Below are 144179 nucleotides of genomic sequence, written 5' to 3' on the forward strand. Positions count from 1 at the left end.
AGCCCGTCCAGCTCAGAAGTGATAAAACCGAAGGACCCCCTCTGAGAGAGCTCACCAGTTCCTCTCGTTTTCCCTTTGAAGTCAGGCAGCCAGAGCTGTTTTACTTAAAAATAAAGATAAATAAAAGAAGAGAATCCTTGAAATCCAGTCTCAAGGCCTCTGAAAAGGACACTGATGGAGTCAGTACTTCCCTTTGAGTGTCTCAGTGGGTTATGAGCCACTGAGGTAGGCACTAACCCTGTCAGTCTCGAAGTGCCCTTGATTTTGTTAGAAAGATTGGAATCTCATCCCTGGAAGATGAGACTTCCAGTGCCACGCTGTCTCTGCATAAGCAGTCGTAAGATCACGGACCACTGTCAAGGGAAAGGATTTTGTTCCCTGAATGGGTGAGCGGAAGATGACTTTGACCTAATGACCTGTCACAGGATCATGATTTCTGGGCACAAGCTGTAACCATGGATACACAGGAACCTGTTATGTTGTGGCCTTGCAAACAGCCTTGGTCTCCTGCGTCTCTACACCAAACAGGCCCCGCGTCACCATAGAACCAGGCCTGGGATTTGTTCTGGAAGTCTGGCCCTTCTGGTATGAACCCAGTTATCTCATTTCTCCTACAGACGGCTCTCTCTGGGCAAGTCTTCGGTGCCAACCAGGGACAGCTTTCCTCTCGACTCCACACAGCTCCATCAGGGCAGTTCAAGGTCTGGTTTCTTTTCTCCTGATTTTTTTGTCTCCTCCACAGGTGGAAGGGTGGAGGGCCCAAACCCCTATGCAGGGCTCACGGGCAGTTCTATTTGGCACTAGGAGAACGACATGATGCAAGGAAAGGCAAATTCCCAATGAATTCTCACGGTGGGCCTGATGAACAAGTGGGGAGCCGGGGAGCAAATACATAATAACTTGAGGCTCCTCATGTTGGTGGCACTGTTACAGGTCCATCTGTGAGGAAGACCTAATATTTAAAAGCAGAATATGAAGTTGCACTTTATGCAAAGTCCACTGAGTACTCTTTTTGTAAAGCACTGTAGAAGCGAATTGTGGGGACTTGTTTAAAATATAAATCAGCACATATAAACAGGGTACAACTTGCTAAATCAAGTCCCCTGCAGGGCTCATCTTCTGAGACTTTCGTAGTGAAGCTCAACTGGAGGCGAGTTCCAGGGGTAACAGGTGGGACAGGAGGAAGGCAGAGGCAGCCCCTGCCGACCCTCAGGCCACGTCCTTGATGGATCATGGATTTCAACTGATGAACAGCAGATGGTCCCATTATTATTTTGGGAAAGAGCAAAGCTTTCCCAAAGGAATGTTTTTAACAACTACAGGACAGCAAGGGTATCCATGCCCTGTGATGAGAGAGAAACTTCTCTCCAGGAGGAAAAGCAGCTTTGGAGACTCTGGGATCTTAACATCCTCCTGGGAGAGCCGGCCTCAGGAACAGTCAGTCGGTAAAACCAGCATGGCTGGCCGCTGCCTGATTTCCTGCAGCTCACTTGGCCCATTCAGGAACAAACAATCATCCTTATCTTCTCTCTAGTTCAGTATAGGGCTTTAGGACTGGTGGTGGGAGAAACAGAGCCAGTGATGGGGGACAACCTCTGCTCCGGGACCAGGCACCCTCAGTGCCGAGGCCCAATGGGATCTGGATTCTGTAGATCAGCACTTGGAATGTGAACCATGAGCTTGCCTAGCCAGTGGGCCTCATCAGTGAGAAATCGGGAAGGATGGGTTGTCCAAAGAGAGGAACCAACCACCAGAGAAGGGAAAAACGAACTCTATTAGAAGTCTTCTGGAAGAGGGGAGTGCACAGGGCCATGCGGGCACCTCAGTGGGGCAGCTACAGAGGGAGAAGCACTGAGGTTTGCCCTTCCTCATGTTCCAGCTGAGATACCTATGATGTTCCTTTTTTAAAAAGCTATGTTTTTCTAGGTCTGTTTTCATCTCCAGTGGGATTTCAACAGAACGGCAAACTAATCCTGGAATCAGAGATGATTTGGAGGATGGTCTTAGACCACCTGGACCCCAAGGCACACCCGAGAGAAAAGGGGGGCATGGAGCACTTGCTAGTTCACACACATACCCTAACTCGCCCAAGGCTGAGGGTGGCTTTCACAAAAGAAAATGTAAAAAATGAACCGTGACCCTGCCATATGGAATATAGTATCTAAATAAAAGCAACTCCCAAAGGCTCCATTTCCTTGCTCATTTTGGGTGAATTTTTAATCATTTAAGGTCAACTTTAACCAAATCACAGATGCCTATATAAGCCTACCATTCTCTGGCCCAAGCACTAGTGAAGACATTTCCTCCCACACAAATAAAAATTTAAAAAAAATTTCAAAGTAAAAAAAACAAAACAAAACAAAACAATGAAAATAAAAGAATGTGAAAACAAATACAAAGAAATTTATTGGTGCTGACAAAAATACATAATACAAAAAACAAAACAAAACAACAGAAACAAAACCAGAAACCCCACCCCAGAGGGCTCATGTGCCCGAGATACTGACAGCGTGCAGTCCCAGAAGCCCCTCAAAGCATTGCACTTAATTCATGAGGACCTCCATCTGCACCAGCCTTGCATTGGTGTCCCCAGACGTCCGGTAGGGTATCATCCCCGCAAAGGTGATCAGGGCTCGAGCTTGGCTTCGGAGTTGCTGAGAGAAAGGAAAGAAGAGAAGAAAACTGATGAACTTCCAAGTCAGGGCACTACCCGGGGAGCAATCACCATGGTCTTCCACTTTCTACCCCTTGGTGTCAGGGCCAGATATCTGATGGGTGGATGACAGTCTGACCCTCAACTGTCATGCCACCCGCATGGTGCAGAGTTAGCAAAGCTCGTCCACTGGGGCCCCAGTTCCAAAGCAATGTTCCTTCTACTAAGCAAAAGACAGACGGGGTTTGCCAGGCAAGCTGCCTCGCCTGCCACATGTGACCAGCTTCAGACGCAGCCCCATGCTTCAGACGCCCTGCTCTACTTCTCCCCGTCTCTCGCTCTCTCCTGGCTGGTTTCTGCCAACCTGCCTGTGTGGGGATCGGAGGTTTTCAGGCCCCCACAAAAGCGTCCAGTCCCATTCCAGCTCTCTTCCTCTCCTGCTTCTTCCCTTTTCCTTCCTTTCACTTCTCCCATCTCTTCCCTCCTAAGTGCTGGGCCCTCTTTCCTAGGCAATAATATCGTTCCAGGAGGGAACAAGATTTTAATTCAGGCGATTCCAGTAACAGGAAAAAAAAAAAGGAACAACTTTCACTCTGATTTCCAGGTGATAAATTACTAAATCTGGAATAAAGAAACTCAGAATAGCTTCAGGTTGCCTTGTGTTGAGACATGTTGGGTGCTTATAGCAGCAAGAAAGGAAACTGTATCTAGAATAGAAAGGGAAAGTCTACAAACATCTTTTAGACCAGTAACAAGACTTTTAAGGAAAACCCAAGGGTCACTTACTAGGCTTCCTAAGGACCATTCAAGAAGAAAACAAAGCCAAAGGATTTTTACCTGATATGTGAAATAAACTGGCAAGTATATGTCCTAATGAATGTCCAAACCAAAAGAAATGTTTACTTTATGATGAGAGTATCCATTAGACTTTCTTTAAAAGTATATAAAAGTGGGTGCCTGGGTGGCTCAGTCGGTTGAGCGACTGCCTTCGGCTCAGGTCATGATCCTAGAGTCCCGAGATCGAGTCCCGCATCGGGCTCCCTGCTCAGCAGGGAGTCTGCCTCTCCCTCTGACCTTCTTCCCTCTCATGCTCTCTCTCTACCATTCTCTCTCTCTCTCAATAAATAAATAAAAATCTTTAAAAATAAATAAATAAATACTTAAAAAAAAGTATATAAAAGTACATGGGCTTTCATGCCTGATTTGAAGCTATTTACATACACTTTAGGGGTGTTCAGGCAAAGGGGCTCATCCCCTTACTGGGCAGCACTGCACTTTAAACCACGAAGCCACTCCTTGGGCAGGCAGCTTTTACACTGAAGTCTCTCCTTGACCCTACCCATCCCTGTTTGTCATAAAAAAGGAGTAGTGGGTGAGAGGAAGACAGAATGGCTTTATTCGTGATATTTAAAAAACTAAGTGCCTAAAAAAGAGAGCTTAAGACACAGAATGTGAGTTCAGCTGGTCTTGCAACAGTTCCCTTCAAATGTGGGACAAGGGCCTGCCAGGCCACGGCTCTACTCTGCGGGCAAGCCCTCCTCTGGCCTGTGAGCGGCACACAGAGCACCAGAAACATCCACCACTTCACCACTCTCCTGCCAAGGCCCAGACACGGTGAGCCCACCGCTGGCACATCTCCTGACATTTACTTTTTACGTGCTTCAGGCTCTTGCCTGTCCAAGGGCGGGTGGGAGACCAGCAGCTGCCTCGGGGGCACACACGGATGGACCTACCACCAGCGGCCATTCCAAGCACGGCTCTCTACACTGCTGCAGGTGGAAAGTTCCACCACCACTCACTAGACAGCAGTTCTGTCATGAAGTGCCTGTCGGGTCACAGCTGAGAGCCCAGACACCCTTGGAGGCAGAAGACTACATGGGGAAGTCAAGGGGAAGGTACTCTAAATTGGGTCAAACACATTTGCCCTTTTGTCAAATCAACTGGACAACATATGCCCTGTGAGTCCCAGGCCTCTACCCAGACTTGGCTTGACCCACACAATGCTGGAGGGAGGCCCCACAAGCAGCGGAAAAGGGACACTTGCAGACACGGCTCCTTCACCTCCCCGAGGGGCCCACAAAAGCACACTGCTTCCTGACTCTGGGCCTCAGTTCCCTCAGCTGTAAAATGGGGATTAACAATGACTGCCATAGGGACCTCTCTGGGGTCACTGTGAGGCTCAGATGAGAAAAGAAACAAGGGTTTGCATCGAATTCATGTGTTGACCAAAAGTACTTATGTTCTGCTGAAAGTGCTGAGACTCATAAATGACCTTTTCATTTTAAAATGCGTAGGACAGGGGCGCCTGGGTGGCTCAGTCGTTGGGCGTACCGCATCAGGCTCCCTGCTTGGTGGGAAGCCTGCTTCTCCCTCTCCCACTCTCTCTGCTTGTGTTCCCTCTCTAGCTGTGTCAAATAAATAAAATCTTTTAAAAATAAATAAATAAATAAAATGCATAGGACATTCCTATGGAATCACTATAAACTGGTATTCTGTTTGGTTCTTTTAAAAGGTGGTATTTGCATGGGGCGCTTGGGTGGCTCAGTTGGTTGATTTTGGCTCAGGTCATGATCTCAGGATCGTGAGCTTGAGCCCTGAGTCGGGCTCCACGCTGAGCGTTTAGCCTGTTTAAGATTCTCTCTCTCCCTCTGCCCCCTTCTCCCCTCCCCCAAGCCATGGCTTGAGTATGCTCTCTTAAAAAAAAAAAAAATTTATATTGGCAGACTTCACTTTTTTTTTTAAGCTTGAGAAGAGCGGCAATCCCATTAATGTTCAATTTCTTCTGAGAGACTCCTGACACAAGGTTTACCCAGCTGCTAAGCATAAGGAAAAAGAGCATTTGGGGTCAGGAGCAGGGGTCTCATGAGATGTCACAGACGGCAGACCAGAAGGGTGGTTCTCAGCGATGGTTCTGGCCAATGCTGGGATCTTACAGAGTCTCGGTCCTCGATGACTCGCTGGGGCCTGGATGCTGAGGATGGACTTGTCCCCTTAAGCCTCTTAAATTGTGTGAATAAGATGTTCATGGTGGCGAGAAGCACTTCTGAGAGGTTGTGCCTGATCTGTGCAGAGAAAAACACATGAAGTAAGGAAAAAGAACAAAGTCCTGGGGCTGACAACAAGTGAGTGAGTGAGTGAGTGAGTGAGTATGTGTGTGTGTGTGTGTGCGTGCTGGGGGTGGGGCATGTGAGCACGCCACTTCCCACAGCTGCCAGGTAGAGAACTGTGTGTGTGTGTGTGTGTGTGTGTGTGTGTGTGTGTGTGTGTGTGTTGGGCATGTGAGCACGCCACTTCCCACAGCTGCCAGGTAGAGAGCTATTGGGTCACCAAAAAGTAGCCAATGGCACCAAAATGTCAAGTGTGAGAGCAAAACCCAGGCAATGCTGCTCCTGTGAGGTGGGTCACTCTTCTGTTCCTTTCTTTATGCCACCCCTCCTAAGTGGGGGCAGTGAGCCAAACTCACGTTGACCATATCTGGTCACTATGTACGCTTGGACTGGCCAGCAGAGTGATTAGCAAAAGCAGTGTGGATTTCAATGTCAGTAGGTAGGGAGGCACACATTAGTTCTCCAGTCCCCACCACTGCCCGCTTAGACCTGCCCGACTGTCTCCATCGTACATGCACGGCCCTGGCAGAGTCCTCGGGAGTGCCTACAAGGGCAGGCCTGGCGCACCACTTCAGTCCCTAACGCGGTGAACAATCCATCCCGGAGAAGGCAAGAAACAACAAAAGGGCAAAGGGCTGGGATGGAACTGATAGCAGGTGTGAAGGGCAGGTGAGCAAGGGGTAAGACCTTCTAAACTGGGAGTACCACAGCAGGCAACACGTACAGAAGCTGGCCTCCCTTCTTCCTCGATAACAGAAACATGTTTGCATAAAAGGTATTTGCTTAAGGAGTAACAGCTTTAAATGGAAACACTGTTCGTGACATCCTAGAGCCAGGCAGCTGGCCCTGGGGTGGCCGTGGTTCTAGAGAAAAGTTTTACCTGAACTGCATGTAGAGGCCAGTCTAGATCAGAGAAACCACAATTTCTGGGGTTAGGGCCTGGGTATGAAGATTTTTTAAAGCTCTCCTGGTAATCCAGTGTACAGCCCAACTGAGTACCCTTGGGCTAGATGGTGGCAACATGCTGGAAACCCTTCAGAGAGACAGTGGCTCGGAGGGTCATGGGCTCATGATAACTGAGTCCATGGTCACTGCTCTCCTCAAGACAAACAGTTCAGAGAAGGGAAGGAAGGAAGTACATCATGGTACATGTTTCAGACACTCAAGGGAACTACTTAAAGACGATCAGAGCTGAGCAGTAAGACACTCTCTAGAACAAGTAGATAATACAGAATTAAACCAGACCTCACAGGATCAACCAGAAATCTGCTCCCCCAAGAGAATGTCTAATCACTACTAAAGCGACTGTTTTCTGAGTCAAGAATTTGGACAATAATCTGATGGGGATAGGTGTACTCACAGAAAAACCAACCCAGATATCTGAAATTGGACTTGCCTTAGAAAACTCAGTCTGGGTGGTTACTGTACAAGGGCTCTTACCGTTACCAGCTACATTAAAACAAAAGCTTTCAGCAGAAGTGGGGGGAAAAAAATTTCATAACGCAGGAAGAAAAGGACTCACTTCATCACTGAAATTTCTGAAGGCAGCCACTCTCTCTTCCACACTTTCCTGATTCAGGGGCACCAGCTTCAAACGATCAATTATCTGTTTAAAACAAAACCCCAACAGCCCCATATGATACAACCATCATAGTCATTTCATCTCCTTAAACAGACAGACAGCATCTAACATGTTATAAAGGGCTTCTTAATAGAAAACGCTGCTCCCTCATATACACAGAGGCTTTGATTCTAATTTGCTAACTTAATTCCTAACCTCATTTTCTGAGGCAATTATAAAATTCCGAGATTTCAAGTTACTTTGAACAACCTCCAGTTTTCAGACTAATGGGGAAAGGAATAGGGGAGAAAAAGAAGAAAGAAGAGCAACACAGAAATCCCCTTTCAACTCCTAGGATCATGCTTGTTTTCTTTGTTTAATAGGCAAAGAATGTGGTAACATCTCCTTTGGTTTTTTTTTTTCCATCTCCTTTAAGTGTTTTGAATTTCCAAGGGCATACATTAACCCGTACTTCAAACACCCCTCTTGAAACTTACATCAAAGGCTCTGTCGATATGACCACTGTGATACTCATCAAAAAAGGTGATCAAGTCCAACAGAAGATAGAATGTGGAGTCCACAAATTTATTTGCACTGATTCCCTGAGCCCTATACCTGAAAGACAAAAAAGAGGGAAGGGGGGATGGGGTAATTATGGAATTTCTGTGCAACCTGTAACTGTAGAACAGCATTTGAAAAATGTCAAAATCTCTTGAAATCTCCAGAGGAGGTAAATTAAGGAGTAAAAAGTAGTGTTTCTTTTCAAATGGCCAAGAAGTTGATGGTGGATTTGCTATGAATCCACCTGTAAACATTTTGCATGAAGCAACGCTTCTCTAGCCTCAGCCACCATCTCAAGCATCCAAATCTCCAGGAAGGGTGAAAGGTTCTGATGGACCAAAAGCCTGGCAGCCACCACTGGGGAATGTCTGCTAAATGGATTGTCTGATAAGGAGTGTTCTTCTGTGCTACCCCAGGAAAGCATCTCCAACCCAGTTTTCTCTGGGTCACTTTACTAGGAGTATCTGTAGAGGGCACAAAAAGTAACGACTGTTGCCTCAGCCTGGGAGTTCCATCAGTTAAAGTCTGATAACTCAGGTATCTCACCGAGGAAGGAAGGTAGATTCTTAAACACTGGCCACTACCACCTCTAAGAATTCCCCCCTCTAGCCATCACTAGCTTTGTTCCAAAATGTCTTGGGAGACGGCTGCTAACAGTATATAGAGGAATACAATGCCTAGAATTAAAGCCAACACGCAGGATTAGAATGTTGAGATACGTTTTCATACCCTGCTTTCTAGCAAAACTCTGAAAGTCTGATAGTACCAAGTATTGGTGGTTATGACGTGGGGAAACAGGAACTCTCAACAGTGCTGGAGGGATGTGGAGTCTCTGGGAGACTACTTGACGTGACTAGTAAAGCGGAAGGTGCATTTGGTGGGCACTGACGGCCTGGTGCTGGTGCTGGGCCCCCACGGAGCCTCGGAGCCAGCTCTCAGCCTTACCGTTCCGCGATGGAGAGCGCCATGTTCTTCAGCCTCTCCTTGTTGGACTGTGGTGCGCTGATCTGGGGGACGACAGGGCTGAGTAGCTTGTTCATTAGCTCCAGCACCTTGTCAGCATTCTGTTCAATTGTTTTTAAAATTAAGGAAGGAATGGATTAAATAATCAGTAAAAGAGAAAAGGAAAAACAAAATAACCCAAAGAGGGAATTTTCTGAGACAATGGATAAAAATGGTTCTGCGTCTTGATCTGGATGATGGTTACAGATATATACCTATGGAAAATTCGCCAAGCTGTACACTTCATGTTTGTACATTTTTCTACATCTTAATTAGAAATTAGAACCCAATCAAAACATCTTTAAATTTAAGAAAATGAATTATAAACCTCCTTTTGGCCTACTTTTCTCAGTTTATAAAAAAAAAAGAACATATTCTTTTTTAGGCCACACAATGATCAGCAGTCACCATATGTTCTTATGTGGAAATACTTATTCTAGTTCTCTCAAAATGCCTCAGCTGTCATTCCCTTCCCTAACATAACAGTGCTCACCAGCATGTCTGTGGCTACCAGAAGGGTAAGCAGGAAGGCATTTTCACCCAAAGTTTCACCATCGAAACGTGATGGACGTTTATTCTGCTGCCAAGTGAGACCTAGAGCTCAATGCCTGCAGGATATCCTTGCAATATGTTACTCTTGTTTGGCCAGAAATACCTTATGGGCAGAAATAATTCTGTAAAATGGGAATTTCACCCTGACCGGACCATTAGCTGCCTAAGCACTAGGAGACAATGCCTTAGCAGGAGAGTGGTACAGCAGTGGTGTCATCAAAACGTTTGTGCATTTAATGCCAAAAGGCCAGCAGATCTATTAATAAGGAGAAGGAAAAGGGCACATTTTACCTTGGCAAGGTCATAGAGCTTTGCTGCTTCTTCAAACAGTCCTTTATTTTCTGCCACGGAAGCAACTTTGTTGATAATAGGCTTTGTGTCACTAGTAAACTTATCTATGACTCCAGGCTGACAAGACAAATTATGGAGGGGGAGGAGGAAAGAGACGGTGCACAGAGCTGTTATTTTAACCACAGAGAAGCAGTTGGAATCTGAAAATTACTTTCACTGAAAATGCTTGCCCTGGGCAATGCATATATGTCATCAGCCATACTCTGGCTTTCTTGAAGATGTAAGGTCCTATTAAACATATGAAAGGGGCCAAGGAAACGACACATGAGGAAGGAGACTCACGGGCACCACAGAGGAGCCAGCAATAAGACATCTGTGCTTGCTAATTGTCCAAAATGATCCAGAGGGCAGGTGAAATAGCCAATGATCTTACATTTGCTGATGAGTAGGCACTAGGTGGAAAACTCAGGAGGCTCAGAGAAAATATCGGAAAGATTTTGGATTTGCTTTCTAAGACAGATGGCAAAAGAAACTCAGTGCTGAAAAAATATATGGCAAGGGGTGTACGATAAATTTTTTTTTTAAATCACCATCCACAATCACCAGCAACCAATGGTCAGGAGCGTGTAGGAGGCCTTAGGAAGCACAGAAGAGCTAGGGCAGCCTGCTCCTGCCACCCCGGAGGCAGCAAAGGAGAAGAGCGAAGACCATGGGCTCCGGGGTCAAATCCCAGCTCCCCCTCTTACCAACCGTGTGATCCTAAGGAAAAGAACCTCTCTTGCCTCCATTTCCTCACTTGAAAAGCACCTTGTTGGATTATTATTGTGGTGGTTAAATTAGAAAACACCTGTACAGCATTCAGCACAGTGCCTGGCAAATGTCACTGCTCAAGAGGTATGGCCATCATCACTAGCACGGTCACTGGCCTTTCTTCTGAGCCGGAGAGTGTGAGCCCTGTGAGCTCATCTTGAGGTTGCTGGGTCCAAGCCACCCGTTTATATCAGTGAGGAAACTGCGTCCCTGTGAGAGGCAGGGGACTCCCCAAGGCCACAGGGAGAATGCCCGAGGCGGGTCAGGACTGGTTTCAGACACCCAGGCCTCCGCCCCTCTGCTAGGCCTCCCCATGCGCGTGACGGGGCTCGGGGAATCACTAAGGCTCCCAGGCCCAGCTGCATCTCTGGGGGCAGTGCAAAGTTCTGAGTCCTCACAAACTACCTTCTGAGAGAGGTCAAGCATATTGCTAACTTTTCTATCTGGGGAGAGTACATGGACTAAACAGTTTCCTTCCTTGCATGTTTTCCGAGCCAAGAATAGCAGAAATGTGGCCTTCTCGGCTCAAAAAATGGCAGGCATGAAGAGTCCTCTGGACATAATAAAAAAGCTATCTAATCGGGGCACCTGGATGGCTCAGTCAGAAGAGTGTGTGATTCTTGATCTCGGGGTCATGAGTTCAAGCCCTACACTGGGTGTAGAGATTACTAAAGATAAAAAAGCTATCTCATCATAAATTGACATATTTTAAAGAGAAATATAAATGTGTGTTAAAATCAAGGGCATTATTTGTGGCCTGTGATTTTCATTCTTTGTTTTTTAAACTATGTAATTTCATTCAGATCTGATTCTTTGTCACCTTGAATCCTGAATTCTAACTACATTCTTTTAACAATTGTACAACCCCAACTGCAAACTAACACATCACAAGAGGTGCATTTAACCCACCTTTCTACTTCCATCATTCTCTAGTTTCCCAAGAATCATATCAAACTGTGGAGACAAAAAAAGTTTACTCAATTTACTGGACAAGGACATACACATAAGCCACAATTCTGTGGAGATGAGAGAGGGGAAGAAAAGAGGGGAGGCAGGAAGAGTTTCACATAAACCAGGACACAGTGAGACTGAATCAGTATTTTCACTCTCAGAAACAAAAAAACTCAAGAGAACGGAAACCCCCTGGGGCCATATCCACCACAGCCATGTTGGGGTACCATGCAGTATCATGTTAGCACGGGTGTGCGCACTGCAAATCATGGGTGGGAGAGGAGAGCAGAGGGACTGACTTACCTCTCGACTTTCTATCACAAGCTCACTCACGCAGCGCAAAAACATGTTTTCTCCTTGACTATCTTTCTCGTCCCTGGAAGGGGACAAGAGCAACATGACTTCTGGCATGGCCTTGAGGCCCCTAGTAGTCCTCAGGATGGCAGAAATCAAAACCAGCTCAAGTAAATGGTCAAGAGAGTTTTACCTGAGGAAGTAAAAGTACTGGAGCGCCTCCCTCGGGTCTGTAGACTCAAACTTGCGGGTGTAGAGCATGAGTAGCCGCACAAAGTTCAGCCGCCGTATGCAGGGAGGGTCGCCGGGCTCGTGGCTGACTGCACCGTGGGGGAAAGAAATGGTCACGCTCACACTGCCCCTCTGACCCAGGCAACCAGAGACTACAGGAGCTGAATCCAAAGACTCAGCAGCATCTACTCCTGCGGCCTGGCCAACATTTGCCCATCAGCTTCAGGACCCTGTCCTCCATTTCCTTCCACGTAGAGTGGAGGAAACGGCATTTTGTAGTAAATTACTAGGACGCCGGTCTCTGGTTATGGCACGTGCACTGCGTGATTCTGCTGCACTGCTAAGGAATCTGCAGACATTCGTCCACATTTACCTCCTGCCTCTCTTCTGACTCTCCCACCTCAGGTGGGCATGCACAGAAAGGGGCTGCTGGGGTTTCCAGTTAGGGCGGTAATGGGAACATGACTCCCGGCTCTAGGGACTGCATCTTCCGCTCCATTCTCCAGGCAGTCTGGCTGACTGGCCACGGCGCTGGCCCTCTGTACAGTGCTGTCTACACGGCTCTAGAAGGACTCAGACCGTTGGCTCAAATCTCTGCCGGCTGCAGTCATGTGTCCGCTGCCGCCCGCCGGGGGTGACACCAGTGTTATGGTGACACCACTGCCGACAAATACTCACGGAGCTGAGCACTCTGTCCTGAGGATTTTAAAAGCAGCTTCAGCTCAAAGAGCACCAGCGCCACGTGGACAGCGTGGCAGCGCAGCCGCTCCATGCGGAAGAGGAAAGCAATGGCGGCTTCGAACTGCGCCGTCAGGAAGAGGACTTGGAAGTAGAGGAAGGGCTGCTGGTTCACCGTGAAGTGGGACTCGCCTGGGGGACAGGAGACAGAGCTGACTCAGGAGCCGAAGCCCATGCTGACGGGATGAAGGGGCCCTGGCAGACACAGTGGACGGCTGTGGGAACCACGACCTGGCTCCACAACCTTCTCCAGCCCTCACAACACAACTGGCAAGTAGGGTCGTGCTGTAAACCCAGACCGCCTGCACTAGGGGGGAGAGGAAGAGAGTTCAGGACCTTAAAATGCTACATAAAAGAGGCTGTTTATCTCCTTCACCCTGGTAACAGTCCCTCAACAAGGAGAGGAAGGAAGATTTCAAAGAGGCTTCAGTTCACTCAGATTCACAGGTGTGTGAATTCAACAAATGCTGACCACTCGGGATCTTTTCTTCCCCGAATTCTTACACACCCCTCATCTGTGCTCAGATACGGTCCTTAAGAGACCCACAAGGAGGTAATAGCCAAGTCCTCGCTGTGTCTCTCCCTGAACCAGAGCAGTTCAAAGAACTAGGGAGAAGAGCTTACTGTATAGGACCACATTAATCACGTACACTGCTGAAGCTCACATGGCCTCTACTTGAATTTAAAATCACTAGTTTGTTGTGTTAGGCTTCGAAGATCCAGAGTTCAGAGATGAAGGATTTTCCCAGAGGAAAGCTAAGCTGTGACCTTCGGGGACAAGACAGAGAAGCTGGCTCTGTTTAGGATATCTTACCATAGTCTTCCAACAACTGTTTCTGGAACTGTGAAAGAGTGAGCCTGTCTTGTGGCGAGCTGGTGCCGTCGTCATCAAAACACACTTGGTTCAACTAAACCCCCAAGAGAAACACACGCATTGGTACGACCTACTTCATGAGCCAGGCATGCAGAGCCGTGGGGGCTCAGGAGACACGAAATTACCCGTCCTAGCCACCTACTGGCGTCACAGGTACAAGCTGCATGCAGAGCACGAGCAGAGGGAAGGGGCGAATGCCCTGCTCGGGCAAAGGAAGCAACGCCTGCCTTAAGCCACAGGTAGTCCTCGGTCTTGTCAGCTACTTCGCTCTGGTTGTCGGTGATGTCACATCTGCCAATGATGCAGTACACGGCCCGCTTGTAGGGGTCCGTGTTGTTCCTGAGGGCCCTGCGGTAATGCAGTCGGAGCTTGTTTTCTGTGGCTGGAGACAACCTAAAGACACAAGGAACACACAGATACACACACACACACTAAAGACCCTCAAGGGCATTTGAAAGCACCCCAGGTCCCAACCACATAACAGAGTTATGAAGGCTTCCTTCACAGACACTGTCCCCAACCATATCCCCTGGGTACCACCATTTTAACCTGACGTGCAGCTACCAGCCACCTGTGTCTCTCTGCCTGCGGCTTCCTCCAGTCAAGACCTTCAGGGGCAGGTCAGAAATGCTAGAGAATTAACACTCCCGCCCACTCCCCAGCAGCCCTCAAGCCGTGGTGGACAAGAGTGAGCCTTCCCTTAGCTGTCTTAGCCCCCCTCTGGCCTCCTCACCGCCTTGTACATGTAAGGTCACCTCCCAAATAAGCTACTTGCACTCAAATCCTTGCCTCGGGGTCTCCTTCGAGGGGAACCCTAAGCCATGAACCCTATTCTAAACTCTCTACTATGAGCAAGACAGGGGCTTATGGTTTAAGATGATCTCTGGACATGGCATTATTCACACTACCTAAAAAACTGCCTTGAAAAGTATCTCTAGTACTCCACAGGAGAAAATGGAGTGACCACCATTTTTTATTTCAGATACAGTACGTATATTTAAACTGGATTTGAGTGAATAAGAACTTAAGTCCAACTGCATTAACAAAATCCAGAGAAAAATTAATCCAAGCAGTTCCTTAATGGAAGAGAACTAAAAACAAACAAAAAAAACTCCTCACTTAGTTTCAATGATTACGTTTCAAAATTACTAACTTTTCATTCTAGCCTTTGAGCTACAAAGTGTGTGACCACATTTTCATTGTGGGCCAAATGGAAAAGCACCAAATGTTAAATGAAGTGGAATACAAAAGAGTTCATTTTATAAAGCATCCTTGATATGCCTGGGATTTACAGAACAAGTCAAAACATGCTCCCAACCACAGTCCCTCCCACTGGTACAGAAAAATGCCCAAACACAAACACATGTAAGTCTAGACATCAGTATCAGAGCAGGGCTCTTTTAATGTTCTCAACTGCTCTTCCCAAGACAGTTCTACTTGCTTTCTAAACTTCTTTTTTTTTCCCCCAAGCAGGGACTTATTTTGAGCCATGCACAGGGTAAAAGGGCAATGCCAGTGGAGGCCACCCTGCTGATTCCAACTGGCTTCTTCTGGATGTACCATCTAATTCACCATACCTTCTGTCCTTGCTGTTCATGTACTCCTGGAACCAGGTTTTAAACTCTCCCAGCTGGTGCTGGGCTCGGTTAACCACCTGCGAAGCGGCAAACAGGTCCCCACAGCGCATGCAGTAATAAATTAATGCCCACACAGGATGGCCTTCTACCTCTCCATCCTAGAAGAGGAAAGATGCTCAAATAAACAGGCAAACAAAGCTAACTGGTGGCTTTCTGATGCACTCACCTCTCCTCACATTAAAGTCACTTCAGTTTCACAACAACCCTGTTAGGTGGGGACCATCAATAGCCTCCTCCTCCCTGTTTTACAAACAAGGAAACTGAGGGAAAGGGATGTGAAGTAACTTGTCCAAAAGCTGGTAAATGCAGTCTGGCTCTAGAGCTTTTCCTCAAGAGCACTACGTGCCCCAGGTGACTGATGGCCAGCCTGCGGGTTCACTGTAGAATCCCAGTAGCCAGTATCTGGGTGACATGTTCTGGGACAATTCACAGACACTCATTCTTGCAACCCTCGCAAAGCAAGGGCTAAAGACGTTTACTGAGCAATAAGAGACCATCATTACTGCACTTGAGTTTATGAAATGTTAACTACTAATGACCGGTCAAATGGATACTGGCACTCTCATTCATTCGTCAGTTGTCCATCCACTGATTGAGTATCTTGGTTTTGGACACAGTGCTAGGCACCGGGGAACTGAGAAGGCAGCCCCATTCCCAGTCTCCCTGTACTCGAGCTTATCTATCCTCAAAACGGTTTTGTCATCGGCTGCACGGCGGCCTGTGATTACTTTTCTCTCCACTTCTCCCCAACTCCTCCAAGGAGGTGGGTCTCAGACTTCCTTTCTTGGTCCCTCAACCCTTCCCCCCACAGGACTTTTTCTAAAACCAGATCCGATTGTGTCAATTCTCCACTTAAACCCCTTTGAGCTCTTTACATCCACAGTGCCTAGCCTGGTACTCCAGAACTTCACCTGCTGGCCCTATGTTTGCCAAGCCCTGCCACATGCCCGATATGCTAGATACTCTTTCCAGCCTCCATGTATGTGTTCATGCTGTTCCCTCCACCTGAAATATCCTTTTCCAAGACCTCTAGCAGATGAGCCCCTATTCTTTGAGGGCAGTGCAAACCTCACCTCCTTTATGAAGACAGCCTCCTCTGTATCCCACCACCCTTGGCATAAAGCTCCAGTTTAGTGCTGTGCACACGGTATAAAAAACTGTAAGATAATTCCCCCAACTGGACTATGAGCTGAAAACAGTCACATTCTAGGAACTATACTGAACTCCAATCTTTCAGATGTTTGAGCCAACAATCTCAAGAGCCATCCCTGACTCTGTCTGTCACACCCACATCCAAGTCTTCAACAAGTCCTATGGGGCCTACTTTCAAAATACGTCAAGAATCCAATGGCATCCTCCCCCTGTGTCTTCCCCCACTCAGCTGAGCAGCCACCACCAGCTCAATACTAGCCTCCCAAGGTCCCCCAGCCTCCCTCCTAGCCCCACGCTCTGGTCTCTTTTCCATACAGCAGTTTGCAGACATAACCTAATTTTAACTGCAAATGCCTATCTGAGAGAGACTGCCTACAGGTGTGTAACTCACCACACAGAGAAAAATGCCAGTACCTGAAGTCCAGGCAAGGGAGCTGGAAGTTTGATGTTCAAGAAACTTCGAACCAGCTGGTAAGTCCCAGGCACCCCACCTAGCTGGGCCTGATGCAAGTTTCCAAAGACAGTCACAAGGGTGTAATTCTTGTAACTGGAAAAATTGAAAAGGAAAAAAAAAAAAAACGAGAGAGGTTGAAAATACATATACATATGTTATGTCCACATCCATGCCATTAGACTGTGAACTCCACAGGGCAGGGCCTGGATTTCCAACCTCACACAGAGGAGGAAGCCATGCATGCTTAATGAAGCAAACTACATTATTTACCCAGTGGGGAGCAGACCATCCTAAAGATTTCTAATCGCCATGGATGCTCAGAAGAATCCCTAGAAGAATATAATTGTGGACTTCTACTGAATTAAGGCCTAATGTGCAGACTGCTTTAGCTCACAGCTGAATGCTTTGGTGGATTCTTTTTAAATTTTTTATTTTGAAAAATTTCAAACCTACAAAAAATTAAAAGAATAGCCCAATGAATGCTCATATACTCTTTACACCTCGATTCATCAGTGTGAACCTTTCTGTACATGTTTTATCTCTGAGTAGATAGGTACATACACACACACACACACACACACACACACACACACACACATATACACCCACTTTTTTTCTGAACCATTTGAAATCTGTAAAAACAAAACAAAACAAAACACCCTTCTGCGAAACTACGGAAATCAGGGGCTGCTTGTGCTTTAAACACTGCACTATGTATCTCCAAAGAACTAGGACATTCTCCTACCCAACCTCAACACCATTATGACACCAAGAAGCTGAACAGTAATACACTGTTATTACCTAAAATATACCCCACACTCAAATTTCCCAGGAACGTCCTTCGTAGTGTGTGTGTCTCCCCCCACGTCCAGGATCCAAGCGAGGAAATGCACGGCACTTAGTTGTCCTGCCACTTCCAGTTCCTTTAATCTAGGGCAACTCTACCACCATTTTTCATGACACTGACCTTTTAAAAAGAATCCAGGCCAGCTGTCTGGTAGCATGTCCCACAAGCTGGACAGTTCCCTCACGATTTGATTCAGATTCAACTTTTTGGACAAAAATCCCACACAGCGGATGCTGGTACTGCCCAGGGAGCCCCACCACAGGGCAGGTAATATTTGGTCTAATGACTTGGTTAAAAGTGTCGTTCACCAGATCCCACCACTATAAAAGTATCTTTCCTTTTGAAACTGGTAAGTACCCTGTGAGGTAGTCCTTGGAAGTCATGTGGATATTCTGCTTACCAACAATCTTCTACCCAGTACTTGCAGTTTCCATTGCTGCCCTTGCTGAACCAATTATCACACTGATGGCTGCCAATGATTTTCTATCATTCCCTCTTTACTTACTTGCTAGCATGCTTCTTTAAACCCTGCAAATCCTTAAAATCTGTACTGTTTTTAAAGTGTTTCCATACTAAGATGAAATGGTTCCAGTTACAGATATCCAAATATGGGGTTAATATAATAAAGAACTTTCGGGGTGCCTGGGTGGCTTAGTCGGTTAAGCGTCTGCCTTCGACTCAAGTCATGGTCCCAGGGTCCTGGGATCAAGCCCCGCATCGGCTCCCTGCTCGGCGGGGAGCCTGCTTCTCCCTCTGACTGCCACTCCCCCTGCTTGTGCTCTCTCTCTCTCTGATAAATAAATAAAACTTAAAAAAACAAAAACCAAAAAACAACTTTCTAAATATGGTTCTTGTCCAAAGCAAAACAGACTGACTCAAAAAAGTCAGGTGCTCCATATGCACAGAGATATTCAACACCAGATTAAGTAAAACAACAGAATGAGAGAGTGTGAGAGAGACAGAGAGAGAGAAACATCTAAATGTCAATTACATACACACACAAAAATAGACTCAATGGAATTTGATAGTTACAAAAAATGATACTGACAAAGAATTAAAAAAGCAAACTATATAAAGCCACGTATTTACACATTTGGATCGTAACTGTAAAAAACAAAATCAAACAAAATATTCATATATCAAAAATGGGGGAAAAGTTAAAGTGAAAAGGTACAGGAGCCTCTGGATGTGGTATAGGGGACCTCTCCCCTTTTTGTCAGGTCTTTTGGCATTTCCCCAAATTTCTATAATAAGCATGTAGCATTTTTATAATGAAAAATAAACAAAATTCAATCTAACAAATGTAGTGAGTTTCCCCAACACTGAAAGTATTTAAAAGCAGAGGCAGGAAAAGAGATGAGAGAACCGAGTCCTGTAGCAGCCGGGACAAACAGACGCCCACTACAGTCTCTTCAGGCTTGAATTAAGACAACCCATGTGCTGATAAAGGCCTAAGTTGAAGAAGCAGCCTGAATTCCTTCAGGGCTTAAGAAAAATATATACTGTTTTGAATCTGGTATGTAGCAGGGAACAGATCAACCAACCCTGTATTTTCTCATTATTTTCAGCCTTATATGCAAAAATCATTTGGAACTGGATCTACTTTGCCATGCTGTCAGTAGATCTGCATTGGCAAAAATACTTCAAAAGTGAGTATAACTGGGGCGCCTGGGTGGCTCAGTCAGTTAAGTGTCTAACTCTTGATTTCGGCTCAGGTCATGATCTCAGGGTCGTGGGATCAAGCCCTGCGTCAGGCTAGACACTGAGTGTGGGGCCTGCTTGGGACTCTCTCTGCTCTCCCCATCTGCACCAATCCCCCAAATGTTCTCTCTCTCTCTCTCAAAAAACAAACTAAAGTATAATTATCCTGAAATAGTCCCTTTATCAAAAGAGGATAATGAATTTTTTTTTTTTAAAGATTTTATTTATTTGAGAGAGAGAGTGAGAGAGAGAGAGCACACGAGAGGGGGGAGGGTCAGAGGGAGAAGCAGACTCCCCGCTGAGCAGGGAGCCCGACACGGGACTCGATCCAGGGACTCCAGGATCATGACCTGAGCCGAAGGCAGTCGCTCAACCGACTGAGCCACCCAGGCGCCCGAGGATAATGAATTCTTAAAAAGCATGCCACCAGGGAGTGATGCCACTAGAATGAAAGGACAATTAAGGTTACAATAATTGTGGACAGGAAACTCCCAAGTAGCTCCAAGTGCTTCCAAAGGAATTAAGGGAAGGGGCGCCTGGGTGGCTCACATGGTTAAGCATCTGCCTTCGGCTCAGGTCATGATCCCAGGGTCCTGGGATCGAGCCCCACATCGGGCTCCTGACTCAACGGGGAGCCTGCTTCTCCCTCTCCCTGGGCCTCTTCCCCTGTTCATGCTCTCTCTCTCCCTGTGTCTCAAATGAATTTAAAAAAAAAAAATCTTAAAAAAAAAGGAATTAAGGGAAAAAAACAATTTTAAAAGACAAATAAATAAAATTAAATAAGCAAAGTGGAAAAAGTAATAAATGAAATGGGATGGCTGACAAGATATAAAACTAAGGAATGCTTGATACCACTGGTAAAGTCAAGCACCAATGTTAAGGAGTAGGTTTACTAAAGAAAAAGCAGACATGAGCAGTCATACCCATTAAAAAAAAAACCTAAAGGTTTTTATATATTCTAAGAAATTTGGACTCTTTTTGCTGCATGTAGCAATACTACGATATACATTAGGATCTTTATGGCTGCAGATCAATATACCCAAAACTTACATTATAAAAATTTAGCAAAAGCCTGAGAAAATACTTATTAACTCTTTTGTGCCAACGCAAAAAAGAATTAAAAAAAAATTGGGGGAGTTCTGGATTTTTCTTAACAAGGGAATGGAGGCTAGTCTGATGGTGTTCATTTCATGTAGCAATTGTATAATTATTACAGTATAAAAACCTACTCTCTGCTGCACCAAGTCTGAATTACCTCAGTTAATTGACAAGGAAACCTACGACTTCCTAACCAAGTATTATTTGTTGCTAAAGGGCAGACACAGGACTGGGCACTGGCAGCTGCACAGGCTCACTGGAAAGCGCTGCAATTTAGCAAGTGTATTCAACTCCGCTTTCTCTTTTCCAACTAGCAGAGAGGGGCCCAGCAGCCTGCCTCTGAAATAAAGAGGGTCTGTTGCACACTCATGACAACCCCTGCTGGTAAATTCAGAGCTGGAAGGAGTGTCCGCGGGGAGGGATGAAAGGCCCAGGCCCTACCAACGAAGGAGATAATAGGGCATAAAGGCCCAGCCACAACGCCCTCGGTGACCAACTCCAGTTAGTGAGGAGATAGCAAAGCAACCCAGGCACAAATCACAGGCATCAGCAGCTGGGAAGGATCCAGATGCGTAAGGGATTAACAGAATAGAGCCAGAAGGAAAATAAAGGTTCAAGGACTTTTCCTAAGGCTTGAAGGTGGTAAAATTACACACTTCCCAGGTGTAAAAATTAAAATGCTCAGAGAAAACAAAAGAGCCTAAGGAGCAATGGCTGAACCTCATTAGGGAACAGGATCCCAGCCTAAGGCTATGGCCTAATAATCCTGATGTCTCCATACTGAGGGCCAGGGAGCAGGGAAAGAAAAAATGAAAAGCCTAACAGCGCTCCCACTTGCCCTGATTTTATACCGTTGCAGACACAGTCCTGGTAAAGAAGCATTTTGGAAGCAGGATTTGATCTCTCAGCCTCGCTCAACCTTGTGCTATGAAGCACTTCGCCCGAGGACTACTGAACACATGAGAACGGGCTGACTTGCGGGGACTGTGAAGCCAGCTGCACCGTGCCAGGGCTGCCTTACCTCTGCTCCAGATATGCCAAGGCCTGCCTGACAAACTCCATGCGCACTTCCACACTGCTGCGGCTCTTCAGGGCATCACTCGCTGGCACCAACAACACATCTGTCATTTGTTTTACCATGGTCCACATGTCCGAGATGTTCTGCACATAAATGAGACTGCATGTGACAATGCTGCAGGGCTGGAGAAACGGTCTGGCTCTTCACGGCTCTGACCTCAAAGGCAGAGAAGGTAAGGAGGGGGAAGGGGTTAATGTCTTCTGTCTGAGGCCCTCAGGCTTCAGCTCAGTACAGGAGATGCACCTCTGCCCTGCCGCTGCCGGTGGCCGATGAGCGCCCTCCTGTCCTGAGCTGGCTTTCAGATCGATTACCATTCCAGGTCTGACATAATCACCCACATAATGAAGACCACACAACAGTAAAAGGAACACTGAATCTCTGTGGGTTATCCCTTACAAGAGAGTGAATACATTTATAATTGTCCAAAGCTCTAAGAGTTTAAACTCAAGTAGCTGCATTTCAGTCCTTACAAGGTCATCTGAATTTCTTAAGACTTAAAATAAAGAGTTTAACCTAAATAATACAGGTTTTGTCTCCCAGAGACTCTCCAGGGGCCACTGCTCTCACCCCGCTTTGTGAGTGTCACAGCCTCCCATTTTCTTTCCCACTCACTCCCTTCGAGACGCCTCCATGACAGCCTCCCAGGAAAGGAACGGCATTCTCTCCTTCGTGTTACCACCACACAGATGGGACTCCCTCTCCCCAGAATCCTCCTGGCTGTAAATCTCCCCTTAAAAATGGATTCCCTGAACGCTTTGCAATATTCTAAAGTTAAGAATCCTTGGAAGACAGCACTGATTGGAGAAGAGCAGGTTTACACTTTTTCCAAAGGAAGAAAGAAAATCCTGTTCTGTCTCCCTCAGAAAATAAAACTGTAGAAAATCTACCCAAACGTGACTCTTTCTAGGTGGTGAGATGGTAGGTGGGTTCTTAACTTTATTCTTTAGATTTGCTTACACTGCCTTATATTTTACTATCTAAAAAAAAAAGTCAGATGCATCTTTAAGGATCCTCCTCATCATCATCTATGTATGAGTACTTGCTTCCGTTATATCGTTCCCTCCTTTTCCTATTCCTCCTAGTCACCTACCAATCCACCCATCCACTTTCTTCCCCCTAGATGGAGAAAACTGGCCACGAATAAGAAGTGAGGGACAGGAATCAGGAATAAAGACGGGGAGTCAGAGAGGAAGGGAACCAGCAGCATACAAAGAATGCACCTAAAGACCACATCTGAGTAATGTTCAAGGGGCTCCCTGATGTGAAAACCACATCACCTTTACAATTCAGCTCTTATAACAGAGTCCTAAGTTAGTCTGTCTAAGGAGGAAAACCGGTGAGGGAAGAGTTGAGTCTTGACAAGACTTCAAAGCAATACAGCTCAAGGAGACTTCCTGTGACCATTAATTGATCCTGGCTGGGCCTTCTAAAGATGCATTAAAAATACATGTAGATGGCATCATCATCAAAAACCACCCCAAAGTTATTTAAAATAAAACTCTGAAGGACAGTTAACATTTTATTCCATGGAGCAGGGTGTCTCTTGAGCACATTTCTGCCCTGTCAGCAAGCTGCTAATCCCATCTGAACACCAATGCCACGTTTCTCCTTGGGTTAGCTCCGGGCGCTACCTTATCATCCAGCTCTGCGACCGAAGCACAGAGTTCCACGAGGTTAGGCTGCAGGTGCCCATTTACAATCTTCTCGTTATAGATATAAATCTGAAACGAAAAGCAAAATAAATGGCACAATTTCTATTTTCTCTTCTTTTTAAAACCTCTTGAGGCAGTTCTGAAGCCAGCTTCTGCCCAACGCCCAGCAGAAGCTTCAGCCAACCTTTCCTTCCTCAGTGTGCCTGAGCCATCCACCCTGCCTGGAGGGCAAGGCCTCTGGCCAGCTTCCCAGATGTGCCTTTGAAATTCAGGCAGCAGCAGCAGCAACACACCAAAGAGAACTGCTGCCCCAGCCTTCCTATCAGCTGAAGAGTGGAAGGAGGGTTGTCCTGGTAGAGGAGGACCACAGGCACTGCTGCACCTCCCTGACCAGCAGATCCTCCATCCCAGCAAGCGAGGACCAAAGGGGAAGATGGGACTACAGGAAGACTTCCACTGCTGCTTCCTAAGAACCTGCGGCAGAGTCTGCTAATCCTTCTGGCAAAAGGACTGAATGGCCCCAAGCCAGGGCTGGTGGACTGAGTAAGGAGTGTCAGGCTGCAACCCTCCACGTGGGTTTTAAGAGCAGTTGCTGCATGTCTGGAGAACCCATTTCTCCAGGAAAGAATCCCTGCTCCCTAGGAAAATTTTCTTGAGAAAAAGGAACTATGTGATATTTAAGGTATGGAAAAACCACTATTACTTTGATTTTTATTTTAAAAGAACTGAAATAATGATGGTAAAAACCTGTGGGTTTGGGCGCCTGGGTGGCTCAGTTGGTTAAGCGAACTGCCTTCGGCTCAGGTCATGATCCTGGAGTCCTGGGATCGAGTCCCACATCGGGCTCGCTCAGCAGGGAGTCTGCTTCTCCCTCTGACCCTCTTCCTTCTAGTGCTTTCTATCTCTCATTCTTTCTCTCTCAAATAAATAAATCTTAAAAAAAAAAAAAAATCCGTGGGTTCTATACTCTTTGCATCTGAAGTCCTTGTCCTACCAAGGACTGAACAAGGTAGTGAGGTTAGATGAATCAGGACCCCATTGAACCTTATTTCCCTCTACTTTATCTGGGGGATGGTATCACGTAGCCTCCAGAGGCGTTACAAAGATGAAATAAAATGTTTTTTAAACTACAAGGTGGGGGGGCACCTGGGTGGCTCAGTTGGTTAAGCGTCTGCCTTCAGCTCAGGTCACGATCCCAGGGTCCTGGTATCGAGCCCCACATAGGGCTCCCTGCTCAGTGGAAAGCCTGCTTCTCCCTCTCCCACCCCCCTGCTTGTGTTCCCTCTCTCGCTCTCTGTCAAATAAATAAATAAAATCTTTAAAAAAAAAATAAACTACAAGGTGTTTATTCACTTGACGTGCATTTATCAGGAGCCTTCCCTTTGCAAGGTAATTTATTCAACTCAAAGATTCTCTCTCCACTAGAGGGGACAACCCTGTAAACAGATATATGACATGGTGTCCTGAAACTAGAAAATATTTCATGGAGTCTTAATTTCACAGATACAGAAGAGACATAGTTTCTCTACTCACAAACTTATCATTTCATCAGGCCTAAATTCTGGTGGTGGCTGTGGCAATGGGAGGAGTCAGCCATATAACGAAGGTGAAATTTAAAGGATGGATGGGGCGCCTGGGTGGCTCAGTCGGTTAAGTGTCTGCCTTCGGCTCAGGTCATGATCCCAGGCTCCTGGGATCAAGTCCTGCATCCCTCTGCCTCTCTCTCTCTCTCTCTTTCATGAGTAAATAAATAAATAAAATCTTTTAAGAAAAAGAAAATAAAAGATGGAGATGTAGCGGAGAGAAAGAGAGAAATCTAAATCTGTTTTCCCTTCTATCCTGATACTATTTTGTGCGGAAAAACAGCAAATTATAATGAAACACACAGGAAGCCAACACTGTTTTATTCAAAAGGTCAATTCCAGGTTTGTACTGTCCCCTCAAGGTAGTTTTAGTCCAATAGCCTCTGTGCTCACCACAGAGCATCTCAATCCATCTCCACGCTACTGCATAACCATGATACACCATGCTTACCAAGGCAGAAAAGCATTTAGAAAATTTCTATCAACAAAGGGGTGAAGAAAGATTTCTGATAATACCATCAGCCTACAAGGTAATTCAGTTAATAGAGAACTCCATTTGCTAAGCAGTGCAATTACTCGAGGCTTTACTATACCTGGGCTATGGCAAATGCAAAATGAGATGCGCTGGTCAATGTAGAGGGCAGATCTCCATTTTCCTAAGTCAAATGTGAGTCATTCTATTACCCAATTTGATGGAATTCTCCAGTGACCTAGGTGGTAAAACATTAACCAGTCCTCTGAATAAAAACCCAACTTGTTTTCAGGGTCTGACTTTCACATGAAGTCTTGGTTCTCTTTTACTCCCCAGAGCGCTCACATAGAATTGTCCTGGGTCCGATCTTCTCTGAGAGCATGCTCACCTGCCGGGCGTAGGCCATCTCAATGCTATCCAGAGAACTTCGACCAGGGGGTCCCACATCACTGATGTAACTTGGCTGTAGGTAAATAAATATGCAGCATTGTGATTAAGAATAGCATTTACATGTAAAGAAAAAAAAATCCTACAAACATACACTCGTCTTTAACAAAGCTGTGAAGTCTCTTTCATACTAAGACTTCTTCAAAATGAAGAATTTAGGGGGTTTCAATAGGACAAAACTCTCTTCCCATGAATACACAAAAAGGGAGCAGGCATGAGACCCAACTCAAAAATAACGGGAGGCTAGATAAGCTGTAAGGATATCTCAATGACTATTCCTGGAAACGCACATCTTTCCAACAATCGGATCAATCTCAAGCCCCATTTCCACACCATCCTCTCCCTCCATGTGTTCACACCAGTGAAGCTGTTGTTATCTGTGGGCTTCCTGTTTCCATCAATCATATCAGACAGCTGAGGGACTGGAGTGTAAACGGTTACAATTCAGACATTTTCAATCCAAAGCCCACACTAAGAGAACAGCTGCTGATTAACTTTCTACACCTGAAGATACAAAGCTAGTCTAAGTTGGGCGGTCATTGATTCAATCAGCAAACGTTTGCTAAGCGCCCACCGCATGCATAGCTGTGTGCAAGTCCACCCCCACGGGGATGACAACAGGGCAGCCCACAGAGCCTGTCCCCAAAGAGCTTCCCATCTATGGGGAGAGTCAGACACAAACAGAGGGAAAAGTTTATTAGGCTTTTTTTAAAGAAAGACTAAAGTTAAATCTTTAGTTAAGTTTCATTCTCTACTGTAAACAAGTATGGTTCAAAATTAGGTATATCTTATTAGGTATATTCTTAAATTTCTACAAACCTGTGCTATAGCAAATTTTTTTAAGTTTCTCCCATTGAAAAAAATGCAATGCTGTATTGACTAAAACAAAACAAAAAAAAGGAGTTTAAAGCAAGCAGGTTTCCTGGGAAACCGGCAGAAGACAGCAGCAAAACTTGCTGGCACTAGCAAAGCTGGCAAAAGGAATATTTGTGTGGGCAAGTGCTAGGAGTAGGGTGGCGAGGAGAGCGGGCAGGAGGCTGAAAGGCGAAATTCTGAAGAGTGAAGGCTGAGCTGTCAGGACACCTGGGTTCCGGGAGGACCACTTCACTCCCTGACTTTGGGGTCTGGGGCAAAGCACACTCTCTTGGAGCCTCAGGTTCCCCTCAGTCGAACGAAGGGGATGTCCTAGACAACCTCAGAAGGTCCTCCTTAGCTCTGATTTTCTGCAGTCACTGCTACTAAAAGCTTGAAACAGTTTACTGACCTTGGCAGATGCTGCTGGCTGGCCGACCCAATGATCATTTCAAATCCCTACCTCTCACCTCCACTCCCTGCCACCTTTCAGTCTAGCAGAGGCAGTTAAAGACACCTAATAGTGTGTTGGTCAATGTTTAACAACCGGCTTGGAGAAGGGGCCTGATGTGTAGTGTCGGCTGGTTTCTATGATGTGAAGACTCCCACGATGGCAGATGTCAAGCTATCCCAAGGAGTATCAACTAGACTGCCAACTTTCTGAAAATTTACCTCTACCCACTACTGAATATACGCTTCCCCAGCTTCCACTGCAGGTGGGAGTGGCAGTGAACCATAGTTCTAGCCTATGAGATGAAGCACAAGTCTGGAGTACATTCTGGGGACAGCTTCTGCTCTTCCTGATGAAGGGAAGATGAAGAGCCTGGCATGGCCTTCCAATCCCCCTTGACGCCCCCCAGTGTAAATGGGATGCACAGAGCTGTAGCAGCATCCTGTGCGCCAAAGCAAGTGATGTGCTGAGGATGGTGGTGTACAGAGAGGCACTGGGCCTCTGATGGCGGCGCAGAACAACTGAATGAAGGCCCACGCTCTCTCCACACCCACAGACTTCCTGTTAGGTGAGAACAAAATAAATCCTTATTTAAGCCACTGAAACTGGTCTTCTGTTACTCACAGCTGAAAGCATTCCTATCTGAAATACAGAATTAGTGAAAACCACCAGGTCATAACAACAGTTACACTTATTAAGTACTACTATATACCAAGCACCATCTTAATTCCCACAACCCTAGAATGTACTTTTATTATGTCAATTTTATAGATGAAGACACCAAAGCACAAAGAAAGCAGCTTGCCCAAGGTCACTCCAATAGGAGGTGGTGGAGCCATTGTTTGAGTGCAGTCTGGCTCCATAATGTCTGTCAGGGCAGCCCAGGGCAACTTTCCAAGGACAGCCATCAAAGACCAAGAGAGGGGTGGTTAGAAATCCTGGCTCCAGTACTCACTACCACTATGATCTTGATTGCATTCACTGCTTCTTTGGAGCCTTGGTTTCTTTAGCTGTAAAACAGGAGCGGTAACAACATCCACCTCCAGTTTGTGATCAAGATGAAGCAAGGAGAAAAACAGTACTTACCTCACAGCATTGTTGTGAGGAATAAGTAGAAAGAACTCGGCACAGCCCCCAAACACTAACTATTACCACCTTTTAAATAAAACATAAACAACTATAATGAACATAGGAATAAACCCTATTGGATAGATATGGACACCACAGAAACATAAACTATTTTACTTTGTGCTGGCTGGAAATTCTCATCTCATTTTTCTACAATAAATACATATTCCTTGTATGAACAGAACCCCCCAGTAGCTCATTCTCTCCTTCTGGACTAATTCTGAGTGTTCCCAGTAACACACAGTTGAGGACTATTCTATTAGCCAGCCAGCCATACTTTTGGAACAGAACTAACCATATGAAAGTTGATGATCCCAAAGTCTTTTTTATTTTATTTTATTTTATTTATTTATTTGAGAGAGAGAGAGAGAGAAACAGTATGAGAGGGGAGAAGGTCAGAGGGAGAAGCAGGCTCCCTGCTGAGCCAGGAGCCTGATGTGGGACTCGATCCCAGGACTCCAGGATCATGACCTGAGCCGAAGGCAGTCGCTTAACCAACTGAGCCACCCAGGCGCCCCCAAAGTCTTTTTTAAAACAGAGCACTAAGTCTATTAACTCCAGTAGCCTAATTGAGGGGAGTGACTAGGAGGATAAAAAGGGGAACACAACACTAAAACATTTCTGCAAGGACATAGCTATTTCAGCTATATATACGTAAACAGCCTTGAGAAATATGTTCCAGTACTAAAACCTAACTTTTAAAAGTATCCATTTAAAAAGTAGTTGCTTTTCAGCCTTTAAATTTCCATTTAAATTAATTTTGCCTAATGCTCTTGTTTTCAAAGTTACCTCTCCTTCATTTGCCCTTGGCCCAGTCTCCGTCACACCACACATAAAGTCAATTATCCCAACAACAGGATGTGTACGTGCACATTCCTGAGCCAAGGAACCAGCAAACATTCACTGGAATTTCAAACCCAGGAGCTGCTTGAGGGCTGGGAAAGCAGCTGCCAGTATGTTGTGTGGGATTAATTCCAAATCCCTTGGACACTTGGGTCTCTCTGCACCAGGGCCTGATGGCACCACGACAGGAACGACAGAAGCAGGGAATCAGAGACCAGAAAGGCAGGGAAGATGGGAGGGCAGGGCCAGAGAGGGCAGCAAGGGGCTCACCCAGGAGTCTGGAGATACGATAAGTGAAGAATCAGCAGGGAGCACAGAAATGAGAAGTCTTCTCAGAACAGAGGGTAATCCCAAAACATTAATAGAACATTCCAGGTCAGGCAGGAAGTGGCTGGAGGGTGGCAGCAGGGAACCACAAGCTTTGTTAAGCAACTACTTTTGTACAAAGAATATCCAGGTGCAAATAAAACTTTTCCCAAGAAGGGCACATTCTACTTAGAGAGAAAAGATTGTAACTAGCATTCTTAGCAAAATAGGTATGGGGTAAAAAATATATATGCAAATACTACAAAAGGATGAGAGTTTATTTCCAAGTATAATGTTTGATTTTATATAAGCAAAATGGAACCAAAGTGATTAATTCACAATAGCTGGCTATAGAATCTGTACACAGAAGTCCAGTACTACTAGAAAGAAACACCAACTGGGGACCAGAAGACCCAGGTTCTAAATGCAACCCAACTGTGTGACCTACAGTAATGACATCTTAACTTCTCTGGAGCCTCCATTCTTCACGGACAAAGTGGGAAGGATTCTTGGGCCATTTACACAATGAAACCTATAGAGCCACTAAAAAATGGCAGACACCTACACGTACTAACACCTAGAAAAGGCTCCAAACTAAGTTCAAAAAAATCAAACCGTAATGCTAAGTTGTAGAATCTAATATATAAGATGGTGTTATTTATGGAATAAATGGACCGCGATGAGCTGAAGCTGTCCGTCTACAAGTGCACAGGAATGCACGAGAGGGAGCTGGAAGGACAGCAGGTGCGTTGCTGTCAGACGTTATGGCTGCGTGGAGTGAGGAGAGCGGCCAAGTGTCCGAAAGGGCATCTATATCGCTCTACCGTTGGAATACTGTGCAAGAAGGTGCTCGTGTATGATACAACATGATGTGAAAACGAAGGGCCCGTTTGGGTTTTTTGAACTTCTTTTTGAAAGAACAGCAAAGCACTTTCTATACTTGAAATCCCACCCACATTCCAGTTTGTGAAAGAAATCTTCCCCCCAGGAAATGACCAGGGAGCCATAAAATACAGTTTGGAATCATCTAGTCTAGAGTTTCCCAATTCAGACTCTGTTGGTCTCTATTTGACTGTATTCCACTGAATCTAATACATCATCTATTATAAGACAGGTTATTTATGTACCACTAGGGAAGGGAAAATGTTGTCAACTAAATTATGACACTGGATTTAAGATACACCCTGATTTCAGAGATTTTAAAATGTGGAAAAGTTTTGTGACTGGGAATTGATGAAATCTGGTATTATGTCAGTTATCAAAATGAGAAATTATATTCAACACTCACTGTTTGTGCATCACAGTGTGAAATGTTACCTTCACTATCTGCAATTAAGCTACAACTTAGCTTCTCAATGGAGCCTGTTGCTTGCTAGGCTCAGTCATTCTCCAGACAATTACATTAAAGAACCATCTACTGGGGTGCCCGGGTGGCTCAGTCGGTTAAGTGTCCAATTTTTGGTTTTGGCACAGGTCATGATCTCCCAGAGAGAGCCCAGCAGGGAGTCTGCTTCCCCTCTGCCCCTTCCCCTGCTCATGTGTGTGCGTGCTCTTTCTCTAATAAATATATAAAACTTTGGGGGAAAAAACCCCATCTGTTGACTACATCTAATACCAATGCAGGCATGAGACTGTACTGAAGTTAGATAAAAACTGACTTTTAAATACTGTTTTAAAAGTTGGCTAAGATATAGGAAGGATTCCCAACACTGCTCAAACCCCATGTGTTATCATGCAAGCAGCACAGCACTGGGGGTGTTCTCCCTCCCACTAACCACATGCAAGGATGCCACAGGGGTTCCAGAAGTCTCTTTCTTGCTTCAAAGCACATGGTTTTTATTCAGATCAAACTTGAGAAGTTATTAACAATCTTTCAATTCTTCTCTTCCTTTAAAAATTCCACCTCGGGCTCCTGGGTGGCTCAGTTGGTTAAAAATTCCACCTCTTTCTTCAATCATATTCTAAGGAAAGCAATTTCCCAAATTGAATTTATTCTATGGAAGCATCATTTCCCTTCTTAAAACTTGCTGGAAACAGGTATCACCAATGTGTTGTTGCTCTTCTGTTATCAGAAGGCTTGGAGGTAAAAGGTTCAGGAACCTACCATATCCTAGTTCACTTCTGCTTTTATTTATTTTTTAAATTTTTTTTCAAAGATTTTATTTATTTGACAAAGTGAGTGAGACAGAGCAAGTGAGCACAAGCAGGGGGAGATGCAGAGGGAGAGGGAGAAGCAGGCTCCCTACTTAGCAGAGAGCCCAACGTGGGGCTGGTTCCCAGGACCCTGGGATCATGACCTGAGCTGAAGGCAGATGCTTAACGACTGAACCATCCAAGCACCCCTCACTTTTGCTTTTAAAAAAAAAGTCTCAAGGGGTGTCTGGATGGTGCAGTTGGTTAAGTGTCCGACTCTTGGTTTTCGCTCAGGTCGTGATCTCAGGGTTGGTGAGATCGAACCCCATGTGGGGCTCTGTGCTCAGCCTGGAGTCTGCTTAAGGCTCTCCCTCTGCCCCTCCCCCATGCTCTTGCTCTCTCTAAAATAAATAAATTTTTTTTAAAGATTTTATTTATTTGAGAGAAAGAATGAGAGAGAGAAAGCATGAGAGGGGAGAGGTCAGAGGGAGAAGCAGACTCTCCACCGAGCAGGGAGCCCAATGTGGGACTCGATCCCAGGACCCCAGGACCATGACCCAAGCCGAAGGCAGTTGCTTAACCAATTGAGCCACCCAGGCGCCCAATAAATAAATCTTAAAAAAAAAAAAAAAAAGTCTCAAGCCTCTCTTTATATTAAATTATCCAAATGTGAACATTTTCCTTCAAATGTAAGGTCAGCTCAAAATGATCAAAAGCCTCCTTCCTAACCAATGATTCTGGATGCCAACAACCTTATTCCTGACAATAAAGTGCCCAGAAAAGAATGGTTTAGATGGCAAGTCATACTTCTTTAATTATTTCTTCTACTTATACACACAGATTTCTTTCATTCCGAGAGATACTTTATAAACCAAGGGAAATCCCTGAAAGGGGCCAGATCCCTACTGAAATGATTAAAATAAATTTCATGTGTAGCTTACCAAATACTAACAGCCACCATAAATACTGCTCGGATGTGTTGCGTGCGCACTCTGCCATCACCTGGCGAACCCCTTCACACGTGTTCTACATTCCTTATGACACTTCTTCCAGAGGGGCCATTTTCAAGAAAGACACCCAGGCCCGGGAATCCCAAAGCCTATCTCTGGCCTTCACGCTATGTGGTTTCCTATAAACAGGGTAGAGGAAAATGCCTGCCCAAGTGGAGATAACATCACCTTTCCATTATTGTTTGAAGAAGATTAGAAGGAAAAAGCCTGTAGAAATGGTTAAATTTTAAAAAGGCAAAAAATACCAAGCATGTGGCAAGGATACGGAACAAATGGAATTCTCTCACAGTGCTGGTAGGAGGGTACATGGATAAAACCATTTTGGAAAATCGTTTGGCAGTATCTGCCAGTGATGAACACACGCATATCCTCTGACCCAGCAATTCCCCTCTTAGCTGTACCCAACAGAGACGCAAACATATGTCCACCAAAAGACACGTACAAGAAGGTTCACAATGGCACTATTTATAAAAGCAAAGAAGTGGAAACTATCCAAATGTCCATCAACCCAAGAATGGATAAGCTGATTCTAGTTATACTGTTCAGCCATGAAATGAATGGCCCACAACTACATGCAACGATATACAGTATGTTCAGCAAAAGAAGCCAGAAACAAGAGTACATACTGCATGACTTCATTTACATGAAGTTCAAAAACAGCCAAAATTAATCTACGATGTTAGAAGTCAGGACCATGGGTTCCCTTGGTGGTGGTGGTGGTGGTGGAGAGGTAGTGACTGGAAGGGCACACAAGGAGGGTTGTTGGGGTGCTGGTAATAATCTGTTTCTTCATCTAGGTGTGTTCCATTTGTGATAATTCACGGAGCTGCATACTTAATAATGCATGCACTTTTCTGTATATATGTTATACTTCAGGAAAAAATTTCAAAACAACAGCAACAAACAGAACCAACAAGGTTGCAGAAAATGGCATTTCCCTACGTGACCTAAAGGGAGAAGCATCTGCATCCCTTGCCAGCTTTTACAGCAATGCTATCCATTATGCTAGGTGTCACAATAGAGAAGAGCAAAAGTATCGATAACTCTCTTCCCAGGGGACTCGAGGTCAAGGAAGAAAAAGTCTACTAAATAGACTAATCTATTTTTAAGAGAAGGGCAATCAAAAAAGAACATCTCATTAGCAGCTTATAATTACTTCCAAATCCCAATACAGACCACAACCTATTAACACCATTTTAAAAAATGAAGTTTATAAAACCATGAGTTGTTCTACTTATCTGTCCAGACTCACAAGAAATTGAGAAACATTAGACTGGCCAAGGGTTTTACGCATTAGTTCTTCTTTCCCAAAGATCTGATCTTAGTCTTTGAAGTCTCTGAGTCTAAGAAATGTGCCACGGGGTCCTTAATGAGTAGTTTCCTAAGACAAATGTCTTTAGCATTTATTTGGGGGCTAATTTAACAGAAAAAACTGGTTTTTAAATCAGTACGGGATGTATGAAGTTACCCTGTAGGCATGACACTGCCAAACTACCCACGTTTGATCCAGACTTCAACAGAATAATGGTATAGAAGCCAACAGTCCTGGATCTCACCAGTATACTAGGTGTCTCTCTGAGCCTCGGTTGTCCTAGCTCTTGTGAGAAAAGAATGCTAGCTAGCCACGGAACAAATTCCAGGATAAAGACTTACCAGGAAGCACTGGTAATATTACTTGAAATGTCTTACATGGTAATTTTTGTAACACTGTAATTTTTAATCTGCACCTCTAAATCATCTGAAACAACTTTTTATAACAATAATAAAGGGATGGCCATTATGGGTCAGGTGTATTATCACTAATCTTCCCAATCATCCCATTTCATCAGTAAAGACACTGAAAGTCTGCAGGGTTAAGTCCCTTGAACAAGGTCTCAGAACTAGTGAGTGGTGAAGTGAGGATTTGACCCCCAGATCTGTTCGCTCCTCAACAGCAGAGTGGTAACTGTGTGGCAAGTCATAGCTCCCCAAAGCATAAAGGCAGACATGACTGATCAAGCAAGATGCTCTTTCCTGCCACTCCCAAGAAGAAGCCTCAAAGTCCCTCTCAGGAAAGATCTCCAGGATACATGAAGTGAAAAAAGCAAGATACACAACAGAGCATAGAGAAAGCTAACTTTTGTGTAAGGAGGAGGGAGGAAGGTAAGAATGTATAATCTCATATACCTGTGTTCATATAAAGAAACAATGGAAATATACACAAGAAAATAGTAATAGTGATTACATGTGGGGGAGGCAAAGCGGGGAGGGAATGAGCTTTTGAGGGACAGGGTACTTTAATTCTTGAATCATATAAATACATTGCCTTTTAAAAAATCAGATTTCAGAGGGAAGAAAACCCTCAACTTAGCACTACCCCCAATCAATAAACACTGGCAATTAAAACAAACCCTATTTAACATTCTCACTCTAAAATCAGTTTCAACGTATCTCTAATACTTCAGCTACCACAAAGTTAGCCAGAGCCCAATGATTTGTTCAGCCAATATTGCTTGAGCATCTGTTCTAGGCACTCATCTAGGCACTGCGGGTATGAGTAAAAACAAGACAAACAAAATCCTTACCTTCACAGAGCTTATGTTCTATTATGAGAAACAGGCACTAAGCAGTATAAAGACATGAAACATACACAATGGTACGTGGAAGGAAATGCTAAGAAAAATACGGCAAGAAAAGGGGATACAGGAAGTGTTGAATGGGGAGAGGCTGTGTTAGATTCCAGGTATCAAGGCCTTGGAAGGCCTCACTGAGATGGGACTGGATAAATATTTGAAGGAAGTGAGGGAGACGGTCACACAGCTACTTGAGGAAGAACATTCTCGACAGAATGCAATAGGAAGCACAGAGGACCTGAGGCAGGAGCAAGCCTGCCGGCTTTGTTCAAGGAATCTGTTAAGGAGCTTGCATGGCTGGAGCAGAAAGAACAACGGTAAGAGCAGTATGAGGTGAGCTCAGAGAGGCAATACCACTAGGTCAGGTGAGGACAGAGAGGTCATGGTGAAGACTGGTTTTCACTCCAAGTGAGGTAGGTGTCACTGGAGGATCCTAAGCAGAGGAGTGACGTGATCTAACCTGTGTTTTAACAGGGTCATTCTGGCTGCCGTGTTGAGAAGATATTGTACAAGGCAAAAGCAGGGAGACTAGTGTGGTCGGGCACCTATAAGATGGTTCCCCGCCCCCCAAATCCCCACCTCCTAGGATTCAAGCTCTTGTATGATCTTTTCCTCATGAGTATAGGCTGGATTTAGTGACTTACTTTGAACAGAGGGGATAGATATTACTTTCATGATTAAGTCACAGAAACTCTGGTTTCTATCTAGGGAGCACTTTGGCTCTCCCTCAGATTCCCCACTCTTGCTCCAGGAGAAGCAAGTTATTATGTTGTGAGCAGCACAACAGAGAGACCCACATGACAAGAACCTGATATCCCCAGCCAAGGGCCAGAGAAAACCTAAGGCTTGCCAAGAGCCACACTGAGTGAGCTTAGGAGTGGATCCTCCCTGAGTTGAATCTTGAAATGATAGCTTCAGCTAACACTAAACCCTGAGCCAGAAATCCCAGCTAAGCTAAATGCTTGTTTGCAGCCACTACGGTTTGGATAATTTGTTAGACAGCCATATTAAGTAAACCCAGCAGTTAGGAGGCTAGTTCAATAATCTGAGAGAGAGGTGATGGTGGTTTGGACCAGAGTGCTAACGCTAGAATAGTAAGAAGTGGTTGGAGTCTGGGTATATTTTGAGAGTAAGGTTAATTGGACCTGCCAACATGAGAGAGAGACTAGGTGGGAGAAGGAGAGGACAAAAATGAATCTGAGGTTTTTGATCTGAGTAAGTGAAAAATTGGACTGCCGTTTATAAAGATGATAAACTCTGTGAAAAGAAGTCTGGCAGGCTGGCATGAGAAGGGGGATGGTGGGCAGTTCCTATCATGACCCAACTATGGACATGGAGAGCTTGAGATGGCTATGAGACACCCAAGGAGAGCCAAAAGGCCACTAGATAAATGAGTCTGGGCTGTAGGGCTGCAAGGTAAATCTGAATCGTCAGCATAGAAATGGTATTTAAAGCTACAAGCCCAGATGAGATCAACGGGCAGTGATTGAGGGAGAAAGCATAGGTCAACGATTGAGCCCCAGGACACTCAAACATCTAGAGGTCAAGGAGCCTGAGGAAACTCAGCAAAGGAAGCTGAGCAGAAACAGCCAGACATGCTGGAGGAAATCCCAACAAATGTGGGCATCCTGGAGGCCAGGGGAAGAAAGTGTCTCCAAGGGGAGATGGTGATTATCTGCGCCAAGAGTCAAGTAGATAAGCATTTCTTGATCTCACATTTTTATTAGTAGAGGCCTATCTTTTAGACTCAACCTACCTCAACCTACCTCATTTTCTTGAGTAAAGTCCAGGGTATCTTCTCCTGATGCCAGCAGTGTGTGGAGAATTCGCTGTTTCACTTGCTCCCACTCGACCAGCATGGACTCTCGATGGTACTCCTCAGCCATGCCAAAGGTCTGTCAGAGAGGAAAAGAAGGGAGATGATCCAAACGGGAAAACAACATGGTTTCCTTCAAAGTTCAACAGAGACTCAAAGCCCCTCCGATGATCATCTTTCTGTAAGCAGAGCAAGAGCGACCTACTTTAAGAATTATCCTTAGAGTCTAATGCATTAAAAAAATTTAATAGTGCTAAAATACTTAGAACATTTACCTCTTAACCACTTTTGAGTGTACAGTTCAGTGATGTTAGTACATTCAGACTGTCGCGCAGCCATCCACAGCTCTTTTCATCTTGTAAAACTGAAATCCTGCCCTGTTAAACACTGACTCTCCACCCTCCTTCCCCCAGTTCCCAGGAACCACCACTCTACTTTCTGTCTCTCTGTTTTCGACTACTTCCAAGTACCTCATATAAGTGCAATCATAACAGTGTTTGTCTTTTTGTGATTGGCTTATTCCATTTGTATGTCTTCAAGGTTCATCCATGTTGTAGCATATGCAGAATTTCCTTCCTTTTTAAGGCTGAATAATATTCCATTGTGTGTGTCTATTACATTTTGTTGATCCATCCATCTATCCACGGACACCTGAGTTACTTCCACCTTTTGGTTATTGTGAGTAATGTTGCTATAAACATGGATGTACATGTATCTCTTCAAGCTCCTGCTTTCAATTCTTTGGGGTATATACCCAGAAGTGGAACTGCTGGATCACATGGTAATGCTGTGTTTAATTTTTTGATGGATTGAACAGTGTTTCCATAGACGATGTACCATTTTACATTCCCACCAACAATGCACGACGGTTCCAGCTTCTCTACACCCTTGCCAGTACTTACTATTTTCTGGGTTGTTGGTTTTTTGGGGGGAGGCAGGGGGAGAGATAGTAGCCATCTAATAGGTGTGAGTTGATTTCTCATGGTTTTGATTTATTTACATTCCCCTAATGATAATAATGTTGAGCATCTTTTCATGTGCTCATGAAGATAAATACCTTTTTAAACCTCTGAAATTAGGCTACATATTACAAGTAATAGCATGTCACAGTTTAAAGTGAAGTACTTTTCTTGGATTATAAAAATCAATGGTTTTTAGTAAATATCTAAGAAAAGACAAAAACAAGAGAGTCTCTCAATGTCTTTATTTTTTAAGAGACAGTAATACTTTCATAGGAAGAAGCAAATCAGTAAAAGAAAAGTGGCACTTTCTACAACTGGGTCTCCCACCACTCTACCCAAAGTGATCATGAAAATGTCTGGCAAACCTCACGCCTGTCTAGTGGTAATACTGCAGGTTGTTGCCAAAACAAAGGTGCTCAGAAAGAAAAGTAAAAAGAGAAAGAAAGGAAAGAAGGGAGGAAGGGAGGGAGGGAGAAGACAAAACAAAACAAAACAAAACAAAACGTTCTTGAAGAAATGAAAGCAACTTATAAATACACTGAATCATGACCATTCTTAGCCTGTTATTCTTTAACTGGCAGACTGGGTTTCCCAACAGCTTCAGTCCACTTTTCAAAAAGCCATTTCATTTACAATCAGATTGGCATCTAATTAGGCAGCACCAAGGGAATGAGTATTAGTAATGCCTACTTTATTTCTGGCAACACAGATAATTTATACTGATAATATCCATATACATGAGCCCTGAGAAACTGTCAGAAAAATCATATACATTTTTCCTACAAATGGGATGTTTGAGTATCGACCAATATTTACTAAAACGTGAAAAAGACAGATAGCATATACAAAAATAATTAGGAAGAAGGCTGGCATATCCTGCAAGTCTGATTTTGGTCCATGTATCAGTGAATCCCTTCTCTAGTATGTATTCTGAAGACACAAGGAGAAATGACAATCACGAACTTTAAAAACAGTCTTCCACCTCGTTTGCTTCCCACTGAAGTCAGGCAGAATGGACTATCCCAATCAGTTAGACTGGGGTGAAAAAATACCCAAGGGAAAAATCATTTTCTCTTGTTACGTTAGTGAACTTGAATATGAGAGCTATGCACTTTGAATAGAGAGAAGTATACTAGAACAGAAAGGCGGTGTGAGGTGTAGGAGAAGGGGTGGAAGAAGATATCCAGAAATGGTGCACAAGTGAACCACAGTTTCTTCTCAACTCTTCCTATGTAGTGGTCAAACCAACAACCTCCTCAGCCTTGAGCCTCTCCCAGCAAGGGAAAAATGAAGGGCGATGTGGCACAGGGACCAGGGTGGGCAGAAATGGGGAGGTGGGGGAAGGCTGGCATACCACACAGCTTTCTGAGCCTGCAACAGGAGGTGAGGTACTGCCTAAGCTGTGGTATTGACCCACGACACCGGAGTGTCACAAGAGTTTTTCTTAAGGATAAGTCCTCTGGCTGGTAAAGAATGGCAGAATAGTGAAAGCAACTGAAGAAAACAGACAGTATACTACGCAGAGAATGCTGTTGATGAGGACAGTGGGCACAGACTTCCAGCATCATTTAAAGGGTAGAGTGACAAGAATGGGAATTAACCAACACCTGTTCATCAGGCTGCCCACCTATGTGCCAAGAACTCCTGTTTCAAGAACACAGGAAGTACTCTGAAAACTGGCAGCTTTCTGGGCTCAAATCCTCAGATATATCTAAGCAGTATGCCAGGCTACTCATTTAAAACAGCCCCACAACCTGAATGAACAGCACTGTGGTTCCATTCATCATTAGTGTGATAAGGAGCTTCAAATAAAAATAAATGGCCTAATATTAAAATTCTCTTCCTTTACCATGCAACCCTAGCTTATCTTAATTACATTCGAGCTAATGAACATCTAATTTGTGGGCTAATCAGAGATGATCAGCCACCCATCTGCCCTATTTCAGCCTATTCCCTTTAGACTCATAACTGAACCACTGGATTAGGTGCAAAGAACAATGTTAACCAGGAGAGCTAATGAATGAGAGTCACCAGAGCTACTAACTGACAACTAAGAGGAGTGAAGGTCTGAGGCAAGGTGAAAGGTAGGGAACAGGAGGGACAAGAAGCAGAGGAATCCGAGGGAAGAGAAAAGGGACAACCTGGAAGGGTGCATGGATGTGTACAAAATAAAAGGAAGGAAAGACAAACCACAGAAAATGACAAAGCAATGGAGAAATTATAAATTACATTGGACTCTTTCAAGTTATGTGTGGACATCTCTCTCTCTGCATACAGTTAAGAAAGGAAGATAGGAAGACAACCGGGCAACTGAATTAAAAACGGGTGAGGAGCACTGGAACCCCACTTTCATAAAGGGAATAGGGAAATACGCTTTGACTTCACATCCGCTTATTATTGAGCTGTTTCTGGCTTTTGGAAACTCTACATATGTTCTGATAATGTTGTTCTGTTTTTGCTGGGATGCACCAAATGGAATAACATAGGACACATTTGTGGTTTTGTAGCTTGTTTTCTTGGCATTTCAGCAGGACATTGGCAAGTTATTCAAACATGAAATTAGCACCAAAATGCCAGGAAGCCGCTCACCTTTTGTTTGAAAATAATTCTTGCTCAGTGGTAGTCTGCTGGTGTCCAGACAGGTGAAAGGTCTCCCCCCAGGCCGGCTCCCAACACCGGAACATCTCCCTCACAAACACATATGCACACATTTTGCACTGTGGTATGTCACTTAGATGTTTTGGCTGGCTGCACATTTAGTCTCAGTATGGCACAGAGACTGCCAATTCCAGAAACACATTCCGCAGGGTAAATGGATTAATAAGGCTCGGTGGCATTCGACAATCCTAATTTAATTTCACTGGTCCTTTACAGCAAGAGAATTGATGTTGGTGAGTAATTCACTCAAAGTGTGAACAAAGAAGCCTTTATAAAAAAAATTTTTTTTTTCAAATCTTAATCTATTTCTAGGAATAAATACTACTGCCAAAAAAGTACTTAATAAAATTTTGGGGATTTTGTTTTTACTCTGATAGTTAAATGTACCAATCATTTAAATAAATGCCTTTGGAACATCTTCTTACAAATTAGAGCTGGCAAGCCCCCTGCTGCACCCCCCCCCCCATATCAGCCTTCCCGAGATAGTCCCAACTGCCCCCCCATCAGCCTTCCCGAGATAGTCCCACCTGCACAGAACATTTTAATAAAGCACACTGACAAACGGTTTTTTATTTTATTATTTTATACTATACAAGTAATTTTAAACTATGTAAATAATACATAAATATATTTCACTTGATATAAGAGTTATAATGTAAACAACAGAGCAGAGGTTTCCCCTTCAACCCTATGCACTTCTGCAGAGACACACACTGCTGGCAGACTAGAGTGAACCCTCCCCAGCCTCCTTCCTGGGGACTGCAAACCTTCCTCTCCCCGCCCCCCAAAGGACTCCAGTGGCCTAAAAATAAAATCTCTTACTCTGTAATGGGATCTTTTGGAAAGGTTTTGAGCTTCCAATTCTTGTCAGAAACAAATAGAGATAACACATGTTAGTAAACAATCCTTGAGTATCTTGAGGGAATGCCTGATTCAAAATATTGCTGCCCATATAATGGCTGCTCTGGCTGACTTCTTTATCATCCTGTGGACAGCCAAGCTGGCTTCCTTTCCTTTTTTTTTTTTTTAAGAGCTTGGGAAAATTGTTAATGTAAAAGGTAACATGGAAAGTCAAATTGTATGATAAAAGGAAAGATTAAGGAAAAATATCCTTGATCATAACTGCTGTTCTGAAATGCTGATTCAGTCAGCTGAAATCAAAATACCATTTTATATACCGTAACAATGAAACCAAAGAATTGTCTGGCCTTCCACTTTAAGATTAATTTAATAATTAATTGACCATTCTGTTTCAGATGCATTTCAGTCACTAAATACAAGTAGAGTTACAAGCATGATTATCTTCCTCAAAAATGGTTCCTGTAGAACTCCCTCTGGTGAACTAACTAAGGAGGGAGAGCTGGGCCTGGACACAGGCTCCAGCTTCCAGAACACTGCTGCCCTCTCAATGGTGTCCATCCTCATCTGGGTTCCTTACCCTCTTCCGAGACTCCTCAATGGCAGACAGCAGGGCATTGTCCTTCTCATTCTTCAGGAAGCCCTAGGAAAGGGGGAGAAACGACACAACTTAGGTTAAAATCAACCTTCAAATAATCAAAAGTACACTGTAGGGGAAAAAAATCGCCATCAGGATATCTGCTATCCTGCCCTCCTTCACCCTGACAGAAATTTCTTAACTCAGAAACATCAAAATAGATGGTTTTTCCAGGTGTTTCCCAGTTTCTTTCATTTTGAGAGCACATGATGATTGTTAGAAGCTGAAGTCCCATGAAGGAGCAGCTCGAGTCTCACGTCCTATAAACATGTAAAATGCAAACTAACAGTCAAGACTGCCCTTCAGTATTTCTGAATGGCCTGGATTATAGACACAGCTTTGACTACACAACAGTCACAGTGCTTCTGTCTTTAGTCTATATTTCTCTGCTGCTTTTTCAATTCATTCTTCAATTTCTTCCTAACACTGCAGAAGCAGCACCATCCACTTGTCTGGGCGTTTTCCATTTACTGGTCAATGGCTGGAATACTCCCACAAACAAACAAAAACCCACACATTTCTTTTGGGGTTTTGCCACATGCACTCCCTATTTCAGGCCTGATGACACTCGCTTCTTGTTTAATATATCTTGTAGTAATATAGATGGGATGAACAGAAGACCAAGACTGATTTAATATGCACAGGGCTAAATGCCTACAACATGCAACCGCACAGTAACATGATGACAGCCTTAGTTTCAAATTAAGGTGCCTCCATTTACTGATGGCATGAATTTAGCCAAGTCACTCAAACTCTCTCAACTTTAGTTTACCTGTATGTAAAATGAATTTTAAATGAGATATGCGATCAAGCGCTTGACTCAAGATTCAATACACATATTAGAATTAATGAGATTTAGGGGCGCCTGGGTGGTTCAGTCAGTTAAGCATCCGACTCTTGATCTCAGCTCAGGTCTCGATCTCAGAATCATGAGTTCAAGCCCCATGTCCAGCATGGAGCCTATTAAAAAAAAAAAAATCAATTAGATTTAGACCTGTTGGTGACATCAAAGAGGGAAATGCCCAGGAATATGAACTCTCTGGGGGAATATAATACAAAGCAGAATCAAGCTAAAGTTTTGAAGACATGCTAAATTTTAAAAAACCATTATTTGACAGTATTGAAAACTTACTGTGATGGTTAGTTAATTTTTGATCACCTATTATATTTTTAACAACTATAACAGTTTAATATATGTTGTTCAAGCAGTCCCAGATACTAAGTTGCTGATTCTCTAAAACAAAACAAAAGAAAACAAACAAGGGGAAAGGGCACTAAAATTGGGAATATAAATTTAAATAAAATATTAATCTTCATAGATTCCCCTCATTTCTTATGTACTGGCCCATGATTCTCCCACACCTGCTGTCACACCCCAAACTGGCAGTGCACTGGATTGAACAAGGACAATGGCAAGCAGCCAAGGAAACAGTTCCCTCATAGGCTTCTCCAGGGCAGTCCCTGAGGCAGCTCTTGGGCAGCTCTGAGGGCACAACATGAAGACTGCTCCAAATACCCACACTGCTATTTGGTGATGGGTAGGGTGGGGAGAAGCATTAGTTACTTGCCTACTAATGCAATAGCCTCAATAAACCAGAGCACATAAAGTTAGGACCCCATGTGGTCCACATAGAAGGAGGCAGTTTGGCACCACATCCTTGCTTCTGGCCAGACATGAAATGATGGGGAGGATTTTAACAGACCCTGTTTATACCCTTTCACAGCAAATCAATCAAGTCAACAAACCTTTATTATAATTTCACTTTCACAAGGAGTCTTTAATGGCTAAAGCTAAAGGTTTTAGTATTACAGTTTATAAACAAAGCTATGGAATCATCATTGAATGTTGGTCCCAAACAAATGGCAGGCATAGATTGTGTTTTGTGGCACCTTCTCCTGGCTGCTGCTATGGGAGGTGGATTGTCTATGCAATCCATCTTTGGGGTAAGGGTGGAGGGTGATAACAACTGCCCGACAAGGCCTGGCCTTATTTTCTTCTCTCTAGTTGGGGTGGGGGGGCACTGTGCCAAGTGCCCCATGCCCTTTCTGGGCTTCCTCTGCTCTTCCCAGTGATCAGCCTGTCCCATTCCTTTAATGTACCCATGTCTACATGTAACCCATGCATGCACGTGTGCGCGCACACACACACACACAAAACACAAATGCAAAGCAATAATCAGACACGTTTGTTTAAAAAGCAACATAATATGCTGTAAGAAACACAATTCCAAATTTTCTAAGAGATGAAATGTGAAATAGTGATGAAAGAAAGGGAAAAAGATACTGTTTTAGGGGCAGATGACTCTCTTCCTGAAAATATTCATTATAAGCCCACATCTCAAAAGTCACACTAATAAGTAAATCAAACACCTGTGCATGAGAATCAGATTTTAGACAGCGTCTACCTATGAACAAAGACCATGAGCCATTAAATACCTCAACAATTGGGCTTTCTCGATAGCACAAACTGGGCCCACAAGATATACAGATCTTGGATTTTAATTTTTCATCCTTTATTCCTCTCTAAAATTGGCTACATATCACATTTTATTTTTAAAAACAACACATTAGTGACCTATCTTTTGAAAATAATCTTTAACAGAACTATAACGTATACAGTCATAATAGTTCCGGGGTCTGGGTGCCATCTAGTGGCAGTTACTTTCTTTTAAAGAATACACACCTTGAGGGAAAGTAACAAATTAAAGAACTAAATAGTTGGGCAGAAAAATACCTGCCTCGGCCCAAGTTTCCCACGGATCTCTCCCTCGACTTCCCTTTTCCACGTGTTTCCTTTCCTTCCCACTGCTTCTGGGAGATACCTCTCACACCCCACATCCCAGAGATATACTTTTAATAGCTCATCAGAAAATGGGTTTTCTGTAGGACTGAGGGCATGAAGGGTGACCTGAGAGGTGCCTTTCTCAATGAAGACCCTGGTCACAGACAAGACTGAACAGCCCACCTCCCACTTGGAGATGCCAGCCATCTAACTGTGACCCTCAGAGCACCGCACCCTAACCCTCTTCTTGCCAACAAGCACTTTTTTTTTTTAAAGATTTTACTTATTTATCTATTTGACAGAGAGAGAGAGAGAGAGAGAGAGAGAGAGAGAGAGAGAGAGATTGGAAGAGCAGGAACACAAGCAGGGGGAGTGGGAGAGGGAGAAGCAGGCTTCCTGCGGAGCAGGGAGCCCAATGCGGGGCTAGATCCCAGGACCCTGGGATCATGACTCGAGCCGAAGGCAGACGACAAGCACTTTTTAATTGCTCACAGCCTTCCACCCAACCCGTCTACTGCTGGTCCACTCAATAAAGAACATTCCACAAACATCTGCAGGCCTGCTAAGTAAGATAACTACTCCTGACTTCCCCATCTGTATACTGCTCCTCACTGCCAGAGTCCTGGAAACAGACCCTCTTCTAACTGGCTCCTTGAATGGGTTTTGGTTTCAAGCTTTCTGTAACATATAATAGCTCCCATTCAGGAAGCAATTAAGGGCCAGACACTGCTCCAAGCAATTCAAAGACATTACTGCTAATCTTTTAACAATATGAAAAAACAGACATATCACTCCACTCTGCCCCCAACCACCCCCTCTCCATTTTACAGGTAAGAAACAGACTCTCAGCATTTAACTAACTGGACCACAGTTTCCCAACCAGGAAAAGGAAGAGGCAGAATTCAAACACAGTTCTGACTCTCAAGAGACCCAATGTTTCCAAGATAATAAGGGAACAGTACACTTCTAATCAAGAAAATGAAGAAAAACTTCTTCTCTCTAAAAAGACAGAGTCCAGGAAGGAAGAAAAAAATACCTTTAAATTTGTTTTCTTCGTCCATTATCAGTTCCCCTTTACGAATGATGAAGTTGAAGGCTCAGAGAATACTAACTCTTGTACCAGTACTAATAAGGGCTAACCCTTTCACTGCTATGGGCATCACTCTGTACTAGGCATATGTTACACACATCTGGTTCTAGTCCTCGCTTTTAACTCAACACTAAACTGTGTCTCAGTGCTACTTAATTGGATCATACGTTAAAGTATGTCCTTAATTAATATAGATTTTAATGCTGAAAGGGCCATTCGAGATGGTTTCTAGAGCTTCTACCAACTCTACAATGCTGTGGGTCCATACTAAGATCACCTGGTTTGTAGAATCCAAATTTTCTGACCCCTTTTCTACCTTTTCCCATTCTACCATACTGTCTCTATCATAGCAAATCAAGGTAGAATAAACATATTTTATGACTGCATATTTTTTTTAAAGATTTTATTTATTTACTTGACAGAGAGAAACACAGCGAGAGAGGGAACAAAAGCAGAAGGAGCAGGAGAGGGAGAAGCAGGCTCCCCGCTGAGCAGGGAGCCCGATGCGGGGCTCGATCCCAGTCCTGGGATCATAACCTGAGCCGAAGGCAGACGCTCAACGACTGAGCCACCCAGGCGCCCCTGCATATTTATTCTTTTCTTCCTCCTTACCTCATATAGTTAGGGGAGGAATGAGACAGTAAATATCACGTTTTTGGCATTTCTTTAGAATGGTGTTTTTCAAAATGTGAGTCAGAACTCATAATTGGGTCATGAAACCGATCAGCACTTTTTTTAATGAAGTAACATGCAACAGAGATATGTGGTATGGGTAAATACTGTTCTGTGAAACTTTTCTTCCAATTATGTATACATATTTTTATGTATGAAGTGGGTCATGGTATAAAACATACCTCTTACTATGGGTCACGGACAAAAAGCTAGAAATTACTGCTCTAGATGTCAACTCTTTGGCTTCCCAAAATATTACTATTTATTGCTGTGGAACAAATAAACACCATATATCTGCCCAAGCAATATCTCCAGCCATGTGTTCTTTTTTTTTAAGTAGGCCCCACGCCCAGCATGGAGCCCAATGCGGGGCTCGAACTCACGACCCTGAGATCAAGACCTAAGCTGAGATCAAAAGTCAGATGCTTAACCAACGGAGCCACCCAGGCAACCCTCCATGTGTCCCACCTTTAACAGAGGAAATGGGCTGCCTCGTAATGTAAAAAGGTTTCCCCCACTATCTGAAAGTAGAACATTCCTTTGAAACCTTTTGTAAGCCAAAAAGACATAAAGCAAAGAAGCACGTATGAAAAAATTTCTGAGTGTTCCCAGACCCCCAAAATAACCTCTCTTTGGCTTTTCTGATACCTTAGAGTACATCTTGTTAACGGAGACACCGAATAAAACAAGATAAAGCACAGATGCTCACAGATACAGTTCAAGGCTCTGGCGGCTGAGGCTGAGATGCTGAGTGCGGCTCTCAGGGAAGGAGTCCGAGGGGCGCTGCCCGCACCGCTACTGCTCGGGGTGTGCGCTACAAGACAAACGCTGATGGCTGCTTTGCTTTTCACCTTTTTCGTAAAAACAGAAGTCCGCTTTGGATTTCTTTTGGTTAGCAAAAACAGGTACTTCTGTAAAAGCAAAGTGGCATAACACGGACTTTTGAAAAGTACAGGGGATATCTGTACTAACCAAAAACAACCCAGAACCTAACCACAGGTAAGCCATTCTCCTATCAAACGTGTGGTTCCATCTCAGGGACCTGACAGCCACGCTGGGAAAGACAGGCAAGAAACGGCCTTATTTTTAGTCACCAGGCAGGCTGGGTTTCAGAATACAAGTGGCAGCTAACTCCTACTGCAGAAGAAGGGAGTGGGCACAAGGATGTTTGTTTTTGTCATATGGCCAAATTCTCTTAGCTTATTTGCTTTCCAAAAGTGAAAACTGTAAGAAATAAGGGTCTCTGTGCGAAAAATTTCTGTATCCACTTTAGCTAGGAAAGTAAGATGGCAAAAAGGAGCTTACAGTGACTCTTTTCAATGTTCTTCGCTTCCCACCTACAACAAATAAGTGATTTGCTGGACAGTTACATAAACAGTTTGAAGATTCTGAACATAGATTTCCTGACCATTAAAAAAGAAAACAAAAAAGATAAAATAATTAGTCTAGCCTGGCCCCACAAAGCAAAAGCCATATTTTACATGGTCCTCAGAACACAAAAGACCATTCCACGTCTCTTCCCCTTCAAGAGATCAACTGGCAATCTACTCTGACAAAATTTTAAGTGAAGCACCCACAGCAGGCCAGGCTTTCTATGAGAAAGTATCTGACATAAGACAAAAACACACAGCGAGTGCTTTAAAAGTCTTGTATCTTCTCTCATTTAATACATAACAATATACAAATTAATAGGAAATCTGTAACCAACATTCCAAATCAAAATAACACAAGTAAGCAGTGACAGTAGAAAATGGTCATCGTAGATGGAAAAAAAACATTGCCAATACACAAGCAACAGCTAGGAAGGCAATGAAAAAGGACAAGAAAACTAAGCAGACCAAAAAAGAAACTTAAAAACCAGAATAATCAAGAGGGTCGGCTCCAAGATGGAAAGAGGACTTCCAATAAGCACTGCAAGTAGCCGTCAGAACTTTAGATAGTGAAAGGGAGAAGTGTCTGATTTCTAGAAAGACAGGAGTGTGAGTTGTATCCACTATATGCTTCTGCTCATTCTAAGTAAAATACCTACTACTCCTTTAATCTTGCCTAAATTTCCCTTCTTCCCAATTTCTGAACAAACAAGCTCTTCGGAAACCTTCTCTTGGGTGAAATTTTTACAAAGGTAAGGCTGCTACTTCAGGAGAAAGTGAGGAAGGACAAAGCGAGATACTGTGTTCAGATGGGCACAACAGAAACCCTGCCAGTACTCGGAGCCGCTGGGCTTATCAGATGGTGTGGACAAGCTTTTCATTAGCTCCCTTTGTGGCACCTACAGAGAACGCCTCAAGGAATTTTCAGGTGCAGAGAGATGTTCATTACTGATAAAGCCTAAAAGATGAACAGAGAAATTTTTATATTTAAACATTTTCAAGATTTGGGGGAATTTCACACGGTTTTATAGCATGTTTGGTTATTTTATCAGAGCAATATTTAATGGAATACAGTAAGGATGTATAAAATGTCAGCCTAAAACACCCAAGAGATAGTGCATCCCCTTTTGCAAGGAATACAGACGGAACAGCAAATCCAGGCTTTATTCTGCAACTCAGGTATTTAGAGTAAATCCCACGGCTTGTTTTCTACAAAAAAGTTTAATACTTTAAATTGTTTCTTCACAGACTGCATTACATTTAAAAAAGTAGACACATAGATACCTTAAAAAAAAAAAAAATCCCCCTGCAGAAAGCAGTGCTAAGCCAGCAGCTGACATTACCAATTGTAATAGATTTTTAATGCTGCTGTATGATTTCTCACTGTGCATTTATGCAAAAGCCTAGCCGCTCTCATTCAGCAGGTGGCAGCAGACCCTGCAAGAGTGGCTGAGGAGTGCCACCATTTGCCAGCTCAGCAGATCCAGAGGCCCGCAGGCAGCTCTGGACCCACAGGTGGCAAACCCTGTCACTGTAACATGGCGCTGCATGGGCACCAGGCCATCTGTCACTGTCAGGCTGCAGGGTCCCATTTTGTACATGGGTTCTACTACTGGGCTAAACAAAGGGTCACACAATTAGGTGGCAGATTTGGGTCCATTAAGGCAAAATAAATCACTTGCTCCCATAATTAGCACTGGTTTAAAGGATGGTCTACAAATTCTCACAGGTTAAAGCTAACCCAGTGTGTCCAAGGAGATTCAAAAGGTAAGAACACACAGCTCTGAGCAAGTGCCACCTTCTGGATCCAAGCAGGGCCTTCCGGACAGCACTGACTTAAGCATGCCGGCATGCCTGGTCTCTTCAAGGGCATGCCAGTCCAGGCGTGATGAAATTCCATCCAACCTGTGCCTTCTGCAAAAGCCACAGACCTCTGAGAGAGCCATTCATACAAGCCCCCCTAACTGCCTTTTGTGGATCCCTTCCTATTATCCTCCCCAACCCACGAAAGGAGAAGGAGAAGGAGGAGGAGGAGGAGGAGGAGGAGGAGGAGGAGGAGGAGGAAGAGGGAAATAACTACCGTATAACAAAAACCCAACTTCCGAGACTTTCAGTACTGAGTAAAGAAAGAATGTAAGAGGCAGGACTCATCAGGACCCAGAAGGGGAAGTCACTGAGGACGGGGACGTGCCATTCCTGTGTGCGGCAGTGAGGGGTGCAGAGTGCACAGCACACCTCCCTTGTGAACACAATGGAGGCACATAACTACCAGATGTCTCTTCCTATTTCTACGCCAAGTCATGAAACTGCGGCTGCTTCTGAGCACACTGGGATACTGCCCTTGCAAAGTAAGGCTGAGTTTAAGAGCTGCACCCTTGTAAGGGCCAGTTAAATCTCTTGTGCTACTGCTACAAAACTGGTTGTGCCCTTTTAGGGAGTCCAGGGCACTCCAGTTATGTGTTCCCTATCTCTGGCCTTCCAGGAAAGGAAAGCAATCTGTTCAGCTCAGTCACTGGGAGACTAGGTGCAGAGGGTAAGAGCATAAATTAATGAGTAAAAGAATAAAATGATGGCCATTTAGGCACTAGTGAGAAAAAAAAAATATCTCCGGCAGAACTCCCCGTTCCTCCCAAATCCAGCAAAGCCCTGCAGTGACCTTTCGGGGTTGTGAAAATAACTTTCCCCTGCTGGTCACAAGAGGTCTGGGGAGATGATGTGGCTTGCTCAGTGCTGACAATCTCACCACTTCATGAAAAACAAGCCAGAGCCTGCGTCCTAGTGAGAGAGTGGGGCCATGATACAGCAGGATGCGCCATGCTGCAGTGGTTGGGCCTCTGCTGGCCATCCTCTCTCCCCACTCCTAGAAGTGGGGCAGGAAGGAACAGGAACACTAGAAGCCAAGACAGAGATGGAGGGAGGGCAGCCAGCCAACTGTTCTCAGACTGCTGAGGTGGCCCCATGGGAGAAAGCAAGGACAGCAACTCTGAACATTTTATCTCCCTGCCGCACCCCCTGCCCCGGTAAAAAACTAGTACACTTACTAGGGCTAACCTTTGGGGACACAAGAACAGGGAAGATTCTGAAGAGAAAACTTCAATCTAGTTTTGCAAATGGGATATAATAGTGTGGCAAAGTATGTCTGGCTTCAAAAACAGCACCGGAACCTTCTCCTCACCCAACGGTACGAAGAGATCTAAAAAATATTAATGCCATAGCTATTCGAAGTGACGTTAGTAAGGCGAGAGAAGGAGGGTATACATTAAGGGACGATAAAGATGTTTTATTACATCTTTGGGGAACTGATTTCCAACTTGGAGATGGATCAGTCCACAGCCAAAGAACTTTAGGTACTAAAACCGCACTGCAGTATAAAATGGGAATGCATCAATAATGGCCTCTTATCATGGCCGACATCCCCTGCCGCTGTCCCCCAAACCCACTCTGAAAGAACTCATCAAAACAACCCTGTATTTTATTAAAAAACATAGATCCCCTGCTTTCCCATCTAGTGCCTTTTCCCTTTGGAAACAGGAAACAAAAGCAAGATTTGGGGGCTGTGAGAACAGACAGCAGAGGGTGTGTCTCCGAGCCGGTCAGGTGGGAACCGAGAGGTTTTTGCCAGGCTGGTTTCTACAGCGCCCGGGATTAAGTTCTACTTAGCAAGCACAAGGAGCGCTGTGAGTCAAGACAATGTTTGAGAACCACGTGTCATACTAATTCCCTGCTGGTACGCCGTGTCAGTCATTTACACTGCAGTCGAAAATCACAGCTCCTCCCGCTATGCAGCATAGCTTATGCTGATGGGATTGGAGCACTGATCATCATGGCTGTCGAGAAAAGGGAGTTCTGGTTTTGCAGCAGTTTCTTCTTATTCAGAAATTCTTTTTCAAACGTTTGTCTGGAGTCCACTAAAACAAGCAAGAGACTTTTATTTATAACTTCCGGTTGTCTTACACGGAATTTGTCATGGCACGCCTCTGCTCTGCTAACAGTACTTGGGATTTTACTCTCTCTCTCAAACCTGAAGTTTGGAAACATTTTGACTTTACCCTGTCAGAGTTGAGGGAATGCCACAGGATACACTACTCACCATTAATCACCATGGGTAGAGAAAACAGAAAACACTGCCTAGCTGGAGTGGCAAATACAAACTACAGGAGGAGAATGCAAGACCATCTTATGAATACAAATAGCCTGAAACTGACAGGGAGCTAAAACCTTTCAGTCAGCCCTTCCAACCTAGGAAAAGGGCAACCCTGCACTAGGGGACCCCTCGTACCTACAGCTGAAGGAGTCATCTGCTGGGAGGGCGTGTCAAAATGCCCGGCTCCATCTCAGCTTAGAGCAAACGAATGTGATGACCATGCCCATCCCAGGAGATGAGTACTTCCTCCTTTGAACTGAGCCAACATGACGGACTACCTAAAAGCTCAGCTTGCAAAATGTGTCTTATTTTTAAATGTTTGTTTATAAATGATAAATTTGTAAATGCGTATCGACTACAACACAGGCCCAGGAAGACTCCAGGCACAGTTCAATTAAGTCATTTCTGGCAAGACTGAGCAGGAACGTCTCTGTGAGTTAGGCTGCTCAAGTAAAGACAGGCTCTGCTGAAAGCTCAATCCATCAGGCCCATCAGTTACCAGCAAGTCCACAAAGAGAAGACATGGAGTCAGATGCAGACAGAGGCACAGCACAGCACAGGTAAGGAGTCAGGTGGCCTGAATTTGGGGCAAAATCAACTGCTTTGCAGATGTATGACCTTGAGAAAGTTGTTTAACGACAGTAAAGCCTCGCTTTATCGAACTGTAAGACGAGCTGATGACGACACTTCATCAACTCCGAGGCCACCTCTGAAATTCCAACTCCAGGAGAGAAGGGAACAGGTAAGAAATCAGCACTGTCACCCTACCACTATGACTACAGACTGTCACACTACCACTATGACGACAGGTTACTTCCAAATTAATCCATACCTTGAACCACAAAAGAAATACAATAAACTTTGTTTTTGAAGGTGGCAATATTTATTTTACATATAAAATAACCTAAGCCCACACAGAGCTAGAATGAAAACCAGAGTCAAAGACAAATAACATCTTTTCATAGGAATGCTAGTTTCATCTTGCCATAAAGGAGACTCCTACTGTACTGTTTTCTAAAAATCCATCCTATATTGGAAGGAGTTATGTTTCTACATTTAAAAAAAGAAGAAGAAGAAAACACAAAGCAAGGGATTTTAGATATGTTGATATAAAATAACTATTTAAAATTTATTTTATCCATCTCTCACCAATTTCTTAAAAGTAACAATTGGAAGCTATTTAGATATAAATGCTAATTACGTCTTTACTTCAGGAAAATCTCAAAATTTCTCTCTTCTAACACAATAAAAAGTAACTGCAAATTGGCAAAGCAGTGCTACTAGAGGTGTCTCCAAACTTGATTGAAGAAAAATGACTCGTGCGGTGCACCTCTTATCACAGCGTTCCTGGTGACGCCATTTTACTCCTTCCTCACTGCCATCTTAGTGCCACAGAATGCTTCTAGCGGGCTGGCCGACATGCTTGCTTATCCACATTAGGGCACTGCCAGAGCATTCAAAGGTTTGATATGACTACATTTTTTTGTAGCAAAAAGAGCCAGCCCCTGACTCTTTACTACCAGCCAGGCTAAAATTGCATGAGAAAACCGAAGAGTTTCCAGATTGAAGAGATTTGGGAATCTCCCCTACAAGTACCAGAAAGGAGAGCCTCTTCCCAGTAGCCAAACTTAAGTAGACCACGGTAGAGGCAAAGAAACTGGAAAGCAATTGGGTCTCTGCTATCTCCCCAGGAGTATCTCATACATGGCTTCCATAAAGCCAGAGAAAGAAAAGCCAGGGAAAGAAAACAAGACCGGAATCTTCAACCAAGTTTTACTTTAAAAATTTCAAAGGAAGGCTTTGTGACACCCTTCATGCCATCCAACCAAACATTTTATGCAAGCAAAACTGCAGTTAAAATGGAGTTCTAATTTGCTGCCTAAAACTCTTTTATTTCAAAGAGCAAGCCTTGTAAAAACCAAGGGGAAAGAGTCCTTTTGCATTCTACCATATATCCAAACAATGAATATATTAAATGTCCTTCCTGAGGTTAAAATAATCATATTGAGACCTAGGCTCTTATGCTGCAACCCTAAGATTTATGTAAGATTTATGGAATCTTTTTAGGATTTTGAACAGGGCTTAGGATAACTGAGACTTCCTATTTCAATGAAAAGACTGATATGAAAACCTTCCTCTCCCTTAGTTTCAAAAACATCTATTAATTAGAGAAAACCAGCATTCAGTGAGTAGGATGAATAAGAGCTAGTGCAACAAGACCTGGAAGAACAGCTGGCTTTATAAATTTGATACCAAGTGAAAAAGATTCTCAAATACTCAGTTCTGTGAAGATTCAAACTCCTGAAACGGCTACTAAAGGATTTTGAGCAAATTCTTCATGGTACAGTTTACTGTAAAAATACACTTACTATAAATTCTTCAGGGTTAAGTGCCGTTAAAAAAATAAACACACAAATCAAAGTTAAAATCCACTTATTTCCTCTCAGTAACAGCATAAAGGAACAAAGGAATAAGCCAAGTCAAATCCAATTAATTCTAAGAATCAAGATTTCTAAGCTTACAATCACAAGAGTTTTCCACAAGTAGCTTTGAAGTCACAACTATTAATTAACAGAAAGCACTAAGAATTATCCCCATTAATGAGAGTGAAAGTCTCAATCTATTGATCGTTTAGGACAAAATCTTGTTTTGTTACATTTTTTTTTTATATATTTCAATCAGCTACTATAGATCATTAACACGGAGGGGTTTTCTTCTAATAACAAAAAAACAACACAAAACCTAAACTAAAATCCAGCAATTTTCTTTAGGACTGGAAAATAAACTGTTTGTAAAAGACAATGAAAAGAAGCCTGAACTCTTAAATATATCACATTTGGATTTTTTTTCTCCCAAGTGTCATTTTCACCTTTTGACTGGTGATAAACTCATACCTCTCATTAACTTAAATTACCAGAGAAGAATTAATTAAAAGCATGTGTTAAAATCACTCATAGAACCTATATTCCAAACATACATGTATCAGCCTTGGTTTCTGACACACACATTAAAAACATACATCCAAGAACCTCTGTCTTACACCTTTAATATCTACAGCATTCATTCTAAAGTCTATTTTGCCCATTCAACCAAAGATAAATTTTCAACCTCTCCCCGCTATATGAGTATATGAGAAATACTTACTGTAGACAAAAGGATTCCATTTTCTTTCTGGGAATATTCTCCACCCTTCTAGAGAACTCTTCTATGCAGTGTGCAAATTCATTTTCTGAGTTTTACAGTCACAAAGCTCTTGTGCCACGGAGCCGAATGTAAATGAAATGGCCTGGCCCTGCAGCTGCCTTCAGAGTGCAGCTCACCTCAACCATGATACAGCTAATTGTTAAAAATGGTGGCTGAGACATTTTCCATACATTAAATTAAGGAGCTCTGATAAACATGCTGGCATCCACCCACTTCAGACAAAGGAAAATAATTTGCAACTGTACCAAGGCACGGATAATTGAGTCATCTCCCATACAGGGTCAGTGTGAGAGGTTTCCTCCATCTTTACAAAATGCAAACCACAGCTCATTGTCTCATCTCAGAATCAATTCCTTGCAATGCTGCACTGGGTCAGAGTTTTAAAGGAATCTTAGTCGTGGGTAAATCCAGACCTCCAATGCCGAGACGAGCAAAATTCTCAGTTCCTCTCCCTTCCCTGAGTAGCTCTCCTCCATTCCCCACTTGACAGCTCCTCAAGTCTTCCTATTGTTAAGAGTACAGAAAGTCCCCCACCTCTGAAGGGAGCTAAATCTCTCAACTAGGTGAGCAATTTCCAAGTCCCTGCTTCGGAAAGAAGTCCAGACCCTACAGGTCCCATGATACAAATACATTCCTTGGGATAAAAAGCTATACATCACTGTCTTCTCCTGCTGTTTGTAAGGGAAGACAACAAGCAAGCTGCTTTTTAACACTGAATCAAAAACATTTTCATCTCTGATATTAATCAAGGTATTAAAAATATTAGAGGCAACATTTATAATTTCATTACCTTCCAGATAATGCTTAACGACTTAGGAAGTTTCCATCTCATGTACAGAAATCATGTTCTCTATACCAAAAATGTGAAATATATTGAAAGGACTTATCCTCTTTTGAGGATAAATTTAAGAAAGAAAAAGTAACTATCTTAATTGAAATTGCCTACATGTGATAATACTTAGAAGTCCACATCTTTGGTGTTACTATTTAATTCTTCCCATTTAAAGCCTTATGCCAAAGCATTTCCTGTGAGATAATCCCAAATACCTCCAATAGTACTTTTTCCCCATAACAAAATATAAATGACTGAAATAAGGAATCCTACACAAACACACAGACACGGTCACCTAAAAATCCCAAAGATCTGGTTTTAGCGAAGAAATTCTATTTTAATGTTTTACCTCATATAAGAATTCTGCACTTTACATGCATCTTTCAAAAAAAATCCTAAAGAAAGTCCATACTACTTACTACTTGAAGTCTGCAAAAATCCAAAATAACCAACTATTTAAATCTTTAAGCAAATACCTCTCTGCCCCACCCAACAGATTTCTTTTTTTAAGAACAGTATTAGAATGACAAGGCACAAATCTGAACAATCCTCAGGAGAATCAAGTACTTTTTCTATCAAGTAAGTTAAATCCTCTGAATTTATCTTGAAATTTTAAACAAGCCAAGCCCTTGTCTTTCAAAGGTACTACAACAACATGCTGTCACTCTATTTACTAGGATGCATTTATTTTAATTTCTTTACAAAACATAGACAACCCTACCTGCAGCTCTCAAATTTTAGGAGTTACAGACCGGTCGATGCTGTTGGTCACTGCAGCTCTTCCATACCTTCTATGTGGGATGGGCTCCACCGGAACCAGTGCTCAAGTTTTTCCCACTCCAGACAGCCAGGATTGGGGTGGGGGTGGGGGGGAGGAAAGGAGAGAGGAGAGGGAGGGAGAGGGGAGAGAGAGAAAGAAGAAAAAGGAAAAGAGAACACTCTGCAAATGATGATATGACTGAAGCATTAAAGAGTCCAATTAGACAATGAGATTGCAGGGTCCCCTCAGAAAGGGTACACTGCAGCCCCTGGGGCACAGCATCATCATTCGTACTGCTCTACACAAATTGAGAGAAGTCAGCCATCAGTTTGAAAGCACAAACTGATGGGAGTAACAGTTTATAGGTTACAGAAGGGTATTTTATTGTTAACGGACTGTACCAAGTTAAGATTTAAGAGGGGGAGAGACAACATGTAGCCAAGGAATGCTATGATACTTTTTTTTTTTCCCGACCCAAGCCACTGCAATTACTCTGATGTGAATTTTTGATGACTTCCGACATCTTGCATGGTTAATAATTGCTTCAGCTGTCATGTTTGGTTAATGTGGAAAATGCATTTGCTGCATTGTGATGCAGTGCTGTGGCCACAGATTGTAACACCAGTTGTGAAGCTGGTCCCTTAACTGAGCAGCAGGAATTTGCACATGCCATGATGCTAAAATAAATGGTAGTTAAAAGATTTTATACAGCAGCAGACAGATTCTGCCATTTTAGCCTACAGAATGTGTAGATCCAACATACACAAGCATCTCATATCGCTGTGCCCTCGTCAATTGTACCGTCCTTCAAACAGAACAGTAAATTCACCATCTTAAATGTTTGGCCTCTCAGTAGTTAAAAGATTTCAATACTGTTTAAATAACTATTCAGATTAATTATAGCTTTGAACAGAACTGAGGCTATTTGCATTTCAGGAATATACAGCCAATGAAACTGTCAGTGACACAGGAAAATGCAGACCTTTTATTAACATATGCTCGGCTCAACTGTCACTTCTTTGTACAACATTTAGGGAAAAATATATGATGTGTAAGTAATGAATATTCCCATTCTACCATAATGGTTTTTAAAAAAGGTCCTCAGAAAGGGATTTTTTTTTCTCCATGTTTTAATGTATAACCTGAAAATTAAAGACTACATTAAAATACCAACATAAGCTTTTCATTGTCACTAAAAGAAACTCAAAGCAGCAAACAACTGTGCAATTGAAGGAAAGCTTGTGAAAAAGCAAAGATCAAACCACATAAGAACCAGGCATCAGATGATTAAACTCAGGTCAGTCAGGTAGTGAACCGTCATTATGGTGCAGATTGAAAAAAATATAGATATATATTGCAAGAAAGACCCTTCCATCTTCAAAAACAAAAACCACAAACCCTGCAATTGCAATCTGTTGGTGGCAAAACCAACACCTATACTGCAGAACCAGAATGACACATATTTGCCAAATCTGTAATATATTTTTATACAAATATTAATTTGGCTAAGCTTCTTATTCATCTGCAATCATTTTGGTATTTAAAGAAGCACAACAAAGTTTTGTTGCTTTAAAAGAAAAACAATTAAAATAATTTAACTTATATTTCTTACATCAGAACTTTAGCCAAGTAAATGCTCAGAGTTGAAATGTTGCAGACACTTCTGCCTTTATTAAAAAATAAATAAATAAGTAAATAACCGAAAAAGAATGAACATAGGAACACACGGGTATCGGAACAGTGCATAACAATGAAAGAACTTCTGCTACTAACATAAAAATCAACTCATGATTTCCTTTGTTTTATTCATTGTGATAGCACCAAATGCATAATTTGGAGGTGCATGTGTTAAACAAGCATGTAAAGCGGAAGAGCATTCTAGTTTTGTTTCTTCCCCTAACTTAAAATTAACTGCACCAACAGTGCTATTAGGTGCCACAGCACATGTCAGTAGTTGCAGCTACATTCAACAATTCAAGCTTTTTGTTGTTGTTGTTCCAGACCCAAACAAGATACCATTAGCAGTTCGGAAACTGCAGGAAGGAGTGTTGGGGGTAGCTCTGAAATTAACCAGGCTCAGCTTATGCTCCAATTACCGAACAAAAGACAATCCTGGGGGACCTCTCTCTGAACCAGTGCAAGAAGCAAACTCTTTTGTTTCTGATCAAATAAATACTGCACTGGACCAGAGGTCGGTATGCAATAGGAGTTCTCTGCCTGGGAATGGAAGGGGCAAGGAAAAAAAAAAAAAAAAAAAAAGAACCCCCCAAATCCCCGTGTGGTTAAGTCAAACCATTTCAGTGATGGTCAAAACCTATTCCCGAGGGAGACATCTGAAGTTCACTACAGGCGAATGAGATAAGCCCCCTTTCATTACTAAAATTAAAACAAAACAAAACAAAACGAAAAAGACCCCACCTCACTGAGTCCCTATTAAGACATTTTTCTCCAACAGTACAGACAACAAATAAGAGGATATTTCTTTAAGCTAGGATCAGTTGTAAACCAGCTCAGACTCTGTTTTCCTCCAATCTATGAGCATGGCAAGGAAACCAGATGAGCTGCAGAATATTCTGACTACAAAGGACCCTGGAGCAGAGGGTAGAGAGAAGTGTTAACTAACCTGCCTCAGACTCCAGGTGCCTGAATATGTATGTGGAGGTCATTAAAAAAAATACTGAAAAGAAGCCACCTTACAAAGGAGGTACTTCTCCACTTGTTTTATCACTAGCTGAACATAAAGTGATCAATTCCTAAATGTTTATTTGGTAGTCCATTATTTTTGTTTTGGCTTTATATAGACCTAAGCACCAAAAACTAGAAGAAAAAAGGATAGGTTACTAGGGGACCTCGCAGTTATTAATATAAGGGATAAAAATGGGCTTGCTTATACAAATGGAAATAATGTCCGATCTTTTTATCAAAGGGATCGACACCACATTTCAAAATCCTCTGTGCACTGCACCATTCTTAACAACAGCTAGTTGTACATCAGATATACACTATATAAAAAAAATCTAGACACCCAAAAGTACAAAGACAGATGGAGCTTACCACTCAAAGTGGATTAAGGTCTTTGTGTATTTGAAAGATATCTGAATTTCAGGTGAGGGCCTGAATTCCTAAATAGTATTCTATGCAAAATCCAACAAAGCATGCCTTTACATAGTTCCTTAGAATTCACTGTAATGAGAATCTTCAACAGAAAAGCTTCAAGTTTGTTATTTCTATTTCCATTTCTCTAGATTCTACTGATCAGTCCATAAAAGAACTTCTCAGCAAAGTACACATACAGGAGAAAGATGTTTCCTAAAAAAATAGGACACTTTATCCAACTTAAGGTATCCAGATTCCAAAGACTCTCTGACCCTTCAGGGGCGCCTGGGTGGCTCAGATGGTTAAGCGTCTGCCTTCGGCTCAGGTCATGATCCCAGGGTCCTGGGATCGAGTCCCGCATCGGGCTCCCTGCTCCGCGGGAAGCCTGCTTCTCCCTCAGCTTCTCTCTCTCTCTCTCTCTCCCTCTCTTTCTCTCATCAAATAACTCAAAAAAAAAAAAAAAAAAAAAAGACTCTCTGACCCTTCATGTAGTTAACTGGTTTGAAAGATTTCTAAATAGGGGGAAAAAAGGGGTGGGGGGAGGCTAGTTCCAATTTCCTTAGGCCCACACTTGAAACACATCAAGGATGAGACATTTTTGAAGGTGTGGCATTAGTACTCCTTTTTTCCTATTATTATCATTAATAAATAAGGTTATAGAACAGAAAAGGGAAGCCACTGAAATTCTGTGGTTTAAGTAGAATTATAATCATAATCACCAGGTGAAATTATCATGTTCAAGTGAACAACTATAAAGCTCTAACGGACCCTGCATATTGCAGGGCTTTATCCAGAAATCAAAATCTGACAGATCCCTGGTGAGCTCTGTTCTACCTTCTGCCAGGTTCACGGGGCTGCTGGGAAGATAAAGTAGTATCACTGGTGGGTAACTGCTTTTAAGAGTTAAGAATGTGAGGCTGGGCAATTACTGTGCCCTACCCCCTAGCCTTCTGAGGCATAGCTGGACCCCACTTCCCTTCCCAGCCATCCCCAACCTCCTCCTGGCTCCTTTCTCCTCACTGAGACCTTGTTCCCTTGCCCCACGCCATACAATTCCCCTCCCATACATTCATTTTTACTGCCACAATTCTTACCTCTAGACCAGTGGCTCCAGAAAATTCTATCTGGAGCTATTTCCTGAACAGTGCTTTTTATTCCATCTCTAAATGTTTCAGGCGCATTTCCATGGGGATGTCTTGCCAGAACATCAAAAACTGAAATGAGGGCGCCTGGGTGGCTCAGTTGGTTAAGCGACTGCCTTCGGCTCAGGTCATGATCCTGGAGTCCCAGGATCGAGTCCCGCATCGGGCTCCCTGCTCCGTGAGGAGCCTGCTTCTCCCTCTGACCCTCTTCCCCTCTCATGTACTCTCTCTCCCATTCTCGCTCTCTCAAATAAATAAATCTTAAAAAAAAACCAAACTGAAATGAAATCGCAACTCTCAATCCAGTTAATCTTCCTAACTTCTCTGCCTCGACCAGTAACACCAACCCTTCTCCTCGTTACAAACTTCAAGTTATTTCTGAACATCCTTCTTAAGCCCATCAGGCACCAAGTGTGGCAGATGTTTTATTCCAAGCATCTCTCACACATCTTTTCCCCTGTGTTTTCTCACCAACCAACCTGGTCCTGGTGTCATCACCATGGCTGGGTTCTTAAAACTCTCTCTGAACAAGACCTCAGCAGGTATCCCTTCTACTGGCCAAGCCAACTTAGATGTGTTTCCACGGCCCCCTCCCTTTCTTCTTGACATTTACCTGCTCCAAAACTTTTGACAGCATGTACTGCCTACACTGCACTGTTTGGCAGTCACTCCTTCCACATCTGATACCCCCTCCCTGACAGATTTCATTTCTTAGCATATAACTTCTGTTCTTACCTCCCTGACTCTGGTCAGGCTATTATTCTCATATCCTCTTTTACTTCCTGCAAGCTAAGCCCATTTAATCTTTCAAAGGCCCGTTCAAATCCTGTCTGTTCTAGGTGGTCTTCCCCAACTACCCCAGAATTCACTCATCATAACCCATTCCTCTCCTCTGAAGTCCCATGTCATCGAGAACCTCATATCATTCCCACTCAATTCTGCCTGTCATTTTACACTCTCTTGGACAGTTTGATCCTCTTATAGCAATGTTAGTCAGTCTTGACTCTCCAGGTGAAAGACAATGAACTTATGAATTTATGTTTATTCTAATTATCACCAGTGCCTATCACAGTGTTGTCCTTAATGGGGACTCAACAAAAACACTTCATTGATTTTTATCAGTGTTCACTGGACCCCACCCAGGTAGACACAGGTAATGACTTCAAGGGGAGCTAAATATTATTTTTGCATGTTGTTTGTTCTTTCAAATCTCTTTAGCTCCCTGAGATCACTGCAGCCTTAGGTAGTAAGACAGATGCTGAGGTGGTTCTTGGCCAATGTGCAGAGGCACCAAACTCTTCTCTGTGACTAAGCATCATTACCAACAGTATTCAATTCCCAAAATCGGCTTCCTTCTCAGTTGCATCCAGTGCCAAGGAGGTTCAGGGAAGATGAGATGGTCCTGGCCCAAAGTCAGTGGCGTGGCATTCACAGCTGATCTGTCCTGACAAATCAGCTGAGAATGAAAAAGCAATCTGCTAATTTTATCAATGACATTTCACCTTGAGTATTGTTTTAAGTGAGGGCCACTAGATTTAGGCAGTCAATAAAAATCAGCTGATTTCTGCATGTCATTATTTAGCAGTAAAACAAATTGAAGTTCCTTCTCTGTTGCTCATATGCAAACTTGTCTGCCCAAGGGTCAAGAAAAAACAGGGAAAAGAAAGCTCCCTCTGCACTGAGGAGCTGATGAGTTTCTGCTGCCCCAGAGCAGAGTTCTGCCTCTGGTATGTCTATAAACCAAAAAGGGTGGGAGCAGGGTTTAGAAGTAGGCCAAAACTTCACACACCAGGGTGAAGTAATTTCGGAAGTAAGATTTCCACTTTAAACACTTTCTCAAGGAAGCAGTTCCCCAGTAAATGCAGCTACTGATGGGAATAGGCTAAAATGGGAGGAGGCGGCATCTCTCCTCAAATATTCCTCTAGGGCAATTCACCACAGTCCCAGATTTCAGAAACTCAGAATGAGGAGAGCTCTGTCAGTCTGTGTCTGTCTCTCTCTCTCACACACACTCTCACACACACACACACACACACACACACACACACACACACAATATATTGCAGTATCTATCAGGCCTCAGTACTTAGATAAAGGGCAAGAACTTGTAGACTATAGGAAGAAGTTCTACCTCAATTAAAAAATATATGAAATAATAAAGTATATGAAGACTCGGAGTCACAGCCATGAAATTTCAGGGATAATTCACTTCCCTTGTGGCACAGATTAAGAAAATAAGGGATGGAGAAACTCAGATTCTGGCCAAGGTTACAGAGTGACCTGGTCTAGGTCCTGGGTTCTGGTTCTGGGTTTCATGCTACAGAACTCTTTGCACAGCACTATGAGACACCATCCCAAGAAAAACTGCTCAGGTATGTATCTGAGTCCCAGATTCCATGGAATCTTAAGTTATCGCATGGGGGTAATGGTGGATACAAAAGAAGGGCGTCTAGCTTACTAGTTCTTATTACCAACGTACTGTACACAACAGATGTATTTCTTACCAGGTTGATTGTAAACAGAATTCTGTTAAACAAATTCTATTTTAAATTCAGTAGGGAAGCTGTTATTCGAAGGAATACTAAAACTAAACATCACCCCAAGATTTCTTTTATAAATGCAGATATTCAAACTTTGGATTTGCTTACTGAAGCAAGGTTCATCATATTATTACTGTTATTTTTATTTTTTTAAGATTTTATTTATTTATTTGAGAGAGAGAGAATGAGAGAGAGAGAGAGAGCACATGAGAGGGGGAAGGGTCAGAGGGAGAAGCAGACTCCCTGCTGAGCAGGGAGCCTGATGCGGGACTTGATCCTGAGACTCCAGGATCATGACCTGAGCCGAAAGCAGTCGCTTAACCAACTGAGCCACCCAGGCGCCCTATTACTGTTATTTTAGAAAAGAGACACTAATTTAACTTTCATGTAATTTTTTCCTGCACATATTTTCTATTTCTGCTATTAATTGGAAAACACTAATAAGATGAGGAAGTGATAAAAAAAAAAAGGCTTCTCAATAGAAAGAAAAGGATTACTAAAATTATCCAATCCTCAACAACTTAAACAGGAAAAAACTATATTTATTCCGTTACCTGGTCAGATTTTCAAATTCACTGCCATACAAAATAGAGTTCCTGTAATTTTTCTATGAAGGAAAATTGTAGGCAGGATTCTATTTTCTCATTAATCCTCATTATAAAGTTAAATATGGCGTTCCTCAAAGCAAGAAATAAATGTTGGCATTAAGACCTAATAAAATTAGGGCGCCTGAGTGGCTCAGTCGTTAAGCGTCTGCCTTCGGCTCAGGTCATGGTCCCAGGGTCCTGGGGAGTCCCATTCCCCCTGCTTGTGTTCCCTCTCTTGCTGTGTCTCTCTCTGTCAAATAAATAAAATCAAAAAAAAAAAAAGACCTAATAAAATTATACTTAAGGATGCAAGCCTTAAGAAAATTATAAAAGAAAATAAGCAGAATAAAAATTGTACAAGAATAGCAACAACATGAATGTGAAACAGAACACACGGCGAGGCCCCACGGGATGCTGGCCATGCAAGAGGCCCGGGAGAGCTAAGAGGAGGCCTTGCCTTCCACCCCACACGGATTCACGTCAGGACACACAACCAAAGCAAGCCAGTCGGTGCCTGTATGACACCGGTCAGGTTTTCATCTCTGTACTTCTTACCTCTACAATAGGAACGCAAGGATTTGCAATTCTATTATGAAAATCAGGCTGATTTTAAAATCTGCTTTTCCCACACCCTTCTTCTCTCTACCAGCCTTCCAGCAGTGACACGTGTGGAAATCATTTCAAAAACAATGGTCCGGTTTTATTAACATGCTTCTTACCACTAAGTCCTCCAGCAAACTACTGAGGTGACTAAACCATTTCCAGTTCTACTACTTTGCCATCTCGCATCCTTAAGTTGATACTGGTGTATTCCAAGTAGCCAAACCCCCTCAGGTAAACCCAAAAACATTGAAAATCTACTCAAGATGGCGACCCTATTATATCCACTTAGGGGGCTTAACAAAGCATCATGCACAGGGGTAAGTGCTCAATGTGTATTTATTGAATAACCTGTAAATTGTTGGGGGCTGTTATTCAGAAGCTCTGGAAATGTCTACATAAGAGTGCAGACTGTCACCAGCCTTCTAACTGTGGTGTTTTTTGGCAAATTTACACCTAGAATGAAATCAGAAGTGTTCCTGTGAAGCTGGCTACCTATACAGTATTCAAACTTAATCTAATTAAGTTCTATTTAAGCCTTACTAATGAAATGAGTATGATGAAATATGGGTAAAATGCCTCCTTAAGGCTACTTACATATGATTTCTAAAAGGAAGAGGTAATGAAGTCTAGTGGAAAGCATACTGATGTTGGAGTGAGAAGAAGTCGGTTCTAGGCAGCCCTACACAAGTCACTCACTCCACGTCTCAGTTTCCCCATCTATAAAATGGGGAACTGCCACCAGACCTACCTGAAGTAAGAACACTATGCCTATCTTCAGCTGCCTATACAACAGAATTACTCTTCAAAACAAAGAGAAGCCATTTCAAATGATTTCTAAGACACAGGCTTTGCACATTTTAATACATTTTTCAAATATGCAGACTGATTTAGACATTTCCAAGGAAATAGTTATTCTGCCTCTCTGCTTTCTCTCGTGGCATCTGTTGTTACTAGCAGAGAAGGAAAAGTAAAATCTAATGTCATTAACAGTAGACCCAAGAGCCCCAGCACTCATTCAATGCGGGAGGAGGGCACACAGTGAAGCAAATGAAAAGGTAAACAAAATGAGGATGAGAGGAGCTGAAGAGAAAGGCAGAGAAAATCAGGTTAATGAATAAAAACAACAAGTCCATCTTTCATCTCTCCTGGCTCTTACTGATGGCAGACGGTGTATTTAATCTGCTGAGAGACCAGATTTAAGGCCTCCCTTTGGCATAGTCCATCCATGAATTATTAACGTTTGCAGAAGCAACAGCACATCCGCTCACAGCGATCAGAGAGGATAATGATGATTAACCAAGATGGGATTATTAATCCCTCCACTTCCCTTTCCTGTCTCCCTCTCTCCTTCTTTGCCCTCTGGGCTCTGACTGCTTTTTAGGCAGTGTATTTTGAGTACAGCCTCAGTATCAGAGTCAATACCTCCATAGTGAAAGAGTAATCAATGACCAATTGTAAGTCCTAAGTTTTTAATATATACAAGTTTTTCAGATATATTTTATTGACCACTGTGTCCTTGATGAAGCAAAGGTACAAACGAGGGTGGTTACAAATTCCTTATGGACTCAAACACTCAAAAGATAAACACACTGCTTTGCAGGCTCCAAGTTCAGGGTTGGTACACAGGTGGATGAAGTTTAAAAGTTGGCAGAGATGGCTAGAAAAGCAAGATTTACCTACACTAGACTTCTGTCATCACTTAATCCAGTTGATCTCAAACTGGAAGGCTTGTTAAACAGATTCTGGGCCTCACCTCCAGAGATTTGGATCAAACAGATCTGGGGTGAGGCCTGAGAATCTACATTTCTAGTAAGTTTTTGGTGATGTTCATGCTGCTAATCTGAGCACCACACTTTAGAATAACCAGCAAAGAGCTTCTTTCTGTTTGTCAAAGGCATTCAGGGCATGAGAGGAATGGAGAAGGAAATTAAAACCAACCTGAGGCAGAAAACTAATACAAAAACAGAGATGAGATTTGCAGTTCCTTTCGCTTCCTATCTCCCAGGGAAAAACCTAGATGCCTGAAGGGCTCTGCAATATGTCTGCTGCTCCAAAATAAACCCCGTTCCATAACACTCCTCCTCCCCCACCAAAAAATGAGCTAGTAGGATGAATAGTTAACAAGTGGTGAAGAACACATATGAAACTGGGGCTACATTAATTTATAACTTAATTCCTAAAACATGAGAAACAAAATCAAATATTCCCCTTTCTTTGGTCATTTTCTTCCCCATCAGTCCCTCTTCTTAGGATTTGGCTTTAATGTATAATCAATCCTCAGAAAGAATGAGTAAGTCGTAACACCCTCACCCAAAACCTTAGTTTGCTATGTACAGAAAATTCTTACACACCCTCAATATCAAGCTGAGTCAAGCACCAAAAAAAATGAAAGCAGAGTATTACCAGAAGCTATTAGGAAAGGGCCCAATATAAGGAAACGCACTTCAGGGCACCCATTAGAAGAGGAAAACATAAGCAGGTTAAGTAGATGGATAAAACTAAATACCGGGCGCCTGGGTGGCTCAGTTGGTTAAGCGACTGCCTTCGGCTCAGGTCATGATCCTGGAGTCCCTAGATCGAGTCCCGCATCGGGGTCCCTGCTCAGCGAGGAGCCTGCTTCTCCCTCTGACCCTCCCCACCCATGTACTCTCTTCTCTCTCAAATAAATAATCTTTAAAAAAAAAACAACTAAGGGGCGCCTGGGTGGCTCAGTCGTTAAGCGTCTGCCTTCGGCTCAGGTCATGGTCCCAGGGTCCTGGGATCGAGCCCCGCATTGGGCTCCCTGCTCAGCGGGAAGCCTGCTTCTCCCTCTCCCACTGCCCCTGCTTGTGTTCCCTCTCTCGCTGTGTCTCTGTCTGTCAAATAAATAAATAAAATCTTAAAAAAAAAAAAAAAAAAAACAACTAAATACCACATCTTTGGGGTTTGCAAATGCAATTGAAAACACAAGTAATGAGAGCACATGAGGAAGAGGCAGCCAACAAGGCCAGGCTCGCACAGAATCCATCTTTCCACCTGGCCCAGCTCAACCACATGCCTAGCCTGGGTTCACTCTACACTGCAAAACAGTTGCGGAGTTGCATGCTGTGAGGCTGCAGGAACCATTTTCACAGCTAAGAGATGCTTGGAAAAAAGGAGGTACACTCCCCCATTAGCAACAGCTGCTCAATGGTACAGCCGGTTTAAAGGGGTGGGGGGAAGGAGAGAGGGAGGGATGCAAAGGACAGTAGGAAAATGAGAACGAAAGGAAGAAAGGAGAAAAGATAAAAAGAACAGACAAAAGGAATGGAAGGGAGGGCAGCCTAAAGGAAGGAAGGAAACTGGGAGAAAGGAATAGAAAGCAAAAACTGGAAAAAAAAAAAAAACAGAAAACCTCCCGCCCTAATCTGCTCTAAACCCTCATAGTCTAGTCCACCTCAAGTTGCAGATAGGACATGTGCTCCGGTTTGCCACTTCGCATCCGCTTGCCATCAATGACCTACTCGGACAGCATAAACCAGGTTGACTGGTTCTATCCAGTGAGCCAAGTCTCTAGAGACTGAGCCCTTTCACATAAAGGGCATCTGGAAACTATTCAGGGGCAGCAACAAACATCGGTATCATTTGCGTTCCAAAGTGTACGTCGGATGGGAAAAGTGAGGTTTGCCACCACTCAGTTTATGGTATTACTCTTCTAAGTAGCATTTTTGTCCCTACAACTGATTTAGTTAACCAGCAAAGCTTTCACACAGAAGGGAATAAATGGAAATGTCACAGGCAAGAGGTCTGAAAGGAAAAACAGGACCAAAACATCAAGAAATGACCAGTGACTAAAGGACGAGCTTAGTGTCTTTGCAAAAAAAACCCCAAATATAATAACAACAATAATAATAATCTGGAATTTACCTAACCAGTCACCCCCCGATGCTTTCCTCAGCAAGGCATAATAATAAGGATACAGGGCAAGGAATTAAGAAGTATCTAGGTTCAAGTTCCACCTTTTGATAGTAAGTACTCTCTCCATCTTGGTTTCAGTATGTTTCCCATCATCTAAAAAGATGATGCCAACACCCATTTAACCCATTCCACCTCAAGGAATAAGACAGTGATGGGCAAAGCCCACTGCAAGTATCACACAAATGGAAGAAGTATTATGGTGTGCCACTCAAAATCCACATAATATTTCTGGCCTATTATTTTCCCCTGTATCTTCCAAATTAGGACAAAGTCACAGCCAACCATTCTTTCAAATGGTTGGAGGGGAGCAGCAAAATGACATAATAATTACTCATGAAACCCGCATGTCTCAGATCCCTTTTCACACATTAGGAAGCTTTTCCATTACAGAATAAAGGAAAAGACTGTACATCGTTTTCTAAGAATTAACCAATTCTGAACTATGAGGATCATTTTAATAGCCGATCTCTAACACATGCTTCATGGACTAGTTCCTCACCTCCCCATTAAATCTATTTTCCTTGTCACTCCAAACAGATGTTCTACAGCCTCAGGTACCTAGTCCAAACAATTTAACACTTCCAAAGGGTGGCTGTTCTGACAACTTCGAGGGGAAATATGGCAGTCAAGACAGCATACTTGGGGCCACTTTCCAAGTTCTCTGAATTAAGCTTGTCTTACTTTTGTAATAAGGGGGAAAAGTGAATTTTCTCTCCCAAAGCCATTCAGTTCCCACTCACACTCTCAGAATCCCAAATTTAATGTTTCCTTGTCATCTACTCCCTCAGCCCCCACCCTCTCTTCCAGTCAAGAGGTGTCCAGGTTGTGGGGCGCCTGGGTGGCTCAGTCGTTAAGCGTCTGCCTTCGGCTCAGGTCATGATCCCAGGGTCCTGGGATCGAGCCCCACATCGGGCTCTCCGCTCCATGGGAAGCCTGCTTCTCCCTCTCCCACTCCCCCCGCTTGTGTTCCCTCTCTCGCTGTGTCTCTCTCTGTCAAATAAATAAAATCTTAAAAAAAACCTTCCATTTAAAAAAAAAAAAAAAAAGAGGTGTCCAGGTTGTAAAAGAAGAGGGGAAAAGTCTTTTGCAGACAGTGATTACTTCTCCTCTAACCACTCTGAGCCCAGCTCCCTCTGTAAGCAGAACACTTTACCGGCCTCTTTGCTAAATTCTAGTTGCAACTTCATGCTAGGAGAGTGGCACTGGGCACAAGCTGAGGGCCACTTACATGGGAATGCCTAACTATGGCCTACTCTGGAACACCATCATGGCTTTTCAGTTCCCTGCTTGGTCTTCTCTTCAAGATTCTGTTACGTTAGTCTGCATTTATTTGTAAGAGCCAGTGAGTCCAAAATGTACCAATCTGCGTGACTCCAGGTCACCTCACTTTTATGTTGTCTCCTAGAACTGAATGAGTAATTTTGCTGTAGAGAAATTCCTTCCTGTATTCTGGAGCACACACAAAGTCGAGGGCCTTGTCTGTGTCTATAAAAACCAAACACACATAATACCCTTAGACAGCCAAATCATATTATAAGATGCAAGATTTCAACATTCCGGCACACTGCCAGAGCTTAATGGCCAGTCAGACGCTAAGTAAGGAAATGGGTCTGCATTAAACCTACAAATAAGTCAGCAATCAATAGTTCAGGATTACAGTAAAAAACTTGATGTGCCCTTTAAATTGCTTCTAGCATCATTCTTCTAACTCAAGCTCAGCTTCAGAAGCAAAACAAAACAAAGATGATCAAGCAAGAAGCTGAACACAACCTATTTTCACAAGAACAAAGACCTGGCATTTCAAAACTAAAAGCCGCTCCAAGATTCCACAGAAACCCTTTACAGTATACCTGTAGGGCAGCAAACCTGAGAAATAATAGGCTGAGCTTTAGACAGTAAATTAAAATGACAGCTCAGCAAGCACAAAACTATGGCAAAAAAGCAAGCACCTGGAGATAAACGGATAAAGGGCATTTGGCCTTCCCACAAAACTCATCTCCCCCACCCCTCCCAAAACCAGCAGGGCTCTGTATAAAGGTTTAGAAAGCATGTTCCAGCTTTTTTCCCCACAGTCAACATTATTTTATTACTAAGTGTTTGTAAATAAGAGCAATGCCCACCACATCCATTCACTGTGGGCTTTCTACTCTTTATTTTGCTCTAAATGAGCAACCAATGAGCAATATTTCTATTGAAACACTTTCACTACTTTCCTCTTTCAAATATATCTTGAAAATTCACTTCTTTACTAACCAGTCTTGATGTACAATGAAATTTAAAACCCAGGGGACTAAGGGCACAGTATCGAACTCAAACCAACATAAGGGAGTTCAAATCTGGCATATCTAGCCTCTGTAGGCCTTAGGTTTCCCACCAGTGAAATACGGTTAACAATAGTACCCACTTCAAATGGTTACTGGAAACCCAGAAGTGTTTAGTACAGTGTCTTGACGCAATAAATGTTCAGTAAACCTTATCTCTGCCTCCTCGATTTTAGCTGTAGTAAAACAGAAGACAGGAACTCAAACTTTCGTGCCAGTATTCACTGCACTAGCAGGGATACTTAAACTAAACAAAAAGAAAGGGAGATAGGGAAAAAGAGGAAAGGTGCGGGGGAGGGGGAGAAGGAAGAAAACACAACCATTTAAACTAGTTTACTCAAAGTGTAGTTGAAGGAGTACCAGACCCCAAATAGTTGGTGTCTAGTCTGCAGCAGGTAAGTATAAAAACGGAGAATAAGCATTTAGAAACTTTTAGGCCAAGCTGATGGAGTAATTTTGTCCACTGAATTTCATTTGAAAAACTAAGGCTTGTATTTTGCATGTCTTTTATTTCTTTTTTTTCCCCTAGTAATTCATTTTTACTGTATTTTCCTATGAGTATCTCTCACCTGGAGATGAACTGGGGGGGGGAAAAAAACTTGTTTGGGAGGCACTGATTCAGTAAGCACCTTCTCAATGAAGAACACCCACCACCATACTCATTCAACATGAAGACCTCTGGGGCAGTCTGGGACCTCATCACAGAACCAAGTGCTACTGTGAATGCCCATAAATCTTCAAGGATCCACAAGGCGGGGCAAGTGGGTGGCTCAGTCAATTAAGCTTCTGACTTTTTTTTTTTTTTAAGATTATTTATTTGAGAGAGAGAGAGAGAAAGCACAATCAAGGGGAGCGGCAGGCAGAGGGAGAGGGAGAAGCAGGCTCCCCACTGAGCAGGGAGCCCTATGTGGGGCTCGATCCCAGGACCCTGGGATCATGATCTGAGCTGAAAGCAGATGCGGAACCAACTGAGCCACCCAGGCGCCCCAAGCTTCCGACTCTTGATCTCGGCTCAAGTCTTGATCCCAGGGTCCTGAATTCAAGCCCCATGTTGGGCTCCACCCTGGGCGTGGAGCCTACTTAAAAAAAAAAAAAAAAAAATCCACCAGGTCCTGAGCTGGTGAGCTGGTCCTTCTGAGACAGACTGATAAGTACTGTGGATAAGAGAGAACCTAGTAAGAGAGAAAGCAGTTGCAGATAATATCACACCAGAGTATTTCGGTACCTCAAGCAAATCAAGCATATTGTAACCTTCCATGGCCATTTCTACCTGTCCTTAAGATAGCAACAGCATTTTAACATAGACAGTTTTCTCTTTTTGAAAGAAAAGGGAGAGGTAGAGAAAACTCTTCCTCATATCCTACTGCTCATGCCATTCAAAAAAATAAAGCAAATCAGGTAGTAATAATAAAAATCGGACAGTAAATCCACACTCCCACTTATATTCTGCTGACCTAATCCTCCTCTTTGTTTTTACAAATGAAAAGAATGACCCTGTCAGTCCTGGTTGTAAATATGTTCTATAAGACAAGGCTTCTTTCCATACAAGTCTCCTAAGCTGTGTCAGCCCAGTCCTGCTCAGCTGACCCGCTGTGGTGCTTTGAGAGCAACGGCTCTCTGAAAAACAGGGGCAGGATTTGGCTGTGGTATCTCGGCCTTGCAGCCACTCAGCGGTGAGAAGCGAGGCCTCACCCTAATGTCCTCCAAGATAATTAAAGTGGTGCATGCACCGCTGCTGATTGTTAGTGTTGCAGACCCGGGGCTGTCAGAATTGAGGGCCTGAGCCTCAGCTCGGCTGCCAGCAACCTGAGCTGGAGGGACTCACTCAAACTCTCCATATCTCAAGTGCACGATGGAAGCCAAGCATCTGGGAAATGGGGAAAAAGCCTAAAAAAAAAAGCAATACATACTAGTTCTGAGAGCTCTGCAGCAAAAGAAATTCTAATACAGGTCTTGTCAGTAGAGGATATTGCCCATCCTTTCTCCCAGCTTCTGTTCCTGGTCCCCAACCAACAAATAAAAAGAGGCAAAACCAGGAGTCTCCCTTGTCTGAGCCCCCTCTCACTTCCTTCACAGAATGTGGATTCTTGGGCTGCCTGGGTGGCTCAGTCGGTTGGGCGGCTGCCTTCGGCTCAGGTCATGATCCCAGAGTCCTGGGATGGAGCCCCACGTCGGGCTCCCTGCTCAGTGGAGAGCCTGCTTCTCCCTCTCCCTCTGCCTGCCTCTCTGCCTACTTGTGATCGTTCCTAGTGGAGAGAGTGGGAACCTGGGTCCCAAAGTTTTGTATCCAAGGAGCCACACAGTGCCAACCCCCAACAATGCTAAGAGCCACATCAGGCTACAGGCCTGGACAGCTTTAAGATCGAACATTCCAAAATGGAAATAAGAGATCACAGGGTGCTGCGGCAAGCAGATCGAAGCGGTGCACAGGGTCAAGGGCTGCCATGTGAAAACAAGACTGGTCTAGAGCAATGCATTTGATATTCGACGAGGTTTTAGCCCCCATTTAAATTACATCCGCTCCAATATCAAACAGTTCAGCAGATAAGACATGACCATTTCTGGTTCCTGAAGCCAAGCAACTTAAAGACACCAGACTGCAGATGACAATATGTGCCCCCCACCTCCAGAGTGCTGGGGCTTCGATAGATATCGGCAGGTTAAGAGACAGCTCATGAAGGAGGGAGGGCACGACTCAACGCCGTTCAAAGGCACCCGGGCCGGCCCGTATGTGAAGTGCTCTAGTAAATTATTAGATAAATATTTTAGCCATCGGCTTCTTCCAAAACACTCTTACGGAACCATTCCAACTTCTTTCTTCTTTAGTTGGTAATTGATATTCCTTTGCTCACTACAGTATATAAGAAACCTCCGAGAAGACAAAAAAGCCTGTCATTTCCTGCTTGCTCAGAATGCATTCAGCATCCATTTACTTGCTTGTTCTGAAAGGCCCGCATTCAGGAATAAGTGTGAATGGCTAAGTAAAAAGGCTGAAATCTTGTATCCTGGCTCACATAAAAGCAGTTTTTCACATTTTCCACAGACGATGCCTTTAACACCCATTTTTATTCCAAAGTCACCATTTTTAATTCCATTCACAGGATACTTTAATGTAATTGCATACTTTCTACCAGACCACAAAGCCTACCTATTCCCTTATCACAGACAGGCAGAAAAATTAAATCATTTCAGTACTTACCCCAGCAATCAGTATCCGACTACCTAATTACAAACACAAAACAGGATGGTACATTAACCTGCCTCTGGGAAGACACTATTTTGTCTTTTTTACGTGTTTACTGGTTTTCACCAGCTGAGATTTACACTGGGTCAGGGTTTAATGACAAGGAACAGCAAATATATTTGCTAAGCAGGGGTGATGTGGACACTGCAGTGTTCGCACAAGAGACAAAGCCGGGTACCGTGACGGCCCTGAACAAGAAGACAGGACACAGTGAGATGTAGGTCTTTTCCACATGTCGTTCGGCCACTACAACCGAATGCAGCCTAAAATGTACCTGCTGTTTGTTCCAGGAAAGTGCTTCTCTCTAACTAGCAAGGCTTAGGATCCAGTGAGAATTGGGTTCATTATCTAGTGAACCCAAGAGCATTAACTACAGGTTGTTTAATTTAAGTCCAGAATAAGCTTCGAAAGGACAAGATTTAAATATCCATTAAAGTCTTCTAAAACCTCCAAAGAAAGGTTACTATGAACTTCCCGCTTTCTTAGGGGCAAGAAGAATATAAGCAAGGAGGTCAATAAACACAAATGCTTAACTAAAAACCTTCACACTGTTAGATTCTCTTATATTTTTATATGTGAAAACATTTAAAGAGCAAGATCTTATTCCTTCAGAGTCCCATCAATTCAAAATTTCTAATCATCCAATTTGGGCTAGATCACCACTGCAGAAAAGCCTGCTCAGGCATATTAAGAACAGAAACAACACGGGAGCTAGGTATGTTCTGCCCACTTAAAACACTTCTCAGGACTGTTATACAAATGATCAGCACGCAAACAGATGCAACTTTTTTTTTTTTAAGATTTTATTTATTTATTTGACAGAGACAGCGAGAGAGGGAACACAAGCAGGTAAGTGGGAGAGTTCGGAGAAGCAGGTTCCCCGCTGAGCAGGGAGCCTGATGCAGGGCTCAATCCCAGGACCCTGGGATCATGACCTGAGCCAAAGGCAGACGCTAACGACTGAACCACCCAGGCGCCCCCAGATGCAACTCTTGATGAATGAACCCCATCTCTTCCTCAGATTTACGAAAGCAGCTCTGGTAAGGCCTCTCCCCAGTATCCATGCTTAGTAGTTTCGAGAAACAAATGAGAATGACTACTTAAAAATAATCCCGGAGTTCAGATACTGTTCATCCAATCAGACTGCACTTTCCTGCAGCAGATTTGAGCAAGGGAAAGCTTACTGCACTTCTCCCTCAATATTAATATTTTGCCAGTAATATTCCTGAAGAGCTGCTATTAGCACACTAATCATTCTAGGCAAGGCTGACCCTCTTTCCAACAAACAAACTGCCACAGGATTTCTGGAACCAGTTCCCCACTAACAACTTGCCAGTACTACAAACACACAATTAGCAAGCAACACAACCACTTTTCCGCTTAGCTGTTATATATAGCTGCATTTAAGCAGCAGTCTCTTAATTCTAAAGATCCAAAATTAAAAGATAAACCATGAAAATAACAATTTAGGTGATAAGGGGTTGCACAAGCAGTGATTCATTTTAATACTTATGCCAAAGCTATTTAGTTCTTTCTGATTACTTAAAAGATAAGCTAACAGTGGTCTGAGCATACTCTACATTTCCCAGGCCAAGGGCAGAAAAAGGAAGGAAATAGTGAATATTTTATTATGGATACAGTGTGGTAAGCAAAACAAGTTTCTAACAAAGTGAATTATTACTGCATCATTATCTTGTATGTGATAAATGTTTCCCTGACTCTAATTTTTTTATAGTTCTTTTAATCACTATTTAAGATATCTTTTGCTCTCTACTCATATAGGACAGGACAGGACAGATTTCCATCTGGAAATTTACAGATTATGAAGACCTTCAGTATAGGGTCTTTCCTTTCTTTCCTTCCTTCCTTCTTTTTTTCTTTCCTTTGGTAGGAGGGGCTGAAGAGATAAGAATCACTTATCTAAGATTTGAATGGGCTGCCAAGTTAATTCTAACATAAGCTAAATTTCTGTTTACTTTGTGGGGAAACATTTGGAAAGTTTTGTTTTTTCCTAAGCAGTAAAACCGACACACTGTATTTGAAGGCTGTGGGGAAAGAGATCTGAGAAGACCATGAAAGAGGCGGCATGTGAGGAAAGCCTCACAGGGTTAGACTGAAATGAGGGCTCGGACATTTCAGAGGCGCTACTCCAGGCTAAGGAAGGTGATAACCAAAGACCTAACGTATAAAAGAGTTAGGCAACCTGGTGGCTGAAGTATAAATATGTGCACACGCACACACGTAGATAGATCCTCCTACTGCAGTAAAGTAGCGCAATTTAGTCCCACCTATACATACTCCAAATACTAAGTATTTAATACTTTAGAAAAGCAGACAGTTCCTATTTTAAAAATGTCTCTGTAGAAATCTCTTAAACATATTACAGAGTGTTAGCCTGTTTGGAAACAGTAACTACTATTTAGCTTGATATGGGGCTTCCCACAGCCAGGAAAGAGAATGTTAAGGGTGAGGTCAGATACTTGGTTGAGGTCTGCAGTCACTGGAACAACTAGCAATAGACGCCTTAGCCCAGTACTCCACATAGCTGTGAAACAGTGAGATCTAACGACGTTTCATTAATTACAGTTAATTTAGTCTTAAGATTTCTGGCACTATAAGTGTAGTGGGTTGACGTGTGTCCCCCAGCAAAAAGATATGTTGAAGTCCTAACTCCTAGTACCTGTGCATATGACCTTAATTTGGCAATATGATCTTTGCAAATGTGATTAAGTTAAGGATCTCAATGTGAGATCATCCTGGATTTAGGGTGTGCCCTACACCCAATGACTGGAGTCTTTCTAAGAGAAAGGAGAGGGAGACTAAACACACAGGAGATAAACCTTGTGGAGATGGAGGCAGACATTAGAGGTAAGAAATGGCTAGTGCCACCAAATGTTCGTAGAGGAAAGATTCTCCTCCTACAGCCTTCAGAGGGAGCATGGTGCTACCAACACCTTGACTTCAAAGTTCTATACTCCAGAACTCTGAGAGGATAAATTTCTTTTCTTTTTTTTTTTTTTTAAGATTTTATTTATTTATTTGAGAGAGAGAATGAGAGAGCATGAGAGGGAAGAGGGTCAGAGGGAGAAGCAGACTTCCCGCTGAGCACGGAGCCTGCTGCGGGACTCAATCCCGGGACTCCAGGATCATGACCTGAGCCGAAGGCAGTCGCTCAACCAACTGCGCCACCCAGGCGCCCTGAGAGGATAAATTTCTAATGTTTTAGGCCACTGAGTTTGTGGAAACTTGTGGCAGCCCTAGGAATCTAATACAGGAAGTTTAGCAATAATATTATTATACTTTGGTCCAATGCCATTTGGAAATAATACAGCCTAATGCAGAGAAACTGCAGCTCCCATTGTTATGGCTAACTCAGGCAATTTCTGCACAGCCTTCTTGAAATATACATGTAATCTAGTGAAAAAGCCCATATATAGCCAAACTGTAAATTTGCACTTTATTACTACGTGATACAATTCCATGGTACATTAGGTCTGTTCAGATCATAGTAAAGATGTGTGATCTGCCCTTGTTATTTTTTTTTCCGAAGACAGAAGTGAGCAAGTGGAAAAGAAGATGCAGGAGGGGAAGAATGAAGGGGAGTAAGTCAGAGGGGGAGACGAACCATGAGAGACGATGGACTCTGAAAAACAAACTGAGGGTTCTAGAGGGGAGGGGGTTGGGGGGATGGGTTAGCCTGGTGAATAGTATTAAAGAGGGCACATTCTGCGTGGAGCACTGGGTGTTATTCACGAACAATGAATCATGGAACACTACATCAAAAACTAATGATGTAATGTATGGTGATTAACATAATAAAAAATTATTTAAAAAAAAAGAAGTGAGCAAGTGGACCTCTGTGAGAGGACTTGCACTTGCAAGCACCCCGAAGTCACTGAGAACAGTACAATCATTTCGGTGCCATGCCCTGTTAATATTTGCTCTTTCCCTCTATTACACAAATGTACAGGCCTTCTTTATGACGATTTCCAAAAAATAAAATCAATAAATATTTTTAAAAATTCTCCCAGCATCAGCCATACATATATCTAAGTAAATCTTTTTTAATGTTACCTTTGCTGGCCACAGCAATCTTTCAAAAATGCATTCTCAATGCATGCCAACATCATTAGTTACGACAAACAACAAAACAGTTAACAGTGGAAAGCCTGTATTAATTTCAAGCTTTCCGGTAGAAACAGAAGGGAATATAATCAATGTCTGCCAGACAGAAAAGGACTACACATGTACCTATACACGTACCTGTACATGGGGAAATACCTTCCCAAGCTTATATAACGCAAACAATGGGTGGTACAAAGTCTTGGACAGCATCTGTCAAAGAATGCTTCAGCATTTCCTTCTATGAATTTGTAAATTGACATAATAAATTCACTCTGATTGCTATCTGGCACATGGGATTAGGATGCATTCTCATCTCAAAAACTGCACTGGCTGGAAAAATTTATATACAAAAATCCATTAGACTTATGGTATGTGAATCCTGTATCTCAATAAAGCTGTTAAAATAAATGAGGGGAAAAAAGTCCATGAAAAAATACATATGGCTTTTCTAAAAACAAACAACTGAAAATGACTAAGTTAACTCTTCTTGGATAATCAATACATCATGAGAAGAATTAAAAGGAAGACTGCTCCATGCTCAGGCTGAAAGCTGACTTGGCCCTTACATCTGACTACTAAACAAGAAATCAGGCAAGAATATGTTGATACTGTGTATATGGGGGGCTTAAGCATAGGTCAGGTGAACTCCACAATACAATTTAAAACTTCCAATTCCTATCAATAACTAGAACCGTCTCAGATTAAGCCAAACTTTAAAACTTAAATTTTCTCCTTTAAGTCTTTGTAGGAAAGAAGATGAAATCAACAGAACAATTATTTTGAAACCAGTAAGTCCTTTTTTTTTTCTTTGAGAGAGCACATGGGCAACCAGGGGGTAAAGGGCAAAGGGAGAGAATCATCTTTTTTTTTTTTTAAAGATATTTATTTTGAAGACAGTGAGAGAGAGGGAGTGTGAACTGGGGGAGGAACAGAGGGAGAGGGACAAGCAGACTTCCCACTGAGCTCAGGGACCAACTCGGGGCTTGATCGCAAGACCCTGAGATCATGACCTGAGCTGAAACCAAGAGTCGGGACTTTAAACTGAAACCGAAAGCCATCCAAACACCCCAAGAGAGGATCTTAAGTAGGCTCCACGCCCAGCACAAAGCCCAACCTGGGGCTTGATCTCACAACCCTGAGATCATGACCTGAGCCAGAATCAAGAGTCAGACACTTAAATGACCAAGCCACCCAGGTACCCCAAAACTAGTAAGTCTTAAATTTTTACTTTAGATATAGATGATCAATTCCCAATTAATCAAAAGTTACCTTGGACTGACCATTTTGCATTTTTGAAGCTATTCTGGAAAAGCTCAAGAGGTAAAATTTTGAAATGAAAGCATCCTTCCTCTCAAAGTTCAAAGATTTCCAGGACGTGCAGGACCAAAACTCTTAGCCATGCTCATTCCAAATTAAGAAACTCTCTTTGATGTGACCGAGCATGCACTGCCGGGAAACCATCTAATGGGGGTGCTGAAGGAGAGTGTTCATGCATTAAACAGAAGGTTAGGAAGACTGTCGTGATTCAATACATTTATAAACCTGTCATTAATATCTCAAAGCAGAGGGGCGCCTGGGTGGCTCAGTCATTGGGCATCTGCCTTCAGCTTAGGTCATGATCCCAGGGTCCTGGGATCGAGCCCTGCATCAGACTCCCTGCTCAGCAGGAAGCCTGCTTCTCCCTCTCCCACTTGCCCTGCTTGTATTCCCTCTCTCACTGTGTCTCTCTCTGTCAAATAAATAAAATCTTAAAAAAAAAAAACCTCAAAGCGGAAAATGGAGTACCACATCAGAATTCACGAGGTACATCACTAAATGTGCTGAGTATTCCAGATTTGTATGACAAATATGCCAAAGAACCTTTAAAAGCAGTTGGTTTTAAAAAGAAATTTTTTGGAGGTGCCTGGGTGGCTCAGTCAGTTTCGCCTCCGACTCTTGGTTTCAGCTCAGATCATGATCTCATCATAATCTCATGGGTTGTGGGATGGTGCCTGACTGGGGGCTCTGGGGCTCAGTGGGGAATCTGCCTGAGAGTCTCTCCCTCTGCCCCTCCCCCGACACACACATGTTCAGGTGTGCTCTCTCCCTCAAATAAATAAATAAAATATTTTTAAAAAAATAAAAATAACTTCTTTGGTATTTTTTTTTTTAAGATTTTTTATTTATTTATTCATGAGAGACAGAGAGAGAGAGAGAGAGAGAGAGAGAGAGAGAGAGAGAGAGAGAGGCGCAGAGGGAGAAGCAGGCTCCCAAGGAGCAGGGAGCCCGATGCGGGACTCGATCCCAGTACCCTGGGATCATGACCTGAGCCGAAGGCAGACGCTTAACCATCTGAGCCACCCAGGCGCCCACTTCTTTGGTATTTTAAACATTAAAAACACACAACCTTTCAGCGAGTGCCATTTCTTCCACACTATTAGGGATACTCCCCAAAATATATGACTGTTCAAATTAATTTTTTAGCTTTATCCCTTTTGCCCACCTCATCCTTGTTAAAAGTATTGGTTTATAGCAGTAAAATAGAAGGGACAAAAAGGGACAGCGAAAAATAAACAAAACAAAAACAAGAGTTAAGTATACATGCCATTTTAAGAGTACATGGAAATGAGCAGGCATCCATAAGGTGACAAGCTAATATGATTTATTACACAAAATTTTAAAAAACTAGTGACTATGGGAACATATTGATAACAGAAAAAATAATATCTATAGTTAGCTCTCAACAGAAACATAGGGTTTTCAGTTACTGAATTGGAATAAATATAGTAAACTGTGGCCATTAAATGGATAAAAATAGTTCTTGGGAAGGATAGTGGGGTAGAGAGTTAATTCAAACTGAGCCCATATAATAACAATTAGTACCCATCTGTAAAATGATTTGCCTTTGTAGAACCTGCTTCCTTTCATTTCAAAGGTAAATCAATGATTAAAATGGTAACTCACAGTCCCTTCACTCTAACATGAATGCAGCATCTCAATTCCTCAAAACTAAATGAATCACAAGTTTTTTCCTTAATAATGTGTGTGTGTGTGTGCACACGCACACACACACAAAAAGCAGTTTCTGATTAGATTAAAATAGCAATCAATTATGCCAGTGGCATGTTAGGTTAAATGAGACTGGAGTGCTCTATTAGACCATTTCCTGGTGCCACTAATGCAGCCAAATACTTCCTAGAAATCGATGAGTAGGTTTCAGTAAATAGTACTCTAAGTTTTCCCCAGCTCCTTGCCAACCAATACAAGCAAGATGTAGAAAAGAAATGTGGAAGACGAAGAGTAAAATTATTTGAGATCCAGCAAAGAAAGCAAGAGAAACTTATAACTAATGTCTCTGGTGCCTTGGATTAAGCCCAAGGAAGGAAGAAAAATCTGTTCTCATAATTACAATAATCTAAAAAGTGCAGGTTGGAATTGCTTTCCTAAATTCAGCCTCTCAGAGTACTCTTAAAGTAACCTATGTTCCCTACTATACCTCCAAAGCAGAGTCTCCCAATCTCTTAATATCTCAGGAAGAGAATTAACAAAGAAATCTAGAATTCCTAAATGAGCTGGTCAAAAAGGGCCAGGGCCTTCAGCGTGGTTTGCATACTCAGTATTCCACCTGCACCAGTCCTGGCAACCTGGAGGCCCTTACCTGAATGTCTGTGTCCTTCACAGGCTCAAGAGGCTCAAAGGTGGTGGCCGCACTCAGACTCTCCAATCGTTGGGAGATGTGGGATATGTCAAGTCCCCGAGACCCAAGGAGAACTGACCTATATGAGGATATGGGGCAGAGAGAAAAAAGCAGGATTAGGACATCTGATATGCTTCATAAAATACCAGAGACTATTTTTTATTCAAAACTTCCTATGTACTGCTCAGACACTTTCATATGGTTTTTTATACCTTTCCATAAAGATCACATGGAGTAACAGACACAATATTGCATCTGGTAATAAGATAGTTCTGGTCATGCCTGAATTAAAATAAAACTTGCCTAGAGTAAAATGCAATAAAATGATAGGCTAGACGACTCCACACATTTTACACTCAAGAAAATCATGAGGTAGACGCTATTCTCAATCCCCATTTTACAGATGGGGGGAATTAAGGTGCAAAGAGGTTAAGTGACTTCTCCAAAGTCACAGAGCCAGGAAATGGCAGAGCCAGGTCATCAGGCTCCAGAGCACAAACTCTTAACCACCATCCTGTATTCACAGCCTCTGTAAAGACAGGTATGTGAACCACAACATCTGAGAAGCTACAAGAGTAACCCAGTCCAAACTTTATTAATGAGTTGAAGAAACTAAAAGTCTGGGACCATCAATGATTTGCAAAGGGCAGTCAAACCAGAATCCAAGGCTGGTTCTCCACAGCTTCTCTTTAAAAGCCAAACATCGTTATCTAGTACGTCTTCAAGTTCCCACTCTGCTGCCCAAGTCCAATAACACAGGAGCCTGTCACCTAATAAATGCTTTGAAGACAGACGGGAATAATACAGCTGGATTTATTTCTACTCACTTGGGGGAATATAACAATGGAAGACTTTTTTTAAAAAATCAGAGTCTCACTAATATCTAGAACACGCTCTAGAAGAAAGAAATTTAGGGAATCAGATGCTTAGACTCTTGTTTTGGATTATGATGTAGTACCCAAAAATCCCACTGACAAAGTTTATGTTCCTTCTGAGGCACTCAGAAGCTACACCACTGGGCAGCACAAGTAGCCCTAATACCTACAGCTATGACACTTAAGATTTCTACTTCTGAACTAACAGACTTACTAGAGAACTTTGTTTTTATTTCTATTCTACTAAGTACTACAGAAATAGATGATGTGCACCCAGAGGGCTCCCCACTGTAGATTTTTGTCTCTTCCATGTAGACAGGTCAACTAGAATGCCATCCCTGAGGGCTTCTCCTCCCAGGCTACCATGTCAGATAAATAATCTTGCCTCTCTCTTCTAACAATCCTGAAAGCTAACTTTCTAATACAGTAGTTCCCAGCCCTGGTTGCACATTAGAGTCACCTAGGCAACTTTCCTCCCAATGATTCTGAGTAGTACTGGGTGAAGCCTGGAGCATGGAGATCAGTGTAATGCCCTCCCTTCCTTTTTTAATAATAGCTTTACTGAGATATAATTCATATACCATACAATTCACCCATTTAAAGTATACAAATCAGTAGGTTTTAGTGTATTCAGAGCTGTACAACTTTCACCACAATCAATTTTAGAACATTTTCACCAATCCCTAAACAAACCCCCTACCCACCAGCAGTCATTTCCCATCTCCCTTCCCAAACTCCCCCCCAACCTCTGACAACCATTAATCTATTCTGTTTCTATAGATTTGCCTCTTCTGGACATTTCATACATATGGAATCATACAATATGTGGTGTTCTGTGACAACCCTCTTTCGCTCAGCATAATGCTTGTCAAGATTCATTCATGTTGGGTGCCTGGGTGGCTCAGATGGTTAAGTGTCTGCCTTCGGCTCAGGTCGTGATCCCAGAGTCCTGGGATTGAGTCCCGCATCGGGCTCCCTGCTCAGCGGGGAGCCTGCTTCTCCCTCTGCCTCTCTCTCTCCTATGAATAAATAAAATCTTAAAAAAAAAAAAAAGATTCATCCATGTTCTAGTATGTATCAGTACTTCATTTCTTTTTATAACGGAACAATATTCCATTATATGGATATGTCACATTTTATATTTATGAATATATCCATTCATCAGCTGATAGACATTTGGGTTGTTTCTACTTTGGGGCTATTATGAAAAATGCTGCCATGAACATTCATGTACCAGTTTTTGTGTGAGTATGTTTTCATTTTTCTTGGATATATACCTAGAAGTAGAATTGCTAGATCATACAGGAACCATTTAACCTTCTGAAGAACTGTCAGATAGTTTTCCATTTTACATTCTCATGCACAATGTACAAGAGTTCCAATTGTTTTCCACATCCTCGCCAATGCTTGTCTTTACCTTTTTGATTATAGTTGTCTTAGTGGGCCCTCCTTTTTAAACCCTTATAGAAAAACAATTTTAAATACAAAATTAAGTAGTAAACCTCCTTGTACCCATTACCCAGCTTCAACAATTAACAGGTCATAGTCAACCTTGTTTCACCTATATACCTACCTATTTTTCTCTTTCCACCACCCAGATTATTTTGAAGTAGATCCAAGACAGTACCCCGATTATTTAATAATTAAAATTTTGTGTTTTTTATGACTGGTATACAAATAAGATCTCTACTTATGAATAATATGCCTAAATCTTTTTTTTTTCAAGATTTTATGTATTTATTTGTCAGAGAGAGCACAAGCAGGAGAGCAGCAGGCAGAGGGAGAAGCAGGCTCCCCGCGGAGCAGGGAGCCCAATGTGGGACTCGATCCCGGGACTCCAGGATCATGACCTGAGCTGAAGGCAGCCGCTTAACCGACTAAATCTTTTTAATCTATAGGGTGCTCCTCCATCTCCTTTTCTTTTTCTTACAATTTCTTTATTGGGGACTCTGGATTATTTGTCCTGTAGAGCAGTACTACTTAAACCTGAACTGTACATGTGAATCACCTGGGAAGCATATTAAAATGCAGATTCTGATTCAGTAGGTCTGGGATGGGGCCTGAGATTCTCCATTTCTAAAAAGCTCACAGTTGATGCTTTTCCTATTGATCCATGGACTACACTAAAAGTAGGAAGGATACAGTTTCCCACATAACAGGTTTTATGGACTACATCCCCAAGATGTCATTTGACATTTTCCTCCAGCCTCTGTATTTCCTATAAATTGAAAGTAAGCTCTAAAGGTTTGATCAGATTCAGGTGTCCTTATTTTTTGGTTAGATTACTTGAGACTTTCATTAAGAAATCTGGTTATTTCTTTTGGAATGTTAGCAGATAACTTATGATCACTGCTTAAAGTCATTAATTCCTTAGAGGCTGCAAAATGGTGGTATTCTTTTTTTTTTTAATTTATTTATTTTGGGGCGCCTGGGTGGCTCAATTGGTTGGGTGGCTGCCTTTGGCTCAGGTCATGATCCCAGGGTCCTGGGATCAAGCCCCGCGTCGGGCTCCCTGCTTGGCAGAGACCTGCTTCTCCCTCTCCCTTTGCCTGCCGCTCTCCCTACTTGTGCTCTGTCAAATAAATAAATAAAATCTTAAAAAAAAAGATTTGAGAGAGAAAGAGAGAGAGCTCATGGTGGGGGGGGGTAGTGAGAACCTCTAGCAGACTCCCAGCTGAGTGCAGAGCCCAGTCTCACAACAATCATGACCTGACCCAAAACCAAGAGTCGGATGCTTAACCAACTGAGCCACCCAGGCGCCCCAGGTATTCTATTTTTATTAGCCAGAATATTTCCTTTCAGAAAAACTTTTCATCCACTATGTGGTTATTCTGAATAATGAGATGGTTCTCCAGCATCCTCAAAGTGACTGATGAGTTTCGTTTTAGTATCATTATGAACTCATGAATTTAAACAGTCATAAACATATGAATTGAAACATATTAAGCACTTACTGATGTGTTTCAGTTCATTGCAGTTACTATCCTTATGATGCTCAAATTGTCTCCTCAGCCATTAGAAACCTTTCGAGGATGGTTTTTGAGTTCTTTTGACATGACTCACGTTCATCTTATACAGACCTGGAGTCAGCCAACTGTCCAAAGAACCCCCACTGTTTTATTAAAAGATGGATTTTATTTATTTATTTATTTATTTTTTTAAAGATTTTATTTATTTATTTGAGAGAGAGAGAATGAGAGAGAGAGAGTACGAGAGGGAAGAGGGTCAGAGGGAGAAGCAGACTCCCTGCTGAGCAGGGAGCCCGATGCGGGACTCGATCCCGGGACTCCAGGATCATGACCTGAGCCAAAGGCAGTCGCTTAACCAACTGAGCCACCCAGGCGCCCTAAAAGATGGATTTTAGAGGCAACTATCTAGGACTGCTCACTGGCACACTGGAGGTCCTTTCCGTAAGCACAGCTAGAAATAAAGTTTTTCCTTTTGTTTCAGTTTTCTTAAGATAAATTACATGGTGAGTTTATACTAATACTTCCAATTCAAAATTTAAAGCACAAAGTTTTGGGTTAACCTCACAGATTTTCTATCTGCATATCCTTTCTCCCACACCACAAGTCCTAGTTTCAGCATAACCACCATAACTACTTATTTGCTTTATCCTACACTATACACACAACAGTCTCAAAACAGCAGTAACAACACCTCCAACATGATGACTTATAACAGATTAAGATATCACTTGGAACTGTTCCTCTCTGTGTGGTTATGTCACCAACTGGATTAAGCATTTATTTTCCTTTTTTAGGAATTCCTTTTTTGAAATTTAAGTTTGTTTTATAATAATGTAAAATATTTACACAATTCCAAAGTCAATTTATTAAAAAAAAGTCCCTGTCTTCTCTACCTTATTTAAGGTTACTTGAACCTTTTGTTTGTTTACCTTCTGTTTAAATCATGCCTTTTTAAGAAAGGAGGGAAGAAAAGCAAGGAGGAAGACCAGTCTGAGTGAGTTCTCAGGAAAGGTGCCAGGATTGGGAAAAGTCCAGAGTACCAGCACAGGGGAGGGGTAGATTGGCACAGTTTATGTGGAAGGAGAAAGAAAAAAAAAAACCTGAAAAAAAAAATATCTGAAAGCAGGAAGAATGTAGAATGGAAACTAATGGCCAAAAAGTAGAACCTCTTTGTATATACAGTACCTTGTTTTATACATTTGGCCACAGACTCGTGAATATTTTCCATCAATTTAAAAGATTAATTTTAAAACCTGAAATTCTTAACACCCAACAAAGATTTACATTTCATGAACCTCTGAATCTGAATTCAAATGAATAATCTTTAAAATAATTATTAAAGCAATTGCATTGTGAGCAGTGACTAAATTATTTTATATCAACAAATTTAAAAATTTTAGTTGTAATTATGGTGCTGTGATTTTATTATTGGAGTCATTACTTAGAGATATATTTGATGTCTAAAATCTGTTTCTAAATCTGAGTGGGACTACAGATGAAACAAACAGGGGTCAAGATTTTGTAATTACTGAAATTGGGTAATGGGTATGTAGAGATTCATTAAACTTTTGTCTCTCCTTCTCTGTATGTTAAACGCATTTAGTAAGGAAATTATTTAAGAAAAGAAAAAGTCGTATGAATCTACTTACTAGAAATAACTATGAAATTAATAGGATTTGAAGGGAAGAGGAAGCTCCTAGGTGAGAGTATGCAAAGCCAGACGGTGGGAAATTCTATAAAGACAAATGAGTTCAGTCCTTCATTACAAAATAGCTCCAAGGGAAAAGACCAAGTGAGCACTTACTGAATAAAAGAAATTTAAAAGAGATTTATCAAGGAGTCACAATACATAGGGCATATTTGGATTATGAGTCAAACAAATTGATAAACATTTAAGAGATGAGCTATCTGAACACTGACTAAAAATCTGATATTGAAGTATTATATTTACTTGTATTTTAGATATAGAATTGTAGTTATGCTTAAAACTAATGGGGGGCGCCTGGGTGGCTCAGTCGTTAAGCGTCTGCCTTCGGCTCAGGTCATGATCCCAGGGTCCTGGGATCGAGCCCCACATCGGGCTCCTTCCTCTGCGGGAAGCCTGCTTCTCCCTCTCCCACTCCCCCTGCTTGTGTTCCAGCTCTCACTGTGTCTCTCTCTGTCAAATAAATAAATAAAATCTTTAAAATAAATAAATAAATAAATAAAACGAATGGAATTAGTTTCTAGAGATTCACTTGGAAGTATCTGTGGATGAAATAGTGAACTGGCTGGGATTCGCTTAAAAATTATTAGGTGGGGGCATATAAAGAAAAACTGTCCCTGATTGGTAATTATTATAACTGAGTGTTAAGATTCAAAATCTAGCCATCCCATGGAAGGTGAGATACAGGCACTAAAAACTCATGAATTCAAGAAAAGTGAAACAATATTCAGAAGAAAAATTAAGCCGCAAATTGGCTTGTTTTTGGAAAAGAATACCTCTACAGAACTGAGGTACCCTGACTGCTTCATAAGCATTTATTTCACTTCTTAAACACCTCTTCAAAATATATTCTTGGCAGCTAAAAAAAAAAAAAATCATGCCTTTTTATTTTCTGTTTTCTGATGCTTTGACAACTGGTGCCTTGCTGACATTGGAAGGGCTGCCCTTCCCAAGGTTAGCTAATTCTGAGAGGCCAGTGAGTACAAATTTCAAATGCAAACTAATGAGACCAGAGCCCATACCCCAACGACCTCCTTTATTGGGCCACTTATCACCCCACGGCTAGGTACCAGACAACTAGAGACAGCCCCTGTACCTCAGAGCCCACTGAGATTCAAACTAGCCAATCCTAAGCTTGCTGACCCTGCCTTGCCTCACTTTCCCAGGGAAACCATAATACAGGCTCTTGCCTGCATTTTCCCCTTGCTCTCACCGCATCTCGACTGACCCCAGTGCTGACCTATGATGTGTCCTGTCTCATTTCTAGACAACTGTGGGTAGAAACTCCCTTCCTTCATGACAGTCATTTTCTTGTCTGCATGTCTCACTATACCTGATTAATGCAAATCCCAGGGACTTTTAATACACCTTCCTTTTTTATCAATAGATATGTATATACATTTTTATCACCTGCTTTTTTAAAACAGCTTTATTGAGATACAATTCACATACTATACAACTGCCCATTTAACTGACTTATTTAGTGGTTTTCAGTATATTCAGAGTTGTGCAACCATCGCTAAAATTGATTTTTAGGGGGCGCCTGGGTGGCTCAGTCGTTAAGCATCTGCCTTCGGCTCAGGTCATGATCCCAGGGTCTTGGGATGGAGCCTTGCATCGGGCTCCCTGCTCCGCGGGAAGACTGTTTCTCCCTCTCCCACTCCCCCTGCTTGTGTTCCCTCTCACTGTGTCTCTCTCTGTCAAACAGATAAATAAAATCTTCTTAAAAAATTGATTTTTAGGGGCGGCTGGGTGGCTCAGTCGGTTAAGCGTCTGTCTTCGGCTCAGGTCATGATCCCAGGATCCTGGGATCGGGCCCTGCATCGGGCTCCCTGCTTGGCGGGGAGCCCACTTCTCCCTCTGCCTCAACTGTTTCCCCTGCTTGTGCTCTCTCTCTCTATCAAATAAATAAATAAAATCTTTAAAAAAAAATTGATTTTTAGAACACTTTCTTCACCCCACAAAGAAACCCCCGGCCCATCAGCAGTCACTCCCCATGACCCTCAACCTACCCACCCCTCCTTGGAAACCACTAATCTACTTTCTACTCAATTTGCCTATTTAAGACATTGCACATAAATGGAGCTCTACAATACGTTATCTTTTGTGACCGGCTTCTTTCACTTCGCATGTTTTCAAAGTTCATCCATGTTGGAGCATGTATTAACAGTTCATTCTTTTTATTGCCAAGTAGTATTCCATTTTACAGGTATGCCACCTTTTATTTATCAATTGATCACCTGACAGACATTTGGGTTGTTTTCACTTTTTGACTATTATCAATGATGCTATGAACACCCATGTACAAATTTTTATATGGACAACTGTTTTCATCTCTCTTGGGTATACTCCTAGGAGTGGAATTGATGAGTCATATGGTCACACTGTTTAACCTTTTGAGGAACCACTGGACTGTTTCCCAAAGTGACTGCAATACTTTATATCCTACCAGCATATGAGAGTCTCAATTTTTTCCACATCCTCAACACTACTAGGGTCTGCCTTTGACTACAGCCAACCTAGTCCGTACGTGAAGTGATTGTCAAGGTGGTTTTGATTCACGTTTCCCTGAGGGCTGGTGATGCTGAGCTTCTCATAATTTGCTTGCTGACTGTGCGTACATCATCTTCGGAGAAACAGCCATGCGGATCTTACTCATTTTTAAACTAGGTTGTGTTTTTATTGTGTTATAAGTTTTTACATATTCCGAATACAAGTCCCTTATCAGATATGTAATTGGCAAATATTTGCTCCCACTCTGTGGGTTATTTTCTCACTTTTTTCAAAAAAAAATATTTTATTTATTTGTCAGAGAGAGAGTGCACGCACACAAGCAGGGGGAGTGGCAGGCAGAGGGAGAAGCAGGCTTCCCGCTGAGCAGGCAGCCGGATGTGGGACTTGATCTCAGGACTCTGGGATCATGACCTGAGCCGAAGGCAGACGCTTAACCAACTGAGCCGCCCAGGCACCCCTATTTTCTCACTTTCTTAATAGTGTCCTTTGAAATATGAGTTTTTAATTTTGATGAAGTTCAATTTATCTATTTTTTATTCTGTCACTTGTGCTTTCAGCTCATATCTAACAAAGCTCTGCCTAACTTCAGGTCAGAAAGATTTATACCTATGTTTTCTTCTAAGAGTTTTAAAGTTTGGGCTCTTACATTTAGGTCTGTCTTACATTTAGTTAAGGTGTCCAACTTCTTTCTTTTGCATACGGATATCCAGCTGTCCCAGCATCATTTGTTGAAAAAACACTGAGTGCTCTTGGCACTTGCTGAAAATCAGCTGATCACAGACCCATGGATTTATTTCTGGACTCATCATTCTATTCGATTATTTATCCTTATGCCAGTACCACACAGTCTTGACTATGGTAGCTTTGTTTGAAGTTATGAAATTGGAAGTGTGAGCCTTCCAACTTTCTTCTGACTTTTAAAGGTTGTTTTGGCAACTCTAGGTGTCTTTATTTCCACATAGATTTTAGGATCCACTTGTAAGTTTCAGCAAAAAAGCAAACTGGAATTTTGATAAGGATTCCACTGAATCTGCAGATCAATCTGGGCAGTATTAACATCTTAACAATATTAAGTCTTCTGATTTGTGAACATTGGGTCATTCTATGGTAGTGTATATTTTCATTCTTTTGTATTACTGAAAAATACTCCAAGTATTGTACCACATCTAATCAACCTGTCCCCTACTGATGGATGTTTGAGTTTTCAATTTTTGCTATTACAGATAATACCACAATGAATATCATTCTGCACACATCTTCTGTACTTTTGCCAGTGTGTCTTTGGGATAGATTCCTGGAAAAAGGACTGCTGGGTCAAGGGTAAATTCGCCTGATATTGCCAAATTGTGTCCGACAGGTGCCATATCCCCGCCAGTGATATCTCAGAATGCACCCAGTACCAGGCAATTTTAAGGTGGACTAGGGTTGAGAGCCTTGAAATTAAAAAAAAACAAAAACAAAAACAAACAAACTAGCTATGAGAGTACTCAGAAAAGTCATCCGAGTGGGTGTTGCCTGCAGGAACTGTCCAGTGAATAGGCAGAAGCCTTGATGGGGAAAGGTGGACAGAGAACTGAGGAAAAAGGGGAAGGAATTTAGAGTAAGAGGAAGGCTTTACAAATAAAGGCTATACCAGAAACTTCCATCTTCTAAGGGTGGAAAAATCCAAATGTTCCTTGCCTTCTACCTGCCTCAATTTCCATAAACTAGGTAGCTTCTCCTGAGCAAAAAACCACAGAGGCTGGAATCAAACACTCTAGGTCCCAGGAAAGTAAGAGGACAAAAGGTGTCCTCAGTACACACAGGGAGCAGTAACAAAGTCAGGAGGCCTGGGTTCAAGTCTCACCTCTCTCTTACTGCCTAAAAATCTTAGATGCATCTGTTTTCCAAGCTTCATTTTCTTTCTCTGTTAAATCTGAAGAAAAATTCCTGCCTCACTCACCTCTCAGGCTTGTGAAGACCAGTCAGGAGAACGTCTGTTCTCCTGACAATTCTTGGGAACTGAAAAGTGCCATACAAATGAGAGAGATTCTTACTGAGCAAGCTGGATTTGAATTCTGGCTTGGCCACTTGCTATCTGACGTTTCTCAATTATAAAACAGAGATAATAACACTTATTTCACAGGCTTATTTTAAGAAGAAATTATATAATGCATGTAAAGTGCTTGGCACGGTGCCTGACAAAGAGCAAGTTCTCAAAAAGGTTGCTTAGTAGTATTACCACAAGTAAAGTTATCATTTACTGTAAAACTTTGGGCAAATAAATGTTCATATATGCTTCGCACGAACATGGAGAAAAGTGTGAAAGAAGCAGCAAATCAGTAACACTAGTTACCTTGGGGGATAAAGTTAAGGAGAGAGAGTGATTGCTGGCTTTCTCTTTGTACAACTCTAAGTTGTTTGGCTTCTGAGTCTGACTGAAAAAATCCAATGAGGCATCTCTGATGGGAAAAAAGGGGGGATGCGATTGAAAATGGGTATCCAGGGAGGGCTTCACACCTACTGATGATATTCTACGTCTTCACTGTGCAACGGGCAATTCATTTTATTATTATTTACACCAGGAGTCAGCAAACTTATCCTGTAAAAGGCAGGCAGTAAATATTTCAGGCTCTGCAGGCCATACAGTCTCTGTCATAACTACTCAGCTCTGCTATTGTAGCACAAAAGCAGCACAGACAATACATAAATAAGTGTGGCCATGTTCCAATAAGACTTTAACAGGCAGCGGGCTGGATCTGGCTCATGGATCATAGGCTGATAACCCCTGATTTACACCTTTATATATGTTATGCATATTCTTCTTCATGTCTGAAGAAATTTAACAATTTAAAAATATCAAACACACATGCAAAAAAGCTTTCAAATCTGTTCCCTAAAATGAAAAATCCAACAAAGTATATTTAAACAAATGAATTCAGCACAGAACAATTCAATCTTAAATCTACAATCTAATCTTAACTAAAATCTTAAAGACACATTTTCTTCCAAAATTTATTTCATGTAAGAAAATTTTTCCTGCTCAGTTCTCTCCTCTGCCTTCACCCTGTACTAAAATATTCACATCACACTTTATGTCTGCCTATCAAGGTGGAAAAATACAGTCATCAGCCCTTCAGGTTTCTTTTTAAGCACCTGCCCCACCCCATACCCATTCTCTCAATGTTTCAACTTCCTCCTCCTTAAAATAATGAATTTAAGGTAGAAAGAAATGAGGAAGAATGGAAATTTACAAGAAAGAGAGCATGACTGATAATTGTTACCAAGAAAACATTTTCCCTTTTTGCTCTTAATAGGCTGTAAAGCTGATGCAATTAAATTATAACTATAGCAACTCAGCTGGCATCACGGTCCCTTTGCTCCGGCAGCATCCTTGCACACAAGCACAGACCTTGCGTGCTCAAGGCTGAGGCTAACTGCAGGCAGTCAGCAGCAACAGAAAGGAGCCTGCCGGAGGACAAGTAAGCAGCGATGTCTAAAGGCTGGCAGGGGTGATGGGGAACGGTGTAGGGGAGCAACTGGCTGGATTAAAAAAAAAAAAAAATCCCTGCCAGGGTTCCTCTGATTTGTCTTCACCAACACCAATGGAACCGAAACTAACTAGTATTTAAAAAAATAAAATTCTGGGGAGACCTACAGAAGAATTCCCACAACATCCTTACTAACTCAGCTGAGCAGCCAAAGCATTCAGTTTTCAAGATTAGTTGGGAAAAGAATGTAGACCTTATGCTCACTCTTGTGACATTTATTACAACCCAAAATAACGTCCCTGTAGAAACATCAGCACTTAGGTCTTTCTCAAGTTCAAGCAATGAAGACTGAGCAGATGACTGACAATTTCCCACATCTCCCACACAGAATCTCAGTGATTTTCCAGACCCACTGAGGTCACAAGTACCGGCACCCCTCCACCCTTCCCTGGCCCTTCCATCGGGGCTAAAACAGCATATGCTCTGGAGTCAGCCTTCCTAGGTTTGAGATCCGGCTCAACACTCACCAGTTGTGTGACCTGACAGTTACGGGCCCTCTCTGAGCCTTAGCTGCTCAACTGTAATAAGGGGACAACAGTCCTAATATTCGTTGTGAGGATTAACAAACTCTGAAGTCTAGCCAAGTTTCTGACACATAAGTCATCAGTAAATCACATTTCTTATGGAAAGCGGCAAGGTTGGTTTTTTTTTGTCTCCCCAAAGTACAAGCTCCTTGAGGGCAAGAACCAAGTCTAATTCATGGTTGTAGCCCCAGAGATGGCCCAGAACTGGCTAGTGGGGCCCCCAACACATGACTGTGGAGTCAACAGCCCACTCCTGCTCCAGTAGCAGCAGAAGCCACTGGCCAGACAAACAGCCAGTACTTTTCTTCAGCTGCCCACTCTCCAGTTCTATGGTCACCTGGCAGGCACTACGCGTCCAAGGCCTTGTAGTAGCAGCTGTTGGGGTCGCTAATGATGACCAGACAGAATCACCCCTCACTTGGATGGCTTTTCATCACTGACTGCTCGTCAATTTCTTCCGCATGCATTTAAAAAGTGTGCTCATCTCTGAGTGCTCCCAGGCTTTGAAGGTAACACTTATCTGTGTAAACCACACTTACTAATACAGTAACAGGAGCCATTTATGACCCAATGGTCAGCAAAGTCAATCAGGAACTACTGTAACGGGTTTCTGTGTGACAAAGCTCTTCGTCCTTTCCCATCCTGATCATCTCTGCCTGTGATACGGGCTCACAGCTTGGTTAGCAGACAAGCTGGAAAACCTGGGGGCAGGGAGACAGAGCAAAGCTGCTGACCTGTTTAAAAAACCTTTCTGAATTCCCAAGAATCAGGTTTGTGTCTGTCATTTACAGAATGCATCTTAATTCAAGAGAGGAAAAGAAGAATCGGATCCTGCCCCTGAGCCACCCAGTAGCAGTGCTGCCTCCCCACCAGTACTCACGCCTTGACATCTGCTGTCTCCTGAGACGTGCGTGTGAGGGTACGGGAACGCAGGCGCTCGCCTGCCTGCTGGATCTCCTGCAGGTTCCGTTCCACATGGGGAAGCTCTGAGATGCCCTCAGTCTCAGCAGCAAGCTGTTCAGCTTGCTGAAGGAGCTCACCAAACCCCTCAGTATCCATTGGAGTTGCAGATCCTAGCTGGGGGAGGAAAAGAAGAGACCTAAATCAAGGGGAGGACAGGCTTCGAACGCTGCCCGAGTCTGTTATAAGCTAAATGGAACACAAGGACTTTTTGTAAACAGACAAGGAGACAGCTCACCAACAAGCAGGATTTGTTCCTGAACAGAGCCCAAGAACAGGCCTGACAGAGAATATGAGTCAGACTGTGAAGAAATAGATCATTTCTGTGCATATTGACAACCCCAAGATTGATTCCTGCCACAGAACAAATGCAAAGATATTAAGCTACAGACCAGAATTCCTGCCTCCTTCCACAGACTCAAAGCTGACAAGAAATGGAAACCCCGGTGGCAACCGCTGAGAGGCTAAACAACAACCCTGAACCTCTTATTCCTCCACCTTTCTTAGAAAAACCCCACCATCCAGAAAGGGTGGGGCAATTTATAAGGCCCTAATCTCATATGATTCTCAACAACTCTACTGAGGCTCCTGAGTGGACCTGAGAAGCAACTCCAGTCCACAGAGCTGCCAGGTGCCCAGGGTATTCTCGGCGGCAATGTGGCTGGATGGACACAGGAACACAGGTCTCCTGACTAATCCTGTCTTATTCTCACACACCTGCTCCTTCACTAACATAAAAGACAGTCTTTTAAAATTCACGTTCAAGGGGCACCGGGGTGGCTCAGTCGTTAGGTGTCTGCCTTTGGCTCGGGTCGTGATCCTGGGGTCCTGGGATCGAGCCCCGCATCGGGCTCCCTGCTCAGCGAGAAGCCTGCTTCTCCCTCTGCCACTCCCCCTGCTTGTGTTCCCTCTCCCGCTGTCAAATAAATAAATAAAATCTTAAAAAAATAACAAATAAATAAATAAATAAAATTCATTTTCAAGTCTCCATTCACACATTCTTTAGTTTACAAGGTTACTGAGAGCAGAGAGCTGCTGGTTATAGATGACGTTCAGGACGTGAGACTTAATTGTTACTATACCTACTACTTTTAGAAATGCCATTGCTGGGGCACCTGGGTGGCTCAGTCAGGATGTGTCCAACTCTTGATTTTGGCTCACGGCATGATCTCAGGGTCGTGAGATCGAGCCCCTTGTCTGGCTCCATGGTGGGCGTGGAGCCTACTTAAGATTCTCTCCCCCTCCCCCGCTGCCCCTCCCCCACCCCCTCTCAAAAAAAGAGAAAGAAAAATAAATGCCATTGCTACTAATAATTGTATTAATAAAAATAGCAGCTGGCTTCTAGACCATAAATATTAACAAGACCACCTGTTTTTCTCCAACAGCTGACTGAGTAAAGTCCTATGAACAGTGATGCTATTTGAAGGACATTACATATTTATGAATCTTATATATACTGTATCATCCTTGCATAAGATTCTTTTTTTTTTTTTAAGATTTATTTATTTATTTATTTATTTATTTGAAAGAGAGAGAATGAGAGAGACAGCACATGAGAGTGAGGAGGGTCAGAGGGAGCAGCAGACTCCCCGCCGAGCAGGGAGCCCGATGCGGGACTCGATCCCCGGACTCCAGGATCATGACCTGAGCCGAAGGCAGTCGCTTAACCAACTGAGCCACCCAGGCACCCCATCCTTGTATAAGATTCTTGACCAAGAGAATGTTTTTAACTCTACCACTACTTATATCAACAGAACATAAACAGTATCACCATCATTAAAAAAAATTGACATTGTTAAAAGGTTAACAAAATTATTTATGAAAAAACTAAAATCCTTTAAACAGTAGCTCTTGTTGGATTATACTTTTCTTCTTTGTTTTAAACCCATGTCTTCTGGGTGCCTGTGTGGCTCAGTTGGTTAAGCGACTGCCTTCGGCTCAGGTCATGATCTGGGAGTCCCGGGATCGAGTCCCACATCGGGCTCCCTGCTCGGCGTGGGGTCTGCTTCTCCCTCTGACCCTCTTCCCTCTCGTGCTCTCTCTCTCTCATTCTCTCTCTCTCAAATAAATAAATAAAATCTTTAAAAAAATAAAAGTAAAAATAAACCCATGCCTTCTACTGCACCTTTGGTCTACAATGGTAGTTACGATGGTGATGTAATATACAATTATATCTCAGCTATAAAGCACTGGTTATTGTTAAAAGGGCATGGTTATCAACATAAATCCACAGCAGGAGAATGAGGACTTTTTCAAATGGACATTAAAAGACATTAACTCTAAAGGTAAAGGCACAAGGTTAAAACAAAAATAGCTCAGCTGGGTAAACATAAAAACACTTGGGTATTCTTTAATCTTTATAGACAAAAAGTCATATACACACTAACTCTCTTCCTAAAGTTTCTAGATAATCACTGGTGTTGTTTTGACCCAGTAGAACGAGGCTGTAAGTGGCCATCTTTATCTGTGGGAAAATGGGGATGGGAGAACAAGGAACACATTCTCCCAAACATTAGAAAGAAATGAGTATTTTTAAACAACAGCTCCTGTCTGATAGAGAAACGCTTTTCCTCAGAAACCAACAGGGCCAATAACATTCTACTAACAGAAACACGGTCGCTCACCAGAAAGGGGAAAGAAAAGTAATATGCTGCCTCTTCCCCCTACCCCTTTTTACTCTAAGATAAAAATAATTTGTGTCACAGAGCCAAAAGACAAAAAACTACTTTTTTTCTTTCATAAGGAAAATTTTAGAACTCCCCAAATAAAGAACTGAATGAAACAAACTTTTCTAAGTTTAAAAAAAAACAGGAAAAAGAAATACATCTAACATTTTGCATCCATGCCAGATAAATTCAGACAAAGGATATGCTCAACTTCTCAAATGACCTGCCCATACAAAGACTTATAGAGTGATGGAGAATATAAATAATAAATGCAAAATAAAAGTCATGATTTACTTTAATACGGTCCAGTAAATAAGATTTTTTAAAAGATTTATTTATTTAGACAGAGGGAGAGAGCACAAGCAGGGGGAGGGGGGCAGAGGGAGAAGCAGGCTCCTGCTGAGCAGGGAGCCCACTGTGGGGCCTCAATCCCAGGACCCTGGGCTCATGACCTGAGCAGAAGGCAGACGATTAACCGATTAACTGACTGAGCCATCATCTTCTGAGCTCTAATCTTTGTCAACAAAACCTGCTCCTCGGTCTTCTCAGTATGGAGCTGCCACTACTCAGCTGCTTGGGCCAAAATCCTTGAAAGCCTCCACAACTCATCCAGGCCAACAAAGTCTTTCAAATCTACCTGCAAAACGCACCTAGAATCTACTTCTTCCCACCACCTCCACCCACTCAAGTCACTATCACCTCTTCCCTGGCCTCCCTGCTTCAACCACTGCCTCCTATAGTCTATGTGATCCCTTCAAAGGATCCTTCCTCTGCTTAAACCTCTTGTACAGAGTGAAGCCCTAAAGAGCAGACTTACATCCTCTTACCTCCCAGACTCATCTCCAGCCCTGTCTCCTTTTCCTTTCCTGGGCTCCAGTCACCCTGGGGCCTCCATGCCAGTCCCCCAATGGGTCAGGCACATTCCTGCCCTAGAGCCTTTGTACGCCTTGTTTCCTCTGTTTGGAATGCTCCTCTCCCAGATACGCTCCTAACTGATTCCCTGTCTCTGTTTTTGACGCCAACCTAGAAAAAAAATATTTAAGAGTGCAATCTGCAACCACCCCTAGCACTCCTCCTCTCCCTTACTGTCCGTCATCCCTGCTAGAATGTAAGCTGCACGGGACAGGGATTTTGTGTTTGTGTTTTGTTCACTGATGTATCCCAAGCTTCTAGAACAGCACCTAGCACACAGTAGGTGCTCATTTGTTGAATGAATAAAAGTTTTATTCTTCCATTTGTGGAGAGTCTTCTTGAAGGCTTCCTGCATTTTCCTGCCAAATCAGCACCCACGGGCAAGCAAAGACCAGAGCAAAAACATTCCCTTCCGACTACCAACTGATACTTAACATTTCTGAGGCTGCACAGCATAAGGCAGTGACAGTATAAATGGCATGAATTCAGATCACACTTGGTCCAGATTAGTACTTTCCCTCTAAATACCCAGACAAAAACCAATGGTATTTTAGAGGAAAATAAACAAACCCCAGTTTTCAGGTGAACAGAATACCAAACCAAAAGAATAAATACACGGATAGAAAGAATTTCATTATACAACTTCAGCGTAGAAAATAAGCTTGTTCCATGTCTGTCTGAGAGAAAAGAGCTATATATTTAATACAATACTTGGGAAAAACTGGATCTGTCCTGCATTATAACTCACCCAGTAGAAATTAATTTATAAAAGTTATTAAAGTTTCCAAATCTATACTCTGATACAGTTATCATCCTGTTTCATTAAAATTTTTAAATTATGATTAATTTCATAAATATAAGGACAATTTTTACCCCCTCCACAAAATAAATACCAATTTAGCCATAAAATATATGGGTTAAACCAACCAAATACCAGTTTTGACTCAAGATACTAAAAGCTGACCATGAAAATAACTTCACTAGTTTTGTCGAAGAGAGAACTTGGGGGTGGGGGGAATGAAGTCTAAGCCCTTTGTTGGAAAATCTGGCCAGGACACATGCAGAGACTGGACACCAGCTGTACCCTTGACAAGCTATGGAGGAGGAAGCCAGGAAGAAGCCACACGGAGGACCCAACCAAGGAAGCCGAATGTGTGAAACAGTCAGTGCAGCAAGACTGGGGCTAGAAGGGAAAGGGCTAGCACTAGGGCTCCTCTGCCATCAAGGACTGAGCCTGACTGAAGAGGCCTTAGGAAACACTGAGAGCTGCTTCAGAGAATATCACAGGGTACCAATGCCCTGGGCATCAAACCTCTCCCATGCCACTTAGCAGAAGTCCTAGTGAGCCTCCCTAGACCTCCTCAAACACCAGAGCAAACAAAAGCTTTAAAATGAAGGGCAAAGGTACCCCTGCTGTTAGAAAGCAAGATTGGTTACTCTTGGCGGGAGGGGGCCAATGTGACAGAAGGGAGAGTTCTGAGAGGCTGGTAATTTTCTGGGGTTTTTTTTAGCTGAGTGCTGCTTAACAGTGTGCTCACTTTGAGGAAATTCACTGAGCTGGACTCAGGATTTGTGCACTCTTCTGTGTATCATACTCCAATAAAAAAGTTACTCCCAAAATGAGAAATAATAATCCATAGTTTTTCAGAGGCTACAGTAGGACACCCCACGATGTTAGAAATAAGGAATGCTCTTAGTGAGAAGTTTCTGTTATCGAGATCTCTTCACTACATATAGAGGATGCTGAGAAAATTAAGCAGAGAAAAAATTAAAGCCCAGAGCTTTAGAGAGACAGCTTCTACCTACAGCTAAAATCAAGGGCTGAGCAGACTTCCATTTCCTCAAATTAGTCAGCACTCACCTGTCTGTCATTCAGTATCCAAAAACTGCCCCTTCTAGGCACATAAACATTCTTAAATGAGAGGGGAAAAAAAAATCTCCAAATTGCATATAGGACGAAATGAACTAGATAAAAAGGCAGAGCAAAAATGCATCAAATAATTTCAGTTCACTTGCTATTAATATGTATCTTAATTATGAAAAATATGGTGATTTTCACATTCTCAATATAACCACGTTAAATATTTAATCAAGCCAGAAAAGAGTAGTGTAGTATAATAAAAAATTTATTTGGTCTTTGTCCCAGTTCCTGGCACAAAGCTCCTAAAACCCTTGGAATACCCTGAGATTATGAGTCTTTTGTAATTTACAAGGAGGCCCCCTTGAGCACACTTGAGCTTATGTTAATGAGGTGACTTGGAGTGGGATGGGAGCCTGGATAGCCTCAGGGTGGGACCAGTCACCAGAAAAGACCAAATGATTAGAGGGTTGGAGCTCTCAGCCCCAGCCACCAACCTCTGGGAAGGAAAAGGGGACTGCAGATGAAGCTCTACAAAAACTCTTAACAATGAGATTTGATGACCCTCTGGGCTGGGGACCACATGCTGGGAGGGTCGCACACTCCAGTTCCATAGAGACAGAAGCTCCTGTGCTCAGGGTCCTTCCAGACCCCTACCTCTCTACCTATCACACTGCTCATCTGTATTCTTCATAATAAACTGGTAAACATAAGTAAATGTTTCTCTGAGCTCTATGAACCTTTCTAGCAAATTAATGGAACCTGAAGAGAGGCTTGCGGGAACCTCCCATCTATAGCCAGTAGCTCAGAAGCACGGGTGACAACCTGGCCTTCTGACTGGCTTCTGAAAAGGGGTGGGGGGTGCACAGTCTTGTGGGACTGAACCCTTAGGCGGTGGGATCTGATGCTGTCTCCAGGTACACAGTGTCAGAAGTGAGTTAAACTGTTAACAGCCAGCTGGTGTGCAGAGAATCTCAGAATTGCCTGATGTGTGGAAAACCCACACATCGGGTGTCAAAAGTGAAGCTCTACAGCGGTGAAGCAGAGTAGTGTGAGAGTGAAGCAGACACACCAAGAGTATTTTTCCCTTGCAAATGGATGATTAAATATTCAAACTGCTCAACACTTCTAGACCATTTTACATCAGTATTCTCAGAGTGGCCCCTTCAGGATTTTGCAGATGGTCTGTTTCTTCATTTCTTACAGTATTCATGCTTATTGTATTAAAATGTCTACACATCTGTTTTCTGGTATTAATTATTAGTTCATTAGTGTCTTTTCTTCTAAAGCTTCATCAGCCACAAGGAGAACACGTCTTCCCACTTTCCCAGGGCTTTGTGGGCTCCCAAGCTGGGGAACCACTGAGTGCTTTAAAGACCACTGGGTCATCTCAGAAATGGCTGTAATGCACTAGTTCTCTTGGCATAAGCCCATGTGACTTCCAGGATATATTTCTAAAAACTAGCACCTTCAGTGCCTCAAAGCTGACAGAAAACAAAGTTAAATATGAAAGAGCCTAATAGCCACCCATCCTAGACCTGTCTACCAAACTCTTTTCCAGTTTCTAGTCTTTGAGACTGGCATTCTAGGGCAAGGGTCAGCAAGCTTTTTCTGTAAAGGGCTGGACAGCAAATTATTTTAGGCTTTTGGGGCCATTCTCTATTGCAACTGCATAATTGTGCTCGAAAGTGGATAATAGGTAAAAAAATGAGCATGGCTGTGCTACAGTAAAATTTTAATCATGGCCAGTCAAATATGAATTTCATCTAATTTTCACTTACCACAAAATATTCTTCTTTGGATTTTTTTCCCAACAATTTAAAGATGTAAAAACCCTTGTTAGTTTCTCAGTCCTACAGGTTTATATAGTTCTCCAAGCCCTGCTTTGCCTAGGGTATCTGAGCTAGACTTCGAAAGTAAATCCTGATTCAGCACTTACTGGCTATGTGCCCCTGGCACAGCTACCCTCACTAGACCTGAGCAGTGAAAACATTGCTGTAAAGATTAACACAACAGGCCCATTGTCATTCCCCTTCCCTCTTTAAACTGTTTATTCAGAGACTATATTTGGGGGAAGAAATCTGTTTTGTAAATGAAATCTATCCAGGAAACGTTCTTTTGACCTAATGCACAGAATGCTAGAGGGATCTCTCTGCTCTTTTCAAGTGCAGTGTAACATATCAAACCCATTTGCATTTTTCCTTTTCTTTATCGATAACCCACTATCCAAACAGGACAGTTATCCAAGGAATATGAAGGGGTAACAAAGAGACAAAAAGAAATAGCACGGACATCTGTCTTTCCTTCAGTGTTAAAGGAATCTCTCAGTTCACTGACTGTGCAGGGAAATGACACCAACTATTTTCCCTGCAGAATTTCAGTACACTCAAGCAATACTTGTAAGTACTCATTGTGAAATTCTAATCTTACCACACACCCAAATATTATCTCTTTCAACTACAAAGATCCTGCAATCTAAAAAATGCACTTTTAGCATTGCTATATTTTTATGGATGCTGTCAGAGGGGGGAGGGGATTTTTTATATACTTCAGAGGAAATAACTGGTGCTAGTTATACCTCTCTTCTTCAAATATACAACTAACAGTGTTATTCCTTTTACAATTATTTTTAGAAGTTTTAATGTGACAGATAAACAAAACACACACACATTTTTTTAAACAGAATGGGTAAACAGGAGAAGACTGCACTTTGAACTGCCTGGTTTGAATCTACAATGTTCACTTACTAGCTGAAAGTAGGTCGATTTACCCCTGGGATAAAATCTAAATCTCTCCTCTCAATTCCCTCATCTATAAAAAGGAGATGATAATCCCTATCTACTTCAAGGGGCTGATGATACACAGAAAGGATTTTATAAACTCTACTGATTTATATCATCGTAAAACATTCTTTTAGCTTTTATTCCAAAGTTGCCAATTTGGCAACATTTTGTCATTTAATTATAAACATCTCTGCTTCAAAAATCTTCTAGTAAATATTTGATACGAAATTATAACTTATTTAAGCACAACTTCATCTCATTAAGAACTTCTGGAAGACAGTTACAACTTTTAAATGTATATTTCCCACTATCAAATGATTTTTATTAGAACTCCAAATTTCCACAGGGAAGATGTGATTCAAAAGAAATTTAGCACTGAATTTTGAGTAGAAATCTTGCCCTCAAACCTTATTAATTACACTTCACAGGATTAAAACACAAGAAAAGTGTTCAATATTCAACACCGAAGATTACTGAGTAAAGCCTCACTCAAGGTATCAAAAGCTTAAGACTGATTCTGCTCTCCTCTCTTCTTTTGAAAATGTAAACTATGGTTAGATGACTGTATCATTCCACTTTTTGCTGTATCTGTCAGCTGTCATTTATAACAACAACCAAAGAGAAAATTACATCCTAACAGACACTATTGTTTCAGCCACCTTTAGGAAAAGGATGAAAAAAAAATCTGTTGTGGATAATTCTTTCTAATCCTGAGAGACTAAGTAAAAGAGACTTGGATCTAATCATTATTCAGAAAGTAGACTTCTGGGGCGCCTGGGTGGCTCAGTTGGTTGGGCGACTGCCTTCGGCTCAGGTCATGATCCTGGAGTCCCGGATCGAGTCCCGCCATGGGACTCCCTGCTCAGCGGGGAGTCTGCTTCTCCCTCTGACCCTCTTCCCTCTTGTGCTCTCTATCTCTCATTCTTTCTCTCTCTCAAATAAATAAATAAAATCTTAAAAAAAAAAAAGAAAGACTTCTAGAGAAAACAAAGAACTAAAATCAATTATCCTAGACAGAAGAGAAATTAAAGACCTAGGTGATTCAGTACTAGTACTGGCCTGGGAGATTCAGTGTTTGCAGTTAAGGAAGGCACAGTATCAGCTTTCCTGATACATAAAATGCCACTTGTATTTCATCTCCAATGAGCAAAGAGGAGCAACCTGGCATTACAGAGAAACAGAGTATCCACATAGGGAACTTTCTGATAAACTCTCAGCTGTCCAGTAGGCTGTCCAGTCCAACAGCAGAGTAGAAGCTGGGCCTGGAATGGAAGAACTGTGCACCGCAGCCTGGCTTTGCCCCACACCAGCCTCTGACCCTGGGGCTAGTGTGGGCCCTTTCCCCTCTCTGGATTCCAGTTTCATCACCACTGAGATGAGTGGGTTGGCTCCGGTAATTTCTAAGAGCCTGCTCCTCATGAAGAATCAGAATATTTTATGTCAGTCTATAAACTCACTTCATGTGTCCTTGGAAGGAGCAGCCTCATTTTAGTGGTGATGGAAATTATCTGTATATATAGAAACTTAGGAATGACACCAGCCCCATCTTACAACTGACATAAGCAGGGGAAGATCATCAAGTTAGTCTCTAAAAAGTCTTTGGCTTTGGTTCTTCTCTCTAAACCAATGTTTCTCAACTGGGGGCAATTTTGCCTCCCCAGAGGTCACCGGCAAAATCTAGAAACATTTTTGGTTGTCACAATTCAGGGAGACAGGCCACAGGCTACTGACATCTAGAGGGCAGAAGGCAAGGGTGCTGCTAAACATCCTATAATGCACAGCACAGCCTCCACAACAAAGAATTATCTAGCCCCAAATATCAACAGTGCAGAGGCTGAGAAGCCCTGTTGTAAACTAAGGAAGGCTTCTTGTCCTGAGGGCATGACACCAACATCAAAGGCACTAGGAACCTCTGGAAATACATGCATACTGTTTTTCTTAATATAAGGAAAGCACTACAGCTTTTATCAGATTCTAATAAAAGTCTGAGTCCTCCACCACCACCAAATAATCTTAAAACCACTATATATACAGAATTCTCTCATTTGGGATTTTTATGGTGGTGTATTCATACCCTGATATATCACACAGTAACAGAAGAGAATGAACTACAGCTACATGGAATATGGATAAATTCTGCAGACACAGTGGTTAACTAAAGCAGCCAGATTTATTTAAAAAACCAGGGGCACCTGGGTGGCTCAGTCGTTAAGCGTCTGCCTTCGGCTCAGGTCCCGATCTCAGGGTCCTGGGATTGAGTCCCACATGGGGCTCCCTGCTCAGCAGGAAGCCTGCTTTTCCCTCTCTCACTGTGTCTCTGTCAAATAAATAAATTAAATATTTTTAAAAATAAATAAATAAAAAACAAACATACTGCATGACTGCATTTAATGGATTTTAAGAACAGAAAAACTAGGGGCGCCTGGGTGGCTCAGTTGGTTAAGCGACTGCCTTCGGCTCAGGTCATGATCCTGGAGTCCCTGGATCGAGTCTCCCTCTGACCCTCCCTCCATCTCATGTGCTTTCTCTCTCATTCTCTCTCTCTCTCAAATAAATAAATAAAATCTTAAAAAAAAAAAAAAGAACAGAAAAACTAAATCATCTATGGTGCTAGAAATCAGAACACTAGTTATTACGGTGTGGGAGAGCGATCGATTGGAAAGGAGCACGACAGAACTTTCCAGGTGCTATGGACTGTAACGGGCCCCTCCAAAATTCGTACGTCGAAGCCCAATGTGTGGTATCTGGAGATAAGGGGCCTTTGGAAGGTAATTAGGTTTAGATGAGCTCATGAAGATGGGGCCCTCATGAAGGGATCAGTGTCCCACTAAGAGACACCAGAGAGCTTCCTTCCCACCCAGCCCCCTACACTGCATTCACCCAGGAAAGAACACGTGAGCAGTGAGATAGCAGCCATCTAAAAACCAGGAAGCAGGTCCTCACCAGGACTCAACCATGCTGGGACTCTGATCTCAAGACTTCCAGCCTCCAGAACTGTGGCAAAATAAACTTTTTGCTATTGAAGCCACCCAGTCTATGGCATTTTGTTATAGCAGCTCACTCTAAGAAGCTGGGGTATTGGAAATGTTCCATATCGCAGTATGATTGGTAGTCACGAGTGAATACATAAAAATACACTGAGCTATACACTTAAGGTCTGTTCACAGATAATTCACAGAAAAGCAAGAAACATTAGCACAGTAAGAAACCTAACTTAGCATCGCCTCCAGAAAGCAAAGGGAAGAGTTGGGACTTTTCATTTTATACCCCTCTGTCAGCCTGAATTCTTTTCCATGGCTATATGTGACCCTGTCTAATTTTAAATAACTTGTTAATTTCTAAATTGCTCTAAACCCTCTGCTTCAGTGTGTTTGTCTCACCACTGGCCCCAAATCCTCAATGGCAATGACTATCAAATCCACACTCCCACTCTGCTCCCTGCACTCACACTCCAACCCAGAGCTTCCAGGCACTGCCTACACGTTTCCACTCCAGCACATAACTGTCACACCTGGCATGTCTCAAAATGCAGTTATCCACCCCCCCACCCCCTCCTCAGCTCCACCTCTCTGTCCCCTGGCTTCTCTCTCTCTCAGGTTCTAACTCACCCTTCTCCTTTACATCTGTGCATGACCTCAGACTTTATTTACAGGTATTCTCCACTCTCCAGGCTCAAAAACCAACAAGATGCAGATACATTTTTTGAGAGAAAGGGCAGGTATTCCTCATTATCCAAACTCAGGAAACCAAATACTTTATATTCAGCTGATGGGGACATCATTCTCTCTCCAAACTTGCTATCCAAACTCTCATCACCTAACAGATTTAAGTAGCAAGAGATACTTGTATTTTTGCAGCATCTTCTAACTATTGCTTTTTTCCCCCAGCTTTATTCAGATACAACTCGTACATAATAAGATGTAAGTTTAAGATATAGAGAGTAACACATATTTCTGCATGTGTTGGGAAATGATTATCACAATAAAGTTAGTCTAACTGTTGATTCTATCTTCCTCACCATCACAGGAGGCCAGACTTCCATCCCTTTAAACCCAAGTTCTTGAGAGACACTCGGACATGTCTTCAAGCTCCTCCCTCTCCACATCACTCTGCCTGCTGTGGCCACCTCAATCTTTCCAGCACTTTCCCTATGTTGCTCCTGCTCAAAAGCCCTCCAAGCCTTCCACTCACAGGGATCCAGATGAGGCAATGCTTTTGATGAAACCCTATCTAACAGTTACCCAATCTACTCGGCCCCTAACCATCCTTAGGTATGCCTTGCTATATGCCCTTGCTCATGCCATTTTCCCAAAGGGGAAAAATGTACCCTTGAGCTCCACAGCTCCTCCACTTTCTAGTGGGGTGACTGTGGACAAGTTACTTATTCTTGCTGGGCCCACCTATGAAATGGAAAAAGAGCTCCATCTCTACATAGCAACCGCTCAGTAAACCTTGGCTATTATTCTTTACCACCAGTTCAAGTCCTGCCTAGCAGATGGTTTTCCTCAACACCCACCCCACAAAATCTCCCCTCACCGAAATTCTTTCCTACTGTATTCATTTATCTGCCTTACGGTTTTCCATGTGGCCAATCTTCAGTTCTGGTGCTCCACAGGGTTTCTGCAGCCTCCTTATTTCACTTTGGAGCTCTTTTTTTGTCAATATGTAGCTGTCTGGTGGTTATTCTTCTATTTTTATGTGGGGACAAGCATCAGGACCTCTTAGCTTGCCATTTTGCTGGTATCTCTCTCCTTTATTTGTTTTACATTATCGTCTGTTAATATTTAGACCGCCAAATAGCCTGAAGTTTAAAGCATTCTGTAGCTTTTTTTTTTAACTCCAACAGTGTCCTCAAACAGTAGCTAGACCCCCACCACAGTCACTGACTGACAGAATAAACTTCTGCAAACTTTGCCAAGAATGGCTAATTGACATAGGGAAACTGAAGGGACCCTATGAAAGACTGCTTTTTTTGCTGCCTTTACTCTTGCTAGGACCTGCACCTCCACCTTACACATGCCTTATAATACAGATAACATACGTCCCCTTGTACAGGTCAAGGAGTTTCTCTGGAGTCTTCCAGCACATCTAGATAATAACTAAAGAGTGACCAGGCAGGGGCGTCATGTATGTTTTCCAGACCACTGCCTCACCAAGACCCCTGGCTCCAGGGCCTAAGTGACTTATGGAGGACACCTAAACATTCGTCCATTTTAACCAGTTCCCAGATGCCTAAAAAGACACTTAAAACAGATCTCAATCCTCACTAAAAACCCCACCCCCAAAACAAAGACGAGACTCACTCTTCTTTCCTTTCTGCATCTCTCAGACTGTATCTACACTCTCTGTCTTCAGTAAACCCTGCTCTTACTTTCTCTTGGCTCACATTTGATTTCTATCCCACGCAAGGACAAGAACACCCTTAGCTGATCCTGCAGGACTTCCTCTGGGTCCTTAGACCCAGCCCTCCTGCACCATAATGACTCCTTATTTTTAAAATTCCTACGCTGGGCGCCTGGGTGGCTCAGATGGTTAAGTGTCTGCCTTCGGCTCAGGTCATGATCCCAGGGTCCTGGGATCGGGTCCCGCGTCAGGCTCCCTGCTCCTCGGGAGCCTGCTTCTCCCTCTGCCTCTCTCTCTCTCTCTCATGAATAAATAAATAAAATCTTTTTAAAAATAAATAAATAAATAAATAAAATAAAATTCCTATGCTGACATTGTAAGGGCCACCAAAGTTAGAGTCCCTCTTTCCTCCCTTCCTGTAACAAGTATTTATTAAGCATCTCCCACGTGCTGTTCAAGGCACTGGGGATGGAGCTGTGGAAAAAACAGATAAGATTCCCAGGCTCAAAGAACTTATATGTCAGAAGAGAGACAATTAAAAAAAATAGACACATGATGCCAGGTATCGGTAAGTGCTACAAAGAAGACAGAACAGGGAGATGTGGTAGAGTAGACAGTGGGACTGCTTTAGCTGGGGTGTTCTATGAAGCTTCTTTAAAAAGAACACCACTGGGGGGTGGGGGGATGGGTTAGCCTGGTGATGGGTATTGAGGAGGGCACGTTTTGCATGGTGCACTGGGTGTTATGAACAAACAATGAATCATGGAACACTGCATCAAAAACTAATGATGTAATATATGGTGATTAACATAACAATAAAAAAAATTTAAAAAAAATAAAAAATAAAAAAAATAAAAAAATAAAAAGAACACCACTGAGGCGCCTGGGTGGCTCAGTCAGTTAGGCATCTGCCTTCGGCTCAGGTCATGATCCCAGGGTCCTAGGGCTGAGCCCCATGTCAGGCTCTCTGCTCAGTGGGGAGCCTGCTTCTCCCTCTCCCTGCCGCTCCCCCTGCTTGTACATGTTCTCTGTCAAATAAATGAAATCTTTAAAAAAGATTTTTTTAAGTAAAAATAAAAAGGAAACCACTGAACAAAGACCTAAATCATGTAAGGGAATGAGCTATACTGATAAATGTGAGGAGAATGTTCTTGCAAAGGAAACAGTGAATGCAAAAGCTTCAATGCAGAATCATCTTTAGCATATGTGAAGAAGATCATGAGGCCACATGGCTGAAGCACACAATCACAGGGTAGAGTGGTGGGAGAAGGGGTTAGGGCAGGGCCTAGATGGTACTGACTTCACAGCACAAGGTAATAATCTATGTGTGATGGGAACTACAGAAGGGTTAAGCTTTTTAAAGGCTCCTTCCCACTTCTGCATGGAGAACAGACAGAGGGGAAGAAGGGCACAAAGTAAAACCAGGGAGACCAGTCAGGAGGCTGCTCTATCACCCAGATGTAATACATGAGAGTGGTGTGGACCAGGATGACAGTGGTGGAAGAGACAAATAAATAGTAGGTCTGACTCATGTATACATTTTAAAATAGATTCCGTGTAAAAAAATAAATAAAAATAAAAAAAAATAAAATAGATTCCGTGTAGATATAAATCACTTATGTACAGTGTGCGAGTGAAGAAGTCAAACACAATGCCAAGGTTTTAGGCCCAAGTAACTTGGGAGCATGAAGGTGCCACTTACTGAAATGAGGAAGACAGGGAAGGGAGTAGATTTAGACATCAGAAGGCTATTATGACGATGACATTAGATTATATAAGCAAAGCCCAGGGCAGGGACTCACACACAGCCAGAACTCAGGAAATGATGGTTGTCCTTATTTTCACTGTCTTTGGCTCCTTCTCCTAGAGTTCAGGTCTCTTCCTTCCTAAAATAATTCCTCATCAATAGGGGAAACTGGGTGAGGGGTACAGAGTACTCTGTACTAATCCTGCATATTTTCTGTAAATCTAAAACTATTCTAAAATTAAAAGATTAAAAAAATCCAGGGTGCCTGGGTGGCTCAGTCAGTTAAGTGTCTGCCTTCGGCTCATGTCATGGTCCCAGGGTCCTGGGATCGAGTCCAGAATCGGGCTCCCTGCTCGGCGGGGAGTCTGCTTCTCCCTCTCCCCGCCCCCCGACTCGTGCTCTCTCTCAAATAAATAGGAAGAGCTTTAAAGATAAATAAAATAAATAAATTATAAAATAAAATATATATGTATAAATATATATTTTAAAAAAATCCTCAAACCCACATGCTCCTCTAGCTCCTGCTCTCTCTACAAAGAGACAGCCATCCTTTGTCACACCTCACCCATTCATCACCCACTACAACCTAATTTCTGCTTTTGCCCCCCTCCTACTTCCTGAATTCCTCTGCAGCCACCAATGACCTAACTGCTAAGTCCGATGGACTTTCAACCCTTTCTCTCTCACAGCCTCTGATACCCTGACCATTCCTTTCTTCCTGAAACACTCTTCTCCTCTGACTTGACGACACCGCCTTTTCCTGGTCCTCCTCCTGCTTTTCCAGCTCTTCCCTCTCTCAAGCCTCCTCTGCTGTGGCTTCGACATCCACCCATCCCTTAAATGCCAAGCTTCTATCCTTGGACCTCCTCTTCTCAAGCTGCATATTTCTCTGGATAAGATCCACCATTGGCCGTGGCTTCAACTAGAACCCCTTCCAGTGGTTATTAATCTTTCGGACGGCCATGGACCCCTGCGAATCTAATGTCCATGTACACATGTGCACACAAAAGAACCACACACACATTCTTAAAGATACACTGTCAGGAGGCTCACAGGACTGAAGGGCCACCTGAACACCTCTGAGGACGGTCTGAGCCCAGATGAGAACGCCAATTTATCAAAACTAAGGTTTGGTAGAAACTATTCTATGCCCAGGCCAGCTCTCACCTGAGCTAGTATCTCCAACTGTCCCTGAGAGCTGCACTTGGATGACCCATGGGTGCCTCAAACCACACGTGCCCCAAACCAAATTCATCACTTCTCTCTCCTCTTAGCCACCAATACCACCACTTCCCCCTCCTGCGTTCCCAGTCTCTCAGTAAAACTACTAGCATCCAGCAAGTCAGCCAGAGACCACCTGGGAGTCACTTCAGGGTCCCCTTCCTCCGCTCCTGAACATCCAGCCAATCTCCATGTCTACCTCTCAAACCTTTTGCAAAAAGGAATCCTCATCTCTCTTGCCCCCGCTCTGACCCTCATGCTTTTCACCTACTTCAGTAGTCTAAGCCTTTGCGTTCCTCTAACTCACCCTCCCGTTGGCAAGAATTCTTTTTGAAATGCTCCCCTGCCTTAATCCAACCAGGGACACCTTCTGTCCCCTCCACGAGGAAATGCTTGTGATCTGGCACTGTCACCCTTACCATCCACATCTCTCACTACCCTCCCCCAAAGATACCCTAGTCTTAAGTCTCTACTCCTGGGGATGCTTCACGCTGTTTCCTCCCTTCATACTCCTGCACGTGTAGCTGCACACTCTGCTATCACATACCCCAAACCTACACTGTCACATAGGGAACTCCTATATATCCTGAAAAGTCCGCTAGGGCAGTCCTCCTCACCCCAAGCCCCTCCCATACTATTCTGAACCTTCATTACTGTTCTTCTCTGGTGAAATAGTTGTAATTATTTCTTCCCATGTCTGTCTACTTCTCTACATGGCAAATTCCTGTAGGGCAGACTGCTCAGTGGACTGAGCTGAATCCTCAGCAGCCAAGTTTGGCATTCAATAGGTACCAAATAAATGTCTGATGAGTTATAAAGTGGCTTGTCCCCTGAATACACCTTAGGCTCTCACCTCTGGGTGAGATGGGTCTTTGCTGACCTCTCTCTCTCCTTGGAACATCTGTATTTCCCTCTACCTTATTTTCTACTTCAGTCCATCAAGCAGCAGATTCAGACACTCAAGCTTACCACTTCTCCAACTGTTCCCACCTTAGGGTCTTTGCACTTGCTCTTCCCATTCCAGGAATGCTCTCCCACCAGACATTCCCATAACTTGCTCTCTCATTTCAATCGGGTCTCTGTTCAGATATCCTTCTCCTCCTTTTAAAAAACAGCCCTGACACTACACTCTATATCTCTGTTTATTGTTGGTGGCATTCTCTATAGGAACATCACTTCAATGAGGGCAGGCGTGTTTCATTAACCACTGTGTTCCCAAGCCTGTATCAGTGCCAGAGCATTCCTTTATTTCATATTTATTGAGCACCTACTGTGTGCCAGACCTAGGTGGTGAAGACCCACCAAGGAACAAAATAGAGAAAAATCCTCCCCACTTCACATTCTGGAAGGGAACAACAAACAATACACGAGGTAAATAACTAAAATATAATTGCTAAGAACAACTACTAAAGCAGTAAAGGAAAATAGGAACTGGGGAGAGCCTCACTAGGTGACCCCTGAGTAAAAACCTGAAAAAAAGTGAGGGAGCAAACCACAAGATTATTGAACTGCAAGCACAAAAGCCTTGAGGCCAAAGCATGTCTGACACGTGGAAGAGGAGGGTAGCAGAAAATGAGAGTGGGGAAGTAACAGTGGGTCAGGTTATTTAAAGTCTTATGGCTCAATATAAGGCATTTGTCTTTAAATGAGATGGAAATCCATTGTAGGGTTTTTACGTAAAGGAGTGATATGATCTGACCTGTTTCAAAAGGATCCTTCTAGCTACCATGCTAAAATAGGGCATGAATGCAAGGGCAGAAGTAGGGAGACCAGATGAGAAACTATTTCAATAATCCAGATGAGAGGTGGTGGTGACTTGGCCCAGGGTGGCAAGCACTGGATGCGGAGTGAGAAAGAAAGAGAGCAGTCAAAGGTGACTCAAAGGTTATTGGCTAGAGCCTTTTATGTTATTCAGAAAAAACAGCAAGAAGAGCAGTCTGGAAGGGGAGATGATGGGAAACTTGCTAGGCCTATCTTGGTATGTTCAGTCTGAGTTCCCTATCAACCATCTCGGTTGAGAAAGAAGAGAGGAAGCTGGGTATTCGTCGAGGGAAAGCCCCCCCCCCCCCCCCGCTGGAGATACAAATATGGGATCTGATAGCCTAACATATACGTATTTAAAACTATGAGCTTTGAAATAACAATTCACCGTGAATGAAAAATCAAAATGTCCCAAAAAGAAATGCACAAAGAACAGATGAAAGAAAGAAAAGCTACGACGTCCAAGGACACCCTCTCTCGTTCAGCAGGCAGAATACAAAAGGTGACCCTTGCTCATGCTAAAAGGCATTTCGGCCAAAACAAGTGACAGGGGCAAACCAGCACCAGCGGCTCTGTGAATGGGTGGTCCAAACTCTGACCGAAAATCCCTGGGGTCAGACCCGTAATTTTTTTTAAGGAGACCCAGTACACTCAGGCACTGCCCTTGCAGAGGATGAGGTGTTGTGAGACCCCTGGAGTGCAGGCCACCTCCAGGTTCTAATCTCCAGCGTGTCCCTAGAAGGGGAGCAGCATTCCCCTGATGCCGGTACAAGAGACAGGCCAAGGGTTGGGAGAGGCTAAGAGGGTCTTCACCCTGGCTCGAAAGACCCCCACCCTCGGAGAGCAGGGTACGTCCGCAGGAGACGAGCGAGCAGGCGGAGGGCGGTGGCGGGGAGGGGCCCCGAACCCAGCTCAGGGTGGGCTCACAGGGCACTGGGTGGGGGTGGGGGCGTGGCGCGCCGCGGCAGAGCGCCGTAGTGGCGGGAAGAGGGGAGTCAGGGGGCCAAACCTCCATGTTCAGAAAGAGGGCAGATAGAAGGCACTCCCAGGGCGCTGCCCGACGCTATAATGAGGGCCGGTTCGACAAGGCGCTGAGTCGCCGGCGTCAGGCGTGCTCGGCTACCATGAGGCGAAGGGGAAGGAAGAGCGGCGTAGATCCGAGCGTGGGGACCGGGCTCCGCCCAGCCTCGGAGCCCCGGGTTCAAGGACAGACCCCCCACAAGTGGGAAGAACATGGGCAGAGACACCCTTACCCGACACTGCAGCCTTCTCAGCCGCTCGGGTCCCGGCTGGAGAACGCGGCCACCGCTTCTCGCGCCGCTCGCCCGCGCTTCCTGATTGGCCGAGGCCGGCCCTCCCAGAAGCCCTCGCGCGGCGCGCAGCCAAATAAACTTTATAGAGACCCGCAGAGGAGAACAAGGACATGGGCGGGGCTAGGGGCGGGGCCTCCGGCTGAGCTGCTACGCCCCCCACGCCCGGGGCCACCGCCCTCACCCTTCCCTAGTGGTGAGAGTTGGCTCAGCCCAGAGAAAGCGAGTGCGCACAATCCCTTGGGTGGATTTCTTACCCTTTACCGATCGCCATCCTAGTGCCAGGTACTCTTCGAGGCGCTAGGGGCACAGTGGCGACCGCGACAGACAAGATCCCTGCCCTAATGGAGTTGTCAGGCCGGTGGGAGAAACAGACTAAGTAACTGCCAGTTTGTAAAGAGGGCTATGACAAAAAAGCAGGATAATGGGAGAGAGAATGCCTTTGTGGCCCCAAGGACTCTCTGAAGAGGTGCTGAGCTGAAATACAATGAGAAAGGGTCAGTCCTGCAAAGTTCTGACTGCAGAACATTCCAAGCAGAGGAACAAGAGTGAAGAAGGCTCCATAGGTCAACAAGTTTGGTGTGCGAAGAATAGGAATGTAAAATGGTACAGCCTCTTTGGAAAAGAGTATGGAGGTTCCTAAAAAATTAAAAATAGAATTTCCATATGATCCAGCAAGTCCACCTCTGGGTATATACCCAAAAGAATTGAAGGTCTCAAAGAGGTATGTGTACACCCCTGTTCATAGCAGCATGATTCACAAGAGCCAAAACCGGGAAGCAACCGAAGTGTCCATCGACAATGAATAGATAATGTGATATATACATACAATGGAGTATTATTCAGCCTTAAAAAGGAAGAAAATTCTAACATATCTTACAACATGGATAAAACTTGAGGACATACTAAGTGAAATAAGCCAGTCTTAAAAACATTAATACTGGGGCGCCTGGGTGGCTCAGATGGTTAAGCATCTGTCTTCGGCTCGGGTCATGATCCCGGGGTCATGGGATTGAGCCCCACATCGGGCTCCTGGCTCAGCGAGGAGCCTGCTTCTCCCTCTGTCTCTCTCCCTGCTCATGCTTTCTCTCTTTGTATCTCTGTGTCTCAAATGAATAAATAAAATCTTTAAAAAAAATTAATACTATGATTCTATTTATAGAGTACTTAGAGTAGCCAAAATTATACAGACAGAAAGTAGGGTGGTGGTTGCCAGGGTCTGGGGCAGGGGGAAGGGGAATAGTGGGTTTTTGTTTAATGAGTTTAGTTTTAGTTTTACAAAATAAAGAGTTATGGAAATGGATGGTAGTAATGGTTGCACATTACGAAAATCTTTAATATCCCTGAACTGTACACTTGAAAATAGTTAAGATGGTATATGTTATATTATGTGTATTTCAACAGAAGAGTAAAATTTTTTAAAAGGATGTGGAGCAACTTGGACCATCGTATACTGCTGCGGGGGGGGGTGGGGGTTTGGAAATAGGGACAACCACCGTGGAAAACTGGCAAAATGTATGAAAGCTAAATATACACGTACTCTATGACCCAGCAATTCTACATATGCATAAATTGTACATATTTTCACCAAAAACCACATACGACAATGTCCATAGCATCCTTTTTTTTATTATTTTTTAAAGATTTTATTTATTTATTTGAGAGAGAGAATGAGATAGAGAGAGAGCATGAGAGGGGAGAGGGTCAGAGGGAGAAGCAGACTCCCCACTGAGCAGGGAGCCCGATGTGGGACTCGATCCCGGGACTCCAGGATCATGACCTGAGCCGAAGGCAGTCGCTTAACCAACTGAGCCACCCAGGCACCCTTGTCCATAGCATCCTAACCCAAAAGTGGAAATAACCCAAATGTGTCCGTTAACGGAAGAATGGTTAAATAAATTATGGTGTGGGCATATAACAAAATACTGCAGTAACTAAGAGAATGAACCACACCCACAAACAACAACATGAATGAATCTCACAGATGTGATGGTAGGCAAAAGAAGCCAGACCCTAAAGGAGGACTCCGCTGATATAAAGTTCAAATCAGGCAAAGCTAACTTATGGTGACAGATGTCAGAATAGTAGTGATTTTGAAGGGCGGAAGGGCTGTTGACAGGGAAGGGAAATGAGAGAATCTTCTGAGGTCTGTTAATGTTCTGTTTCTTAATCTGGGAGCTGAGTGCATGGATGTATTCACTTTTTAAAAATTCATTGAGCAGCACATTTAAGATTTGTGCACTTTACCACACATATATTATTCATTACGCTACAATAAAAAAAGTAAAAAATAAAGTGAAATATTCACTGCACTGTGGAATGTTAAATGTTTTGCTGTCCAGAATTCATAACACTTCCCTTCCCCCAACTGTTTGCAGTCGGGAACCTTGTTTTATTTCTTTGATCTTCCCCACAGTCCCCAGCATGTGGTGCTGGGAAGGAAAGCAAGAAATATTTCTTAAATGACAGACAAAATCCAGCACCATGATTGCCCCCTATCCTGAACTTCATTGCCAGAGATGGGTTCTTAGTGGGTGGCAGCAAATTACATAAAGCTTCTGGAACTGTGGCTGAGTGATCAGCAATATTCTTTACAAGTCATTAAAAGCTTATAAAGGGGGGCGCCTGGGTGGTTCAGTCGTTAAGCGTCTGCCTTGGCTCAGGTCATGATCCCGGGGTCCTGGGATCGAGTCCCACATCGGGATCCCTGCTCGGCGGGAAGCCTGCTTCTCCCCTTCCCACTCCCCCTGCTTGTGTTCCTGCTCTCTCTGTCTCTCTCTCTGTCAAATAAATAAATAAAATCTTTTTAAAAAAAGCTTATAAGGGAAGCTTCTCACTATGCACTGCAGATGAGTTTTTAAGATTTGTGCACTTTACTAGATGAAATTATTTCTCAATAAAAAAGATCAATACACTTCAAATTAAAGAAAAAGTGATTCACATCTAATATTGCACTTGAACCTTGCAACAACCCAGCATTGAGCAGAGCAGGGCTGATCATCATCACGTATTCTGTGGGGAGCCTAAACTCCAGGAGGATTAAATGACTTACCCAAGGTTACATAGGGAAGTAGTGGCAGAGCAGGGCCTATACTCTCTAGTCTTGGGATGTCAAGGCCAGTTGTTTCCTAGTCCAAGGCCTCAGGGGTGAGCTTAGAAGCCCTCATGAACTGTAACAATAAGAGCTATCCAGTGGATTGGGATCCAAACCAATACCACATTCTCATTAACTAGCAGCAGCTAACTATCAGATGATGTTGTGAAGGTGGTAGGATTTATTAAACATCTGGTTGTTTTATTTGTTATTAAACATACTGACTGTTGAATGAAAAAAACCCATCCTACACATCTCTGCATTTCTGCTGTTTTAAAACAGCTTTGCTGACATCTATCAACTTTGTTTATGTCAAATTGTGCAATTTGTCACTGATGCTGCCTTTGCCAAAAGAAAAGTGAATTTGATTGACAAGGCCCCAGGGCTTCTCTCTCTTCCTTTTCAACATTCCAGATGTTTAAAAAAAAAAAAAAAGTTGGATCCACCCCCAGGAAGGCTCATCTGCGGGTGAAAAATAGTACCAAAGGATCTTGAGGGATATGGTTTCAGTTTCTGTAGAAACTTTGCCTCCAAGAGACCCCATCTTCTTGATTGGTTCAAATTACCCTCAGTTTTCGATTGCTGCCTTTCAAATGCAGCCATCTGTTTCACGGCCCATCTGTCAGGGGCTCTGTTGTGGTTGATTATTAGATGTGTTTGCAGCTGGGGGGGTACTTAAATGACAAAAGAAAAATTGTCTCCAAGAATGAAAGTAGGAAACAGAAGCAGACTTCTAGCTATTACCACTCTTAGAAGAAAGCAGAAGACTTCATCCTTCCCTGCAAACTCAGGAGAAAATTAAGATCGGCAAATAAACATGGCCAACAATAGTGGACGTGGGTGGCTTTGGGGCTTTCCACCACTCGTTCTCCCTACCCAAGGACACACAGCTTATTTTGGGGGGATTACCTGTTTTGCATAGTGGGTATTCTTGCGGGGAGAAATGATCTACCATGAATGGTTGTTCTAAGGCTTAAAGTAGTCAGTACATGTTAAGGTTTAGAGCAGAGTCTTGCACATAGTAGGTGCTCCGTAAGTGTTAACTGTTCTTATTTCTGGCAAGGGCCATTGCCACAATACTCTAGAACTGAGTAGAGGCATCCCTGGCGCACCAGGACACAAAGCTGCACACCTAGCTCGGCGGCCAGCATACCAGGACATTGCAATTGTCCCAAACTTTCCCCAGATTTGAATCCCTGCAGAACACCGGCAGCTTTGTGTCCACCAGGGGGCTCCGGTGGATAACGTTCATTGAGAAGGATCCCACATGCCAGGGGACTCTCAAAATGAAGGCTCCAGGCACCCGCCCCCCACCACGTTATCAACTGTACTTGAAGGCAGAGCCTGAATCTCTCAGATAGAACTGGCATCCCCAGCATCTGACCTGAATGGGGGGCTGACGGTGGCGTGTGTGACATAGTATAGCAGGGCCAGCTTGTATATGTGGTCTTGGTGGTCAGCCACTTCAGCGGTGCTGTTAACATTCTTGGACACTGGAGGCATTTCCTGAAACTGCGGTGTGGCCAAACTTGTCTTGCCCTGAGAGATAAGACTGCTAAATCCTGGGCACCCAGCAGAGCTCAACTTCAGTGAAACAACGCCAAGAGTTTACCTTTGTGAAAACCATAACATACATACTCAGCTGCCGGAGTGCAGCTCCAGCGGGGGAAGGGTCCTTGAAGGAAAGGGCGGCGGCGGCAGTGAGGAGACACGGACACACGATCCGGTTGCGAGCGTCTCCCGCCCGATAGCCTCGGAGGGACTCTTTTTATTCATTAGTGTTTTCTTGTTTTTCCATTCTTCCATGTGATCTTATTTTATCGCCATCATTTAGGATTTAGAAAACAGCGTGACCTATGAAGGTTATCTACTTTCTCCAAAGGCAGCTTACAATGGGCGCACCCTATCTTATCAAAGTACTTCTTCCATTGCTATAGGTCTCTTGTCCTTGCTCCGTAGACACCACGGAGGATCACTCCTTTCCCAGAGGCTGTCAGATGATGCCCGCACCCTTTGTTCCTTTAATCTTACACCATTTGTTTATGCCCTCGTTATCAACTCCAGTATAGGGAATGGGAGTAGGGGCAAGGAAGTTATCCTACACCAGGGGCTTGCCTCGAGGGGCATACCAAAGGTGGCCTCCTGTTTTGTATACAACACAGGGAGGTTCCTGTCCTGTGGAATGTCATGAGATTTCTCTAATGTTTCAGGGAGGTGCCTGAGGAATCTCATCAATAGGAATTTTTACCGGGCCTGGATCCAACAGCTCCCTTACAGATTGGAGGACACTGGGTATTTTCACTTCTTGGCCCATCGTGGGCCTTTTTGGAATCAGTTTCATTATGATTGCTTGCATAGACATAACTAAATTTATAAATCATTGTATCATGAAACCCCAGAATTGATTATAAAGATTGCCGCAAATAAAATGAAAGGAAGTAGCAGGAGCCAGCTGTGGAGTCTCCTGATTTTTCAGGATTGTCCCTCATGCTTGGACTTTGTCAAACAGCATGAGTAGCTTGGCTCGCGCCACTCAGCCAACTGCAGCCCCTGGCTGATGGCTGTCTTAGATGTCTCATTTTAGAGTAGAAGATTAAAAATCATCCTTAAAAAGTCAAGAAAGAAGGCACTTGGGTGAAAACAAAGCTTTATTTATCCATCTGGCTAATAATTTTTTTACTGGAAAAATAGGTTTGCTTTTTTGATCCATAAGCATCTTCACAGAAATTTCATTTTTATGATGCATTTGATTTTGTATTAGAAGTCTGATCTTTAGTTTCATGCTTAAACTGGAAGATCTGAAAGGGAGAGTTGTTATCCAATATGGTCCAGATTTTTATTTTTAGTTATTTTTTTAAGATTTTATTTATTTATTTGAGAGAGAGAGAGAGAGCAGGAGCGGGAGGAGGAACAGAGGGAAAGGGAGAGAGAATCTCAAGCAGACTCCATGGAGCATGGAGCCCAACAGGGGGCTTGATCCCACGATCCTGAGAACATGACCTGAGCAGAAATCAAAAGTTGGACGCTTAACCGAGCCACCCAAATGCCCCTGGTCCTGATTTTTAAAATTGTCAATTTCTTTGGTGTTTTAGTAATATCTATCCTGGCAAGAAGCAACTTCTCTGTTTTTTTTTTTCCCCTGAAATGTATTACTGCAAATAAAATTAAAATATGTTCATTTCAATGCAAGGCCTTGTACAGAATGAGCACTTAATAAATGTGTCAAATGAATGAAAGAAAGAAAAGAACCCGAGAACAGGAATAATTTCTGTGTTGTGAGTGTGAATGGGCTTGACTTCGCCCATTGGTGCATTTCACCAGCTGGCAACATTTAGGGAGGATCTATTGCCATTTATTTTGGCAAAGAAGACTCTTTGCTCCCTGCCTTCCATTCAGCAAGCCGGGAGCATGGGTGTTTGAGCAACCAGAGCTGCTCCTTCCTGGATTGCTGGATCAGGGTTGCTTTATCTCTAGCTAGTGAATAATCTTAGCACCATACTTTACACCCAGAAGGGTGCATAATTAGAATATATTGAATTAACAGTTTCTCACTTCTCAGGGACAAGGAACACTGGAGAACCCTATTATAATAAAGGGAAAGTTAAGGGAAAGGAACTCCATATGCCAAAAACTTTATTTATGCTGTTTAATTTAATCCTGCCAAGAACCATTTCAAAGCATCCCATGTTTCAGAGGAGGAAAGGAGGCTGAGTGGAAGAAGTTGCCCAAGGTCACATAAATAAGGAACCAAAAAAGGATCTGAACCCAGGCTGGTCTAATGCTGCAGCCCTGGGTCTTGCCACGATACCATTTTCTTTTTAGAACTAATTTTGGGCCACGAGGGTCTGCTGTTTAGAGAGAAGTCAAGCAGCACACCCCACAGCAGGGTCTCAAGTGAGGCTAGAGAGGCAATGGGGGTCATGCCAATGTGGGGACAGCACCTAACAGAAGGCACCTCCTTGCCTCTCCCCAGTCCTGGCCCTGGCACACCCACTGTGAATGGGGGAGCAGGGCTTCAACTTTACCCTCTGAGACACTTCATTTCCAGGCCTTATTGCACCATTATTGTTCCCAGGTATCCTTGTGATACCCTGGGGAAAAAGTCAGGGGACCCAAATTCTACCTGTGGCCTGTTTGGGACAGGGGGGGCAAGACATTTTGTCTTCTGAATCTCAGCCCCCATCATGTGTCAGGGGGAGTCAGTAATGCTCATCCAGGTCTAACCCACCTGGCAGGATGCAATGAGACTCCAAGGGGAAACTTTCAAAGGCTGTAGGAATGTTCTAGAGAAATTACTTGGTGTCTGGTTTTGATTTGGGTTTGGGTTTGTGTTGCCTTTTTTTTTTTTTTGGTCGCATCCACTAACCAAAGAATGAAAAGTTGACTTTCGTCCTCTCCCCAACCAGGAAAGCAGCCAAGTGTTAGTATTTGATTCAACTGCATAAAACAAACCAAAAATAATAATGATAACAACACCAGCACCTATTGGCTTGAGCAAGATAAGACATAATTTCTCTGTCACATCAGAGAAGTCTGAAGAGAGGCCATGTAGATAAGGTGGTGGCTCTTAAATCATCAATGACCCAGGCTCTTTCTACATTCTTGCTCTAGCATCCTTAGCATCCTGCCTCACTGCCCAAAATGGTTGCTTAAGCTCCAGCTCATGCCCAGGTTCCAACCAGCAGGAAGGAGGACAGAAACCTGAAGGAGCATTTCATTGCTTTTAAGAATACATTTCTAAAGTTTTTTAAAGATTTATTTATTTATTTGAGAGGGGGAGAGAGAGAGAGAGGAAGGAAGGACAGAGGGAGAGGGAGAGAATTCTCAAGCAGACTCCCTGCAGAGCACGGAGCTCGATGCAGGGCTTAATCCCAGGACCCTGAGATCATGACCTGAGCCAAAATCAAGAGTTGGACACTTAACCAACTGTGCCACCCAGGCGCCCCTCTGAAATTTTATATCCACTTCCATTTGCTAGTCATTGGACAAAACCTAGTCACATCGGCTACCCCTTGTTGGGAAATGTCTTAAGTGGAGGCACATGTCCCAGATAATTGAATCCTTATTACTAAAAAGAAGGGGATATGGATATTGGGGGGAAAACCCATTGTCTCTGACCCATCATGTCATAGATACTTAAGTTCTGGGTTCCTTGTTCCCTGTGGCAGGTGTGTATGTGTGTGCATGTATTAAGGAACGGCGCCTGCAGGGGAAAAATACATGATAATGCACCATTATCTGGTAAAAATATGGTCAATAGGCAATGACTCTTAGACAGAAAACTAGCCCTAATCAAAAGGAACAAGACAACCAACTGGTTTTCACCAACAATTAAAATTTCTGAGCATCAAAAGGACACCATTAAGAAAATGAAAAGGCAAGTCACAGACCGAAAGGACATTTTTCTAATACATATATATGGCAGAGGATATATATCCAGAATAAATAAAGAACTTCTGCAAGTTAACAATAAAAAAGACAAATTCATTTTTAAAAATGGTCAAAAGACTTATAGGCACTTTATGACGTACCAGTAAACACATTAAAAAACAACCACACATGGGCGCCTGGGTGGCTCAGTTGGTTAAGCGACTGCCTTCGGCTCAGGTCATGATCCTGGAGTCCCGGGATCGAGTCCCACATTGGGCTCCCTGCTCAGCGGGGAGTCTGCTTCTCCCTCTGACCCTCTTCCCTCTCATGCTCTCTATCTCTCATTCTCTCTCTCTCAAATAAATAAATAAAATCTTTAAAAAAAAAAAAAAACAACCACACAACCTCCTTAGTCATCAGAGACCTCTAAATTAATTAAAACCACAATGAGATACTACTTCACACCCACTAGAATGGCTACAATATAAAAGCCTGACAACACCCAGGGCTGGCAAGAATGGGAAGTAACTGGAACTCTCGTATTTGGCTGGTGAGAGTACAAAACACTACAACCACTTTGGGACCCAGTTTGTCAGACTCGACCAAAGGCCCAGCAATCTCACTGCTAGATTTCTACCCAGGAGAGATGCAAGCATGTGTCCACACAACACCCTGAACAAGAATGCTCATAGCAGCTTTCTTCATAACCACCCTGAACTGGAAACAAGTGTCTATCGAAGAACAGACAAGGAAATGGTGGTGCGTGCACACAGTTGAATGGTACTCAGAAATAAAAAGGAACCAACCAGTGATACATGCAACAATATGGATGAATTTCAAACACTGGGCTGAGAAAAAGAAGCCAAAGTACATAGTATACAATGTCATCTACTTGAAGCTCATAAGCAGACAAAACCAATAGGGGATAGAAATCGGGACAGTGGGTGGGAGAGAGCAGTGTCTTACGAGGGGGAAGACAGGAACCGCTGGGGGATGGCCATGTTCTGTCTTGCTTGACTGAGGTATGGGGGGTGTACATTTGGCAAAATTCATCAAGCAGCATAGTTAAGATTTGTGCCTTTTGCAGAACGTGAATGTAATTTTATCTCAAAAACTCTGTGTGTGTGTGTGTGTATGTTATGAATCGCCATCCCTGACCTCAGAGATTCTGATTCATCGGATTCAGGGAATTGACATTTCCTGGCCTAGGAATTGGCTGTGGTATCACTTCTCCACCTCAGGGGATCCTAGTGCAGGTGGACAGGACAGATGTGATTGTTGGAACTGGGGAGGGATGTGTGGCTCTGAAAGGAGTGGTTTCCTGAGATCCAAAGGACAACAGGGTGGCGGCAGGACACGTTGGGGCAGGGGCCTGGGCCCACCGCACAAACTGCCCTGGCAGGGGTCCCTCCCACGGAGGTGGCACAAGCATGCTTGGGACTCTGGTACCTCCTGCTGGGGCTTTGGGGGAGCAGGCAGGGCCCCGTCGGGGAGGCCCATGGTCAGTGCTGAGCATGGCTGGGAGAGCATCTTTGTGGCCTGCCTAGAGCAGCTGCTAACAGATGGCCCATGGAAGCACAGTCCTCTGAGTGGCCTTGTGTAGCTGGAGGCACCGTGACATCAGTGTCCGGGACTAGCAATCACAGTAATACCTAACATTTATTGAGTCCTTTATCATTGCTAAAAGCTTTAAATGTATTTATTCATTTCATTATTCCCATTTTATAGATAAGACAACTGAGACCCCGGAGTGGAGGAGGGAGTCTTAGCAACTTGCCAAGCTCACACAGTACTGGAGGCAGGATTTGAACCCAGAAGGTCTGGTTCCAGGACTCATATCCTTACCTTCTATGCTGGTCTTTTTCCTCCACGCATCATTGCTTTTCTGGATGTTGCACAAATTGCTATAGCCAGAGGTAGGGAATGGAGCCTCAGACGATGATTGAGAAGAAAAAAAGATGATTTGAGATGAGACTTCTGGAAGCCATCATGAGTGGGAAGCCCCAACCCCCCTGCAGGGCCACCCACATCTTGTAAATGAAGCAGGCAGGTGTGAGGCACTAGGGAGTAGTGGGGACTGTGGCATGCACACTTTAAAGTGGGCAGCCGTGACTGAGATAGTCCCATTGAAGCCATGCAGGAACACTGGTCCTATGCTCCTGGAGACCCAGATTTTTAAAGATTTTTTCTTAAAGATTTTATTTATTTATTTATATATATATTTTTTAAGATTTTATTTATTTATTCATGAGAGACAGAGAGAGAGAGAGAAAGTGAGAGAGAGAAGCAGAAGGAGAAGCAGGGAGGATGAACTCCCAAGGAGCAGGGAGCCCGATGCGGAACTCGATCCCAGGACCCTGGGATCATGACCTGAGCCGAAGGCAGATGCCTAACCATCTGAGCCACCCAGGCGCCCCAGATTTTTAAAGATTTTGATTCTTACAGTCCACTTCTCAATCAAATGAAATGTGCGGGTATGCTGCAACTCAGGGATACAAGTTGCATTATCTGCTGCCCTCTCCATCCTGGGTCTCTTGCAGCAGGAGGGACAGCAGGCCAGTGTCCTTCAGAAGGCCAGGCCTCAGTCTTCTAAAAATGAGGATATTTAATCCCTTAAAAGCCTACCCTAACCTGCATATCGAACCTGAACTTTGTGAGGCAGCCAGGAGAGTCCCACGCTGCCTTCCTATGTGTACCTATCTTCCTGACAAATAGTAGCTTCATCCCAGAACCTCACTATCCATCCTTCTCAGAGGCTCCTTTGCCCCCTGCCAGCTTTTTCCAAAGGCCCATAAATCTGCCAAAGCTTAGGATAATCTTCCCTTTGCCTCCCACTCTGCCCCCCCCCCCCCCTGCAGCCTCCTCCAGCTCTTTGACTGATTTTTTTGTTTATGTCTTAAATTCCATTTGAGCCATCACGTGGCCCAATCTTTCATCTCGTTCCATATCGAGCTGCAGCCTGAGCTTGGGCGTTTGTGGGCTTTGCAGCCAGATATGAAAAGAGGAGCGATTCATTTCCTGCCTCCCACCTCTCCAACCCCAAATCTTCCAGTTTAATCCAAGAGCTCTGAAGATTGGCTTTAACCTCACAGATGCTTCTTATGAAACCTCACTCATCAATAAGTGTCAGCAAGGGTCTCAGAATGCAGGATGTGGGTGTTAGGGCGCTCCAAACCCCCTCTCAGGCTGTCACCCTCCCCTACATGACCCTATGACTTCTGCCTCCCCCTGAGATCCCTGGCAGGTTATATCCCACTCCCTGGGCAGCCAGGGTCTGACAGATGTGAGGGAGCAAAAGCTCACCTCCCTGCCTATAGCAGGACAAATCAGTGGTATGAGTTCTACTCCAGAGCACCCGGGTGTGAAAGGTCAGGCTAGGCTCAAGGGTCCCTGACTACACAGCCTTGCCCAGCCCTTCCCTTCCCTGTTCTGCTTCCCTCTGTCCTTCAAGAAGTCACGTGCACGGAATCCTTGTCTCCAGCTCTGCCTCTGAGAAACCGATGGGCAGAAGATTAGCGCTAGGCTAAGCAGGGAGAGGGGCAATACCCAAAAAACAGAATGGCAAAACATTCCTGTATTTTATCACTAAATGTGAGACTTTTTCTAAGAAAATATTTTATCTATTTATTTGAGAGAGAGGGAGAGAGACAGAGCACAAACAGGGGGAGGGAGAGAGGGAGAAGGAGAAGCAGGCTCCCCGCCGAGCAGGGAGCCTGACGTGGGACTCAATCCCAGGACCCCGGGATCATGACCTGAGCCCAAGTCAGATGCTTAACTGACAGAGCCACCCAGGTGCCCCTAAATGTGAGACATTTATTTTATTTTTTTTTTTTAAGATTTTATTTATTTGAGAGAGTGAGAATGAGAGAGCGAGAATGAGATAGAGCACATGAGAGGGGGAAGGGTCAGAGGGAGAAGCAGACACCCCGCTGAGCAGGGAGCCCGATGCGGGACTCGATCCCAGGACTCCAGGATCACGACCCGAGCTGAAGGCAGTCGCTTAACCAACTGAGCCACCCAGGCGCCCAATGTGAGACATTTAAATCATATTATCATAGTGAAAAAATAAAGTCTTAATATTCCAACAATAAGGAATGGGCTTAATAAATGACAACACAAGCTTACGATGCATATTAAGCCATTATTAACAGTGCCGTACAGAGCATGGCAAAATGTTGACATTTATTGAAGTGGGGGGATGGGTACTTGGAGGTTCATTTTGCCATCCTTTCTCCTTTTTTGTATGTTTGCAATTTTCTATAATGGCTATAAAAAGATGGATGAAGAAAATGCTTCAAATATTCAATGATATTTGGAAATTATTCACACTATATAGTTAAGTGAAAAAACTGACTGATACTACTAATCCAACTATTTAAAATAATACATCTATATATGCATTTAAAAATTTTTTTTCAATTAAGAAATTGAAATGTACAGGGCGCCTGGGTGGCTTAGTCGTTGGGCGTCTGCCTTCAGCTCGGGTCGTGATCCCGGGGTCCTGGGATCGAGTCCCACATCGGGCTCCCTGCTCCGCGGGAGGCCTGCTTCTCCCTCTCCCGCTCCCCCTGCTTGTGCTCCTGCTCTCGCTACCTCTGTCAAATAAATAAAATCTTTAAAAAAAAAAAAAAAAAGAAATTGAAATGTACATCCCCAGTGACCCAGCAATTCCTCTTTTTTAAAAAGATTTTATTTATTTATTGGACAAAGAGAGAGCGAGCAAACACAAGCAGGGGGAGTGGCAGAGGGAGAAGCAGGCTCTCCACTGAGCAAGGAGCCTGATGCAGGATTCGATCCCAGGACCCTGGGATCATGACCCAAGCTGAAGACAGAGACTTGACCACCCAGCGTCCCTCCAGCAATTCGTCTTCTGGGCAGAGAAACAAGCATGAGAGAGGAGATGGGTAAATGGACTAAGGGGCCCTTAATAGAAAAATGGCTTTTTAAACTAGTATCATAATTATTTGAAATATTAGGTAGCAGACAAAAAGAAACTTACTAGCTGAAACATAAGGGCAGGTACCCTCTAAATACTTAGGCACACTGATCTCATTCCATAATGTTTGGACTATAACTAAGCCATTTTATAGATAAAGAATAGAAAAATTAAGAAACTTGCCCAAAGTTTATTGGCCCATGGGTGATCCTGGGGTTTGAGGCCAGGTGGCAGTCAGCCTGGCTTCAGAGCCCATGCTCTTAGCCATTATGCTATTTTACCACTTAAGAATGAGATGGTCCCAGAGGTATTAACAAATTTATCAGACCTAACATTTATCTGTAGCATCGCACATGGCAGGGACTGTTTTTAATAGTTGATATGTATGATCTCGTTTGTCCTCAAAACAACTCTTTGAGGAAGTGAGATACTAACTGCTAAAAGCTTTCTTTCACAAAGGAGGCAGTTGAAGCACAGAGAGGTTAAGGAAGCCACCCAAGCTCACACAGCTAATAAGTGGTAGAAACAAGGTTCAAATGTAGGCAATCAACTTCCAGAGCCTCCACTCTCAACCCTTTGCCCTAAATCATTAAATCATGCCAGTTGCACATCAATACGAGCAATACAGTTCAAACAATATGTAGTCTCTTTAAAGACATATAGAAGTACATAGAAAAAGTACTCATATGTCAAGTAAAAAAAAAAATGCAGCCACAAAGCTGAATTTGCAATATAAAGTATATTTCCAACTAAAAATAGGTCTGTACATCTCCACGCACATAGAGAACGGTCTGGAATGACATTTATTACCCTGATGGAGTGGTCATCTGGGAGGCAAGACCTGGAGGGAAGGGATCAGGAGTGGGGCTGCCTGTCTAAGGGGACAGGAGACCTATCTGTAATGCCTTAATTTTGTACAAGAAGAATATATCCATGTATTATGCATAATCAAAAATTAATAATGTCGCTCAGCAGGGAGTCTGCTTCTCCCTCTGACCCTCCTCCCTTTCATGCTGTCTCTCATTCTGTCTCTCAAATAAATAAGTAAAATCTTAAAAAAAAATAATGTCAAAGATAGATTACATGGATAGGCACTCAAATGTTAGCAAGGGCCATCTCTGGGTGTGAGATTTTCTTAGTTCTTTTCTATAATTTACAAATTTTCTACCACTAGGAAATATATGACTTCAGGAATCAAGGTGAAGGGAGGAAAGAGGGGAGAAAAAAGAAATTAAAACATCATTATCACCCCAAGATATGTTTTCCTTCGCCCAGCCCTCTCCTGGTTGTATCCAGTGCATTCTCTCAGGCCCCATCAGGACTTCCTGGTTTCCAGCCTCTTCTTCCCAGAACAGGTTCATGTTCACCGTTCCCCCCCCACCACCTGCCCCGCCCGCCTCACCTGGGACTCCCCTTGAGTCTCCAGGGTCTTCTAACTACCCTTCTCACCTCCAGTGCCTCCAAGAGTGCATCACCAACTCCAGTTTCCTTCTCACGGAGCACCTACTATGCACTGGGCACTGGGTTGGCCCACAGTGACATGCCTAGGAGTGACAGAGACAGAGCTTGACACCAAGCCTTCAGAGACTGCATCCAACACTGACCCTAGAACCTCAGGCCCTAGAAGCATCCGAGATTAAACTCGTTTTTGTTAGAACCAGCCCAGCAATCACGGTTCATTTCTTGGTACTCGTTCTCCAACATGGGTATTCTCAAGTCCAGGGCAACTCTCCCCCCAACTGTTCTGCCCTGTTCCATTTCTTCCTGGACGGAATAAACCCTCGAGGTACCGAGCAGGGGAAGTACAGGTCAGATCTCATCTAAGCCTATGAAACCAAGATGTGAGATTATCATATTGCTTCATGGACTATGTAAAAAAGATTGACCATTTTTACCATGATTATAAGACATCTTTTACAATAACTACGTAGTGGCTTATAAATGGTTTCCTTCAAATAATGTCCCTATTTCCAAAGAGAGAGATCTTTCATTTGCAAGTCTGCCTTATCTGTCTTATTGCTGATGCACACACCGTGTCAATAAAGGCCTGCAGTCCGCAAAAATTTTTCCATTAAAAGAAGTCCCTGCCCTCTGTTTTGGGGAGATAGACAAAGTGTCAAAAAAAATATGAGAGATGAGACAACATGTGCTCAAACATAAAGCTGGGCCAGGGGATGGGGAGGGTTTCTGAGGGGGAGGGGGCTGAGAGAAGACTTGAAGAAGATGGGGTGGGGAGCCAGTCTGACAGAGCATCCCAGGCACAGGGGGACAGGAGGTGCAAAGGCCCTGAGACAGAACATTCATGATGCTCATGTAGAAGAGGACTGGGCGAATGGAGCTGATGGGCTGATGGGAAAGAATCACCTTAGGCCTTGTGGGCCCATGTGAAGACTTTGGCTTTTACTTTAAGAGAAATGCCAAATCATTAGGGGGTTTGGAACAGGGCAGTGACGTGTCATACCAGAATGAGTCTGGTTGCTGTGCTAAAGACAGACCCGGGTCTCACTCTCTTGAATTCCCTAAGTCTGTTGAAACTTTGCTCTTATTGCTATTAAAAATCATCCATAATAACAGTGGTGGAACTTGGCCTTTGCCCAGGCCTGAGCCCTGAATAACCATTTTATCTGGGCCCAGATGGACAGCAGGTAGCACAGATCTGAAGACTGAGTCTCAGGGATATTCCCCATCCTCAAGGAGAGACAGCAGGCTGAGTCACCAGAGCAAAAGCTCTGACACCCGTGACACTGAAGTTTCCAGACCTCCTTGCTGCTAACAGTCACCAGAGGGCCCTATTCGAGCCCTACTTAGTTTCTAATTTCAGATGAATTTGGAAAACCCTGCTTTAATACAAGATGCCCCCTTTTTATGACATCCTCAATATGTCTTAATTATCTCCAAGTGTATTATGAAATTCTCAAAAAGACCTTCACAGAATGAATTCGAATGCATGTGATCATAAATTATAAACACATGCCAAACAGGACCTTTACTAGTAGGAAAAGTGGGGGCAAAGTCAATGTACCCCAATTTCAAACCAAGTCCGCAGGAAATTGGCAGGTCGCTGCTTGTACCATCTCCTGATAACTCCAAACTACTTTCTGAAGGGCCTGTCTCAGCTGTGAACTTAGAACTGCTTTCTAGCATCCGAGAAAAGCGAGTCAAATTGTCTTAACCTTTGGAGGTGCGGGTGTTTGGGTGAAACTGGATCGGAACTCCCTCCAGCTTGCAATGAACAAAACTACCACCAGGTGACAGCAAACACGCAGTAAGGGAAGTCAATCCCTTTTTAAACTATACAGCGCTCAGACTTCCAGACTTGAGCGGAAGAGCTGGGATCTGACACTGGGAGGAAGAACACTTAGAATTCTGGGTAACCATAGCTAAATTATGTTGTTAATTTTAAAAAAATGTATCCAGCTTTCAACCTGCCTATGATCCCCCCCCACCCTTGTCTTGTATCTTCATTTGAAGAAAGCGCTTAGTAGGTAAATGAATCTATGAATGAAACCAGTTCTCAACTGGGGTTTCTTTGGGCCCCCAGGGGACATTTGGAAATATCTGGAAATATTTTTGGTTGTCACAACTACTACTGGTGAAGACCATGGATGCTGCCAAACACCCTCCAATACACGGGACAGCCCCCATCACAAGGGTCAAAATGTCAGTGGCGCCCAGGATGACACACCCTGGATTAAACCAACAAACAACAAAGTTCTGCCCCAATGGAAGTGAGACTGGGGCTCCTTAGGTCTCTCCTCTCTGTAGCCAGGGCCCTGGCCCCAAGTCTGGCAGGGAGGAGTCACTCCATAATGCTGCAGCAGCAAATTGTGTGAGAACACGGGAAAACATGCCTTATCATTGTCCTCAAGGAACTGACAGTCTGTGGAGGTTGAAATCTCAGATGCCTACATGGCCAGCGAGGTAATACAAAGGGCTAAAGTGGACCAGAAGACAAGAAAATGGGGTAGGAGTGGTGGCAGCTTGGGGAATGTGGCTCTCAAGGAGCTCACCCTGGCCATGCAGCAGAGTGGCCTCAATGTCGCTGGACCTTCAGCCTTGGGGAATGAAAAGGGGTGACATTTGGGCCAGTCCTTGAAGGATGAGCAGAATTTGGGTAGGTGAAAGGGAAACAGGCCAGGGTTAGCATTCCAAATAGGGATAAACCAACCAGGAGTTGCAAACTGGCCAAATCTGGTCCTCTGACTTCCGTTTGGTCCACACAATTTTTTTCCCTCTCTCTTTTCTTTTAATACAATTTATTTTTACTGTAGTAAAATCTACATAACATAGAATTAATCATTTTAACCATTTTTAAAAGATTTTATTTATTTATCTGAGAGAGAGCGTGTGCACAAGTGGGAGGAGGGGGAGAGGGAGAGGGAGGAGTCTCCCCGCTGAGCAGGGAGCCTGACACAGAGCTCTATCCTAGGACTCTGGGGGTTCAGGGCTCTATCCAGGGATCATGACCTGAGCAGAAGGCAGACACTTAACCAACTGTGCCATCCAGGTGCCCCCATTTTAGCCATTTTTAAGTGTGCAATTCAGTGGCATTGAGAATATTCATAATGCTGTGCATCCATATCCAGAACTTTTTCATCTTCCCAAACAGAAACATGTTACCCATCAAACAATAACTCCCCATTCCCCTCTTCCTCTAAGCCCCCCCTATTCTGTTTTATGTCTCTCTGAAGTTGCCTACTCGAGGTACTTCATGTAAGTAGAATCATACAGTATTTGTCTATTTGTGTCTGGCTATTTCAGTTAGCATAAGGCTCTTGAGTTTCCACATGATCTTTTAAAAACCTGGATATTTTACATAAAAAGCTCAATTTCCGATTTGTCCTGAAAAATTGCAAGGTTGGGCTGGAGCCAAATACGACTGCCCTTTAGAGAGATGCTCTGAAGACAGCATCAGGCCAGGAGTCGGAAGCTTCTTGAGTATTTATCCACCTTGTGACCTCGTGTATGTCTCAGTTTTATTTCACAAATAATTGTTTTTAATTTCAGAAGAAATGCATGAACTCATTCGCTTGTCCAAAAAAAAAAAAAAATCAGAATCCTGTAGGTACGTCTAAAGGCTCTTTGGTCTTTCAAAGCAGCACCAAGCATTTGATACTGTCAAACTTTAAAACCCATGCTAATCTGGTGGAAAGCCACACATCTTTCTCATAATACCATCTACCGTTTAGTGAGCACCTCCTTCCTATATGCTGGGCATTGTTATTAATCTTCAAAGTCCCATTTGATGGATGAATAAACTGAGGCTTGGAGAAGCTAAATATCTTGTCCAGTATCCTGTCCAACATAGGTGGTAAGTGGCATAAACCAGAAATAAAACCCAGGATTGGCTTACTACATGCCCCATGCTCTTTCCCCTTAGCCTTCCCACGGTATCAGTTAGTAGTCACAACAAACTTCTGTATCACACCAGGAAGTTGTGGGAGAGAAAGCATTTGTTGATGTGAGCCATTACAGGATGACTTCTTCTACGATTGGCCACCAGGAGCTCTCTCTGTTGAATGCAGATGCCCCGACAGAAGGCAAATTACTGCGAGCACTTTGGTGAAGAAGCTTCTATTTAACTCTGCCTATCTCTGCACACCTTTGAGAATAGACACCAGATGGGGAAATGGAGGTCCCAAGAGCAGAACCAAGTGACTTGAAGTCAGGCCCTCAAAATGGGGTAAATACAGAATGGGACACTGATCTCTGATGCCTGGTCCCTTATGCATCCCTCTTGGTCTAGCTTGTCTGTACCTTCCAGACTGGAACTGCAGCTCAGGGTCTGGAACGGGCCATTCAAAGACTCCGTTACAAGAATCAAATAGCCCAACTCAGACTGGCTTCAGTGAAAGAGTGTAAGCATGTATTGGCTCGCTTAACGGAAAATCCAGGAAAATTCTCTGCAGTCCCAGGGGATGTGGGTGTCCCAGGAAAGACATCAGGATTCCCTCCAAGTCTTGGCCCTGCCCTCTTCTGTCGGCTTCACACTCAGACAGGTTTTCTCCCTGCGGTGGCCCCAGCAGCTTAGCAACTCCAGCGGAGACAGAGCATGCATGGCCCCAGAGTTTGAGCAAATGCCTCAGAATTCACTCTGATTGGCCTGAATTGGGTCACGTGACCATCCCTGGACCCATAACTCTGGTTGGCCAGGAGCCGGTCACGTGCCTATCCTTGATGCCAGGCATGGCCACCCTGCACTGGGAGATGAGGGTCCCAGTATCAGAAGGTGTATGCTGCAAATTTCCTTGTTCATTAAAATAATATGAGTGATTGCTTTAATGAAGATTCTTTTCCCTCAATTCTTTTTTTTTTTTAAGATTTTATTTATTTATTCATGAGAGACAGAGAGAGAGAGAGGCAGAGGGAGAAGCAGGCTCCCAAGGAGCAGGGAGCCTGATGCGGGACTCGATCCCAGGACCCTGGGATCATGACCTGAGCCGAAGGCAGACGCTCAACCATCTGAGCCACCCAAGCGCCCTCCCTCAATTCTTTATGCTACTCATAATGGGATGGCTACGCATTTTAGGTTTGATCTGCATTATCAACATTAACTGCATCACCTTTTAGTCTAGACAATCAACAAATAATCAATCAAGCCTTGGTTTTCAGTGTTTGCCAATTTAGGCAGTGTAAACACTGCCCAATTTCTAGCCACCCATGTGATGTCACTGAACTCAGAGTTGGGAAGAGCGGCACAGTAATACACCATTGTATAGTATCTTCACCAGATACAATAGATAAAAACGATCTCAAGAATATAAACCAAGGGTCAGTTATGACCAGTGAGTCAAATTGAACCAAAGTTTGTCTTTGAGTGCCCTAAGAATGATTCTGCATTTTTATTTTATTTTTTTAAAGATTTTTTATTTATTTATTTGAGAGAGAGAATGAGATAGAGAGAGAGCATGAGAGGGGAGAGGGTCAGAGGGAGCAGACTCCCCGCTGAGCAGGGAGCCCGATGCGGGACTCGATCCCGAGGCTCCAGGATCATGACCTGTGTCGAAGGCAGTCGCTGAACCAACTGAGCCACCCAGGCGCCCGATTCTGCATTTTTTTTTTTTTAAGATTTTATTTATTTATTCAGAAGAGACAGAGACAGGCAGAGGGAGAAGCAGGCTCCCCGCTGAGCAGGAAGCCCGATGCGGGACTCAATCCCAGGCCCCTGGGATCATGACCTGAGCCAAAGGCAGACACTTAACGACTGAGCCACCTGGGCCCCCTCGATTCTGCATTTTTAAAGGTTGTTTTTTGGGGGCGCCCGGGTGGCTCAGTCATCAAGCGTTTGCCTTCGGTTCAGGTCGTGATCCCAGGGTCCTGGGATCAAGCCCCGCATCAGGCTCCCTGCTCAGTGGCGGGAAGCCTGCTTCTCCCTCTCCCACTCCCCCTGCTTGTGTTTCCTCTCTCGCTGTGTCTCTCTCTGTCAAATAAATAAATAAATACAATCTTAAAAAAATAAAAAATAAAAGGTTGTTTTTTAAAAAAAAAAAGAAGAAGAAAAAGAAGGGTATGCAACAGAAATCATGTGTGGCTTTCATCTTACTCATTAATGAAAACAAAAAAAAATGAATCTGCATTTATATTGAGAACTATATTTACTCATCAATTGCAAACCATCCTATGGCGGCAGATACAAGTGGTCAGCAAAAATCAGTGAAAGCGTTCTGTGAAAATCAATACTATATGGACAATACAGAGTACGATAAAGAGTATTGTATATTTTATTATTTTTTTCTAAATTGTGTGCTACATATCCTTTATATCATTAACATTTATAATAAATGTATGTATTCATGTGTATGAATGCGTATTCCCCCCCCGGAGAACTGGTCATTAAACATTTACCAGTATTTTCCTGAAGTTATAGCATTTTGTGATAGGAAGGTTTAATAATCTAAAGATGTCTGCTTTTGCTCTTTCTCTGCCATGTGAGGACACAGCAAGAAGGCAGCTGTCTGCAAGCCAGGACGCCGGCTCTCACCAGAACCCTATCGTGCTGGCACCCTGATCTCAAACTTCTGGCCTCCAGAACTGTAAGAAAATAAATTTCTGCTGTTTGAGGAGGGAAAAAAATCTGCTTCCCCCAAACTGATCTGTAGATTCAAAGCAATTCTGATCAGGATCTACAGGAATTTTTCCATAGAACTATAATAAGGTGATTCTAAAATGTATATGGAAAAGCGAAGAACCAGGGATAGGCAGGGTATTTCTGAAGAACAGCAGGGGCTTGGAAATAGAGGCATGGGGAGACGTCAGGGCTTATTATAAAGTTTTAGAAAAGAGGGGCGCCTGGCTGTCTCAGTCAGGAGAGCATGCAACTCTTGATCTCGGGGTTTGCGTTCAAGCCCCATGTTGGGTGTAGAGATTACTTAAAAATGAAATCATTTTTATAAAAAAAGAGAGAGGTCAGGGGCGCCTGGGTGGTCATTTGGTTAAGTGTCTGCCTTCGGCTCAGGTCATGATTCCGGGGTCCTGGCTCTCTGCTCAGCCTGCCACTCCCCCTGCTTGTGCTCTCTCTCTCTCTCTCTCTCTCTGTCAAATAAATGAATTAAAATCTTTTTAAAAAAGAGACAGAGAGAAAGCTCAGAAACAGATCACACATCTATGGAACATTGGTACTTAACAAAAGTGGCAAGTCAGGTCAGTGGGGAAAAGAAGGAACATGCAATAAATGGACCTGATTACTCACCAGGAAAAAGATGAAATTGGATCCTTGACTCAACACTATATACGGAAATCCTATTCCAGATGGATGAAGGACTTCAATTTAAAAACAAAACTTTAGAAGATATATTTTAGATATTTTTAGGCATTCAAATATCTTTTAGACTTCACAGTAGCAAAAGATTTCCTAAACGAGCCACAAAAGCACTGATTATATAATAAAATTTAATAAGTTTAACGAAAAGTAAGAATGTTTGCCCACCAAAAGACTCAGACAAAGGATGAATTTCAGGAGTGTGTAATGAATACCCGTGACATAAGGAGGATACAAATAACCCATGGAAAAATGGGCACAAATGGAAAGTAATGAAGAGGTAAAAAAAAAAAAAAAAAAGAAAACCCACAATGATAGGGGTATGTCAAAAGGACCCAGGAGCCAACTTGAAAGAGCTGTCAGTGGCCAGAGCTGGAATAATTTGAGCAACAAAATAAATAAAGTATAAAGTAAATATCTATGAACCCATGCTGATATAAATGAGTCATTGAGCAAACAAGTAAGTAGAAAAGATACAAATCTCCTGTGTGGAATTCCAAATAATCTATGTGGATACTTGCCCTTGAGGAGCGTAACTTCCCATTCCGTAAGTGTGGAAGTACCAAGTGACTTCCTTCCAAAGAGTGAAGCACAGGGGCGCCTGGGTGGTTCAGTTGTTTAAGCGTCTACCTTCGGCTCAGGTCATGATCCCAGGGTCCTGGGTTCGAGCCCCGCATTGGGCTCCCTGCTCGGTGGGAAGCCTGCTTCTCTCTCTTCCTCTACCTGCTACTCCACCTGCTTCTGCTCTCTGTCAAACAAATAAATAAATAAAAATTCTTTAAAAGAAAAAACAACGACAACAAAGAGTGAAGCACAGAGGTGGGGGCAAAAAAGAATAACCTTACTGTGGAGACACCTAATACTACCTTGGCCAGGTGGTCAAGGTCAACATCTAAGGGCTTATTGCTGGTTAGATGCAATGTGGTATCTTCCCTGGAACAGAAAAAGGAACTTAGGTAAAAATTAAGGAAATTTGAATAAAGTATGGACTTCAGGGTTTTTTTTGTTTTTAATGAGCACAAGATATAGACAGGCATTTTTCAGAAAAAGAAACACATATGGCAACAAACATATGAAGAGATGTTTCAACATCAGCAGTGATCAAGAAAATGCAAATTAAAGTCACAGTGAGATATCATTTTGCACCCATTTCACTGGCAGAAATTTAAAAATCTGAGAGAGGATGGGCATCCACACATAGAATCTATTACGAACCGTGTGGGTCGTCCTTGTGAGGACTTGGTACACAGAGCGAGATGGAGACCAATGTTGGGTTTTCAGCAGAAGACCCCTCTGGCTGCGGGGCTGAGGATAGACTGCAGGGGGCCCAGGCCGACGTAGGGAGACCAGGTAGGTGTCCAGGGTGCGAGCAGACGGCAGCTTGGACCAGTGTGGCTGCAGTGGGGGTGGCAACAAGAGGTGGGAGTCTACTCGATGCCCAACTGCCTTCTATCACCCTACGTTGAATTTATTTGTATACTTGACTCTGCCCACACACTGCCCACACACCCCTAGAGGGCAAAGGATGTCTAACTCATCATTACTAATCAGTCCTTGCCACTGGCCCAGCACCAGTGGAACTACCCAGGAGTGAATAAATGAACAGCTGCAGTCATACTGTTTCTTTGCCCCTTAACCCTCTATGGCTCCCTATTACCTGGGAAATGATTGAACAAGGCTCTTTTTTCCCCACGCCTTTTCTTACACGGTCCCCTCCTCCAGGAGAGGCAAGGACCCACACTGAGCACACTCAAAGGGGAGTCAGGCGTGCTAAACGCCCTGCACATAAGGAAGCTTGCCTTGGGGATTTGTCTTGTTTTTCCATCTGTACCAGGGACCCAGCACCATGTGACCCATAGGGACATGAGGAGCCTCATCTGACTGGTAGAAACTTTGAATCCCTGCCAGGAAAGTAATTTTCCCAGCCCTGAGAGTGGCAGGCCCCGAGGGCAGGAAATGCCTACTGCCCAAAGAAAACCTCACCCATGGGTGTGTCTTACAGGCCCAGGCAAGAAGGAATGTGGGGCAGGATGAGAGGTGATAATCAGGCCCCTGGACTTGTTCTGCCCTCAGAGTCTCGGGACCTTCGGGTCTGGTGAGGTCAATCTTGGGAACTATGGTCCTATGATGCCAGAGAGCAAGCCTCCTTGCTCCACCAACATCGTCCCCAGACTCTTCTTTTTTTTTTTTAATTCGAAACCCAGACTCCTTAATAGAATTAAGCTAAGCATTATTCACTGGTATGATAAAAGGTTGGGGGGGGGGGGGGGGGGTGGCACAGAGGGACCAGGCTTGGAAAGAGGAACAAAGGAAACGCCATAGGGTTGGGGCACAGGATCCACAGGCCTGGTCTCAGGGCCCAAAGACTCTGGTCAGGGCACGTGCCTGTGACAAATGTCCTTGGAACCCATTCTAGCCCATGTTTGAGTTCCAAAGGGGAACATCTGATTGGCTGGGCTCCTTGGAGGACAAGGGTTTGAACTTCTAGGTTTTTTAACTAGACTCCTGAATCTCCCCCAGTTTCCAGGGCTGGGCAGAGGAGGTTCACCAGAAGAAAGTCAGAGAATGCATAACCAGACAGCCAAACTTGGCCAGTGCCCATTACAAACCTGAATGCACCCCCAGGGCATCACTTTTCTGGGTGAAGCATGGCCTTCTTGCCCTGAAGAACAATGTGAATCTGTCGAAGCCTCCCTGCTGGGGTGACCCTGGATCACTAAATGCCTTCCTGTTGGAGGGTATAGCTTGGCTTTCCTTGGGGGGGTGGTCATGGAAGTGTCTTAGAGAGGGAGCAGACTCCAGTGGTTTGCATATGGCAAGACCCCCACCCTCAGCAATGGCAATGATGTGTCAGGTAGGCCAGAATGGCTGGGATTGGGCCCCAAATCCCATTCCCCAGTTTGCTAGGCAACCTCTGGAATCCCCTGAGGGCTAGTCCACGGAGTCTTTCCCATCCCCCAAAGCTTAGTGACAACACCCACTCTCCAGCCATACCTCAGCCTCCTCCCTTGACGGCTCAAGAATCACTGAGCCTGTGCAGGCAAAGGCAGAGGCCAGGAAGGATCTCTGATGCCGGAGAAGTCCCCACTGCCAGCTGCGAGGCAAAAAAACAGCCAACTTTTACAACATACCCCAACCTCCCCATCCTTGCTAGATAGAAGAGTCTGCAGAGGGAGGGAGAAAGGCCAGCATGGAGGGAGGATGGGGCCAGGAAGGATCTGGATGTGGTGGAGGGATGTAAGCAGAAGGGGAGGGTAGCCTCAGTCAACTTCAAGGCTTTGCTTCCAGGGCGTGAGGTGGTGTGGGCCCTCAGCCAGCCAGGAGTGGCCTCAGGGATCACTCTGGAAGGGTGGTTCAGTGGGTATTGTGATGCCATAGGTGGGGCCAGTTGAGAGTCCCAGTGGATTCAGTTTTCTCCTCTACCCTCCTCCCCACAGGGCTCTGAGCAGACTTGCTTGGCCGCACCTGCAGATGGGCATTCTGAGGGACCTCAAATGCCCCACCATGCCTCCTGCCCACAACGGGGCTTCTACCATCACCCTTGACCCCCTCCCTCCTTCCCTCCAGCCCCTTGAGCTGAGAACTCATCCTCAGATTAGTGAGATTCTCCCAGGGTGTAAGGAAGAGACATGGCTCTTGTTGATGGTGGCACACCCTATTTGCAGGGGGTGGTGAGTATTTTACCAATCCACTGTCCACGATCCCCTCCGTGAGCCAGGCCGAGGGTGGGGACCCGACAGCATCTGGTCGGGGAGGGCAGGAGATCACCGAATGTGTTCCCCAGGCTCCCCGGCAAGGTTGGATGCCACCTGAAGCTCACAGCTCTTGCTGGGGCATCTTCTCCAGCTACAGCTGCTCTCTGTCCAGGGACAGCCCCTTCCTCTGGCTCTTCAGGCATAGGCCTACTGATGCCTCCTCTGCTTCACATCTCTTGTTCAGTTCTCTGAATTCTTCCAATTCCTGGCTTCCAAAAATCCCTTTATTAAACTCTCCTGAATGACTCACTGGTTTCCTGCCTGGAACTTACTAGCATCTTACCCCCACAGTCAGTCTGGGTGTCTCCAGGACCCCGCCTCCCACTGGGGAATCCAAAGGTGGCCAGATACACCTCCTCCCCACCCCCAAGCCAGCTGGGGTCTTCGGGTCTGGGGTAAGAGGCGAAGAGCTTAGTGGAGGGGTTGAGAACTCATTTGCAAGATCAGTGGCAGTGACAGCGATGGGGGTGTCCGAGGGCAGCAGATGCAGTGATGACAGTTGTGCCAACTCTAAGAGCCCAGCCACGCCACTCCCGGGACCCATTCCGCTGCTTGCCTCCCCCCAGCACCATGGCTCCTGCCCGTTTTCTGGACCTAGTTCTCCATCCTTCTGATCAGCTCCATAGTCCTCCTTGTCCTTTCAATGCATTTCTTTTGTACCTAATTTTGGCTAGAGTCCATTTCTGTTGCTGTCATTGAAGGGTTCGCTTTCAGAATTCAAAGGGAAGTGAGGTGTCCCTGGGACTCTTCCCAGCAGGTGTTCAGCTCTCCGGTCCCTAGAAGACTGAGATGAACAGCAGTTCTCATAGAAAACAAATCTGTAGGGGTGCTTGGGTGGCTCAGTCGGTTGAGCATGGACTCTTGATTTCAGCTTAGGTCATGACCTCAGGGTCGTGGGATTGAGCCCTGTGTCAGGCTCCACACTCAGTGGGGAGTCTTTATGAGATTCTCTCTCTCACTTTGCCTGTTCCTCCTGCTCATGCCCACCCCCCCAAATAAATAAAGAATAAAATCTTTAAAAGAAGTCAAATCATCCTCATGGCTACCATTTGGGTGGATTCTTTATTATTCCCATGACATAAGAGCTCCAGTTACCTTTTGTTCCTGCCACCTGCACCTTGAATTTCTGCTTCTCAGGGGAGAGAATCTGATTGGTTCAACGAATACTAAGCATCTGCATCGGTCAGGGGTGTCATGCAAGCCTCTTCCCTTTCCCCTGGAAGAGTTAACCCCCTACTTGTCTAGCCTACCCGCCAATTCTCCAGTTAGATCTGGCCAAAAAGTGCCCACGTGAATGAATGAATGAACGAACGAATGAGTGAATAGGGTTTTCTTTCGGCCTCCTGATCAGATTGAATCACACCCTCACCAGCTCAGCAGCTGCATCTTGAAATGATAAATGCTCCCTGAATTCAACAGGGACTTGAATAAGCTTTGCTTCAGCAAAGGGATTGGGTCTTTAATTTACATACTATCTTCCTCGGTGCCCAGCATAATGGTTTACCTACAGTAGGGGTCCAATAAATGCTCTTTGAATCCAGTAGAGAGCATTTATGATCACCTAGTGAATATCAGATACCATGCCTGGCCCAGACGGAAGTAGCACTTTCAGAGCACTTATTTTAAGCAGGGACTGTGCTAGCTGCCTTTAACCTCACAACCCTATGGGTAGGCACTATGACTACCCCCACTTTACAGATGAGAAATATGAGGCACCAACAGGCCACATAACTTGTCTAAGTAGTAGAGCTATTGTTCTAGCCAGGCAGTCCAGCCCCTGAGCAGCAATGCTTACTTCTGGAATTAAATGAGGCATTCTGACGCAGCCATATAGATATATTTTTTTAAAAACCTATTGTAAATTAATCTCTCCAACTGATGCCATATGGTCACACCCCACACACCCACTGGGGAGATGGGGCTCGGGGCTAAAGGGAGAATGCCACTTCACACATGACTTGAAAAATAAAAAGCTGAGAGCTGGATCACAGGGTTTGTCAGGCCAAATGAAAACATGCTGTACCCTACCCTTGCACGGAGGATTGGCAGCTTGAGTTCCAAAAGCAGAGTTGTGCAATCTCTGGGCACATTTGTGACTGTTGGCACCAAACAGGACAATAGCACACCACACTCCTGCCCAAGAGCCACAAGGTCTGGGCCAGGATCTCCCTGGGAAATGGTGGCGGGGACACCAGCCCAGTCACACTGGGGTCAAGTTTCCGTAGTATGAGCCCCCAGGGGGCTGGCCACCCTTTCAGTCTGATTTGGTCTCTACAAAGACACTTCCCACAACCTGCAGGGCAAGGCCTGCCCCCCTAACCCTCTCCCTCCAGTCTGACAAGAACCAGGTACCTCCAGGTTCCCTAGGGCCCAGTTCGGGCAGTCATATGCTGGGGGGGTTGGCTTCAAATTCCAACCAGGATGGAAAGATTTCCTGGCAGAGGCTCATTTCATTTCACTATTAAATGCTCCGTGTGACCACCTCAGTGGATGGCAACCTTAGGTACTTATTAACCCAGGTTCCCTGGCCCATCTTACACCCAAGAAATCGGAATGGGGGCTGGGAAGGGGAAAATGGGACCGTGATATGGCACTCTCGACCTCTCCAGGTGATTTAGAGTGCAACCAGGTCGCAAGTCAGGCAGATGAATGAGACACATGGTCTCCCTTAGAACATCCCCTTACATGCTGGCCCTTCCTTGACCCCCAACAGGGTCATTGTTCCAGTTGTCCAGGAATGAAGCTCTCCATGCAAGGTCTCCACTTGGGTTCACCCAACAGCATTCTGTCAGAGCCACTGTGATTTTTCCATTCAGTAATGAGCTCTCCTCAGCAGTCTGGAAGCACCATGTTACCTCAACACTGAGAACCCAATGCCTACACGGGCATTCACTCAACAGGTGGCTATTGAGTAAATACAGGCAGTGAACAGATACACATGAAGGGCGAGGACTCTCTAGGTGGCGGAGAAAACCCTGTCACAGGTAAGCCAAGAAGAGTCAAAAACCAAGAGCTCAAGGAGGTGGACCAGGTCAGACCCCAGGAACCTTGCCCTGCCCCACTTCCCATGGCCACCCCACCCCTAACCTCCCCCAAACCACTTTCCCGTACAGCCCAATTAGAACCAAGTCCATCCTCCCAACCCACCACTGGACACTTGAAGCCAGAGGAGTCTAGATGAATTTACTGTCATTCAAAGATTTCATAGAAATGGGAATGTAGCAACTGGGTCCGGGGAGCATGAAAAAGGAAAAAACTGCAGGTGCGTACACGTGGCTGTATTTACATCGGGCACAGGCTCCCCCACATCAGGCACAGCAACTGCACTTGTCTGATGCGCCTTTGCAGATGCAGCCCTGGGCACACTTGGCACAGACCGCGGGACAGCAGGAGCAGCAACCTGGGGCAGAAAGGGACAGGGTCAGAACAGATATGGCCAGGGCCCCCCCCTT

The 144179-nt window shown here is 43.6% G+C and overlaps 1 protein-coding gene across 2 annotated transcripts; it reads right to left on the reverse strand.

Moving 5' to 3' along the window:
• Window positions 1-2381: 2381 nt before the first annotated feature.
• Window positions 2382-114857, reverse strand: NUP93 (nucleoporin 93). Of its 2 annotated transcripts, XM_025889144.2 has the most exons (22): window positions 114758-114857; window positions 95134-95330; window positions 82098-82215; window positions 41956-42018; window positions 36848-36976; window positions 25688-25762; window positions 23224-23313; window positions 21536-21675; window positions 16829-16961; window positions 15203-15360; window positions 13853-14018; window positions 13566-13659; window positions 12692-12883; window positions 11976-12102; window positions 11792-11864; window positions 11447-11491; window positions 9728-9844; window positions 8828-8946; window positions 7819-7936; window positions 7283-7366; window positions 5587-5715; window positions 2382-2654 (listed from the first exon to the last, which is right to left on the reverse strand). In XM_025889144.2, the coding sequence occupies exons 2-22, from the start codon at window positions 95310-95312 to the stop codon at window positions 2544-2546; spliced, it is 2460 nt and encodes an 819-aa protein (XP_025744929.1). In that variant the 5' UTR covers window positions 95313-95330; window positions 114758-114857; the 3' UTR covers window positions 2382-2543. The 2 variants fall into 2 exon arrangements, with proteins under 2 accessions (XP_025744929.1, XP_073736366.1); XM_073880265.1 differs by lacking the exons at window positions 82098-82215; window positions 95134-95330; window positions 114758-114857 and adding an exon at window positions 56828-57123.
• Window positions 114858-144179: the final 29322 nt, after the last annotated feature.

Source organism: Callorhinus ursinus, unplaced genomic scaffold (genome assembly GCF_003265705.2).
Source record: "Callorhinus ursinus isolate GAN/ISIS: 27379988/994484 unplaced genomic scaffold, GSC_fseal_2.0 scaffold37, whole genome shotgun sequence".
Lineage (NCBI taxonomy): Eukaryota > Metazoa > Chordata > Mammalia > Carnivora > Otariidae > Callorhinus > Callorhinus ursinus.

Bases quoted from the DNA above. Each gene is read 5' to 3' on its own strand.
- NUP93 (XM_025889144.2), bottom strand. From the start codon at position 95,312: ATGGATACTGAGGGGTTTGGTGAGCTCCTTCAGCAAGCTGAACAGCTT. The intron at 12,103-12,691 runs GTGAGTATTTGT...CCCACGGTGCAG, and splicing joins AGGACAGAGTGCTCAGCTCC to TCAGCCACGAGCCCGGCGAC. The intron at 11,492-11,791 runs GTAAGTCAGTCC...TTGTCTCCACAG, and splicing joins TTGTGATAGAAAGTCGAGAG to TTTGATATGATTCTTGGGAA.